General features: G+C 25.6%; 1 protein-coding gene across 1 annotated transcript; it reads left to right on the top strand.

Moving 5' to 3' along the window:
* The first annotated feature begins 27,004 nt into the window (after positions 1-27,004).
* Positions 27,005-91,313, top strand: LOC129611184 (homeobox protein B-H2-like). The gene is made up of 3 exons (XM_055524179.1): positions 27,005-28,096; positions 90,431-90,609; positions 90,701-91,313. Exons 1-3 carry the CDS (start codon positions 27,109-27,111, stop codon positions 90,956-90,958), a joined length of 1,425 nt encoding a protein of 474 aa, XP_055380154.1. The 5' UTR covers positions 27,005-27,108; the 3' UTR covers positions 90,959-91,313.
* Positions 91,314-104,027: the final 12,714 nt, after the last annotated feature.

Genomic DNA, 104,027 nt, shown 5'->3' with positions numbered 1-104,027 from the left:
TTTAGGTATTTTTGGTAATTTAAGTCGTTTAACTTTCATTGTGAAAATTTTGTTATTATTGTAAAGTCCGTAAGGGTTTGGCTTTCATTTAAAAAAAAAAATAAATGTTATAAAGACGTTTTTGTATGCAATTATAATGAAGAGCAGAAAAAAAAAATTTCTTCTTAAAAATAATAATAAAGGAATAAAGTGTCTTCACCTGCTGGGAAATATTGGAACTTTTGATAATAATCAAAAAAGTCTAACTTATCTAAAAAATTTTTTTTTCTTCTCTTCAATGTTGATTTTTCGGATTTTCTTTAATAAAATCGGTTTTATGAATGAAATCGATATTACTTTTGTATTATTTCAAATGCCAAACTTTTGATTACTTTACAACTTTCTTTATTATATAAATTTTAACAATGATCGCAGTATATAAGAGAAAAGGTTAAATGAAGGGTTATTGGTATCTCTCGATGATGATAAATGTTAAATATTTCACTTAATTGTTATGAACGAATTTTATAATTTGATGATAAAGTAAAATTTTTAAAATATTTTTAAAATAAAATTAAAACAAAGAAAGAAAAGAAAAACTTAAATTTTAAAATTTTTTTCATATTTAAGTTTTTTTTTCTTTAACAACATACACAAGCTCTGAAAAAAAAATTTGGAAAATTTATAACTAAAGGTGTTAAATACTATATAAAGGAGATAATAATTAGGTGGTACATATAATAAAAAAATAAAAATGGCGATTTAAGAAACTCAGGTTAAAAAATATCATTTGGGAAGCTTAACATATCATAACCAAAAAAATTGGAAAAATATAAGAAAAAAAAAAATTATTCAATTATTTTTTTCTACAGTTTGATTGGAATTTAATTTTTTAAATTGATTTCTTTTATATTTGACAATAAAAATTCGTGATTTATTAAGATTTTTAGAAATGAAAAATTACAGGTTTTCTGAACGATAGAATATTTTAATTTATTTTGTAATAGTATTAATATTTTTGTGTGGTAACACTGGAAATATCGCAGTACAATAAGACATAGACGTATTTTGTAATAGTATTACTAATTTTGTGTGGCAACACTGAAAACATTGCAGAACAATAATACGTAGACGTAAAGATTTTTTCTCTTAAACATCTCGGAAAATTTTTATTGTTCAGAGAAATTGGAGACTGAAATGTGGTCGTATTTGCACAATTTAGGAACCCTCGATTTTTCTTATGATAATATGATAAAAGTATATAATCTGCACTAATTAGATCAGAATATGTTCGTAATAATTAGACACTTTATTTGATTTGTAGCATAATTAAAGCTTAACAATTTCAGATTTGTTGTTAAGATACATAATTTAAATCGAAAATTGCATTTTACTTTTCATTCAACATTTTAGAAATCGAGCGCATTTTGGAAACTAGTATTAAAAAACAATTTTTACATAATAAAATAGAAAAAAACTTCAAAAATATGACAAAATATTCTCATACCTCTTTGTTTAATAATTTGTGAAGAATCGTTTCTTAAGGTAACCCTTTACAAATTTTTTGCATTTTCGATATGCGAGTCACTAATATATAAGACTATCTATAATTTTCATAAATAAAAAACAACCCTTAATGTTAAATTGTTATTGTTTTTTAAATTTGAGAATTGGTAATTAAATAAAAAGGTTCATATAAGAGGCGTGTTACTGTATTTTTAATTGAATCTTTTATAACAGAAAACACAGAGGAAACTGTATAATATGTATTATGTGATTGCTTAATGTTCTTACCAAATTTTTAACAAAAATTCAGCATCAAATACAATTCATCGGCTCATGTTGTACTAAAAAATGCAATTCCGCTTATGAAAACTTGGCCAGAGATACAAAATATAAAATATGTGTTTAAATGATTTGAACGCATATAGGTGTCAAAATTTCCAAAGCAAGAATAAAGTAATTATTATTGCTGCTTTATTTCTTTTTTTTATTTTTAAATCATAACCAAAATTTCGAGTTTGATTGATTTAATTTTGTTTTTTCGTTTTACTCTTTTAATTTTTATTATAATACAGTTTAAAAAAATAATTTATCCGACAAGCCTATGTATAAGTACTCGTAGTGTTAAAATTAATTTAACAGAAAATTCTCTCGTATTTCTTTTTGAAAGTTTCGCGCATATTAACCACATGTAGGTAAATATCCGGCGTCTGATAGAATTGTAATTGAAATCATTTTTTTTTCTTCATTATTGCTCGGTTTTTTTTTTTAGCTTTCATAATTTAAATGGTTGTTAGTTGATTAAATAAACCTTTAATTATGGTTTTACAGTTTGATTAAATATTCAATTTAAAAAAAAATTTTTTTTGAAATTTAAAAATGTAATGATGATTAAACAGAAATATTTAAAAAAAATATAAGAAAAACAAGTAAAAACGTTTCAGTCGGTATGAACCGATTGAATTATACCCTGCACCTTTCGTTATTGTGTAGCAATTACTTGAACCTCTAAAATCATTCTATAGAAACTTCACGGACATGTCTGACCTATAATTGGACATCCGACTGCCAAGTTTCATGAATCTGACCTTATAATTTTTCCAAATATTTAAACTTAGCTTTTGGAGTTGTATGGTAAGTACCTGAACCTGCCAAACAATTCCACCAAAACTTCACAAATATATCTGATCTATAATTGGACACACAACTGCCAAGTTTCATGAATCTGACTTTATTATTTTTCCAAATATTAAGAATAAGCTTTTAGACTTGTATGGGATCTACTCGAACCTGTTAAGCAATTTCACCAAAACTTCAGAAATATATGTGACCTATTACTCAACATACAACTGCCAAGTTTCATGAATCTGACTTTATTATTTTTCCAAATATGTAAAATAAGCTTTTGGAGTTGTATGGCAAGTACCCGAACCTGTCAAGCAATTTCACTAAAACTTCACAAATATATCTGATCTATTATCGGACACACAACTGCCAAGTTTCATGAATCTGACTTTATTATTTTTCCAAATATGTAAAATAAGCTTTTGGAGTTTTATGGCAAGTACCTGAACCTGTCAAGCAATTCCATCAAAGCTTCACAAAAATATCTGATCTATAATCGGACACACAACTGCCAAGTTTCATGAATCTGACTTTATTATTTTTCCAAATATTAAGAATAAGCTTTTAGACTTGCATGGGAGCTACTCGAACCTGTCAAGCAATCGCACCAAAACTTTAGAAATATGTCGGACCTATAATTGGACACACAACTGCCAAGTTTCATGAATTTGACTTTATTATTTTTCCAAATATTTAAAATAAGCTTCTGGAGTTGTATGGCAGCCACTCGAACCGGTGCAGCTATCCCATTATAATTTTTAGAGCATGTGCAAAATATAATTGGACACATGTATACAAAATTTTATATTTATAGCTTTATTAGTTTTTGAAATATTTAAAATAAACTCTTTGAGTTGTATGGCAGCTACCCGAACCCGTCATCCGAAGTAGTCCTATAACAATAGGGCTCGTCCTTGGCACAAAAGAAAAAACTTGTGAAAGTTTGGTGTCGATTGCATTATTCGTTTTTGAGTTATCGTGCGATCGGACGGACGGACGGACGGACGGACGGACGGACAGACGGACATGTCTAAATCAACTCAGAATTTTACGCTGAGCAAGAATATATATATATGTCCATACCGCAGATGACTCCTTCAAGTAGTTACAAACTCCATACCAAAGTTAATATACCCTTCACGAAGTGCAGGGTATAAAAAGGGAGTGAAGTTTAAATTGAATTTAGAATAAGAAAATGAATTGGAACTTTTTTTGTTGTTTCAAATCTCTTTCAAACATCTCAAACAGACTAATTTAATTTTATTTTTAATTAATTTAAAATTAAAATAATTTTAAAATTTTTTTTTAAATTAAATTGCAATCTTAGCTGTACATTTATACACTTGGTTTATTAAAATAAATTTTGGACTGATCTGGAAAAATTTTGATCTAATTGAATCTTAGATAATTAATAGATTTATTAAAAATTAAAATAATTAATACTCGTAAGTCTAACACAAATAGTTTCAATTTAAAAAAATGTTCGATCTGCCTGCCAAGTACTTTAAATATTTTATTATTTGAAATATGTTGGCATTTGAAAAACCGCTTGATATGACATATTCAATAAAACTGTCAATTTATAATCACCAATTTTAACAACATTGGTCATGAAAATTTAACAAAACGTCAACAGCTATAGATATGTCACCTGAAGAATTTGAAAAATCAAAGTTCTGTTAGGTAAATAGCTAGGAACTGGAAGGCAGGTTTTGTGACCAGTGAGGGGACGGGCGCGGACGTTTTTGGAGCAAGAACCAAATTCAGGCGGAAGTTCGTGCTATATATAGACATGTATGTGCAGTTCAACCTTGAAAGACGATACCGCGGACAAGAAATAGTGATGATGTCGGACACTCAGGCTATTATCAGCGCGCTGAGTTCTTTCTTAATATCCTCTGAGGTAGTATGGAGCTGTCTTGAGAAATTGCGTAGAAGCAAACGGTCACACTGTTATGGGTCCCTGGGCACGTGGGCGTGGAAGGCAACGAAGCGGCCGACGTATTGGCGAGAAGGGGGCACTCACACCTCTTGTTGGGCTAGAGCCCTTCTACGGAATCGGACTACGATTCCAGGAGAATTAAGGAAGGAAATCAAGAGGCAGCGTACGAAGTGCTGGAGGGACTTTCCGGAGCTTCGACAGGCTTGGCCTAGAAAGTGAAGACGTTTTTCAAATTTTGTGGGCAGGACGAGGAGTCTTCAGCACACATTTTGAGGAAATACGTGGTTCTCATCATGAGAAGGGAGGTACTGGGAAACTACTGCCGGCCCTTCAAAGTTGCTCGAATTCATCAGAAGGGTGTGTCTCGACAGGGTGTTGTAGGGTTTTCTCTCACGCCTAGCTGGAGGCACAATAGATCTAAATTTTCTGGTCGCGGTGCACCTATACCCATTCATTGCAATCTACAATCTAGGTATATAGCTATTTGATAAATATTGTAAAAGTAAAGGCATTTTTGGATACCTGAAATATTTAGCAAAAACATATTTTTGAAAAATCAAGGAAAAAATTCCAAAATGGTGGCGATTTTTAAATTTAATTCCTAGTTGTAATTTTTAGTCCTATTGGAGTGCTTTCATCACTTTTGCAAAAATTTTCAGCCCCTTTTTTTAAGAACTATAAGATGTTATATCAAGCTCAAAAACAGTAGACTCAACATTATAATATTAAAAACTATGAATGTAATCTATAATATTCTCCATTATTGTTACATCATTAACATTATCTAACAAAAGTTGTATTATTAAATCTCAGTGTCTACTTTGCATAAAATCATGAAGAACTATTTTGGGAAATCATTTTCTTGTTTGTCTTATCAATTTTATTGACATTTAGACTGCAAATAGTGGCCTAAATGAAATTATGTTTTCAAACTTGAGTTAGATAATTAAGAGTTTGTCAGTTTTTTTTCTATAGCAGCAATTGTTTTATCGCATAATATTGTTATAAAAATCAAACTCTGAAATCATTTGCTATACACAGCTGTGCCAATTAAGCTAGAGATTTTTCAAAATATTAAAAGGCATTTTAAAATTTTGTATGTACTTTTTTTTTTTTTATTGGTATGAAAAGAAAACTTCCTTTTATTCTGGAGAAGAAAAATCAGCTTTGATAAAGTGCGTATGTAGCGCACGAAATATACTAGCGAAAAATAAAAAAAAAGTATTTTATTCCGAACAAAAGGAAGTTTTCTTTTCATACCAATAAAAAAAAAAAAAAAAAGAATTATATTTCGGAAAAATTATCAACCATTGAAAAAGAAAAAATTTTTTTGAATTGTGTATTTAGTTGAAAATAATTGAATTTGGCCTTTTCTAGCCTTTTTTGTCTGAAATTTAGCAATTTTTAAATTTTACTGATTCCAACACTGATTCAAATTCATTATTACTAAAATAGTAAGCAAATAAACATAGTTACGAATAGAATTTCGGTTAATTTTGTTCTTTTTGATCAAAGTTTTGATGGAAACAAACTAATCTAGGAAATTATTGTAAAAATTGATTCTAACTCTAGTTAACATTTTGTCAATTTAATTAATTAATCTCCCTGTTTAATTTCAATTTTCAAAAAAATTATTTGCGGGAATATATTTGAGTAAAACTTTTGTTTTCTACTAATTCTTAGACTTAAACTATTTGTTTTCGATAATAGAACAATAACCAATTTCTTCAAAAAACAACTATTACAAAAATTTATCATTTAAAGCTCATACAACGGAAGTATACACTAATTTGTGATCGAAAAAATTTTAAATTCATTCCGGAAATAATAAATGTGTAGACACTTACAACACATACCAAAAACGATGACATACATTTTTCGTTTCATAACATAATCGGATTAAAAAACAATCCCAAAATTCCAAACAACAACAAAATCAAAATAATTATTTTGTTTATAAAGATTTTCTCACTTTTTTCATTTGGTAGGTAATAATTGCAGACTGAAAAAAACCAAACTCATATTACGCTAAATTTAGAAGTGAAGAATTAGTTATATAAAAATGACGTAGATAATAAAATGTTCCGGCATTATAGGACCGCCATATAATTATAATGTCAATAATTTAGTCACTAAAAATCATATCCGACCAAATGATCTATTCTAAAGACCACCCAATCAAACAAATTATCATTATCAAAATCGAAAAATCAAAAAAAAAATTTTAAAACAAAGGTGAGAATTTTTGCTGCTTTATAATCAAAAAAAAAATTCCTTTAGAAAATTTAATTTTGATTTTTGTTTTTACTTTTTCAGCTAAAGAGTCTTCTAAGCAAGTTGATGACTTAATAAATTAATCGAATCTTAAACGCAAATACTTCAAAAAAAAGGTTCACTTGTTTCTTTTCTTCTAAAAACGAAAAAAATATTATAAAAAAAAAAATTCACCTCATCAAATTCATCACACGATATTGAAGTATTGGACAGCTTATTACACTTAAAATTAATATCTAAATCTGAGGTAATCATATCAAATTCAAAGATGACAGATTAACTGCGTGAATACAAATAATAAGAGAAATGGTCAACGTTTCAAACAATAAGAAAAACCACCAGATTCAATATTTTTTAGACCTCCTGAATAGAAAAATTTTCATTCAGATTTTTTGAAAAATTTCTGTGGTTTTTCATTGTAAAAGGAATTTAAATGCATTGAAACAACAAGGTTTTTAATATTTTGGTACTGTAAAGAGAACAAGTTTACAGTTTACGAGTAATATGAATAATTCATTACTAGTACGAAAGTTTGTGTTATGAAGGTTTTTTCTTCGTCTGTAAAGTGTTCTTCATTATTATTGTTACACATTTTCTTTCATGTTTTTTTTTTTGCTTCTCTCTTCTCATTTTATTTTGCTCTTCCTTTTCACTCATTTTCTTTTGATATTTTGGTATGCACTTAATTTATTGAATTTTTTTTTTTGAGTGTTTTTTTTTTTGTTTTTGTTTCGGTGACCACACCATTTGTACACAGTTCATTCGCTTAGCATAACAAAGGGAATCTAAAGAGCATAAATAAACATTATAAAAAAGTGTTGTAATTACATGATGAACCTTATTTTCTCACACGCAATCCAGCAATCTCTAATTGATAGGGTATTTTCTTTCTTTTTTATATAAATTCCTCCATTATTATTTTAAATTTGCTTAAACAAGATCAAGAATTTTTATTTTGGAATTCAAAACGAAAAAGAAAATATAATTTTTACAGAGTATACACCTAAAGTTAGGTACATCATTTTTACGACATGCTTTTTATCGATTAATTAATTCACTATATATATTGTTTTATTGTTTTCAAAATAAATGAATTATAGGCCAGTTCTGCTTGTTTGATTAAGATTTCCGTGAACTATTGAAGTATAACAGTCTAGAAGTACAATAATAAAAAATAAGAGTTAAAGTTGGGGACAATAATATTAGAATTGAAGAAAATAGTCAAAAACATTTCTACTAAAGCAGGGTTACTAGAAAATTATTGTAAATGAAGTTAAACTTTGCCGTAAACTCTAACTAAAGTACTATTTTTTTTATCCTACTTCGTTTTTAGGAGAAGCATAGGGCTGGTGCACGATATTGTATATATCCATGAACCAGTTTCTGACGTCATGGGGTTTACTAGGCAGATGACGATCCTACCATAGTTTTATATAAAATATTTAAGGTCATATTTACTGTTTTTATTTTGCTGGTATTTTTTTAATATTGATTATTATTGAAATATTGCAATTAGTTAATATTAATTTTTTTATTTTTATATGTAATGTGTATAAAGCTATATAATATTGAATATAATTTTTATAATAAGTGACCTGACTGGGCAATAATTGTTCAGGTGAAAAGTATTATTTTAATTTTATAAAAAATTATATGCTTGATATTGTGATAGTTGCTCTTTGTAACACAATATTTCAAATTTTAATACTATAATGCATGACTGTGCTGATAGACCCAAGATTATTATAAAAATTTTATAGAATTTTTGTATGTTTCTATAGTCCGATCGTTCTAAATTAGCTTCTTTATCAATATAAAATTTTAAAATCAAATAAAAGTTAGTTACACTAAAACATGAGTCATTCAGTATTTTATTTCGAAATTCGAATCAATTTTAAATTGTTATATTGCAAATTCAGTGCTGCATAATATGAAAAAACCTTTTTTTTTTTTGTAAATTTTTAAATTTTTAAATTGTTAGACACAATTTGATTTTTACAAAATACTAAAATAAACTTTGTATCAATTTATCCTTTTTCCGCCTTTGTTCTTGAAATTATTTTTTTTTTAATTTTCTATTAAAACAAAATTATTATCACTGTATGCAAACAATAAGAAACTGTTCCCCACCTTCAGAATTCAAAAATAATCGTTTAAGTTCGGAAAGAAAATAAACAATAATTTGTAAATTTTTTAATTCCAATAAGTTATGGGGCTATACAATTCAAAAAACAACCCATTAAAAATATTTTTAATATTTTATTTGTTCAAAAATATTTCTGCCGACATGTAGGTAATAATAAGCGAGTATTAAATTTACTTTATACAAATGGGGAAAAATTTTAAATTGAAAAGGTTATAAAAAAACTTTTTGTCTTTTTATTTTGAATTCGCAAATTTTTATGCTTTTGATCAAAATCGATTTTAACAATATGAGGATTGTAAAAAAAATGTACAATACCTGAAAAATAAAATTTTGTTTTTTTCTTTGAACTTTTTAATTTGTCATTTCATATTCTATAAATGGAAAGGTGTGACTGCTTCAAATTGAAAATCATGTCGTTTATGCAGATTTTTGTTTTCTGTTTTAGTATTTTAATTGTACATATACACATATGTATACATTATTTGTACATAAATATGTGATTGAATAGCATGAGGCTATAAATTTTTCCATAGATAAGTTATTCAAGGTAAATATTCAATTTAAATATTAACTTAACTGCTTAAAATTGAAAATAATAAATATAAAAATAAGGTACCTATATATTCTAATTAGCATTACTAAGTGGGATGATATGACAGCCTTTTTTTTTTGATCGAAAAATAAATATATAACAAATATAATAAACACAAAAAAATTTTTTAGTGAGTTTTTATTCACTTGAGTAGAAGAATATTTACATAGGTGTTATCTATCTATTGTGTTCGTGTTTAAAGAATCGCTTATAAATGAGTTGCGTGCAAGTTAGGGTAAGACATCTTTCAGGAATTGTCAGAAAATAAAATTTTTTTTGCTCTCTTCAGTTATGGTTTTTTTTAATTTTTTCTTTTTTGGCATTATTTTTAAGTTAACCAGGACTAATTTTAATTTTTTTTTTTTATTTTAAATAGTTTCAATTTTTTTCTTCAGTTTAAATGTTACGGGTCGTAATATAACAATCGATTGAAATAGTTAAAACACAAAAGTAAAAAAAAAAAAACTAGCACATAAAAATCCACTTTAGCGCACTTATTTAGATCCAGAAATAAATAAGAAAAACGCAATTATAAGAGTTATAAGAAGCGACTCGGGAATTTTATCCACTATTAAAAAAAGTAGAGAAAACTTCCTAAATCATAATTTAAAAAAAAAATAAAGTAACATACTATGATATGCACTATATACTAATTTATAAAGGTGACTACAATTTTTGTTAGAATTGCTTAGTGTTTGAAAATAGTGTTAGACAAATCAATAGCATAGTAACTTGTTATTAAGTTCGCCTTATTAATTAATTTTATATTGTTTACAAATTACATTTTGTCCTATCTAGAAAACGACTCTTAATTTCTCTTTCACTCGTTTTGTTCTAAATACGAATCCAAAATAATCTTGGAATTTATATTCTCGTCTTATATAGCTATATCTACCATAATTGTTATAATATGTTCATCAAATCATAAGTTGTCAGCAACACAATATTTGGGAGCACTCGCTGTTTGGAGCTGGCCGGTTCGATGAGATTACACACAAATTTTTCTGATCAGAATAGGTTATTTCTAAAACTATATAAATTTTACGGTATCAGTACATACGACTACTGATGAAACAAGAAAAATTGAAGAATACTTAGTACCAACAAGCATACTTAGCGATTCTTAAAAAAAATTAAATATTAACACTTAATCCACAACACTTGTGAAGGAGCTTGTGAAGTAGACCCTTAAATGAACTTTGTCTGAACAGATTACACTTACACATATCTTAATTACATTCTAAAAGTTTAGTTAAAATCAAGTTTCTCTGTTTACTTATTATAATATTGCTAATATTGTTTGTTCAGAATTGGATTCTTTTATGGGTCAAAGTTCAAGTTTTCTGAAACATAGTCAATACTATTCGTACCTTACTTTTTTGCAGCATTGATAAATTTTGGTACACGACCGATGGTGCAGTGGTTATTGCACTGGTCCTTTAACTGAATGGCTTTAAGTTCAAAGCTGATATCTTTATGAAAAATTATCTTCAATATTATACATGTATGTACAGCTTTACATTGAATACATATAAAATAAAAAATTAATATTAACTAATTACCATATTTGGAAAGTATTAGCAAAATGAAACTTTACCATAAAAATGATGGTAAGTTTTTCGCCTACATAGCAGAACTCAATTACGTAAGAATTCATTCATTCATGATATCGTAATGAACGAACTATATGCTCCTTCCAGAAGCGAAATAGGATAATAAACAAGAGAAATTTCTTCAGTAGCTAAACGTAAAATGCGGTGTAACGAGGAATAGAAGAAACAAAATAACGCATCTATCCAGCTACGAAATGAGAGAAGTGTTTTAATTGGTTTTGTGCCAAAATACTTCAGTAAAATCATATTAATTATGGACCAAATATCATTGGGGTAGATTCTTATATAGCCTAAAAATATTTTAATAGTTTACAAACTGTTAGTGCTTATATTTATTGGTAAAGAAATGAAATGGTACAAAAAAAAATGATTTTTTTAAGAGTTTAAATATGAATCACATTTTTCCTTATGTGTATGTATATGTGAGTGTGAATAAAAATATGTAGTATTTCGAATTCAATAATGCTTTTTGAAAACCTGTAATTATTTTGCTAAGCGCAACGAATAAAATGTTATTTTACTTTATTTCATTTTCTATAGCTTTTATTTTCATACCTTTGAAATTGGCGCTTTTTTTTTGGCGGTAAAACATTAAAGAGGAAATTCTGTAGGTATTTTTGTTTTGGTCTTTATTTTTATTTTCAATAATATTTATGTACATATATGCATATATTTTTTTATTTTATAGATAGAAGAATAATATTGAAACTTGAGATCTCTAAAGAAAATTTTATTGTAATGAAAAATTAAAACAAAAACGATTTGTTTCTTAATGGGATTTGTTTTTTTTAGACATTTTCATTTGTTACATATATTTTATTTGAACGTATATGTTTGTATCCGAAGTGAATTGGATATTATAATTTATAAAAATTTAAAAGAAATGCATATTTAAATTTCCTCATTTAAGAAAGAGTTTCAAAAAGAATAAAATATAGTTGAGTACTAGTCAACCATATTCAAACTTACTATTCACAATTATTATAACTAAGGCAATAGCATACTAGAATAATCTAGTAATATAACATATGTACATGTAGAGATAGAATGATGAACTAGATTTTGTAGAAAATTAACTAATTTCAAATTATTCTCTCATATGAATATGCTAAATAAGCTAGTTAAGAATATAGTTGAACTTAATATTCAAACATATAATTACACTCTTTTCAAAGTTGTGCATATTAAATTTGCAATTATTATTCTTTTAAATCTTCAAACGATTGCAATATCATTATTTTAAATGCATAACAATAATATTATTGTAAAGGTAATTTTAAAAATACCCCGAAGGAGTAAATAATGTATATATAGTGCATTAATATATACATCCAGCAAAATATGCAAATAATAATTTTAGTACAAATCTTTTGAAATTACAAATAAATTTTCATTCTGACAATATAGTGAAAGACTGAATAAGATTTCTCATTTTCTAGAAATTAAAATTATGTATTTTTTATAATTATTGGTAATAAAGTATAAGCAAAATGAAAATTATTATAAATGATATTAGTTATAAAAGAAAGAGTTAAATGCAATGAATATTGCCGATTCTTCTGTATTTTAGTACTTAAATATTAATTCTAGTACTTGAAATCTATGCAAATACTTATATACATTAAGATTAATTTGGAAGTTAAGGTAATAAGATTGAATTTAAGTAGATAATTACAGAAATTGAAATTAAAGTAATTTGTTTTGATTTGTTCAGATGTAAAACAAAATATTTGTAATATATAATGGGTATACAAAATTGGGTCACAATTAAAAAATGAACAAGCAAGCTGATATTAAGTTTTAAATAATTCATTTAACATTCAAACTGAATTTTCTTCTTTCAATAATATTTTTATTTTCGAACTGTAGTTAGTAGCATTTAGGCTCCACACCAGATTTTTGAGTCAGACTTCAGTTTCATAATTGACTAAGTAATTAACAAGAAAATCGACTAGCCTGCCATAATTTCTTCTTTATATTAATTATGGAAAGTTATTGATATTTTATTGTTTATTTTAACTGAAATTTAAATATGGAACATTTTGGATATAAGAGTAATTACTTTTATATAATTAACATTTTATTTTATAATATTGCATACTAAGCTATATATATATATATATATATATATATATATGTAATATTAAATAGAACTATATGTAGCAGTAAACTGACCAGTGTTGGAATTCGGGTTCTTCACTACAATATTGCTCTAGTCAACAATATAATTCTGACCAAAGTGTTTATTGCACTGATTCTTTAACAGAAGGGTGTCGGGGTCAAAGCCCAGTCTGTTCACTATAAAAATTATATTCAATATTATATAGCTTTATCCATTATACATAGTACATACATTAACTAATTGCCATAGTTCAATAATATCCAATATTAAAATTACCAGCAAAATAAAATAGTAAATATTAATAATCTTAAATATTTTATATAAAACTGTCGTAGGATCGTCACCTGCCTAGTAAACTCAATGACGTAAGAAACTGGTGTTCATGGTTATCTACAATATCGTGCACCAGCCCTATGCTTCTCCTAGGAGCGAAGTAGGAATACAAAAAAAACAAAAACAATATAACTCAATATTGAAGTATTTCGGAAATGTTTGAATACTTATAGGCACATAGATAACAAGATTTATTAATTATTGTGTTGGTAAATCGCTTCTTTGGATGGAAGATTTAATCATCCAATAGTCAAATAATATAAATCGGATTCTTAAATTCGATTCGACGTCAAGGTATCGCACTCATTTGAATTTTTGTTCCAAATTAACATATTTTAACGAAAATGATCAATTAATAATGCACATTTTAAATACAATGGATAAGGAATCAAACAAACATGAGATCCAAAGATTATCATCCTTATATCTGTAATATTTTCCAACTAAACTGTAAGTTACCCACTATTATACAATTTATATTATATCATCAAGTCGATTTGTCTATAAATTCTTTTATTCGATTTGTAAAGGTAGCCTGCATTAGAGTTTATGCCATTTTGCTTGACTGATTTTCTATTTTTCAGGTAAATATTTTATATACGTTTCAAATTGTATAACCTTTATTGGATTAGGTATTGTTCTGATTTTGAAAAAAAAAATAAATAGCTGGTAATACTAAATAGTAACAAATCTATTATTTTAAGTCAAATTCATTTGAACCTAATTAGTTTTTTCCTTTTTAAGGATAATTTTAGCGCCGAAACCAAATCTTTCAATTTAATTTTGTTTTTTGTGAAAAAGAACAAAGAAAACTTAAAGGAACGATAAAATTTTAATCCGGAGGTGTGAAGCGAAAAGAAAGTAAATTTTTCATTTTCATAATGACTATTTAAAAATTTTTTTTGTATTGAAAATTAAATTTTAAATGAATATTAGTCAAGGATTTGATTTGATATTTTGTAGAATACTTTTACATGTATTCAGATATCAAAGATTTTGAACATGAACGGCAATATATCAAAATCTGATCATTAGAGGAATTAAGAAGAAAAAATTACGAATTATAAAATATGAGGATAACGATTATAAAAAAGGATTTTTTAGTGTTCATTTAATTTGATATTTTGATTTAAGTTTTCGTAGAAAATATACCTCCCACGGTATAATTGTTGTTAATGTTCAAATTCAGTTAATTGAAAATATTTTAACTAATCTGAAAAATTAAAGAACAGCAATATAAATCAGGAACCCGCTTCTTGATTTAAACGAGACAATGTGTCTTGGTTTTTTTCAGAAATTCTTCTTTCTTTGTTTCTACATTAATTATCATCTGACTATTTTAGGCGTATCTTATATAATTCAAGTAACAATATCAATTTTGCGTTTAATATACGATATTCTTCTAGAAATTATGTCGCTTCTTATTAAGGATCAGGGAAATGTCGGCTTGTTTTGCTTATGGTTTCATATTAAGTAAGCAAATAACTAGCAAATAACTAAAAATTGTGTAAATTGAAAAAAAAGAGATTTTTATTAAATGTATAGAAGAGTCAAAGTAATCGCCAATATTGCGAGGGAGCAATATAACCATAAATCCTAACACGAATCCAACATTAAATTGTTTTTTCTGTTATTTTTCTATTTCATTATAAGATATACAATTTCTTGTTTAATTCTCTATAATTTTTTTGTTATTGTTCTCGATCACTAGGATATTGGACAATGTGTTGAACACTGTCTTAATACACAAGTATTGCTATTTCAATTCTACTTATTTTCGTTCACTATAGCATCATTTTCACGGTACTCTCTAGTGCTGTGATTTCTACTATACTGCCAGCGAATTCTTGCACACTATTTTTTCTATATTATGCTTTGGTAACAAATAAGGAAAACCATGTCGACACATCCTTTTTATTATATAACAGAGCCTTTAAAATGGCAATTATTATTTTATACTTAAAAAAAGAAAATCACTGAATTAAACCAGACCTTACGATATGCTTAAATTATATACGATTTCTTCAATTTAATTTCTTATTTTGACAAAAGTGTGAAATAAATAAAGGAAGAACAAATTTAGAAATTAAGATTTTGAATAAATTTTACAGAGATTTATTATGTATTCTTTTTTATCCTTACTTACCCATGCGTATTCATCTTTGATTTATAATAAAAGAAAATCCAAAATCTCCGCTTAAAAAACAAAAATACCGAATTTGGTTTTGATATTCCGATAAATATTTTTTTTTTTCAGCGTTTTTATATTTGATTGGATTTCTTTTATTATTTTGCCATTTTTTTCTTTTGTTCTTTTTCTGTTTTATTATCCTTTTGGTTTGAGATTATCTTATTGCATATTGGTCTGTATATAACACTCTTAATACGTATATTATGTCGGTATCTAATTGCATGTTATTTTTCACCTTAAATGAAGATATCAAAATTTATTCGATTTTATTTTTATGATTTTGATTATCTTTTCGGAAATTGCACTGCCACGAAATAATTAAATTGTGACTTCGTTGGAGGTCGTTCAATTGTAGGTAAAGAAAAATGATCAAAGAAAAATCAAATCGATAAGGAGGCAGTAAAAACACAGAAAAGAAAAAAGAACCAGAAGAAAAAATAATGGAAAAGAAATAGGAAAGAAAAGAAAAGAAGAGAAAGAGAGACAAAAGACAATTTGTAATAAGAAAACAAGAAATTAATTTGGCTTTGTTGTAGGTATGGCACACGTGAGTTTTTTTTTTCCATATTTTTTTTTTTGCCGTTGCATTATAATCCCTTAAAATTACAGGCAATTTTCGTTGTTACGCTTCAAAAGTGTTGTAATCCTTGTATATGATGGTATAGAAAAAAAAATTAACTAACAAAAAATATGAAGAAATGGCCAATTCAAAAATATTTGAGAAACAAAAAAATTGTTTGATTTTTCAATGTAGGTTTTGTTTAGCTTTCAAATGAAATATTCTGAACTTTATGGATCCATAATAAAAATTACAGGAGTTTGTTATGATCGTGATTCAATATTAATCGGGATTTCTTGTTTTTATTATACCTTTCGATCATTTCCTGATGTTTTATTTGACCGGTTCAATCAATTTATTTTTTGCTCCTCAATGGTTTCTCTTTGCTTTGTTTTATGTATTCAAAATATACTAAATTGTTGTATGTATGTACATACATATACGTTTATGTACTGTAACAATAAAAACTTTTATTCAGGGTGGCATTGCAATTAGTTCTAATACAATAAAATTACAGCAACTAAGATTTATATAAACAATTGAATACTATAAGGTGTCCATTCTTAAATTGTGTTCTTTTAAGTAGATTTAATGCAGATTTAGAACGCAAATATCATACAATTAAAAATAAATAGGTCAAAAAATCAGAAAATATGCAAATAAAATTTGAAGACACACGAAAATCTCTATAAATGTTATTTATATTGATTTTGTATTTTAATTTTAAGTTAGGCAAATTTGTATTACAGTATTTTAAAAGAGTAGCTTTATGAAAAATAAAAATATAATCACGGCTAAAAGAGGTCACATTCATGTAGAGCATGCAAAATGGAAAAGAAATATTATTAAAAAATTTTGACGAGTATAAAATTTGATGTGGTTTGATAAAATGTGTGCATAATAAAGAAATTTCATATTTGCATTGAATATAGTTTTGAGCAATTTGAAAATTCCCTCTTTAGCAGCAAATTAAAGATATTTACCGTTTATAATTACTGCTTTAAAATCATCAAATGATTTACATGTGTTTTTATGCTATAATATGTTATATAACCTAATATTCAACAGCCAACACCCAACATTTTTTCGATTCATAATGCCATACTTATTACATATTTTTAAATTTCAAATTCGAATCAAACGCTGACACAATTTTCGGACTATACGAGTATGTATGGAAAATTTAACGTCAATTGTTATTTTCGAATCAGGCTCTATAAATTCAAAGTTTTAATATTTTGGTTGTGTGATCCCGCATACAGTATAAATACAATTAAAAATGTGTTGAGGATGTTTGAAATGTGTTAAGGATATGTATTGATAAGATAGTATTATTACAATCCCTGAAAAGTAATTTGATTAATTGAACTTCAGAGAATTCTTCTTTATAACAATTCTAAATCAAGTACTGCAATTTTTCCACGTGGAAAATTATTATTGAAATTATAAAGCCCAAATTTTATTAGTTTAACTAACAAAACCATTAGAATAAATTTTTTTTGGATTACGTTTAGTTCAAGCGTAATCTTTGAATTTACTTTCACAAAAGCTTTGTGGAAAACCTTTAATTTTTTATATTTTTAGACTATAACAAATTTGGACGCTTTAGCTATTTATTTAATTTTCATGATGACAGAATTAAAGTAGTTCAGCTTATATTTTCATAGAGCATTCTGATATTCTCATAAATAAAATTTAAATCTTAGTTTCTGCTCTTATATATAAAACTTATAATATAAATATAGGTGTGATTTTATTTCTAAATTCAATTATAAATGAATATTATGTTTACCTGTGAAACCTACACGATCTATAATTGAAAATCCCTTTATGATAATTATAAGTGTAACAAAATTCTTAATAAATTTCCTTTCTTAGATCAATATACCGCGCGTTGTTATTTTTATCACTATTTTAATATATTTTGGGAAATATTCTCTATCCTTCTTGTACTCATTATTAGATATTTGTCGTCGGTCTTAGAGGGTCTCTAATTAAATATTTTTTTGATGACCATTATTTTTGTTTTTTGAAAAATTTTATGACAAAAAAGGTTAGCCCTATTAACATGTTTTACTTTTTTTTTTTGTTTCTTAAATCTTATTGTGTATAACCTACACAATATTGAAATATTATGAAATAAAAATTTTTAAGGTTAGAATATCGATTGATTCAAATTAGAGACTATATAATATTTGAAATAAATTATGTAGATATACGATATTTTTAAAAATATATTGCTAATGTTATTAGGTAACAATATGGCGGGACTCTTTTGATGTATTATCCATTTAGCGTTAAAATATGTATATATACTTGATATAGTTAAAGAGAAAAGGATACCGCGTTTTCCCATGAAAGATCGCCACGATGAATAAATTTAATGATTTTCAGTAGTTTTTTCTTGTTTTTGATTTTTTTTTTGTTTTTCTAACTAAAATATTGTAATAAAATTAACGTTCTTTGTCATTTTGTCGTGTAAAATAGTTAACACAGAATATTGTTTAGTCGTTTATTTAGGAAATAACAAAATAAGAGAAGTGATTGCTACTGTTTTGATTCCTTTTAAATTTAACAGTAAATTGATTAAGGTAATAAAATTAAGGTTACAAATGGAAAAAAAATTTTTTTACACATTTTATAATATTTTAATTTATTACTGTTATAATGAGTAATTTAAATAATGAAATTCTTATATGTTATTAAAGCGTATACGAATAGCAATAATTTTTAATAAGTAAAAATCTAAGATTTATTTGTATGTAAGCGTTTTCGAAATAAAAGCCATGTGTTATTAAAAAATGTGAGAGATAAAGTGTGTGAAACCTACACAACCTACAATTACAGTATTACATTAGAAATCGAAGAAAGGAAAGACTTCAAGGAGTTAATCCCAAAATAAAAAAAAATAGTTCTTGTTTGTTGCACCAGTCAAAATTACAAAGAAAAATGTCTTTAATTCCATATTTATTGTCAAATTCGTACGATTTGGTTGATCCTTGGGAGTTGAGGAGAAATTATTTAGGCAGACGTCGCTAAAATTCACCATAGGATCATTATGGTTTAGGAATAATACCAGCAGAAATTCAATTATTATCAGCAATTCCATCGTTATTGACAAATGAAACTGATAGGTTAGCCAAAAAATTGGAGTCAAATTTACCACAGCCCGTTATCGGTAAAGACGGATTTCAAATTCATATGGACGTATAACAATTTAAGCCAAATAAGATAACTGTAAAAACTGTTGACGATTATGTTGTAATTGAAGGCAAGTATAAAAAAAGGCAAGATGAATATGGTTATATATCGCGACATTTTGTTCGAAAATACAACCTGCCAAAGGGTTTTAACAGTTAACAAGCTGTTTCATCTTTGTCTTCAGATGATGTTTTAACAATTAAGGGTTATAACAATTTAACAAGTCAAATATCAACTTAACTTGTCATCTTCAAAAACAAAGTGATTGAATGGTAATTAAATTTAGAAAATTTCTAGAAAAAGTAATAGTTGCAATTCGGAAAAAACTCTTCGGACTTAAAAATTGTGTTATACAAATATAAATTACGTACTTACTTGATATGTATAAAATCAGGACCTTATATTATAATTTTAGATTTAAGTAAACATCATTTTTCGATTCTATGACTACCTAATTCCGACTTTACTTATTAAAACAAGTGAATTATTGTTCCGAGAATTCGAGACTCAAAATTAATAATGGGATTCAATTAAAATCTGAGGCAACAAAATTTTCAAGATTGAAATTTTGAAATTAAAATAGAATTGGTTATGTAAAATATGTTATATTGGTTATGTAAATAAAATATGTTTGGAGATTCTCGGTCTAAAAAATTATACTTTTTTTTTTAAATTGGATTACCTCAAGAGAAAAGCAAATGCAATCTTGTTTCCAGTATATTATTTAATTGAAAGTAAATATAAATCATATGGTATACAAAAGTAGGAAAACCAAGTTTGAAATAAGTAAGCAAATTTAAAAATTTAAGGTCTTTTCTGTTTCTCGAATCTTTTATCAATAATAAGACTTTTTTTCGTTCTTCTATCATTGTTAGTGCAATACAAAATTAAAATTTTAGTAAAATCTTGACTTATATTAAATTTCAATGGGATATGTGTTTCTACTATATGTAAGTTTTCGCATTCCCGACCCAATTTTACTAAGTCATAAGGATTTAATAATACCCATAAGGATTTTAAATTGTTAAAAGTATTTTTGCTCACAGTTAAATTTTATTAAAATATCAGAATTTTTCTTTTTCTTTCATTTCTTACGTACTTATATTTTTTGTTATGTAAAAGTTCCGTAAGAAAATGATTTGTAACTACAACTGTTATACAAAATAGTATTAAACATAACTGTCGTAAATTACATGCAAATAACATATACAAATTATAAATCACTAAATTTTTTATTGTGTTTTATTTGAGTCAGTTGTTAGTATTGTGTCGATATTGCAATTTATTGTAAAAACTAATTATTAGCATCGCTTGTGAGAAGCAAAAAAAAACAGATTTTTGTTTTTTTTTTTTTGGTTTCCATGGCTCATCATATAACTAACATCTCATGTTAACTTTAAACCGATTACTGTCATCCAATGGCAGATACATTGTATAAACAGCTATTCGATAGTCTTTCGATATACATACATATTATACCTAATGTATATTAAGAAAAAAAGAAATTAATGTGCTGAGGTGATCGGCGGTAAAATATCAAAAGAAATCCACCGCGTTGTTAGTGTTGTAATTATCTTTAACTTGAAAGCTTTAAAAGATGAAAAGAACCTTTAATGTTTTATTCGACATTTTTCTTTGTTCTTTTGTTTTTTTTTTTGTTTTTCAGTTCTCTACTTTATATTGTTTCACATGTCGAAGTTATGTGATTTAAAAAAAAATATATACATACCATGCGAATGTTTTTATACACAATAATATGCATGAATGCTTGTTCATATTATTTTCAGTTCTGCATTTTGCATATTGCATATAGAGCACTATGTCTTTCATAATGAATTAAACAAAATTATATTTTGCCGATTTTGTAAAACTCTTATTTCACTGAATAGTTTAATATGTTAGAAAATAATTTGTAAATCGAAAATATGTTCAATAGTGTTTTTATTATTATAATGAAGTTTATTAGGCACCTCAATTTCAATTTTAATTTTAAAATTGTTGGGAATACTGAGTTAGACAATGCTATAGAGAAATTTACTTATAATTCGCTATTCAAATAACTTTAAAACGACTAATTTTAACTAGCCATAATTCAAAGAAAAAATAAACTTGAAATTTTGTTAATTTTATAATAACAGGAACATATGCAACAGGAATTCCAAAATTTTGGATTTTAAATTTTTGAATTACCTTACAACTAAAGTTTTAAGTACTATTTAATTAAAATTCGTGAAGTAAAATTTAGAAAAATGTTATAAATTTTCCAATTTTTAGCACTTTTCCAAAAATTTAAAAAAAAAAAAATTGCTTATTAGTTTCATTCTGTCCGTCCGTCTATAAACGCAAAAAGCTAACGGTAAATTCTATTATGTTAAAAAATACAATTATTTTTCTTAACTCACACAATTAAACCTTAAAATCGAGCATTATGTCAACCCCACTTTATATTAATTTCTGCTTTATTTCAATGACTGCATATATGCATCATCCTAAATATATGCAATCCTAGAAATAGTTTCATATACATATGCATGAAAAATGATAATATACATATGCATGATAGGTATACATAGACTGTATTTAAAAGCAGAATTTTCACTTGTTGAAGGGAAAAGTGCTACAATACAAACCTTTGGTTTGACCCAACTTTATTGTTCATAAAATTCTTTAAATACAAACAAGACGGCTAAAAATCTAGAGAACGAGAGCTGTACTAATTCAAATTTCTTATTTTAAATAACATGACTTCAATTTAATTATATTGACCTTTTATTTTATTATGGATTGTGAGGGATGCATTTATGTAAACGGAATTAAATAATGCGTTTATAAAAACGGAATGGCTGCTGAAAGGAATACTGAATAAATCATAAACGCAAAAAAAAACGAAAAACATTACGTAAAATTATAGAAAATTTTAGATTTTAATTCAAAAATTTTTTCCTTACTAAGTTCCTTCAAGATGTTACCACTACAACTTATGGTATTTAATACAAAGCAATGAATTTCCTGTTCGCAAAAATTTAAAGGGCAGAAAATGTATTTTTGAAAAGAATTTAATATAAAAGTTATTGAATGCCATTACTAGGTTCTAATATTTTATTACTAAAAACTTATTAGGACAAAATTTATGAAATTACTTTGTAGGACCACCAGGTTGGGCATATGAAATGGAAACTATTTTTACAAAACTTTTTTGATTGATAAAAATAATAAAGTCGCGCCGAGCTCAGCTTTATAATCAATATTATAATTACGTATATTTTGGCCATATTCAATTTACAGTGAATTATAGTAGTGAAACGTATTGATCTCGAGTTGGTCCATGGCCTCGAGTTGTCTTAATTTATGTTTGTGTTCATAACCATTAATTTAAAGGTTTTGAAACTCTATTATCTAATAGTTCATTATTTTTATATTCTAATACTATTTTAATTGAAACAGTTTCTTAAAATAATTTATACATTTCCCATAAAGAAGTATATTGAACTCATTTTAGTACTAAAATTTTTCACGCATCAAAAATGAAATCGCGAATAAACGTTTTTTATTTTCGTATTGAAAATTAGCAATCTCAATTTTAATTGAAACTCTGTTGGTGGTTTAATGATTTGGTTGATTGATTTACATTTTATGATATTTTTTTTTTTGTTTTTTTTTTGGTTTTACTATATTAAGTGGTTACTTGAAACTTAAATTTAAATTATAGAATGGTAAAATCTTTAATATTTTAAAATTTTAAAATGAATAATGATTTGAGTTTTTTGTTCTTATTTTAATGATCACGAGTTCATCATAAATCAAATATTGATGCGAATCATTCATTTTCAATAATAAGAAGATAGGAATACCAAAAAAAAATATATATATATATATATGTATGTATATAGTGAATCGCGATTAAGTAAATTTTATTAAATGAAGCAGAATATATGAAATGAGAATAGTAGGTTATAATGATATAATACGATGTTTATATAAAAAAGATTAGATTTAAAATAATGCCTAATAAATCTAAATATGTTTAGGATCACTTTTAATTTAAAATAAGTTGTTACCCAATATTATGATAATTGATCTAGATTTTGTAACATAAAATTGGGCAATCAGCCTATTTTTAATAAAATGATTATTTGTACGTGTTACGAATTTTTTTTAAATTAACCAACAAGAAGCCATTTTGCATATTTTTGTTCGATATTGAAGATAACTTAAATATTATTGTTTTATATAGTAATTTCATTTGCGGCCGAAGGTTAAATTTGCACTTCTTATGTTATAAAAAACAGATTCTATTTTGATTGATGTTAGACAACTTTTGCGTGAAGAAAACTCGACATCAAAATCTTGTGATATATGACAAATATTTTAATTTTTTGTATACGCGACGATTTTTGAATTTCAAATTGTTTCTGCAGTATTATAAATGTTATATTTTATTTTTGGAAAGATCAAAATTATAAACTTAAATAAATATTAATTCTAAATTTCATAGATATTTAAAATGAGAGAGTAAACACATATATTCTTCTATATTATGAAAATTTTGAAAAAAGCCTAAACACTCACAGTAGCCTAGCTATAGACGGATAATTATAAGAAATTTTCTCCATTTTTGTTTCATTATGTTATTTGTGTACCAATGTATAAATTTTACACAAATTATCGTTTCGAAGCCCTATTTAATAATGCAAAATAACATTCATAAAGTATCTATTACGCCTGTACATTTTCAGACATCTTATCTGTTATTTTAATAAACTTTAACTTTCTAATGAAAATTTAAAAGAAAAAAAAGCAATATCTGTGTTTTATAGTAAAATTTCAGAGGTTGAACCTGAAAGCTGATTTCATAGTGGGATTTAATTGTTTTTTCTATTGAATTGTTTAAAGAGAAACACGCTTCTTTATGAAATTATTGGTTTACACCGGCATTTTCCATTTACGTACGTACATCATGACACCATAATAATGTCATTATTTTAATAAAATGTCTTATGCAAGTAAATTACTGATGCGTCGTTGTCTATAATTTTTAAAAACGCATTCAATTATTAATATGTGATTATGAAGCAGGGTTGGTAATATTAAAGTAGGAAAATTTAGAAAAAAAACCTTGAAAAACCATTTAAAAAGCATTTAATGAAGCAAACTAGTTTAAAATAAGCTAAAGCAAAACGAAAAAATAAAATCAAGTTACTTATTAATTACATTATTTCCTTATTATATAACAAAATATTTAATATAAGAAAATAATTATATTACACACAGATATGCAGACAAAATTTTAATAATTCCGCCCAAAAACATGCCATGAAAGGATTAATTAATTACTCTTATCAGCACAGTTAAATAATTAAAAATGATAAATAAAAAATCCAATATGAAAAAAATACGAATTGGAAAAACTTTTAAAAACAAAAAGACAAAACAAAAAATAATTTTCTTTGTAATTAAAAAATAAAATTATGTTAAACAGGACGACCGAAAATGACCGTCGTTCACCATTTACAATCAGAAATGTTATTCATTATATACATAGTACATACATACCTACTTATTTATGTGTAGGTTTGAAAATTGGCATGCATAAATAAAATATACGTATTTATCTATAAATACTATACGTCCATAAATATTAAAATCTAAATTATACAGCTATAGTTAAAAAGTATAGAGATCTATGTATGTGCATATAACAAATATGTTATAACAGTATATATGATGTACATACGAATAATAAACCATACTAATAAGAATATATAATTAGTTATAGTTACAAAATGTTATATTAAACTCATTATTGTACTAAATATAACAGACCTGATATGCTTTTCAATTGTATTATAGAATATTTATGTATAAGCAGATATATTAATGTGTCAGAAAATGTTTAGTGTCATGCTATCAATTAACTTCCAACACTCAAAATTTAATAGGCATTTCACTCAAACCTCATTTTTATTATTTTTTTTTCCTTTTCTACTAATTTCTTTTTTAATTATATGTGTGAACTTGCGTGTGTTACACATTTTACTTCTTACATTCTTTGTATTACATTAATTTATATATAAATATTCATTTATATATATACATATTATAATGTTCAAAATTGAGGGCTTTTTCTTTAATTTATTCAAATGCTTAATAAAATAACATTATAAAGCTATGTATAATTAACCATTAATGTGTTCGAATAAAATATGAAAACTCACCATCACAAGCGAAAGTTTTAATCAAACTATATAGTATAAGAAATAATCTACAAAGTGGTGTGTGTACTACTTCAGAATATCACCTATATTTATTTTTTCACATTTAATTACATATATTTCATATTAATCAAATATTTTAACAAATACAACTTCAATTATCAGTATAAAAAACTGTTCAGGTTTACTCTTGTTAAATATTTTGTTATTCGAATTTAAGCAGAATTAATAGGATATTGTATGATGAAGAGAGAATTCCGTTAATACAATATCTACAAAATTCCTACCTTCCAGCGTAAACAAAATCATTTAATGTCGTTTTCCACAGATCTTCTAACACTAACACATTTACAGTAAAACGGGAGCACAACACAAACAAAATGAAACAAAAGTTGTTTTTACTTCATTTACCATTTTCCGGCTCTCCCTGTTTGACAGTTCTCTCAATTTTAAAAAGTATTCTCAAAATCATTATTATTGTTATTACTTTTGTTTTGTTTTCTCTTACCTCATTTTTTTTTCTATCACCTTTTGTTTCTTGTTCTCTTTTGTCATTTTTATCATTATAAAAGAGAAAATAAAAAAAAAAATAAAAAACTTCATTAACCACAGTTATGTAAAATAACAGTTAAACCACCATTATAATTAAAACACTTTATTTTAATTGGTGAATAACCCATTTATTTCAAAATAAACTTGAGAGGGGCGGAGCCATTTATTTTGTTTACCGCACACATAGAACTTTATAAATGTGTTCGTAAGTATATGAGAATGAAAAGGAAAGACTAAGTAAAGGAAGAAAAGAAAAAAACAGATTGTTAGCATTTCAAGTGCATGCTTAGTATTAAATAACAGTTGTCGCTTGTTAACGCGAGAAGTTAGTATGATTTTTTAACGAATGATTTTGTTTACGCGATATGACATATAAACGTAATTAAGCTCTACATACCGACGTAATTTATTCTTATTTATTATAACGTTTCTTTTTTATTTGTATTTTGTTTCATAAATATCAGTAATTTACATATATACATACATATTAAACAACATTTGGTATGGTGAATTGAATTTTTGAATTCTCTGCCAAAATATGCAAAAAATAAGAGCAATTAATATTGAATAAAACATTTTAGAATGTTTATAAGAAAAATAATAAAACTTATTTAATAATGTGAATTAAAAAATTAACAGAACATGAATTTATTAGTTTTCTTTAATAAGAAGGCTAGCAGTTCTAAGTCAATGAAAAACATTTAAAATTTGATAAAAAAAAATTAATTGTATAATAGTGAACTTATTAAAATAAAATAAATATAATGCTGTGCAAAAATTCACCACCACCTGATAGTCCAATTGGATCAGATATTTCAGTTGGTTCACCTAGTCCGCCACCTCCACCAGTTTCTCATAGTATATCATCGAGATCAGCTTTAATAAATTTATCAAAAGTTTTAAGGCAATCACCTGATATTACCACATCAATAAATAAAAGAAAATATGAAGATCCACATATATTAACGAAAAGACTGAAATTAATTAATGAATCTGAATCTAGTACTTTGGAAAGACGTTGTGATCGATCACATTCACGTAGTGTTTCACCACCACAAAATCTAGGTGCAATATTACAAGCACCATCACAAGCAAATGGGAAATCAAATGCAGAAAAGGTAAAAAGTTTTTCAATAGCAGATATATTAGGACACCATGAAACCAATTTACGAAATGAAGCTGCACAACAATTACAAAATCGTTTACAACAAGAACAACAAAGACAAGAAGAGCAACAGGGACAGCAACAACGACAACAATATAACAATAATAATTTAAATTTAATTGCATCAAAAATTGTTCGTCCATGGGATCATTTACGTGGTCCAATTCCAGTAAGACCATTCCTTCCTTCTGCATTATTTCATTATGAACAAAGATTAGCATTAGATTATCAAAGACAATTACAAGAACATTTAAATGCGCAAGCAGAATTATTAAGGCAACGTATATCATTAGATATTAATCATTCAGAAAGTGGTTCAGAACGTTCTAGTTCTGCTGCAAGTGATTGTTATTCACCATCTGATATTGCTAATAGGTTATCTGCTGATTCAATACATAATTTAAGTAATCATCATCACCATCAAAATAGAAATTCACCACGTGGTAATAATAGTTTAAACAATGGTACAAGTTCCACATCTACATCAAAACAAGATAGTTCAAATAGTAGTCAAAAGAACAAACCAAATGGTACACCACTAGATGCTCTATTTCAATTAACCAATAAGAATTTTGATGAAACGGAAGGTAAGGAATTTTATTTTAAAACTTTAAAATTTTATTTTCCTTAAATTGATTTAAAATTATTAAATTTCAAAAACTAAAATAGAAAACTTTTGTAGAAATAGATACCAAATTGCTTTCCTTAGAATTTTTGTAAAGCTTAAAGTTAAACTTATTTATTTATTTAACTGATTTGAATGTGCATATTCTTCAATTATTGCACAAAATTTAAAAATTGCAAGTTCTACCAAAAAAGTATTCAGCTACCTCAATTTTTAATATCATAAACAAATCATAAAGTTTATAATGTTCAAAGTTTAAATACCTTAAATAGAAATCATTCTTAAATATCTGAAAGATTATAGAAAGAAACAAAAACCGGTTTGAAACACGAGAACAATAGCTTAAATTATGTCATGTCTTAATGATTTTGCAATGAAATATTCGAGACGAATTATTGATTTATGTATTTAACTAACAATTGTATGGGTGTATGTATTTTACACAAACGTATGGATGGTATGATTACACAAAGTTTGTTGTATTATATTTATATACAATATATATGTATAGGTATATACTTAAATTGTATTAAATGAGCAAATTACTAATAGACGATATAATTAAATTTATTACTAGCAAACAAAAAAAAAATGCTGTAAATTAATTTGCTAACGTAAAAAGTTAACTAATCCAATTAAGTTTTATAACGAGCAATTAATGTGCACATTACATTTTTGCACCTTATTTCTTTTTGAAATTATTTGTAAAATTTTTACACATTGTAAGTATGACCATATATAATACAACACCCCTATAAGTATACTATTCTTTTCCAAAAACGTAAGTTTTGTAAAACAATTGTTGTCCCGGACTGATGCGGAAGACAGTCGATGTTCCTTGAATCTTACTCGGTTTTGAAGATGTGCAGCACCAAAATTTGTAGGAGCTGTATGAATTAGGAACATAAAATATAGAATAGGAATATTGTGTGCTTAATATGAATTTACATTACTGAATGAGTGATTAACTGAAAGTTCCTTAATTAAAAATAAAAAATAATATTTTCCGCAGATTCTGGAATAGTGAAAAAACGGACGGCCTTTAGTAATGACTTAGTGTGATGTTAATATGCCGCATCTGTCTAAAAATTCTGAAAGATTTGTATAACTCTTTGCTCGAAATAATATGTGAAAATTGCTTCTATGACATTTAAAATCTTAGGGTAATTTTGACCTACTACTTATGCAGGAAAGCTCGTCACCTACCTAGTAAACTCAATGACATAAGAAACTGGTTCATAGTTGGCTACATTATCATGCGCCAGTCTTATGCTCCTTCGAGTAGCGAAGTAGGGGAATAAAAATTTATCTAGAAAAAAGGTTCTAACAAAAGCGACTTAATTTCGGAAAATGCTATAACACATTCGAGCCAACGTTATACCATTACTTTTCCATTTTCATATATTTTCTTTAACCAATTGAAATAAGTAAATTACTTATTTCAATTATAAAAACGTAAAAAATAATGAAATTAAAAAGAAACTTCACACTTAATAACTTTTCTCAAAATTCGTAAACAAAATAATTTACTTAAATTTATTTGGCATACTTTTAGGGGTGCGATATTGTGTACTGTAAGAATTTATTAACATGTGCATTATTTTATTCACCATATAACTTCGCTATGATTAATTGTTTAATGATTTGAATCAATATATCAAATTAAAAGTATAGTAAAATAGCAATTAAGTATTTGAACAAGAATATTTTTTATGTTACATAATTATTACAATTTTAATAACAAATCCATTAAAATTTTTTAAAAGGCTTTTAATATAATTAGTTTATGATTGAATATTTTTATTTAATAAATTCTGAAAATAATTTTTAAATGTTAATTAAATTTAAAATTTAATCTGTTATACAAACTATATACATTGAAAGTTATGATAAAACACTGAATTTAACGCATTTAAAAATCTATTTACCTTGTTCTTAATGATTTTTTTTATATGTGATAATATTTTTTCGGTAATATCCACAAATTTAATTGCAAAAAATTAAGGCGGAAATTTAAAGGTTAATTGAATGGTTATAAATAGTACATCTTAGTAAATTGTTAGTTGTTTGTATTAGTTGTACAGTGTCCATTATGTTCAGACTTAAATTCAGTTCAGACAAACTAACAAGTTGAACTTAACTTGTTGATGTTTCATCACTTATATATTAACAACACCTAACAATATTTCATACTACATCCATTACGTAAAATAGATAGATAATGAGATTTCGTCATGTTTTAGTTGTAAGTTGATTAAATTGGTCGATGCGCTTAAGCCGACCGACACTGCATTTAGCTCTATAATACCGTTTTGATATCAAGATTAGTAGACGCGATTCTTATAAATATCGCAAAATTAGATGTCATTTTAGAAAATATTTTTGTTTACTAAAACTATTAGTAAATAGTAGAATGTTAAATTGACGTCTAAAAGTTTGAATTTTGATGGACGCGCACCTATGCTTGACTTTGGAATGGCTTCTTATGTCCTTGATAATTGCAGCATAATTTTGTAGATAATTTACTTGTCTTAATGGAGCTTGACATATACAATTTGTTTCATGTTGTTGCTTTGGCAGTAGGAAGCGAAATGAAAATTACGTATATTTTTAAATTATAAAAAATTTATTTTTTAAATAAAGTAAAAGAACAATTTGAAATATTTTTAAGCTAATTAGATTATTGGTCCAATTTTAAAGAATTATTATTTTGTGACAAACGATTGGTGTTTTAATAATCGTTGTTTGAAAAAATTTACATAGTTAAGTTTTCTACATTTTTGGAGTTCATGAAAATTTCTACATTTTGGGAGTTCATGGTTCTAAGAAGATAACAATTTGGAAAAATTTTAGTTTATTTTTAAAATAACAATTTGGAAATTGAACTTGTACAGAATTATTGATCTTTCATTTGTTTAAAATTAAATGACATTATATGTAGACCATATGGCTATTTCTGTAGTTACTCCTTTTAAATTGTAAAACAGCAGATAACTCAGAATGTTCATTATTCCAAATATTTCTCTACTTTTTAAAAAACATTTCAAAATAGTGATAATATCTCTATTTACAATTGTTGCGGTTTTATTATTTTGTAAATTTTTATTTTTATAATAACCGTTATACTGGGTGTTTCGCGTAAGGAAAATACTTTCAAGGATGATTCTTTGATCAATTACTAGCGAAAAATTGTATGGGTGGTAGGGAGTACAGGTATACTCGTTTTCGAGCTACAGCCTGTTGAAAAAAAATGTATCGGCCATTTCCTTCATATAAATAAATACTTATAACTTCGGAACCATACAATACAGAGTTATCATTAATGGCTCGTTTTACAGGCGATTGATTGTTCTTTATTTTTGGACTTATAATTAATTTGATCTGAGCCATAGTTTTTGAGATATAGTTGGTCAAAGTCGAGAAGTTTTACTTTTTTTTTTAAATTTTTTTTACAAAACTCGAAATTTCTCGAAAATTTTTGATATTTTTTTCATGCGTTTAAAAGTTAACCCATATAACATTTTTCTCTATCTCTCATAGTTTTGCCTGTAAAACGTGATACACCGCCCACCCGGCACAATTTTTTGCTGGAAATTGATCAAAGAATTATCCATGAAATTATTGCCACTTTATATGAAACACCCTGTATGTAGTAAGTATTCCTAAAAAAAAGAAATTATGTTTACCATCGAAAAACTTCAAAATATGGTGCCAGTTAACTAAAAATTGCCTTAATTGTTATTCAATTTAAAAGGAAAAATTAATGACATACAACGCACACATATACACAATATTGAGTTGATAATAAATATTAGTTGCTTTAGTATACAGTAAACTTGTATGAAGTTTGTACATATTTACTGAACGCTTATTACTATATGTATATTAAGTATAATGACACCGTAAATTAGTTAATCGTGACAATATTTCTCTAATGCGAATGAATTAATACCCATTTATTAATTTTCTTAAGTCATTTTGTATATTAACAATAATTTTTTTGAAATATCCACTTAATTGTCATGCTTTTTAATAATATTTCAAATTAATTTATTGTCTTGGCTATTTCCTATATTTTGTGTTTAAAAAGCTTTTCGAAATTTTTCGCTTAATATCCATGCTCTTCCTATTTTTCTTTATACAATAATTAATAGCCAACTTTTTGGTATAAATTAAGGTTATATTTATATTTTATTAATATATTATTACATATATGCAATATAGAGTTATGAAAGTTTTTTGAAGAGATAAAAAAAAAAACCCACTAATTGGACATCTAATTGATTAAAAGTTTCCGTAGATTCAAATTGAAAAAAAATTTATGTGAAGTGACAAGCATTAAAACCTACTACATTATTATGTTTAAAATTCAGGTTTTCTGAAATAAAACAAGATTCGATATTAATTATGCCACATAAGATACGTGAATATTTTTAGTGTTCCTATTTACATTCCTCATTATTTTGTTTACTAGGGTTTATGTTGGTTTCCAAAATATTTTTCAAAAAAAAATGGTTAATAACTTTGCGATTTTCAGAATTTTGTTTTTGATTTAAGTCCAAGTCCATAAGAAAATTAATATTCATTTATCTACAGTTTTTCAAATTAAGCCAAACCTAAGTTCTCAAAAGCTTTAGCACGATTTTAACATTTACTTTTGATTTGTTTTCAATAGGGCTACTGGTACTTTAATCAAAACTATAAAATTCTTCTAAAACTCGTGGTATGACTTCTTGAAACATTTTACCAATGAATTCATAAAATAAGTTCTAAATATTGTATTATCGTGAGCAAATAATCTCACAAGAGATAAGTGTGTTGATTACAAAATCTTTACAAGTTATTTGTTTGAAGAGTTTATCTTTTTTATAAGTTATAACCAAAGGTCAAGTATCAAGCAGAAATTCATTAAAATCTCTGGATGACAGAAACCAATGAGATTTGATAACTAATTCCAAAAAAAATGTTTAGTACCCTAAACGATGATATTGTGTCAAATCACTCATTATTGAATCTGCCTGTTTATATAGCACGATATGTACGATCTTTTTATTTATTTGATTTTAAATTTTTAAAAATTAAGTAAAATCTTTTTACCGACTGCATTGCACACAATAAGGGTGGTTATGTGATGGCAGCAAATTTCGGATGTCGAGTTTTCGGTGATAAAGCACTTCTTCACGATAGGGAAGTGTAAATAAACTATTTTTATAGAGGTGTCGCTCTTTCTTTCTGTCTGTCTGTCTGTCCTTTTTGGTTTTGTTGGTTTGAAATACGTGAGTTTAATCTTGGTTATGTCACAGGTCAACTAACTTTTAGAATATATCAAACCTTGGGATCTGAACGTTTTTGCACCTGATTTTACTCTTTTACACAAAATAAGAGAAATAATCAACTGATTTCCTTGCTATTTATTATTTAAACTCCGGGTGTTAAAGCAATGAATACACAAAATTTTTGAAAAGATCATAGCTCGGAAAGTGAATTCGACGCCAATATTACATTTTATACTTAAAATTTCAAAATTCAAAAAAAGGCAGTTGGTCTCTGTAACTCTGAGCCTGTTGAACTGTGAACATCGTTTCCATACATAAATTTTGTCTACTCATGAGGACCTATACAATACTACAACCTATAAAAGTATACTTTATATTAAACCATAATTAAACCAAACATTACAGATTCAATGAAGTGAGTTACGAAAAATTAAGATTTTTCTGAATTTGACAGATGAGGCGACAATTAAGATGAAAGATAAGTAAGATTTCACTCTGACAAATTTAACTACCTATTAGGATCTGAAGACAATAATCTTTTTACAATAAAAAAAATTTTGGATTTCACGTGTTGAGCTTGCAATCAACAATCGCATCTAAACTTTGTAACATATTTGTCTTCCCATTTCCCTTTGTAACATATTAAGATTTTTCTGAATTTGACAGATGAGGCGACAATTAAGATGAAAGATAAATAAGATTTCACTCTGACAAATTTAACTACCTATTAGGATCTGAAGACAATAATCTTTTTACAATAAAAAAAATTTTGGATTTCACGTGTTGAGCTTGCAATCAACAATCGCATCTAAACTTTGTAACATATTTGTCTTCCCCACTATAATTCTCTACATCATACAATATATAGAATGAAAAATTTTTATATAAATATGTGCGACATAAACGCAACTATTTTTTTTAAATAAACTTATTAGAATTGTTTAACGTATATTTCTAATTTTCCACGATGCAAAACCGTAATGTGTAGCACTCTAAACTTTACTTGTTCTTTCATTAAAATTGTTCTTATTTCTTATTTTTTAGGCATTTTTTTTTTGTACGATTTACATATTTTATAGCAATAAATAACAAAGTTAATAATTTATTTTGAAAATCTTAAAATATAAGTTGTTTCCAGAAGCTGTGAACATACTAAAGAAAAACACTTAAGGTAATTACATACATATAATTTTTGTATATCTTATAGTAGTTTTATATTCATAAAATATTCGCATTTTAATGAGTTTAAAATTTGAGTCGGACCATTAAAGATTTGATTAAACAACCTTGTAGTGACCTTCAATTTCTACATTTCTTTACATTTCTTTCTGCATTATTTCAAAACGTTTCTTATTCATCAGGTACCTATTGTTATATTATATTAAAAGCCGGTAGCTTTTGTACACAACAATCATAATCGGTAATTGTATAGATAATGTAGATTAACAAATCTTACGGTAGCCTTTGTGCAATTTTCAATTATCGTTAATCAGAAAGTAATTTTACAATTTTCTGTTTTTTTCTCCTGTAGATTCTTCTTTAGATCGTGCTAAAAAAAAATTATTTACAGCTTCCTTTCTATTTTTGATTAATTTTATAATAATATAAAAGAATAAATGAAATAATAAACGCAGAGGCTTGAAATGGTTACTGAACTTAAATACTAATAATTTGCGTTTTTATAGCTTTGAATAAGGAAAAGCTATGTTTCAATAAATTTCTGAATGATCATGGCATGATTATGCTTAACAGGCTTTCAGATAATTCTGTTTAGTATAACAGAAAAAATAAGAAAAGGAGTCGATTCTATAAAACGCACTTTTATTAATCACGCGATGCTTAAATTATTATTAAAAATGAGTAGAGGAGAGAGAAAAAAAATTTTAAATTAAACAGAATCAAAAAAAAATGTTGTTCCCGTCATTCATGTGGTACTTTTCGGATACTATAACAATACTTGAAGAGCTTGATGAAAGTATGAATGCCAAATTTTTTGTTATGTCAAATAAGGGGAAAAATGAAAATTTAGTAATAAATATGTAAATTTATTATTGGTATACTTCTAAGCAATTAGACAATTATCACGTCATTATTTGCTCAAATTTTTTCATTATCATTCACGTCAAAATTTTCATTATCAAGGATAACTAAGATTAAAATGTAAAATCAAAAAGATAAGTTTCTAGTTCCTTTCAGGTTTAAAAAATATGAGTCCCGATCGTTTTCGTAAAAAACACTTCATAGCTCTTTCTTCATGGCTGAAGGGAGAGTAATTACATACCTACATACATATATATATATAAATACATACATACCCTTTTATTTTGTTACAATAGAAAAAAGACGCATTTTTAGAAAAAATTCATCAAAAATTTTAAATTATAAATTATTAGATTATAATTCTTAAATTAGCAAACTTGCTTAAACTTTTTAAAAATTGATTATAAACGAATTGATTGAAATAAATTCTTTAATATTTATAATTCACTTATAATATGTGCCGACATATAATCAAAAGAATATGAGAAAAACAAATTAGACGGTAATAATAATCAGGTTGAAATATATTTGCATATATATACATATTTCCATATATACGAGTATGTATATTCAAATACATTACATCTATGTTATTCACATTAATTTACAGAGACGGATTACATTAATTTTAAAGAGACGGATTAAAACTTGATGGCTTTAATATTGAAATTGTGGCCCGTGTTTTTCTTAACATTTTGAATTTGAAAAATTTTAACGTATTGCCAAACCTAATAGACAAGAAATTTAATGAGTTAAAAAAAAAAAACTTTAATTATTGGAAAAAGTCGATATACAGAATTTACTATATGTAAAAATAATACCGACAGAGCTAATTATTTCCTGAAAGCTTTCAAGAAGTTTGTTTAATAATCTTTATCTGTTTGTTTAGTTAGAACTAGTATATGCCAAGTAATTTATAAGATTCTAGTATATGCCAAGTAAGTAATTTAATCAAAAAAAAGTTCGATACCATCTCGAACACAACCTCGATTTTGTAGGGCTACCGTTCTACAGTTTTACAGAGTCGTTTTAAATCGTTGGGCTACCGTTCTACAGTTTCACAGAATAGACGATTTTACAAATAAAAAATGGAGATTTCAAGTTTGTAAGGTAACCTGATATTATTTATTCGGCTTTAGAACAGTCCTACAAGTGGAAACAAAAGGCTTCAATTAGAACCAAAAATAAAGTCTAAATGCAGGATTGTACACAGTTAATAAAATTTGTATTACTCAAATTTTTGATTATTTTTTTCCAATCGATCTTGTTTCTGTTTCAATTTCTACGTCAAATCTTGTAATAATTTTTAAATCTAGTTTAACGCAAAAATCCAGTAGCTAATGATACTTATTACATCCAATATTCTTATAAATATTTTTTTTTCATTCTTTTAATCAAATTTGCGGTTAAAAATTTCTTATCCGTTTGTATAATGATAATTCCATCAAAAATTAACTTAAAATTACCATAATAATTTTCCTACTGTTGTTGTTAAAGTTTGATTTTTGCTCTTTATATAGCAAAATCTTTAATAACAAAAGAGAAAAACCAAAAATGATAGTCTATATTTTAATATTGATCCAATTTTATTTATGATGTGATTAAGTTTTTTTTTTCTCTTTTTGTTTATTATTTTCTCTTTGCATTATAAATTTATATGTTGTTATGAGTATTGTGTGTCTGCATATATGTATGTATGTAGTTAAATATATATTAAGATAATATTATATGAAATTCCAATAATTTGTAATCCTTTCTGTATGTGCCAAAAGATTAGTCACATATTCTTTTGTGTATATGAATGATGTAAGATATAAAAATGTTAACACTAAATATATACTGAGTTTTTAAATTAGCGGCATCGTGATTCTGTTCAAAAAAATCGGTGGCACAACATCATTGTGCATGTATGTATATTAAGTTTTTTATTAACTTAGTTAAAGAACTGAATATTATAAAGAATATAAAATTCATTTAGAAAAGCAGTATATAAAGATATTTTAGCGGCTAAAATTGCTATTATGGCCTTATAACAAACGTATGTACATATGAGTACATACTTTGTATTATAAAGATTATTGGTTGTTTTTTTTGTGCTCTTTTTGCGGTTTTATATTCTTCTTTTGCTATATTAACAATATAATGATAAAATAAAAAAACAATATTTACCCATTCTCACTTTAAGGTACCAGAATTACTTTATATATTGCAGGATTTAAAACTGAAGTGCTTAACAGAAGTTAAGCATCCAGGTTAAGAATGCAGGTAAAGATTTGAAACGCAATTAGTCTGACGCAGTAACTTATCTAAATACATAATTATTACTATCTTAAGAACGTTTTTTTTCTAAGTGGTTTAATCGTACGTAATATTTTTCCTAGCGCACTACATTTATTCTTTTAGTCTCACATCATTCCTATGATTAGTAATGTGTAACTAATAAATTATTAATAATCTCACTTATCATGCTTATAGTCAACATGTTCATGAAAAGCTACATGTTTTGTATCAGTGTTACCATTCACCTCCACCTATGATTCCATACCAGTAATATTTCTGTTACTAATTCTTATTGCCTTTGTTTCTTAAATTTCGCGGGTGCATTCCCGATCTAATATAATATCTACTTTGTTGCAAACCCATAGTTTCCTTCTGGTTGTTAGGTCATACCTCTTGGCTATACTTCCGTACGTAATAGGTAAATATATAGGCAGATATAAGAAATTATAACACCAATCCATGCTTTGATGTACATATTTAATTTTTTTAACTTCTTCCGTCGAACAATAGAAAATTTTCTTATTTTTAACAAACATTATTTAGGACGTTTGAAATTTTTCGTATTTTAATTCAGCAGTTCACGTTTTCTGAAAGCATCTTAATTATTTTGTCAACCGAATTAAGTTGAATTGCAATCAAATCAATGTCTTGTTCGCTTGTCATTTTCTCAACTCATGTAGAGAATTACCTGCTTACTTAATTCGTATTTTTACCTTGCCCTCTTCTTCTTATCGTGTTATAAGTGCAAACACAAATTTGACATACAAAACCTTCTTTATATTAAAATTTAGGAATTAGTTTTTGCAAAATCAAAAAAAAAAAAAATAAAATTCCAGAAAAATAAAAACAATTTCGCGAATTCAAATCAAAAATATATTAAACGGGGATTATTAAAACGCGATTTTATTATTGTAGAATTCTAAAATAAAAAACAAAAATCTCCCATAAAAAGAATTAAATTGAAATTTTATATGCACATAACAAATGCAATAACACGTATACAATAGTCTTAAAAAAATTTTCTTAATAATAAAAATTTAAGCTACACTATGCTGGGATCGATGATGACTTATCTTTAGATAGATTTAGTTTTTATGTTATTATTTAACAATATCATGCATTAGAATTCATTTAATATAGAAGCGAAAAGAAGTAGTTTAATTGATACGAAAGGAAGACGATGGAACTAAAATATATGTTTTAAATCTGTTTAGGGAGTATATTAAAGGAGTTTTTCTTCAGTATTGAATGCATCTGATAGTAAATCAAATTCTGAAATTGAAAAAAAATATTATTAAATCAGACAGATAATTTGTCAATTTCGATTAACTATTATAAGATTTATTGCCTCAAATATGAGTGCTGTCGGCATTTTAATTCAACTAATTTATAGAACCAGATATAAATTTAATAAGAAAATTATAAGCTAAACAAAAAAAAATAAGCCTCTAAAAATTAAGATAAAATATAAGAAATTTTACAATCAGTTTATCATTATGTCATAAGCTTCTTTTTTAGAAAATTTTTCATTAATATGCAAAAACAGCCTTAATATTTTAAATACAACATATAGGCCATTCAAGAGCAGTAACTTGTAAAAATTAAGAATATTTAAACGATAATTACATTTCTAATTTTAGTTCGAATTATGAAAGCTTTAAAAATATTTTCACTTTTCATATATTAAATTCATTAACCCTTAATTGAACAACTTTCGTTTTTCTCATTTTCTATATAAATGGTTAATCAGATTGACCATAACATGTCTTTTCGAATTTAAACTTTACATTAAACTTAATTTTTACAATTTAATCAAATATGAGAAAAAAAAATTAAATACAATTATTATAGTTTAAGAAATTCCAAATGGGGCATTTGAAACGCCTTTATATAAAAAATATATGGTGAATTGCTAATATGAAAATTAGAAAAATTGATCCCAAAATTCATGGTCAAAACCCCAAAATTGATGATCAATCGTCGCTAATCAGTGAACAAAATCCAATGTTAAGTTACTTTTCAACGCCCTTACGCTTTTCATTTTTTTTAAAGCGCTATTAATGCTGAATTGTTTAAATAAACAAAACATTTCACTCACTCATTTAATGCAAAAAGTGAAATAATTTACTCACCGAACCTTAAAAATTTAATCATAATTAAATAGTTCAATAAACCGAAAGTGATTTCCGATCATTAATTTCTCTCAATTTAAAGAATTTGTCACAAAATTTAATTCTAAAAATTTTTATAGAAAATTTTTTCCCAAAAATATAGGGATCTGATGATAACCCATATATAATTTAAATTTACCAACAATTCACAATTATTGAGTTTTTTATTACGCGAATAATTTTCTGTTGGAATACTTTATATGAGTTAGTTCCATTTGAAATACTGATTAGCACTGCTTATGAGAAAAAAATTTCCTTCCATTTAATTAGGTATAATCTGGCAAGCCAACTTATATAAGATTACAATTAATAATTATTCATAAACTATTATGTATTTGTTTACGTTTCATGTAGGTAAATTGTGTACGTGTATTTTAAATAAAAAAAAAATCATGAAATGGAAAATATCGCATCGATCTCTACAATTACTTTTAGTGTAATTTTAACTCTTTTTTTTTATTTTTGATGATGTAGGTAATTATCATAGTTGAGCTCATTAATTTAAGTGGCTTTTATCGGTGGATTCAGATTTTTTTCTTTTTTTGTGTGTTTTTTATTCCTATTTAAAATTCAGGTATTTAGTAGTAAAAATTTTCTTTTTTATAAAATAGTAACTACAGTCATGAGTAATAAAAATTATTGTATAATCATTAGCACAGGTGTATTAAAATGAGGACTTATTTTATGGGGTTATAATTGGATTTGCTTTGTTTTTTTCATTCTGTATATAAATAAATGAATATTATATTAGGTGGTATAGTTATATTGTATGTCGTATATATTGTAGATAAAATGTATTTTTATAAAATATGTAACTATTATGAGCACATTGTATAAAATAAATTATAAAATATTAAGATAATTATTATGAAACAATTTTTTTTTTATTTTGTCTTTTGGATTTGAGTATCGGAGAGGAAGTGAGTTTTCATCATATTAAATTTTAACTGAATTTATTCGGAATACTAATCAAATGATAGTTAACTTAATGTTTGTAATTGAACGTTTTTCGTTTTGTTTTTGCTTTGCAATTTAAAAACTTAATTTAATTCTGTATATTTAGATATACATGCATATATTCATAGATAGTTGGTGTATTTATATATAGTATAATAAATTAAAATGTAATTAAAATATAATCAATGAATATGACATTAAAATTATTTATTGAAATATTTATTTTACTTAAATTTAGATAAAACTTGCTTACTTTATATTTTTCGTATAGTAGTCGACATATAACTGTAAGCATTTTACTAATCTTCTTCTATATCTATAATATATATGCATATATAAAAATTAATTGTATTCTTTAAGCAAATGTAGTCATACGGGGTATTTTTATTGAAAAGTCTAGTTTCTGGCCTATTCGCATTAGCAACTATAATCAACAACGCAAAGAAACGATGTGATCATGCGTGACCCAGATTTAGAAACCAATGCCACAATAACTATATGAGGTTACCGATGAGTTTATGTTTCGGAAAATTCTATGATTTGTTCATTTACGGAAAACCGAAAACGTATAACGAGAATCATTAAAACTCAAAAATTTAAATGTCAATGAAATTTAAAACTTCTTACTAATGATTTTTCCTGTCCTTAGTACCGAGTCATGAGATGTTGTTAATGTGAAAAGAGATTAAAAATGTTTAATTAATGGATATTGCAGATTAACTACGCTAATGCAAATTAAATGAAATATGAATAATAAATAATTGATCAATTATCAGTCGTTAATTATTAATTCAATTATAATCGTTAGATCAGCTAACTCAATTTTCAATTTTATAATATCTGAAACGAAAATATCATTTAAAATAACAGGGTTTTGTGTTGCCAAAAAGCGATCAACCAGTCTGGTTTGTTCTCTATGTTGGTAAAATTGAAATATATAAAATTTGAAGAAAATTGGTTTACAATTTTCTTGCAGTTAGCCCTAAAATGTAAATGCATCCCCTTGCGATAGAGGATTAACATACTTAAAATTTTAAATCCTATAGCAATTTTTAAGGTGCAGCTTCTTGGAATTAGAAATGCATTTTTTCGTTGAAAACTGAAGTCATTTGCTACATGTAAAACAGCGCTCAATAATAGTTCCTCTTTAATTGTAAGCTTTTTTTTTATGTTAAATCAAAACATATACATTTAAACATTCACTGGTCTCTCTAGAGTTCATAATAAAATTTGCAGAATATTTCCTCTTTCATAATTAAAACGATTATCTATAACGTTTCAAGAAAATATGGCAAACAACGCATTTGTGTATATAAGTATGGTCTTTAATATTAAAGCATTTTATACTCACAACTTGCTATATTAATATAAAAAAGAGATTCTTAACGACATTACCGTCCTTTTCTTTGAATAAAAGCCGCTCTCATTCTTATGGATTCAAAACAAACTACGTTTTTATATTATATCTTTTATTTATAACTAAGATTTTAACCTTAATTACAAAATAATTACTCAACTTCCCACAATTAATCAGCAATCTTAATATATTCTTAATAGACGTCATCCGTTTGTACCTATATAATATATTTTAAGATTTATATTGTAGTTTTTAAAAGAAAAAATAAAAAAAAAAATAAATAAAATCTTGCAAAAATCTTACATTTTTTTATGTTTGTTGTGTTGAAAATTTTTCATAAATGAGGAAAAAATTAAAATATGATGCGCAATTTCGTTTATTTTAGAGCAAAATATAAATTCCAGATTGTTTTCGCAATAACTAAAGTTGGGTCAAACCAATGGTAGCACTTTTCCTTTCAACAAGTGAAAATACTGTTTTTAAAAACAATCTATGTGTACCTACCACACTTTAAAAATTATTTTCATTCATATGTTTTTAGGATTGCATATATTTAGGATGAACGATTTATGCAGTCTTTGAAATAAAACAAAAATAAATTTAAAGAGAAGTTAACATGATTTTAAGGGTTAATTTAATATTAAAGAAAAATACTTATATTTTTTAATGGCATGGAATTTACCGTTACCTTTCTGTGTTTACACAAATTTGAAAAAATTTGCGGTTTCACAAATATAAGTGCTAAATATTCAAATTTTACAAATGTCGTGAAGCAATAACTTGAGAGGGGTCGGATGTGGAAAAATATTTTCTTCTGTCGAAATGAAGCTGTTTATCAGTGCCTGAAAGCTGTTAAATTTTACAACCTGGGGTTTACGAGAAAAACAACATCAAAAATTTGGAAAAAACGGATTTTAGATAGAGGTAAATTTTGAACGGCCATTTTGTTTTTTTAAAGTTTAACTATAGTACGCGATAGAAGCAACCCACTGATTTTCTGCGTTTGCAAAATTTGAAAATGATTATGGTTCTACTACAATATATAGTTGAAAAATGGTGTTTTTAGGGGAGGTAAAACTTTTAGAGGAGGTGGGGTGGGGGGGTTGGGGGGAGATAGATAAAAATTTTGTTCTACGAAAATTAGTTTCTAGTAAAGATCTATGTACGTATAAAATCTCAGCTTTCTATCTTGAAGGGTATAGAAGTTTTGTGAACATATCCACGGACGGACACTAATAAGCACTTGAGCTAATTACTTGCACTAATAAGGAGTGAAACTAATAAGAACTTTTTTTTAAAAATTTTTTGGAAAAGTGCTTAAAAGTAATATGACATGGCATTACTATAATCGGGGTTTCTCGCAATTTAAAAAATGTAACTACTACAGCAAAGCTCCACAAATAGAATAATTTAATATTGTTAGTGAAAAGAAAGATCCTCTTAAATGAGTAAGAAGCCGGATTTGAATATGAGACAAAAAGATTCTTCCGCCCGTTTTTCTTTAATACTTAACGAATTTCTATATGGTTTTCTAACGGCATTTCGTATTTTATTTCAAAAACTCATTTATAAATATTCATGTTTCTCTGAAAGGAGAACTAAACTGGTTTTATATTCTATACCCCTAAACAAAGTATCTCATGAATATTTAAATTTATAAGACTTAATGTATTTCTGCATAAAAATCTGTACAAATTTTTTGTAATAAAAATTCAATTAAACACATATTTTTTAAACGACCATAAACCGCTCTCACCTTAATTCTTTTAACAAATTATTTTGATATTTTTTAAATTAATATCAAAGATCATGCAACTTATTCCTAACATGATAGTGTCATGTTCTGAAGTATATATAAAATTTTATTAAAAAAAAAATTGAAACCTCAACTAGTGACAGCAAAATAAATCAATTTTACATTAAATTTTTTTTTTCAAATTTTGCCGCATTGAATATCATAAAAGAAAAGAAAAATATTAGTTCTTATAGGAATTAGAATTTTAACGAACAAATATGAGTACATTAGATATCCACTTCCAAATTTCTTTCGATTATTCAAGTTGTTGAGAACTCTTCCATAAGTAACGTCGCTTCAAATTTAAGTTGATTGACATTATAATTCCAGAAAATCTGTACAGACATGAAATTGTTCAAAAATCAAATAAGAAAATTTTTAATGTATGCAAAGAAATTAGGTAAGTAAATTTCTAGTGAATTTATTTTAAAAACCTGATCTATATCCTTTGAATTCGCCAGTCTATCGTACTAGTTGTAAAACAAAGTATCAAAGCTATTATACAAGAATGTATTTGAATTCTTAAAAGTATATAAAATCTTGCATTAAAAATATTAAATATAATTTTAATAATTTCTTAAGCCAAAAGTTGATATCCTTTGTTCTTCCTTTGATGCAGACTGTATGAAAGAAAATCCAAAAGCAAAATATTTTATTATGAACATTTTATTTTGTGTTATGAAAGTTCTGCCTTCTTCTCTATCAAATTTATTGAAATTATTACAGTTCAAATTCTTTTACATCATATTTTAACAACTCTAGAAACGATATAAATTTTATGAGGAATAAAGGAAATCCAAGAGTTTATTGAAGTAAAATACAACAAGTTAACAATCAAATAATTTATGGTTTCAGTTATACTTTTAGCGATTTCTTTATTGATTTCGTTGCAGTATGATTCAATTTAATTGTAATAAAAATGAAATTTTATGTAAAATTGAATTAATTTTTTTTGAAATAAATTTATCTATGACAGAAAAATAAACAAATATGCAATTATATTTAATTGGTTTAATTTACAAATATAAAACGCTTATTGCATATTATCAAAAAATTCATCCATTTTAAATAGGTTCTACACTAAACTCTTAAAATTAAAATGAATTTCATATTTCGCTGAAGAATTAATACTCTTAATTACTAAATAAAAACATATTGTATATCAATGTAAATTTCGAGCACAGCGAGACTGGCGCATTGGCAAAGCCAAGTAAATTTAAAATGGTAAAAAAAATGGAAGTAACATTGTTAAAATAATTAGTAGATATTGTAAATCAGAACTCAAAATTTCATTGCGAATTGGAAGATGCACTTTATTACGATTGTTAACATTTCAGATCTTATTATCAGAATGATATTGCCGAAAAGCAACCATAAATTATGAGTTGTAATAGTTCAGGAGCTCAGTACTTGTATTTGAAATGAGATTCTATACTGTGTCGTACAATTAAACTCGTACACATACACCTTTACTTTTAAAAATGGTATTGTTATTTAGAGTGCAAGAGTGAAATGAAGTTATAGCGATCCTTTCTCTTAAGTTTTTTTCTCTTATTTTTTTAAAAAACCCGACGACTTGTTGTAGATATCACTCTTTTTTTTTAAGAAAAATCATTCCACTTTTAACTTGTTTGAAAATTCCAATTCGCTAGACGTTTGTCCATTTTACGAAAAAAATTCCTTTATAAGTGGATAGTAATCATACATAAAAAGTGTTTCCGAAATATAATGAGTGTTATTCCGAAATTCTTTAAAAACTATAAAATTAGAGATAAATATATACAAATTATAAAATGGAACCAATTTCCACGTTCCATGGAAGTAAAATGTGTATAGAGAGAAGACAATGTAGGTCCTTTCAGTATTATCATCAATATTGTTATTTAATACACATAGTTAACTAGATTATAAGTTCATCATACTCTTTTGTTTTCAATGTTAATAAAAAAAAATTTTTTTTCACACTGGGTTCTCTTTTGTCCTCAAATAAAGCAAAAAAAAAAACAATGCAAACATAAAAAGAAAAAAATTTAAGGCAAAACGTCTGCCTTTCAACAAAATGACATTCGAACCTGTCAAAAGAATAATACAAATTGTATTATTCAAAAACATTTATAAAATTTATAAAAGGTGACCTACCTAGACACATATGCATTTATAATTTCAAAATCTCATTAACCATGTCAAATTACTTTTTATATGGCGTATTTTTTTATTTGAATCTTCGGCATTTATTTGGAATTTTTAACAATATTAAAAAAAAAAAACAAAACTTTAATGCAAAATTCATTTGGAATAAAAATAAAATTTTTTTTTTAGTTTTATTAGATTCTTTTTAAACCCATGGCAGATAACAACACAAAATACAAAAAACGACATTGTTTAAGAACACGAGCTTATAATGATCATGCTGAAGATTGTGACTACAGAATGAATATAGTGATGATAGTTATAATGACGATAATATGAATTGTGTTGTTATAATGATTACTATCATCACCGACATATAGCAGTTCTTTTTTAACTTAAAAATATCTTGTCATTTGACTGATGAACTAGAATTGGAAATTGTTTTTAAAGTATTCGATTTAAGCATCATTATAATATTTCGTATATGTGCCATTATAACAAGAACTTTTAGGTATATTAGGAAGATCGATGGGGATACATTTTTATTACTTAAAAATAATCATATGTTTTGTAACATGAGAACCATACTTATTGTGCTACACTGTTAGACATTTCTGTATAACTAAAAAATTTTAATTTAACTCTAATTGGAGTTGAGAGGATTTTAAAATTCTTATTTTGCAGGTATCAAAATTAAAAATTAATATAGTCACTACCGAAAACTGAAAATAATCACATAATTTGATGACGTTAGTCTACACAATTTTTTTTTTTAAATTTACGCGAAATTACTGTCGAATATTAAAGTCGAAAATTTTCCAGGTATAACTACCAATTAAACTTTTAATTTATTTATTTTTCTCGAAAAAATTAAAATTATTTTAGTCTTCTTAATTTCTTATATTTGTAGGTTTACCTCAGGTTTTTTGTTTTTAAATAATCTTTTCAATAAATTAGAAAATAATTCGGAAAAATACAATATTTATTGTGGGATTTTAATAAAATTTTTTTTCAAAATTAAATTGCCCACCCATTGTGAAGGTGTAAATATCCTAGAAGAATATATTATGTGCATACATACATACGTACATTTACATAGCTATAGCTGCATAATATCCCACAAAACATTATTGTTTTACAAATCATCAGCAACAAGGATATTAAGATAAATTTCTTTTAATAATAATATCCTATATAATCGAGCATATCAAATCGATTAAGTCACAATTTATATAAAACCGGTACAATGATAAAACAATTTGTTCTTTTCTCATATAGTTTTGAAATTAGTTTCAGATTTGAAAAACTTCTTTTGATTTAGAAAAAAATAGAAAATAATATTATAAGAGGGTGAATATACAATAGAGAAAATTTTAATAAAGTGTTTAAAAAGGCTGATACAAGGTGTCGACTATATGATAACTTGTTTTAAAAGTAATTTATGAGAGATTTGTAATATATAATATATATTTATGAGAAAATATACATACAGAACGTATGTATGTATGCATACAAGTTATAGTGTGTTTTTACCCTATTCAAACATCTTTCGCATATTTCATTTAAAATTTATTTTTTGATTATGCATACTAAGTTTATTAAAAGATTCTACTGCCAAGCATTTACATTATTACATTTTCGAGTTATATGTAGACAAGTGAGTTGAAACGGTTGAATCAAATAATCAGATAGACAATAAATACAAAGTTATTTTAATACCTTTGCATTTTGCATTTAAAATTTCCATAAAGAATTTGAAAGTATCCTAGTAAACTTGTATTTATAGATCTTCTAGAAAGATTATTCTAAATACAAGTTCTATTGTTGCAATAATTTTTGAAATCAAAGAATATCTTTCTATAAATAAATTTGAGTAATATCAAATTAATAAAACAAATTATGTATATAAATTTTTTAAGAATTTGTAAATGAAATTCAGTTGTGAATTGAAAGTTAAGGAAACAGATTGTTTATTTTTAGCACTTTTGCAAAAAAAAGGACTCTCTGTTTGTCCGTCTGTCTATCCATCTGCCCATCCACCCGTCTGTCTGTCTGTCCGGCCATTTGTCTGACTGTCTGTCCGTCTGTTTGTGTGTCTGTTTACAAAACTTCTATCTCCATGAAAGTAGAAAGTAAATGGATTTTTACTACAGACATTTTTCGTAGAAGAAAATTTTTACTTATCTTACCCTCTTCAAAACTTACGGTCATTCAAAATCCTAAAAATGCCATCTTTTGACTATTAATTGCAATGAAACCACAAATATTTTTTGAAATAAGCATAATACAAATTTTTGTTTCATCAAATTTTGTAGTGTTCCGACTAGTTTTCTCAAAGATATCTGGATTTATAAAACCAAATGGAAATTCTGAGATAACGATTTTAAGATAAGGCGGCTTAATGATTTTCCGATACGCAAACTATTTCTAAGTTTCGCATTTCAAATTGTATGTACCGCCACCGCTTTTTGAATTTGTTTTATTTTTTTTTATTAATATTCAAAAAAACACAAAGATTTACGGTACGATAAACTTTTTTACAAAACGAACAATAACTATAAAGAAAAAACTAAAAACGGGAAATGTTTTTTCTGTCTTTAGCTTTTGTCGGGATTATAAAAATCCCATTAAAATGTTCATGAATCATCCAGTATTTAACTAATACCCATAGCATAAAATTGCAAAAAAAAATTAAAAATTAAATTTTTAAAGTAAAAAATATTTTTTTTTTGTTGCAAAATCCCCAAAAATTTCCGTTTAACATAAACAAGCTAAAATATTGTGCCGTAGTATCAATTGCTGATTAATAAAATAATATTCAGCATATTTTGTTGATCTAAAGCATTTCTCGGGAAAATGCAAATTAATGTGAATTTTTGTGCAAAAAAAAAGTAATGCGCCGACACTAAATTCAATGCCACAAACTAAAGTTGAAATATTTTGTAAAATAAATATGGCAACCATAATTTTGGAAATTTACTCCCATTTATCATTAACAAACGGTTCATCTGATGTGAAACATGTGTAAGAACAAGTTGTAGGAAAAACGTACCTTTTCGAATTGTTTTCAGATAATTAATGGTTTTCGAAAAATTTTTAGTTTTCTTATACCTAAAACTACATGTTTAAACAGTTATGACATGAAAATGGTAAGCTTGACATAAAGTGAGAATATTTGCGACTAATATATTTCCGTATAGTTTCAACAGCTTTAAACATGTTATGGATATTATTTTTTAGCAAGAATTTTTTTAATATCATTTTTTAACCCGTCAAAACTACCCTCACACGTCCGAGTGCATGCCCTCTCTCCCCTCCGCCTTGTCACATAAACAACTCTTTCCCTTTAAAAATTCCAACGAATCAACCCCCAAGAGCTTTAACAGTAGTTTCGGAGCAGCCTTTACAACGACATAACTGCAAATTTTACGAGGACTCTAACGTATTTCAAACGAAAGATCTTCAAATCGTACATGGGAATACTAGTTAAAGATAATTTTTAAACTTCCCTTTAAAATATTAAACATTCCCAAGTAAAAAGCAGCGACATACAGACAATTTTAATAAAACTTTATAAATTGTTTTAATCGAAAAATATAACAAAATCGCTTAAAAAAACAATCTAAATAAAAAAAAATTTGAAAAATTACGCTGAATATGGTAGCTAACCTTTCAAAATTACACCTGAATTATAAAACATTCTAAATTCTGGGAGATGCCTTCTTCACACATTTCTTTTCATAATTTTAATGTTTTGTTTTTCGTTTCTTTTATTTAAAAACTTTATTACTAAAAAATTAAGGTAAAAAAACAAAATTTAAGAACAAAAAAAAAATTTTATTCGCTCATTTAGTTTTTTTTTTTCTAAGTTAGTTTTAATAAAATTCTCATAAAATAATTTTTTTTCGATTTTGGCTCTTCCTTTAATTTAAGAGGATATAAATTTGGTGAATACTCTCGTATTGAGCGGGTCTCTTGTTTCATTTTTGATAAATTAAAATCATAAACCATTTAGGGTTAATTTTTCGTCTGATTTTACTTGTTATTCTCAAAAAAAATATAAAAGAAAATAATGCCGACGGACGTTATTAACAAAACAAAACAAAAAACAAAAATATTACAAAAAAAAAACTTAACTCCAAGTCGAATGACCCCCTTCCCTGCATTCCGCTTTATTTGTTGAAAATAACTTATTAACCGACAACTAAATCACAGCAGCATGAGTAGAAGGCAGAAGCCGTTGTAGTTTAGCTTTTTTTTTGTTTTTCAATATTTTAATAAACAAAATAAAAAATTAAATATACAAAAAAAAAGTATTAACAAAAATGAGATTGTATTTACCGCCGCGATGGTGGCCAACAGCGTTTTTTTTTTTTTGAATACTAGAATTACGTACACTTACAAGCGAGAATGTTATATACACAAATTTACATGACTTTTTATACACTTTAAAATGTTGTCCAGAAATTACGTTGGACAAAAAGCCACAAAATCTATAAGATCAAAATCAAAACAGAAAATGAAAGGGAAAGGAAAAGAGGGAATAAATTAAACTAATTTAAAATCGATTTATGAATTATTGATTTTTTTTTGCCCCTCTTCGCGTCCCTCTATGAAAGTTATATTTTTAATTTTTTGCTTTTTTTTGTTTTTTGAAAATTCCTCAAAATGTTTTATTTGTGTATGCTTATTCCAGTATTCTTTTCCCATTAAAAAACATCGGTTTTTTTTTTGTACCTTTAAAAATATTTTTCAACGCTAAATAGGATTAAAATTAAAATCGAATATAAAGAAAATATAAATAAGAATATAATCAATAAGATAAACGTGGAAAATATTCAATTGGTAGGGCATGGTGGGGGGAAGGAACGAGAATTTATCAAAACTACGTAGAAAGAATGAGAATGGGTGAAAGTTTAAAATTTGATTAAAAAACTTTTTGCTTTTTAATTTCCTCGTTTAATTGAGTGAAGTACTAATTACAGGTAAACATCAAGCTTGATGAGCAATTTTTTCTTGAGTGATTTGGTAGATTAAAAAAATGGGAGTAAAAACCACTTCCGAAACGTGCAACCATATAGATTCCAAAAATTGCAAAACAACTCAATTCAAATAGGTGTTTGAAGAAGCGAGTGTTTATTATCATAAGCTTTAAAAGTACCTAAGTACTAATTAACACTAATAGCATTTAGTTGTTAATTTTATATATTTTTAAAATTAAAAGAAATAAACAAAAATATACTTTTCATACTTCTGCAGAACAGATGAATGCTTTAACGAGTTAAAGAAACGACTTAAATCAGAAAAACTAGGAAATTTTTTCTCCACAAACTGGTGGCAAATCAGTGACCTAGTGTCTTCTAAGTGAATATATAATTTGCTTTAGAAATTTCTTACTCCATTTTCGTTTCTTCGTTCTTGATTTAGTGATTGATTAACTCGACTAAATGATTTTATTTAAATTTAAGAAACTTTGAGCAAACCTTCGTAATGATGAAAACAATAAAACTCAGTTATTTGTTATTAATTTAAAATTTAAAATTTTTTAAACGTACTACGTACTTTGTTTTACACGAATATTTAAATTTTATAGTCTTTTATATAGTTAATTTTGTTGCCTGATTTTTTTTTTTTAATCTTAAAGATTAAATACATTATTTTACTACCATAAATTGAATCGTTTTTTAATAGTTTCAATCAATATATTTTTTCCTAAATTTTAGTAGATGAAATAAAAATTTGATTAAATGATGACTCCAACGAATTTTTCATGTTGATTATGGGTAATAGGGTAATATGCGCAAGTTTAAATTTAACTAGAATTTATTTATATAGACCATTAATATTTAAGCTAATCAAAATTATATATATACGTAGAGCTATATATTATGTTTGTATATATACACAAAATAATCCATTTACAACAAAGTAAGGATAAAATGAGACTAAACGCAAATTTTCATTCAAGAATTTTATTGGATTAGTAAAATGCTTTAATGGTTTTAATATTTTACAAATTTATGATAAAATTTCCAAAAATGCATTTCGTTGCATTAAATCCAGAAAAAAGAGACATCTTTTTCAGAGGGAATCATTTATTAGGGAAATTTTGTAGAAGAATTTCCTTGTCCTTAATATTGCATAATGTATAATGAGTGTACAAAGAATTTTGTCAATACTGTTATTATTTATGCCCATAAAAATGTATTGTACTGTGGTATTGTCGTATAATCCAGAGAAATTTTTTTTGTATTTTTTCGTCTCGGTGATAAATCAAAACGAATTCAACTAAATTCACCTAATATTCTTATAAAATAAGGTGAATTTTTATTTACTGTATGTGATACTACAAAAGAATTACACACAGTTAATTGCAAAATTATTTAGACAATGCAATTTTGCAAGAATAAAAGAAGTTTATATTAAATTTATTTTCAATTCCATGTCTTTGCACAGATAAAACACATTTTGTCGCATAATTATTAGTTTTACTGTACTAAATATAAATAGCGTTATAAGTTTCAAATAAACCAATCAGAAAATTTTATGCTTTCGAAATGTGACATCCTTTTTTTTGTAAACGAAAAATTACGAAACGATTAGGGAAGAGTTTATTAGTACGTGTTACGATTTAGAAATTTGCAACATAGAATGAATCGTAAAAATTTTTTTTTATAATCCTTGTTTTCGATTTTTATATTTTTTCTAAATACTTATGACTTTTATTTTAATGCAAATTTTTAATTTTCGTTGATTTAACTACACTCTCATATTTCAATTTGGGTAATAGTAAATGATCTTTGACTTCTTGTCGCGCAGCTGCTAGTCTGTAATTAATGTAAGATATGCCGCTTCTATATAATAAACTTTATATTTTTGTTGTTGTTGTTGTTGTTGTTTTTTTTAATTCATTGTCGTTTGATTAATGAAAACATTTACACATACATATGCGTACATGCATGCAAATGTATGAGAGACATTTCATCCATACTATAATGATAATCTGTAAAAAAAAAATATAAGTAACTAAGTAGAGAAAAAAACAATCATAGTAACTTTATTGTACTCGTATACTGTTGCTTTATTACATAAAAAGATTGGTATGTGGTTCTATGTATGCATGTATATGGGTATTTTATGCCTTCATGCGGTGATATTTAACTACCTAACTATTAAATATACATTACAGAGTATCTTTAGTACGGTAGTTAATTATTTTAGTTAAGCATATACAAACGAGTATTGAAATAAAAAGAATAAAAATTTTTAATAATATAAAATTGTTAGTCAATCTATTCATAATGCCTATTTTAATACGAGTGTAACTGTGATATGATCGTTAAAATTTATTTTTGTTATAATTTTTACCTGAACTGAAAGTTTCTTTCTTTTTTCGTTGTTTTTCTTGTCTTATATAATTTGGCCGCCTTTAATGGTGGTTGGAACTTTTAAACGAGAAGTTTTTCTCTTTAATTTTTACCGACCGTATTGTGTAAACAATAGATAGGTTATGTGATGGCAACAAATTTTGCATATCGAGTTTTCGGTGGGAACATACTTCTCCATAGTAGGGAAGAGTAAATAAACTATTTTTAGCAACCTGTCGGTCTGTCGGTCTGTCCGTCTGTCGGTCTGTGTGTGCACGCGTGTATCTCAAGTTCGGCTGAACCGATTTTGATGAAATTTTATATGTAAGTTTGTTTCCACCATGGCACAGATCGATCAACTTTTGGTATATATCAGGCCTCGGGAACTGCACTTTTTAGTGAGCCTGTTTTACATTTTTGAACATTTTGAACAAAATATTCAACCGATTTACTTGAAATTTTATATATAAGCTCAGCTCGACCGTCCGCAAAAATTCATATGTTTTGGAAGAAATCAGGCATCGGCAACTAGACTAGACATCGGGCCAAATATACATTTTTGTGTATATAAAGAGAAATAATCAACCGATTTCATGGAAATTTAATATATGAACTCCTCGTATTAAAACAATGGACATATAAATTTTTTGGAAAGATCAGGGCTCGAGAACTGATTTGCGGGCCGATTTTACATTTTTCACCATATCCACAGAACAAATTGATGGAATTTCTTGAAATTTGATATTTGAGTTCTGGTTGTTACCGAAACTAACTGGCGAGCATTTCAGGGAATTCGGGTAGCACAAAGCGAAACTCTACTAAGAGCCAAATTTACATTTTTCTAAGTATGTTAACTATAAGCTTACTAATGCCATAAAAATTGGAAAGAAGTATTTAACAGACATTTTTATAATATTCTGTAACACTTTCATTTAACTACACAATACACAATGCGGTCGGTTATGTGCTGACCACATCAGATTTTTTGTTTTGTTTTTGTAACATTAATTTTATGCTCGATTCTCAATAGTTATAAACGTAATATGTAACCTTATTTACTATTTGATTTTTAATACTCTTATTATAATATAAAAGATAAATACCATTAATGAAAAAAATTTACGATAAAATCGAACTACTTTTATGTTTTTTTTTTTTTTATTTTTGATTTTTATGGTTGGATAAATGGTTCATTGTATCTTGAAATTTAAAATAATTGCAATTATTTTAGAATTATATATATAAATATTTATGCATAGTTGCAATAGAAAAGAAAATGTTGCAATATTTAAAATGATAATTTAGTTACATCAAATTGATTACGTAAAGCGTTTCTAATTTCTCACTTTCTCGAGAATTTAGTTTTGGAAATTCTCCAGCAAATTAATAAAATGTTATGAACTACATTAATGAACTACATAAAGATTTGTATAACAGTAATTTTCCGCTTAAATAAGTAATGAAATTGCTTTAAAAAGCGATCTACAACCTTATTCATATACCAAAATAGCCTAATTTATTGCATACCTTTAGGGTGCCCAAAAGAAAAAAAATTTTAGACAAAATGTTTATATAATAGTAGAATTCTAGTGTTAACTCAGTGATTTATGAATTTATCGTTAGAATTTTGTTTTCAGAAATTTGGAAAAGCTTGAATTTCGGAAATGAAATGCGTTGAATATTAAAATTTTACGATTTTCAAGAGTTGTTAACTTGGGAGAAGGGTCGGGTGAAAAAAAATTTTTTAACAAAATCAGTTATTTATTAGTATTTAACAGTTTGAAAAAGTTCGAACATGTACAACTTATCGTTTGGAACAAAAATAATATTAAAAATTTAAAAATGGGGACAGTGTTCAAATGCGCTCTGTTGCGGTGCAAGAACCATTCTACATTTACCAAATTTGAGAAACTTTATGCCAACGATACAATTAATATTTCAAATTTTTTTTTGGATTTTTTGGAGGCTATAACTTTTAGAGGGGGAAGATGGATAAAAATTTTCTTTTAGACAATAAAGTTTCTAATAAAGATTTATTTGTCTCCAAAATTTCACCTTTCTATTTTAAAGGGTGTGAAAGTTTTTTAAACAATTACACGGAATAAATATGTTGCGTTGGTGCAAAGACCTCATTAAAAAATCAAAATAATTTGAAATAAAATTAAGCGAAAATGGAATCGTGAAAATCTTCTGGAATCGTGTGCTTCTTCACCTAGATAATCTCTTTATTGACGTTATTACTTTAAATAAAAATAAACTGGCTAGTAAATTACAATGCGCCACGAAAACTGCATTGATTCAAAATAACAAAAAAAAGTGAAATCACTATACAACATAATTAAAAAGGAAATAAACTTCAAAAAAAAGGGACTACAAAAACAAAAAGCTGCATCATAATCATCATCAAAGAAAATATCAAATTGAACATCTCTAATGTTCATTTAAAGTCAATTCCATCATCATTTCACCTTCGTATCTTTTTTGCTTTGTTTTTATGTGGTTACTTATTGTTTTTTTTTTTAAATCACTGTTATAAGGTTCCAATGTCAAATGATTCTCAACAATAATTTCTTTTGTTGTTGTCTACTTCTTCGATACCTTTTAGTCTTAATGAAATATTAAAAATCCATTTTCATTACAATAATAACAAAACAGGAGAACACCTAATGCATCAGAATATAAAAATAAAAGATCCATAGTTTAACAGGTAACATTATATAAAATGTAAGTATTTATATAAAAAACAAATTTTGAATAGCTTTCTTTCACATAGTGCAATACAACGCGCCGTATATTATGAAATGGCCTCCCATATTGATGATGATAGAGTTATTACAAGATTTGTACCCCATTCTTAATTTGTTAGCGGTATCCTTTGAACATCTTCCAATTAGTTTGGCCGACACCTAAGGCAGCGGTATCTTTGACCAGATCGTGTAATTTTTTCTTGTTTCTTATTTTTTTTTACCTTATTTTTCCTTATTCTTCTCGTTCACGTTTGTTGAATATTTTTGTTGTCTCTGTTTACATCTATTGCTATATGCAAAGTACACCTTGTATTTATAAGTTTTGATGTGCATCTTGATCTGCACTTCAGATTAAACTTTAACTCAAACGAAAAATAAAATCTTAAGAATGGACCACCACATTCTCTACCTTATACTAATATTAGTAATGCAAATTCTAACTTACACATATAAAGAAAAAATTAAGTTTTTATTTTTCCTCATGTAACACCGCACCATAGTAAGTTTGTTAAGAGTATTCGTATTATAGAATGTAGCAAGAATTTAGTATAATGATAATGATTGAGAGTTCTCGTACATATAGGAGAAAGTAATTGTAGGTAACAAAATATCTTTCCAAATAACCACTACAAATACAATACCAATTAATAAGGAAATACATTATATGTGATCCGAAGTATGTACTAAGATTATTTAGTAAATTGTGAGAGATTTTTTAATAACATTTTAGTATGTTATCACAAATACTTCTGCAATGTTATTTAATTCGAGAATAAAGTTAAAAAAAAATTATCGCTGCAAGGTGTAAGTTTGATGCTTCCACAGTTTATTTTTATTACATACATTTATTTGCATATATAAATTCATAATAGTATATGTGTTTAAATAAAACCATTTTTGAATGTATATAAACTGATTATGCAATTTTATTGCAATTTATAATGTTAAAATTTTGCATTCAACATGTATTTTTTGCTCTTAAAAAAGGGTTCGGATCTTAGGTCAAAGAATTGATATTTAAATATTTAAAAAGCGTTTATCTTAAGATTAGTAATAAAAGATGTAGGAACATAATTTTGTTACTTTACAGTTATTAGTTAAGTCTTATTCTTTAATTCTAACAGTATTTGTCCGATAGAAGTCTAAGCTTTTGATAAGCTGGAAGATATAAAGAGAATTATGCTGGAAGATAAGCATAATTTGCAGTGGAGAACCCAGTAATAACAGGAGTACAATTTCCCACCAACTCTTAGGAAAACTTTCTGTAATAAATGGAAAAAGCGACTTCCACCATAGATTCAACACCTTTTCAAGCACAACAGAAATTTAAATTATCATATACCCTAATTTAAACAGGCAAACAACATCAAAAATTTTTTTCAATCACATTAAGTGAGAGTTCGTTCACCAACGAAAAATTATTATAAATTCTTATTTAAATTTTTTGAACTTTTTCATACTAGAAATAAAATATATTTTTCAATGGATTTTTACCGACCGTATAACAATAGGTAGGTTATGTGAATGCAACAAATTTTGCATATCGAGTTTTCGGTGGGAATGCACTTCTGCATAGTAGGGAAGTGTAAAAAAAATATTTTCAGCAACCTGCCGGTCTGTGTGTGCACGCGTGTATCTCAAGTTCGGCTGAACTGATTTTGATGAAATTTTATATGCAAGTTTATTTCGACCATTGCACGGAATGATCAACTTTTGGGATATATTAGGCCTCGGGAACTGCACCTTTTATAGGGCCTGTTTTACATTTTTGTCCATTTTGAAGAAAATAACCAACTGATTGAAATTTAATATTTGAATTCCCCGTATTAAAACAATGAACATATAAATTGAAATCGAAAACTGATTTACCGGCCGATTTTACATTTTCCACCATATCTACGGAAGGAATTGATGGAATTTCTTGAAATTTGAAATTAGAGTTCCGGTTGTTACCGAAAATAATTGGCGAGCATTTCAGGGAATTGGGCACAAAGGGAAACTCTTCTAAGAGCCAAATTTACATTTTTCTAGGTATGTTAACTATAAGCTTACTAATGTCCTAAAAATTGGACATTATTTAAAAAATTTTAACAGACATTTTTATAATATTCTGTAACACTTTCACTTAACTTAGGTCGGTTATGTGCTGACCACATCAGATTTTTTTTTTTGTTTGATCATGTACAAATAAACGAAAAGGGAGCGACGATCTCTTTTTTTTAACTAAATTACTTTTAAGTATACAAGTATTTCAGCTTTTAAACATATTTTTCCTTGCTTCATTTATGTTTTATATGAAAATTGATAAAAGGACATACCGCTGTAGTGAGGTAAACTGCATTAGATATAACGTTATTATTTTAAAACTGATGGCGGGGTGAAAAAGACGATAATAAATCGTAAATGAATGACTTGCTTAGGCATTTTAGGTGCAAAATTGATTGAGTGTACGTAAAATTTTATTAGCCGGCTTATATTTTTTGTTGTCCTTTTATTTTTATATTAATGAAAATTATGAATGTTTCGTATGACGTGTGCACAATCGAACATAATTTTTATTTACATGCACCTTTTAAAGCATAAATTTAATTTTAAATGTTTTAAAAGAAAAATTTTTTTTTTTACTTTTTAGATAGTTAAAGAGGGAAAAAGTAGAATGAAGACAAAATTATGAAAGTTACTTTTCGGAATTTTAATGCAATATTTACACAATCATTTAATAAAAAAAAAACTGCATTATATACATATATGCACAATATGTATTTAGGTATTAAATTATTGTACACCTCTTTGAAGGCTCTTATAGGTATATTAAATTTAATGATTATTTACCTCTTTAAATTTCTTTTTGATGATAGGTTTTAGTTTGATTTAAGTAAATATATTTAGTGTGTAAATATCTGGGTGGTTTTTGTTTTAATAATGTTAAACGCAAAATTTAAACGAGATATAGTATACTATAGCTGAACTCTATTCACATTTTTAAGTAAATATTATCTACATACGCAGTGGTTAGCGTTTTTTATAACAGATCAAAAGTAACTTGACGATCTCGATGAGAGTTTTTTTTATCTAAACGTAGTTCTCTTGTAATATCGAAAAAATTAACGTTGTAATCAGAGTGTGACTAACTATAATTAGGAAGTATTTAGATAAAACCTGATATTTTGTCTGTTTGTCAATCAGGAAAAGTTGTGTATATTTAATTTACTTTAACAATAAATTGAGAATGATTATATATATTGTGTTGAATAACACTAACCGGCAATTCATTTATTAAAAATCGGAACCAGAAATTTAATGCGAAGTTCAAAATGAACAGGAAACGCTTGTTAAACTTATGCAATCAATTATTTTAAATGGCAAAAGCTATATTAATGTTTACATGTAGTATTCAGTTACACAAAAATGTGTTTTGATTTCACAAATAGTAAGTTTCTCAACTCCGATATATCAAAGGACAATCGTAATTACAATTAAAATTAATCAAAAATATTTTGTTCGTAAAATTGAAAACAACAGAAAATTAAATTTTTTAAGGAAACTGAATTTTTATTAAAAAAATTCTAAAATATTTTACAATTAATGTTCTTTAATGGATGGTCCTTATATAATATTTTAATGAACCATTAAATTGTCTTATATTGAAAAATTCCCTATATTTTGCTAATCTTTATTATCAAAAAAGAAAACAAAAATCTTCATATATAAATTTTTTATATGATGTTTTACAGCCCACCTAAAATAATCTTTATTAAACGAATTAAATGTCAAACGCGTAAATAATTTTATTGGATTCATTTCTTTTCATATATGAAAATTACTATTAGATAGAACAAAAAAATTTAAAGGGATTCGGGGACTTCAAACACAAATATATACACACATACACATTCTATATATGACTAATGTAAACACATGTACATTGTTCCAAAGCATTTCATCCTTTTGCAATTTATTTCTGCGGAAATAATTTAATTGGTTCTGAACACTTGTACAATCGTTTTATTCTTTAAATGATTTTTTTGTTTTTCTTCTTTTTCTTTTCCTTTAAAATCACTGCAGGGTAAAAAAAGTAATAAAAAAAAATGGACAAAAATGATTTGTTTTTTTTTTCATTTTTTAATTAAGTTAAAAATTAAGCGAATCTTAAAGTGATTTGTTATGGAATCGTTTACTAAGTATAACAGTTTTACCCATTTTGCGAGACAATTTTAAAATTTGTAATTAAATAGTTTATTATTAATGAATATTAAAGAAGTATGTAAACTAAAAGAAAATTAAAATTCTAATGAATAAGAATTTCTATTATACAAATTTGTAAAGTAATACAAGAAGTCAACATTTAAGAATAAGGTACATAGGTTAATATCTGATTTTGTATATTTTAGAATAATGAAAATATCTTTATAACATTCTATTAAATTTTCATGTTCGTGCATTTTTTTGTTTTTGATAAAGCTCTTCAAAAAAGCAATGCACAGATTCATTAAAGACTGTCCTTATTCCAATTTAAAATTTTGTTCGAATAGAAAGAGGAGTTCATGTATTTTTATTGTGCACGGATGATTCAAATTGTACTCATCAAAATAATTGGGATCCTCGTTACTATACTGATCAAATAAATTTGAAATACTCCTTATACTTTGTACTAATTAATAGAAATTCCAAATTAAGAAAGAAATCATATTATTTTTTGCTTCTTTAAAAAAATTTAGAAAAAAAATATAGATTTTCTATTATTCTATCCTATTTCGAAATAAGATGCAAGTTCAAAAACTTATTAATTCTTCAGCCTTTTCCTTCCTTTTCCGTCCTCATCAAATGATGCCAATTTTGCTAGACGAAATGATAACTGCATTTTTGTGCATCTAAATAGGGGGTGATGTAGGTCTTTCGTGCAATATTAATTTGCATATTAATTTGAAATTTACAAATTTTCTAAAACATCAGGATTTGTGATGGGTCCATTACTAAAATAGATAATGACTGATTTAGCTATTTTGCAAACATTAAAGTTAAAGAAACTAATATGTGGACAATATTATTGAGAAAATAGCAATCTCAACTGAAATTAAGAAAAAAAATAGGAACCGGGAAGAAAGGTTTGAAGTGATTTTGACGGAGCAATATCAAAACTGAAGTGCCCTCATGTAGAATAATTGAAAAAGACATTTCCAAGCCACAAATTACACTTCGGATTTGTCTCTTGTATTGCCTTCGGTTTTTATGTCTTATTGAAAAAAAAGAAGAAAAGAGTAATGATTTATTTAACACGAGCACGTGAAGAGTTTAAGTTTTAAGTGTTTCATATGAAATCAAAATAAAATGAATGGGTTTATTTAATTGTACTTAAAATTAAAATTAAAGCATACTAAATCAAAATAGCTTCAATTTAAACTTTTATGCTCTAAATTGTTATTTTTGTTGTGCTCATTTTTTCCATCTTTTTCTCAATTGCTCGCATCAATTAAGTTGACTATTTATTTTTTTTCTCTTTTTATATAATTTTCATTTATTAAAAAAAATTACTTTTTTTTGTTTCTTGCAAAATTTATACAATAATTTGTGTCATGTCAAATATAATAAATCATCAAGAATTATACATAAAAAAATTATTTGTTATTTTTTTTTTCTGCTTTTTAAATTAATTTGAATTTACGCCTCAGTGTTAACTGGTGAGGAGAAAACCGACTATTTTGTTTTTTTTTTCTTACTACTTTAATATTTTTAAAATTAAATTTTAATTTTAGTCTCTCTTTTTTTCTTCATTTTATATTTTTATTTCACAAAATGTCAAATAATAATTATGTCAAAATATTTATCTTTTGAATAAATTGACAATGACATTTTTATTGTCTGACAATTAACCTACACACAAAAATATAAAGTATACAGAAAAAAATAAAAAAAAACCTAACAACAATAGAAAATTTAAATTTTTCATTTTGCGAATTAATTTATAATAATAAAGCATTGTGTAAAAATATTTGAAGTGCAAAGCTTTTAATATTAAAAATTTAACATCTTTATATAGAGACTATTATAGTACTTACGTTCCGATATTCTGAATATGTATAAACAATGTATGTACAATCCTTAAAGATGTCGGCAATGTTGAAGGTACACTGTCGTGCCAAATTACTATGTACGGACATTAGAATTAAAGGTTCTTAAAAAAAACCATTTGATTTGGGACGTTATTGCATGTACGCGAGTCAAAGTCAAGACAATTAGTGCATGGAATGAAAATAAAGCATATGTTAAGTTCGTGTTGCCTTACGACTGTGAAAGATGGGTGATACACAAAAGTGATATGCACAAAACGCAGATGTTCGTATAATATGTCAAATTGCTCTGCCGTAGAGGAATAATGAATGAGAAGATGCCGTATTCTAATCGTAGCATACGACATTCGAGTCACAGAACTCTTTTCATAATATAAAATTAATTTGCATTCATCTCAATTACTGTTTTTTATTAGGTTAAGACCAAACCTTAACATAAGGTATTAGCTTGGCATCTCGAGATGGACGTAAATTTTTTGAAACGTTTTCGTTCAATTCACTTATTATGTCAAAATATCGAATTCTCTTAACGTATTAGTGAAAAGAGAAATTTTTTAAGAAAAGCCTATTATCTAGAGAGCTCTATTAAACCTATAATGTGTTCTAGAGAATATTTTCTATAATGTTCCGTTTAGTTTTTTTTTAATGTCACGTAAATTTTAGTTTAATGGTTTAAATTAAAATTGCTTTAATACGCAAACTTATACTTGTATGTTTAATATTTGTTACATGCTCACATAAAAATGTGAGCATGTAACAAATTGATGTTCAGATATAATGTGTAAGTGAACAAAATCTCCAACTGCGTGCCGTTTATGAAAATATATACAAACATATATATACACACACAGATACATTGTTTAAATAAAGTAGCGCACTAAAATAAAAACTTCGAAAAAGTTTTTATTTCTTTTCCTGTTTCTGGTATCTCTGTCATGATTTGTTATTCTGTTGGTATTTCAGAATTATCCGAAATTTCGAAACTGGCATATAATGTCACTATTCTGTTAAATTTATTATCAAAAAAAAAAAAACAGAAAAAGGAATATGTGCCATAAAAATTTTTGACATATTTTAAACATACACACTTTAATATATTTGATTCAATTAATTTTGAACGTTTTGTTTTATACTCGTAATGCTTCTGTGCTTATTTAAAATTTATTTCAAATTTTAAAACAAAAAACCTCTCATATATCATTTAACGAGAAGGACATTTATTTAATAAAAGTTATGACTTCTGAATATTATGGTGACATATTTATTGGGTTATAATGATTTTATTTTTTTTTATTTTAATTTTTCATATAACTTTAAATTATAAATATTCTTAATACAGTCAAAGCCAATTGATTAAAGAAATTCCTTAATTAATTTGTAAACAAAATTTACTTTCCTATCTAAGAATTTATTTATTCCATATTCCTTAAACTGTATTTCTGCTATTAAGCAATTTAATATTTACCGACCGCATTCCGCATTATATACAAAAAGATAGATTATGTGATGGCACAAAATTTCGAATGTTGAGTTTTCGGGAAACTCACCATAAATAAACTATTTTCAGAGAGATGTCGGTCTGTTTGTTTGCCGGTTTGTCTGCCTGTCTGTGTGTGCACAAGTGTATCTCAAATTCAGCCAAATTTAATGAAATTGTAGTTGTGAATTTATTTCGGCTACGCTAATCAACTTATCGGAAATATCAGGCCGTAAAAACTGGATATTTTTCCGGGTCAGTTACACATTCTTGCCGAACTAGGCATTTACGTTTTTCACTACATCTACAGAACTAATGAATGAAATTTTTTTAAATTTAAAATTTAAGTTTTGGTCGCTACCGAAATTAACTGATGAACTTTTCATGAAATTGGGATGGTAGATAGCGAAACTCTACTAAAATGATTATGTTAACGTAGAGTTTATTAACTTCCTTAAGTGTATCGCTGGGACGGACAGACAGACAAAGCTAAATCAACTCAGAATTCGACGCTGATAAAAAACATATATTTGAGTCTATCTCAGTCCATCTCCGACCATTATTTCTTAGCGTTACAAACGGTAAGGCAAATTTAGCATACCCTTAGAACATACGTTCGTACTTAAAAAAAATATTTATTTACTCAAGATTTATTAAATTTCACAAGTTGAATAAAATAATAACAGTGAAATTTTGTGTCATATTTCGCAATTCTTGTTTCTTTAATAAATCTGAGTACCTATATAATACTAGATATTTTCGACATTTTGGGTTTAAAATAAAATGTTCAAAATATTTTTTGAGTACACATATTGAAATGTTTTGAAATTTCCATTAAAGAGAACTAACTCCCTTGTAAAAAGGGTTTGTTCCCAAATAGCGAAGTTTCTTTTATATTGAAGTACTGAAAAATAAATTCGTACAAAGCACTTTTTGAAAGTCAGTTTGTTACCTTATATAAATATGCAATTTTTATAAGAGTACGGTCAACCTTATCTAGAATATTGCAATTTTCTTAGAGCTCATCTAGCCAAAAACAAAACAAAATAAAATAGAAAGATTTCCTGAGTTTTTAAAAAACTCTATAGTATGAAAATAAATATAATAATTTATGGTAATTTATATAGACCTACCACATTTCTCTCAAGTGGATTGCGTTTTATTACCGCATATTACGAAAATATCCTGTGGCTATTTAATTTTTTTTTCCGAATTTAATTTTCATCTTTTGCTATTTTTGAAATTGTACATTATTGCGCGTTGAATAAATTCTATTAGAACTGCATTTTATTCTATATTTAAATGCTTAGTCTCTTTTACGTAATAAGGATCTGACCTCTTTTGAAATTTCTATAATGATACCTACATCGAAGTTTGGAAAATTTCGAAACAATTTAATTTTAAGCATTTGCATTAAAAAAAAAGTCGTTGGTAGAAAGTGAAATACAAATGAAAAAGAAAAAGGAAGAAAAGAACAAAACTGAAAATCATCCTTGAATGCTGATAATTAATTTAAGATCTCTATTTTGTCATTTAATAGAGATCTTTACATAAAATAGTAAGTGATCCTTTTTTATAGTGCATGTGTGTAATTTTAACAGTTTATTTCATAAATATTTTGAAAAGTGAGAAAATTCGATAGTCTTCTTCTGCAATGAATTATTAATTTTTCCTGTTAACAAATGAAAAGGAAGAAGTTGTAATAAATTAAATAAATTTGGTCCTAAATAAATATTTTAATTTTATCTCAAAATTATTAAATTTATTTAAAAGTGAACCTAAAGAGCATACGTTTGATATAATACTTGTATGATTTACTGCATAAATAGTAGAGCTGATACAAACTCCGAACAGGATAATATGCACGTTTAAAGAAAAAGTTGTTATTTATTATTTAAAATATTTTCGAAAAGTTAACATTTACCAATTTACATGAAGTGTACTGGATAATTGGGGGATTATAAGCTACTCATCCTTAACTATTATATTTTCCGACATAAATTAGGTTAAAACGCTGTTTAGACTTGAATTTCATATTCACTAGTGTTGACATTGTAATTAATCTTGATTGCTTAATTAGTTTGTTCTGTACTGTTACTTTGATTGATACTGTAGTGTGAGTTTTATATTTTTATGCAAATGACAAAATACACAAATTTTTTTATAAAGAAAAAATATTCTTACATATAGAATTTACTTATATGTAGTTAAAGAAAAAACTGATATTTTCCCACAGATAATTTTTATCTCGTATTTCTTTTCTAAACCACCTAGAAAATAAACCATGAAAGGCGTTGATCTACTAAATTATACTATTTAATATAATAGGAATAAAGTTAACTTAATCAACTTTGACTTTTAAAATGCTGCACACTATTATATGCAAATTTTTGGTAAAGCTTTACCGCTCACACAATATGGGTATATCCAGTGAAATCAACTAATATAGTTAAAGCATAAAATAAAATAAAAAATCGGATGTGATCAGTACATAATCGATCGCATATTTTGAGTTTTACAAATAAAATTTATTGCTTTAAAGAAATCTACTCTTATTAGTTCTGTGAAAGCGCTACAAAAAATGTCTCTTTTCTCCATATTCAAAATTTTAAAAAAATTGGTAACTTTCGATTTAACAAACCTGAAGAAATGTAAATTTGGTTCTTATAGTAAAAATTCAATTTCTGTCGAAAATTGTTGATTGCAAATTAGTAAAATCAGTCTTTAGTTTCCAGACCTTGCTATTCCTCAAAACTTTATGTTATTTTCAATTTTAAGCAAATCCCTTGTCTATTACCTCAGGCATGTGTGAAAATGGATATTTGACCTGCACTTCTATAGTTGAAATGCCCTTGTTATTGCTTAATGACCTGAAACTAATTTTTTAAGTAATTGTGCGTAATTTTGTTACGTCAGGTATCACAAGGAGAAACTTCTGTAGAAAAAATAAAAAGGTCTCAAATGTAATTTGCAATTTGTAACTATTTATTTATTCTGTACAAAATAAGTACAATTTTATTTAGCTCGATGGGACGATATGTTCTTAAAATTTCCAAAAAAATGTACACAATATCGAAATATGAAACTTTGTCGAAATAATATTTGTCCAGAAAATATAAGTGCTATTCAAGTCATTTAAATTACTTGGCGATCTGTGTAAAATATTTTGTGCCTTTTGACATTGCAATTTCTGAAATTGAAGCCGAAATACTAAAAAGTCACACTGTTTATTCACAATAGTGAAAATATTTTTCAATAACAAAACTATGTTAAGAACATGTGAACAGGTTTTTCTTATTAAACCAGCAACAACTGAATTAATTATAGCGGAATGTATAATAAATTTTAAGAGGAATTTTATGCACATTGTATAGAAATCATAAATAGTAATGAGAAAAATTTAAATATTTTATACAACTTGTAACGCGTTTTTATATTCATAATGGTATTTTAAACAATGTGCCATAGTTTCCATTAGAAAAACGCAAATTTTCATTGAAGTTGTAGTGAAAATTAATGATATCTTGTTATAAAATAATACAATATTTTTTTTGTAAAGAAAAAAATTTTAAAACTCTTATTGAAATATTTTTATGGACACCTTTTTCCAAAAAATTAATAATAAAATAAAAAACTATTCTTAATAAAATGCTAATTGAATAAAGCAAAATTATGTAAAAATCTGAAAATTGTTTTATAATATTGATTATATATGTACATATGATTGAACATATACGGAATCGTCGGAATTACTACAATGTAAAAATACTTAAAAAATAACTAAAATGCACTAGGGCCTTGATTTACGTCCAGGTTACGCTCCAAAATTTAGGACGTAAAACAGAAAAATGTAAACTGGAAATGAAATATAATATAGTATAATAAAGATATTTTGTAACTGTTATATTGAGTTATATGTATTGTGTACTTGACAACATCCTGTAAGAAAAAAAATATCAAAAGATGTAAAAATAAACTAATTTAATTGACATTTTATTGAATTCTATATCTTTGAAATTTTGTAATATATTAATATATTTGGGTAATATATTCATATTTATGTATATGTATTCATTTATAAACTACGAGTACATATTTTGACATTACATTCTTCTTGTTAATTTAGTTTGTACTTGTTGAAAGTTTTTAATTGCACTGCAACCATACAATTTTAATTGCAAACAACATGCCTGTTTTGATTGAATGTAAATCTGAAGTAAGGATGCAAAACAGAACAATTAATTTGAAAACTAAAAAAATGTGTAAAATAGAAAGATGTAAAATGAAGCGATTTAAATAGAGGGCCGGGTGTACTTGAATACTATTCGTGAAAATTATTTAACAAAAGTATTGAATTGAATTGTACGGCCCCATATGCAGATTTAAAACTTCATACATTTTTCGGTTAAACTTCAAATGCCCTGTGAAATCTAATAAAATTTACTGTTGTCCAGTAAATATTCTACGTTATACAATAAAATGTAATTCAAATTATTTATATTGTACAGTTATACACACTCACCATTTTAAAACTCAATAAGAAATTAAATAATTGCAATTGTGAAAAAAATTTCATATCAAATCAATTTTAGAAAAATATTTTGGACGACATGTCATACATAAATGTCTTAAAGTTTTAAGGGAGAAACCATAAATTCGAATAAAAACGAATGTGAACCAAAATTTAATATCAAAATTTTCTACTGAAACTTCCTAAATATTCACATTGTCGTTAAACTTTATTGGACCCTTAATGTTTGTATATGATTCAAGAACATTGTTGAGTGTTCTTTTTGCATTAATCGCTTCTATTCAAAGCATATAATGGGAACTAATATTAATTTGCAATAAAAAGGAAAAAAAATTATTATGCTTTCAATATTTTATGTAGGTACAATTATTGTAATGAATAAAATAAAAAGCAATTTTACAAAATAACTCCAGCAAATTGAAAATGATTTAATGTCAAAAACGCGCATAACTACATATAACATGCAAACACAGTGCAACATATCAGTCATTGGACTCACTAAGTTTTTTTATATACCTATGTACATAAAAACTAGTTTTAAACTTATTTGAATTATGATAAATAGATTTTAAATGTATACAGAAAATTTAAAGTAGACCACTTAAATAGGTGTAAAAATATTGCCTATTAGAACAAAAACGAAAAGAGCAAAAACATCAAGGGCACAACCAGAAAAAAAAATGTTATTCATTTACATTGTCTACTGAATTTTTGATGGCTTAATAGCACGAAATACAGAAATTACGTTTACAATAACGCTATAAGTGTATAAGCAAACAATCAATATTTGCTCATAAACATCCATGAATTGCTATTCAAATATTTTTTTCATTTTTTTATTTTTTAAATTTTTTCGTATATTAAATGTTCCGCCATCAAAATATGGGCATTCACTTCATTTCATTCTACTTACATATTTTTCTTTGGTTCCTGTTAGAGGCGACTAATGAAATGATTTCATGTTACGTTCAAACTTAACATACGTAGTTAAACTTTAAATATCGAATAACAATAGAATTTTCGTATTTAATTGTTTTTCTTCAATAATAGTTAATATTTTCATCTAAATACACACACACATTCATAAAGTGGGGTAAGAAAAAAAAAAAGAGTTAATTTCTATTTTCTTTTTTATACCTTTACTGCTATTGTTTACTTCTATTTTGTTTTTTTATTATATTAGAATTTTAAGTAGTCTGATTGATGCCGTTTAGATTAGAGCTACCGGTCTTTTAAAGTTAATTTTAATATTTTATATTTTTTCTTTTCTTTCTTTTGCCTATTATACACATATTGTTATTATTACTAACGCTTTATTCTTGTGCATTAAGAAACAATATATAGCTATTTTTACTGATTTAAATTATTTTTATAAAAAATTAGACCCTTTTCAATATTATTGACTCTTAAAATGAATAAAAAAGAAAAAAAAAATTTTTTTTTAGTTTTTTTTTTCCAATTTATATGAACAATAATAGTTACAAATGTAATCTATTATAAATAATAGTATAAATATGTAGATACGTGGCCGATGAGTGAATTATGAAAAGTAAAATGAAAATTTTAATGAGTATAGAAAAAGCCGACACTTAAGACTCATGTTTATATAAGAATGGACGAATAACTATTTGTTACTTTTTCACTGTATGTGTAATTAATAATTCAGTCAGAGTTTAATAGATTTGTATCAAATGTGATACTAATATAAATGTAGATCAGTTTAATTGAAAGTTCTTAAAGGAAATGACATATTGATTTTGTAAATGTACTTTTAAAAGAATTATTATGTAAAATGTCTAGCGAACTACTGTGCAGTCAATGTGAAAAAAGAAATAATTTTCTTACAGTAATTGTCTTATACTGTTATTATTAGCGGTTAGGGAACAAAGACAAGTAGCCGTACCAATTTTTTTACAAAACATATTAATCTGTAACTGTCAATTTTATAACAAAATTTTATTTTTTAATTTCAAAAATTTTGATCGGGCAGTTTCGGATTTTTTTTCGAAACCGTATTAATTTTGTGATTGTGATGTACTACTAGGGTAATATGATATATTTAAATTGAAATTAAATTTCAATTTAAATATATCTTAAAATTTTTATTAATAATTTCGGAACTAAGTAAGGAAGTTTCTTATATAAAATTTTGCCAGAATAAGAGCTGCCGAATTCAACTTGGGCAGTTTTTCTTCATGACCACAACAATATCAATCTACTTTTTAAATTATTTATGAAATACGGTACAGTTTTTCGAACTTTATGAATATTTTTTTTTTAAATTTCCACTTAGAAATTCAATTTAAGTTTGTGCTAACACTAGTGTTTGTAAAAAAAATTATAATACATAATATGTATACCATATCCATATGTTGCTACTTTCTTTATAATTTCGGCATATTGTCTTTGATGAAGGTTTCTCTAAAAAAGAAAAGTTATACATTTAAAATGTTGATAATAATAGGTATTTTTAAATAGTGTGTATAGAATTGAAAGAGTACCTACATAGATATACCTAAATAGAATGAGAAAACAATACAAAATTGTTATTTGAATTGATTTGAATTTATTGTTTTCAGATTGATATTTGACACTAAATTGGTGAATAAGATTTTAAGATTTGAATCTTTGTTTTTCTTCTTTAAATTTAATATTTATTACGTATAAATGTTAATTAAGTGATATTTTCTAATTAGTTTTAAATATAAAAGACGGTATTATTATTTTCAGATTTAAAAGGCGGCATTTAAATATACATAGATATACATTTGGGTTTTTTTTTGTTACTTTTGTTATTATTTTTAATTAACAGTGAAAACTAGTAGGTTTGGGTACTTAAAAAGAGAACAAAAGATTTTTTGACAGATATCTATGGTTTGTGGATGTGATTAAAAAAGCAAATGAGGGATTAAAGAAAAGATTAATCGAATATTTGAATCGTTTAAAAATAAAATTATAAAATTTTTCTTGTTTTAACATTTTGTAATAATTAAGAAAATTAATAGATTTATGAAAAATTTAAATTATCAACCGCACTACAAAGTTTTGATTAATTTTTTTTATTTTTACATATTTATGACATATTGTGTGCTTTAATTTATAAGCATTTACTATTAAATTCAGGAAAAATCAGGTAAATTTAGCAAAATTGGCATTATCTCTTGCATTAACAACGAATTCAATAAATGTCAAACTAATTCATGTATAATTGGTTATTTCTGCAGAATCATTTTGTGTTAACGAATCAAATTCAAGATTATTAGATTTCTGTTGGGTGAAACCCAATACTAAGTGGAAGATACTTTAAAAATTTTTAAAAACTTTCAATTCTAAAAGTAACTATAAGATCGACTTTCTACGTCCAAATTGGGTGCAATTATAAAAAATTCGTAGGAACATGAAAAAACTAATGGTCTATAGAAACCTATATTATATTTAAAATAATTAAGATTTAAGACGTGACATTACAGTGCGAGACATTAAAAACATTTTAATAACTCTTATATATCGTCAGGTTGATGCTACAACTAGGTAACTCTCAATAATTGGTTTAGAGATATTGACTTTAAAGATTTAGCAATAATAAATAATTTATTATGAATATATCTAGTTTTGGTAAAATAATTTTCAGATATTTAAAAAAAAATTTAAGCTTAGATATTGGTCGCAGATGAAAGAGCATTCGATTTATGACTCCTAGGTGAATTATCTGAAAATATAAAATTTTCGAGTTATCTAGTTGCAGCATTAACTTCAATTTGATACAAGTTTTTTTGTCTTCGAAACTTGAATTTGTACATGAGAGCAATGTGCGTAAATATTTTAAATATTTAAGCTATTTAAATATTATTTTTATAATTGCTTAACATTGAGATTTTTCTTTTTATAGGCACATTAGCATCTCATTAGCTTTATTTTATAGCTTAGAATTGATTATATTAGAATCTGTTATATAAATTCAAGTTTTCCATATAGTTTTAAAATTTTTAACTTCATAATTACGAAATTCTTATACTGTATTACGCCAATTTTTACTATAAAATCAAATTTGTTTTCTTCATTAATAAATCCACATAAAATTTTTATGACCCATTTATTTCCATGTCAAGTTATTTTTTAATTTTTTAATTTAAAAACGAAAAACATAAAGTTCTCATACGTTTAAATTAAAAAATTTGCAAAAAAAAAAATCAAAATAAAAATTAATTTTTAAATCATAAATTCACCATAAATTAGTCAAGATATTCATTTTTAAAATTTATTTGCCATTGTCACGATTGAAAAAAAAAATTGATAGCGTAGAAAAGCAAAAAACTGAAAAAACAAATTTGTCGACTTATTTTTCGAACTTTAATTCCTATTTGGAGATACTTTATTATATTAATTTTCTTCCAAGTCATCCAGATAATCTGAATCACCTCAAAAAAACATTAAGCAATATACAGAATAAAAAAACATTTTTTTTTTTTGTTTAAAATTCGAATTTCATATTATCAACTTTAACATTAACTTTTTTTGAACCAATTTAATCCTACATATAAACACCTACTTATTAATTATATTAAAATTAAATATATATTTTGTATCTTTTGATTAGAGCCGCCGCCATAGCTTAAATTATTACACTATTACCATGTTACTAAAGCAGTCTAAATTAAGTATAAACTTTTACTACTGTAAATACTAACAACAAGCTCATTATATAATTTTTACGTCAAATCAATACAATGTTGCATACAGTCATAGACAAAATAAAATTCACACATAAATTATTATGTATATAAAATGAAATTTATTTGTGTCTTACAATTCAAAAATGCAATAAATGCGGTATTAAAGTATGACCAAAATTTTGCTTATGAATCATAATTTTTGAATAAGGTAGTAACAGAGTCTTGAACTTTATTTAATTAATTATAATTTTAGCTATAACATTGCTCTCAGTGGAATAGTGTCGAATATTGCCGGAAAGTTCAACACTGATTTTGAATATGTCTTGACGTACCAATTATCAAATATAGAGGTATAGAAGCCTTGTCATCAAATTTGCAATTAAAGCGTAAAATAAGCAAAGTCACAAGATTCAATTTACAAACTTAAAAATGTTGACAGTGTTATATGATTCATGTTGCATTTTTTAGGTCCCGAGAGCGCAAATTAATTTTTTTAGTTTGTATTCTTCGGTTAAGTGAAGATTATTATAATATGCATATGTTTTTCTAGACATTCTGAAGTAACTAAAGAAAACATCTTCCTGATAATCAGCAACAGTTTTGATGCAATTCACAACTTTGGGTATTCCGCTACCGTCAATCTTTTCTTTTTTCTTAATTTTAAAGTTTTTAAAATTATTTTAGATTTTAAGACGTATCAAAATCTAAAATTACATCCGTCAATAGCGTTCATTCCATTTTAGTTTATAGTAAAAATATTTTTTGAATTTAACACAGGAGAACTGTCAGGAAAAAAAGATACGTATATAATTATAAAAACTGTGACGTAAATCGTAAAGCTCAAATTACGATCCAAAATGCAAAACTTAAGCTTGGTGTATTTTTTACAAAGTAACAAGTTTGCTTAGTAAACATTGCTTTCAAGCGCTTCACTAGCGCTAGGTTTGCGATTATATTTGCAAATTGGATGCCAGGGAAGGTACTAAACTACTAAAATATAATTTCAAGTTACAAAAAAAATAATTAAGCAGCCGGTATAGGAATTCTTGTAAATAATCAATATGGAACGTCCTAAAATTATAGTTCAAGTTGGACATAAAAATGGCCTGTCCCTTAAAAATTTAAATTGTTATATAATTTTATGATATATATATGTAAGTACATTTTCGGAAACTTCTTTAAAATCTTTCATTTGGAAGATATTCTTGTATAATAATGAAATTTCATTTTGGAGAGTATTAAAATTTAGACAAACATTAAAACTAGTATTTTCTCTGGCATTTGTTCGGGTTTGTCCACTGTATTCTTGAGCAAATTAATAATATTCATTCAAATGAAATTCTTTTCCACTACGTATTAACTAATTTGGCTTACATTTTTACTATAATATAATATTTAACTTTCAGCGATCGTTCAATAAACTGCGGCATTTTATTTCACGATTGAAATGATAAAAGTTGAATTTCTGTTTCACCATTATTTTAAACTCTACATTTTAGATTGCTCCAAATTGTTAAGAAACAATTAATTTATTATAATTGATTAGTAATCAAACTGAATAATTTTATAATATACATGTAGGCATTTGTGTATATATATGTGAATAACATGCATATATGGGAATAGAGTCGACATTCGAAACAAATTAGGAATAAATTACTTATAAAAGCTTTTAATTAATGAAACAAATTGAGATAAGCCTTAACTTATTAAAATTTTTATAGTTTTTTTTTGTTTCTGAATCTGTGAATTTTTAATTTAATAATACTAAATTTATAATATAAATATTTTATAATTAGGGAAAAAAAATAATTTTGTTATTTAGTTAGACGCATTATTGTTACTATGTTTGTGATTTATAGATAAAATTTAAAAGTAGAAGCACATATTTTAAGAACAGCAGTATTAAATTACGTCAATAAAGAAAATAAAATCAGTTATATTAAGCTCAATATAACTTCAAATCTCAATCTTCAAACCACAATCAAAACTAAAAGTTTCCTATTAATTATGTAAAAGGAATAGTGATGCATTTAATAATGCAAAGTCTTTAAAACTTTCTTCTATAAAGACTAATTAGTAATTAAGATCATATACATGGTAGCCCGATATCATATCTTATTAGAACAAGCGTTGAATTCTATGATATTGTTACTTATTGTCTGAAATATAAAGAATTAGAATCTTATGACGAATCTGAGTTCTTTATCAAAGTTTTACCAACAAAGAGAATAAAAAAGCAACTGCTCATAATAACTCATCAAACTTATAGTATTAGCGTCAGATATTGGCAACTTAAATATTGATAAAGAAATTACAATAAGTTGAAATATGAACACTGAGAGAAAATTGCCTCATCTTATTGTGATAAAAATTTTACAGTTTGTAAACTTAGTGTCTTATTTTACAAATTCTTAAAGAATTTGGAAAGAAATCGGTTAAATCTTTATATTTTTCATAACACATAATTTTGTAGAGATTTAAAAAAAGGAATATACGTGATGTTTTTACATCCATGGAGTCATTTTGGATTCACTCATATACGGTCGTTTTGGAAAAATATTCATTCCAGGTCAATGTAACATTGTTTCTATAGAAAAATTTCCATCCCAATATAGAGATATTGTTAAAAGTATTCAAATTTGGGATTAATTAATTGTTATTCGAAATTATGAAAAATGAGTGCTAATTTTGTATGAGACAGTAACTTAAAAAACTAATTCCTAATACTAGATGTGGAAACAGACTTTTTTTTTGATTTTTTAAATATTTTTTCGCCTTGTCGACTGTATCATAAATAAAATCAATGAAAAGTCTGAGGCTACACTAAAGAAGTCGACAAATTTTCTGTAAATACCCTATAAATTTTGAAACCATCCGCAATATCCTCAATAATGTATCTCATTATTTTTTAAAGAGTGGAAACAATTTTCACAAAATTGTTTATTCAATTTCGTTCATCTTCAAAAACGCTTTGTAACCCAATTATTAGTTTTTATAAAAAAAAGAATCGATTTCAATTTAATTGGTTCTTCTTTTATTTTCTTTTATTTTATAACAATAAATTTTACATTCCGAAGAAAATCAATTTTTTTTACTAACTCACGCGATTCTCTTTAAATTCTACAACCTAATCAATTATAACAAGGAAAATATAGAGGAATAATACAACAAACTTACTTTAATTGGTTAAACGTACTACTTACGTACCTACAACATCATTTATGTTAGTAATTATGCTTTTGTGTTGTTAAATTTCATATAAAGCAATTTTCTTTTGTTTTTTCCAAGTGAATGTAAATTAGTTGTATATGTATACGTACAATATGTAATGATTGCCATATCACATTGATATCAGGTGAAAGGAAATTTCATTAGAATTACTTTTCGAAAATCTTTTAAACTAATCGTAAAATTAATTTCCCCTCAATATCTAATAACAATTCTTAATTTAACTTATAACTGGTGTGAGGAATCGCCGTACAAATGTGTTAAAAGAAATTTTTCGAAATAAAAAAAAAACCGCGCCAATAATGTGTTAATGCCTTAAACACACATAATGTGCTTACGCTTATCTTATATTTCCTTTATTTTATTAACGTTTAAATATTGATGATTATTAGACTTGTTGTAACGATTGTAACTTGTGATCCACTATACCGGCATGGTTATATTGAAAATAATTTTAACCAAGAATATTCAAAATAAACAAAAAAAATGAATAGAAAAGAAGTTTAACACAAGAGCCGCGCACCTTTTTAATTTGAATTTTTTTTTTAATTGATGATTACCGTGAACTTAACTGGCATTTTATTCATATATACACATGCGTTAGTTTTTATTAAATAATATATTTCATTAAAAGTCCATTTATAATTGAAAAAAAAAATCATTTCTATACACTATTCCTTTCATTTTCTTTTAATTTTATACAGAAGAAAAATGGCTATTTAGATAAATTATATTAATCATGATGATTTAAATATGCACATACGAGTACATACATAAATACAATAATTACCACGCTTACACAGTATTCTCTAATAAGTGTTTTGCATTTAAAGATTAATTCAATTATAGGTAAGTGGAATTGCCTATAATTAAAAAATTTTAAAAACCTTGAAACTTGCAGAGTATAAAATGTTTTACTGTTTACCCTTTTTTTTACCCTTTGCACACTGAATGAATATTCAACAATGTTCTTTTAATTGCATTGTAATTTACTTTAATATTTTACGATTTTGTTATGGAACAATAATACTGAATTTAGAAACTCTCAGATAGTTGTAGTAATTTATGATACTAATGAAATTTCAAACACAAATGTTTTAATAACATGATCCATTTTGATTCAATGCGAAAATGTTGCCAAATACTCCTCTTTACATCTTTTAACTATAGTGAATTATCTTAGTTATATTTTTAACACATTGTTGACCGGGTGTTTTTTTTATAAGAACTAACGCTCGTATCTGAGAACTTTTCAATAATACATTTACAGTTTCAATTGTAAATGTAACGAATACAAATGATAAACAGTAACCACAATTTGAACGTATAATCCTTCGTCAATTACATTACCTTATCAAAAAACGTCATATGACGTTGCCGGTCAATAACGTTTCGTTATCGAAAGACGTCATATGACGTTCCCGGTCAACAATGTGTTAATAGCGAATTGTCAAAAATTTGTGGTTTTTTAGCTCATTTTTTTAAGATGAATTGGATTATTCATATTATATATGAATACATATATGAATGTTAGCAGTGAATTTACTCGAGGAATAGACTCCCAATTTCATTAGTGAAATGATCATACTTTGGGATTCCCAAGAAGCATAACATAAATAATTAATAATATATTAACTCTGAAACAGGCAATTATAACAATACATAAATAAAAATATATTTTTTCAGGTTCCATTTTGTATAAAAATTAAATATGAATTAAAATATTTGATATCGAATTGATCGTATAACAGACGTCCAGACGTTAGTCTATTTTTCTTTGAAAAAACTTAAACAAACATGGCGTTTATATAATATCCATTATATTTTGCTATACAATTACTTAAATGTCTGATAATGTATGTAAACAATGGTATAAGCATATATAATATAAATATAACCATCCCAAGCAACGGAAAGTAAGTATACATACATATGAACATACATGCGCTTGTATGTCAAACTTTCATTTATGAAAATAACTAATATTGCCAGTGTGGTCAGAATTAGAAGACTCTGTCATAATAGCGAATATTAATTTGAATGTAAAAGATAAAAAATAAAAATCCAGAAGGAAAAAAATAAAATAAAAACATTAGAAAATATTTAATATTCACATAAAAACAACCGGCACCGTATAATAAAATAACTGTATTTTTCTTTTATATCGTTTCTCAGGGAAATCCAGTTGATGAGAGCTTATTTATACTTAACCATCTATAAACAACATTTAATTTTTAAAAAAAATTTAAATTATCCGAATAAACAACTACACAAATATAAATATAAATACTGTCTGCATAATTAATAAAATTTTTAAATACATTTTATTCTGTTATATACAATGTTTGCATACGCATCTACCTACAAACATACACATATGTATGTATGTATATATCAAAGTGGTGTATTTAAAAATAATAAGTAAATGTGCGTACACAAAAGCGTCAGTGTGCGGTGATTAAAATAGAATCATTGTAATAATTTCTAGTTGAAAAATGAAAAAGCGCTGTTAAAGGTGTGATGATGAACATTTTATAAATAATTAAAATATGTATTTGAAAAAGCGAAAAAGTAAAAATGTGAAAATATTTTCACCTGCCTAAAGTGAGACGAATTGGCGACGGCAGACGTGTTCAAATTTTTTTTTTGTTTATTATTGTTTGTATAGTTATATGATTTTGCTCTTTTATAACAATTTTGTTAGAAGTAATTTGTGATGTAAAGTGTATTTTGATGATCATTTGATAAATGATTATTATCATGCCCACTATTACATTTTAAGTGTATTTTTAGGCAATTTGATTCGTTACTCTTTTATTGTTTTCTTCTTTTCGTATTTTGTTTTTTTTTTTCAGTTTAATTTTACATTATCTATGTATCTACGTATCTACTTCTATATATATGTTTGCAATGTAGAATGTTTGTCTTGCCTTATTGTAATATTAATTAACTATTCACATTATTTTTGTGAGTTTCTCATAATTGTTAATAATATTTTTTTTTCCATTATGGTTAACGACTTTGCATTTTAAAATTGAATCACATTTATCATAAGTATCAAAAGAAATACAAAAATAATTTTTTTTTTCATTGTAAATTATTATAAGCAATAATAACTTATATAATAAAATTTATGAAGAATTTAGTAAGCTCTAAATGAAAAGTAACAGTTTTTGTTTTGCTTTTCCAGTTTTTGTTTCTTCAAAAAATATTTTGGTATCAATTTAAAAGCGAATCAAATTTAAATTTTTTTTTGTTTTACGCGAAATTTCTTTTAATTTAATTTCAAGAAAAGCAATTAATAAAATTAGTAATAAATCAAGTCAACATTAATTTATGCTCTAATTAATTCATCATTGTATACGAATTACATATTTTTATGTATTTAATTGAAAATTTATAAACATTATATAAGTAGGTACACATAATTTTAATATTTGAAAAATTTTTTAATCGTTAATAATTATACTATACTTTTTAATTTAGAAATAATGTTTTTGATTGTAATAATCAAGTTACTTTTGTTTTATTTATTATTTAATATTGCATATATTGTATGAACTTAAAAAGAAATTACAAAAAAAATATTATAAATGGGGAAAGCCCTACAAAATTGGCAACTAATTATTATAAATACATACTTATATTAAATTTTGCATAATATCACCATTGCTAAGTAATTTAAAGAATTCATAGTTCTACAGGAGCAAATAGTTTAAAGTGTATTAAATTTAATTGTTAATAAATGCAAATATATTACGATTTCTTTATTTTCGATATGAAAGCTATTAAGATAAGAAAATCTGAAAAATTTTATTTATAGGTACTTCTAAAAATTTGATTTTTTGATAATTAATCTTTTCAGAAAATGCGTATTACTTTACCACAATTGTCTATTTTATGATAATTTAGTAATCAGAGATGCTATACAATGTTCTTAATTTTACTACAATTGTAGTATTTTACTACATTTTGGCATTCTTTACTACTATACTACTGCAAAGCTATTTTTACTACTTTTTTGTCTTTATACTAAAATGTCGTTATTTGCATTGGTTTATGAAAATGCCATTATTTGTATTGTTGAATAAACCACTTGCACATAAAATTTTTTGTTTTTCTAAAATTAAAAATTATTTTCCAAAAAAAAGTTTATATCGTTAATGTTTAAGTTCGCGCTTTACGCAATATTTGAATTGACAGTAACCAGATCAATTTGACATTAAAAAAAGAACAATCAAAAGGCAGAAACAATGTACCGTTGCCAAAATCGAAAATATCAAGACGTTGTGTAGGCGCGTAGCTCATTTGGGTGACTTGATTTTACGTGTACGGATATAAAAACATTTTTACGCAAGCACTTCCTGCTACGCATCTATTTAGTCAATTACCTTACTATTTGTTTGGTGTTAATGATAACCTCAAAATTGCTATATGCTAAAGCTCTCCATACTACTATTTTCAAGACAAAATGCTACTGAGAAACAAATTAAAATTAACAACACTGATGCTATATCGATTTCTCGAAATCAACTTATGAAACTTAAATTAGAATATCGGTAAGTGGATGGGATTTAATTCATATATTTAAATAAATTATCGGTTGACATAGTATGATAATAATATTAACTGAACATAATTCATAGGTAAGGTAGCTCGAAGATTCTGCTCTGCTGAACAATTAAATATTGAACTCTCCTTCCGTATATGCTGATTGACTACAATATCTTTCAGTGTTACCATACCTTCACAGACAATCAGGCCTCGGAAACAGCTCTAGAGTTTAAGACCTCTACGTTCTAGAACTATTCTAGATTGTAGGTCGTCTCTAAAAAGGATGATGGGGCAGTTTCATTTAAACTGGCTCTGATCTCGGTCTTAGTGGACACCAGAGTTCAGCATAGTGTTCATGTAGTTTGCAATAAATGATAATCAGCTTTTACAGTAATATAACTGTTATATTAGTGCTGTTTATGTGTTTGAGTCACATTTATAGTTTACAGTCCGGGTTACATAAGGAAGTTAAATATCAAAGCGTAGTATTTCATATTCATAATTACAATTTTAAACTTTTTCTAACTTAGAAATTCTACTTTTTTCAATTGTAGAAATATAATTGTTTTTGAAACTTTAAGGTTCAATAACCATGTTCTACATTTCCTCTAATTTGTAATTCTACTTTTTACTTTTTTTTTTAAATATATAAACTCATTAATTTAGAAAACTAACAACCTAATCATTTAAACTTGTGATAATAATAAAGCTCATTATTTTATTTCCTTTTTACGATTATTACAATTCTATGTATGTATGTATGTATGTATAATAATTGTAACTAAATAAAAAAAATAGTAAATTACATATGAGTAGTAAAATAAAGCAAATTAATATTTAATTTGTATGAAAATTAACATCAAAATACATGAATCTAAATTATAAAATACACTTACTTGTACTTAGTATTACAATCATTAACTTGAGCCACATTTATGCATACATATACAATATATATGAACATATTATTAATATCTATAAGAGGTAAGTATGCAACATGAAAAATAATTTTAAAAAAATAAGTATTCAAAGCTAAATTAATAAAAATAATGTGCAGAGCAGGTTTCGTTAAAAAATAAAACTAATATGGTGAATAAAATCAAATTTAGATTTGGATCAAATTTGATCTACCAATTGTCACTTGTGACATGCATGTAATAACATATGTTCATCGCGTGTAAATACTTGTGTATGTATATATAAAACTAAACGCTGATCCGCTTATGAATAAAATCATATAAGACTTCTATTACAATCACGGCTTTAATCTTTTACTAATAAAATTGGGCATGATTGCATTTAATTTGATATTTTTTCTGTTACCAATTTTCCATGGAAAAAGGATTTGTAACCACATGTTTTCAAATTTATAATCCTAAAAACTTACCTGAAACCGACTCTGACTTCAGTGTGTACATATAAATACGTATGAAGGTATGTAAATTAGCACATAGTATTTATTGTAATGTATAAAGCATTCAATTACACAAACAGAATAAATAATTTTTATGTGGTAAAAAACAGTGTCATCATTCAATATGGCATTAATTTTCTGTATATAATTTTAAAAGTTATTAAAAAATACAAACAACCCAAAAATTGTCACAAAGAAAGCTATAAAAAACAAAACTTAATATAGTGAACAAACTAATAGAAATGGCAATAAAAAAATATAAAAAACGTGACAAGTCATAGTTGCCATCATTTTTTTATGGTTAACTGAATTTCTTCTGTTGTTTTTTATTCTTTTTTTATTATTACGATTTCTTGTTTCACTCAACTAATTTTGCTTTTATTACTTTTGCTTGTTTCTACACTATTATTGTTAAATTACAATTGAAACCAACCATCAGTTTTATTTATACATAAACTACTTTAACGCTTACATTATTGCAATCGTACATCATTTTAGGTAAGAAATTATAATTTGTTTTCCGATGTCGTTTTCTCATTTATGTTAAAAAGAGATAAACAAATAATTCTCGCTTTTGTCATCTTCCATTTTTTATTTCATTTTCACATTTTGCGGTTACTGTTTATTTTATTCTCTTTACACTTTAACAAAGTAAAATAGGAAAATAATAAGAAAAAAGAAATAGACAAAAGTCCGGGAAACGCTATAAAACAAGCTGTGTTCTTTCTACATACTTTAAAATTTTTGTCTCTTTTAATGCTCCTCTTTAAATTTAATGATGTTAACATGCTTGTAATTTTTTTTTAATAATATAAAGGTGTCATCTTATTTTGTTTTTTTTTTATAACAATTAATTTAAATATGAAAGATGAAAATGTTTTCGAATTCTTGGTACTCTTAAAATAGATATAAAGTAGAATTTATTCCCTCATTTCGTTGACTTAAAAATATGAAAAAAAAGAGTTTAACCTCGTTTAACAGTTTGCCTTACATTTTCAATATAATAATGCTCATACATAATTAAGTAGTTTTAATCAAATTACTTTCTACCGGACAAAAGCCATGTTGGTTATGATTGTTTGACAATATTGTCGGAGAATAAGTGCACAATACTTATGAATTGCATTTTTATCAGCACAAGTTTATACTTTTTGTGATATTTCATTTAACTGTAATAAGTGTTTGATTACTTACGTAATTAAATGAATTTGACCGAAGGTTTAACGATAACTTAACTCTTGTTGTCATGAACTTAATAAGAACACTGCTACCATTCTTTCGCAAATTCAATTTTTTTAATCCTTATTGATTAACTCATGGCAAACCTAAACGAGCTAGGAATTAACTACGACTTACACTTTGCCGACGGCCGATTGTGTACTTAATGATTAATTATTTTAAAAATTTCAACCGATTCTTCATAAAGTGCGTTTGCGATGAAACCATTTTCTCTTGGTAGTATTTCTCTTGCATTTTACAAGAAAGCAATTTTATTGTAAATTAGCAAAATATTCTTGTTACTCGTATAAGCTCATAATAGGAACTCAAAGTTTATTAATACTGACACAACTATTCCTGTATTAAAATTTCTAAGATTATTAAAAGTTTTTATTTAAAAAGAGCTTAAGATAATTTTCAATTATTTACATCAGCAACTCGTTATTATTACATCTAGAATAAAACGCAGTATGTCACATAGAATACTAACAGACAATGTATTATATGAATATAATGAATACTTCGAAGAAAAAAAATATGCACCGAATGCATTAAAAGATAATAAATTCAAGGTGGCAATAAATGTCATCAAATTTATACATTCAAATATAAAGAATCTTTTATAATATTTATGTATAAAATCACCCCAATTATGTGGCCCTTATATGTTCTTAACTTCTGTTGAGGAATTTTGTTTTCCAAAATATCAATTAAATATTTACACCTAAACAAATTAAATTGTATACCCTAATAAATCTTAAAAGATACGTTATTCACCACCTGTATGTACCATGAATATTGTATACAATCTTATTTGACAAAAATAGTCGTCGCTCCGAGACTATTAGTGCGGTAGTCTATTTATGCAGAACATATTATGTTGAAATTGATTTATTCGTTTTTTTCCCAAATCTCTAATTGTATCTTCCTTTACGTTAAATATTTTATATAATTTGAAAGAAGTTTAGATTTTCCCTTTAATAAAATAAATCATTAGAATTTGTACAATAAAAATTAGAGATATTTAAATTATTGATAAAATTTTAGAGAGAGAGAAAGTAGCGTTAATATAATAAGTAATCGTTTTTATAGCCGCAAGGGAATTCATCAAGAAAATAAAATATTATTTACATCGTGAATTTATTAACATCAACTATACAAGCAAATGAGTACATATTTGTTTATCTTCACGTTTGTTGTGGTTTAGTTGAGGCATAAATGATAAAATAAAATGTACAACTTTTGTAACCCTGAGTCATGTAAAAACAAAAAACCATTGTACATCTGAAAACAATATTTGTGACACATTCTGTATGTACAACATAATTGTGACTATAAATAGTACCGAGTTGTAAGTAACAAAAATTTAAAACTATACATATGTATATCTAGAGTAGGAGATATTTTGAACCCTAAAGAAAATGTTGTAGAATCATAGTTTAAAAATTTGGTTATTGTATCTAAAGAATAAGAACACTTTTAGACGGTTTGACTTTCCTAGCTTAGCTGTTCATATTGTAGATAGGAGATTTTATATTTTTGAAAAGAATTTTACAATTTATTTGAAATTTGAAAACTCGTGAATATTTTGTACTAAAATATTTTATATTAGGTCTTGAAATGAGTAACTAAGACCATTACTAAAACTGAAAAACTAAGTTAACATTTTTAATTCAAAACATTAACTATTTTGTTTTAAATTAAATTTTTCTCAGCTTTCGAAGAACTTTATTAGGTCAATCAAAATTAGTAGTGGCTACATATAATACTTTAATAGCACGCATTTTAGTTATAATATGTAAGTAAGCTGTCATTATTATAATTTTTTGTTATAACTATTTCGCAAGGCATGTTGTACAATACATAACTTTACTTATACATATGTATACATATAATTATTTTACACTATATCAAATTATTTAAATGTAATTCGTCATGCTTATTATTAAATCATTGTTGTACTCATGTACATGATATTTGAATCTAATTTTCCTAAACTTTCTAACTTCTTTAATTTTATATAAGTAATTATAGGCGATTTTGAAAAAAAAATTATATCTCGAATCGATTTGAATATTAAATAAGTAAACAATAATTTTATAATAAGCAGTCATGTTATAATAAATAATGCATATTTAGCCAGGATAATAATTCAAGTAGCATGATTTCACTGTAGTTTAATCACTTAAAAAATAGAAACTAAAACCCTAGTAAATTACCAATTTAATAATATTCGCACATGAAGGTACAAAATATTATACAATTTTTTTTTGTTTTTGATAAAAATCGGGTAGCTCCTATACATCTAATTAATAAATTATGCATATTTGGCCATTTTCAATAGCACGCAAAGTAAAAACAAAATTATTACTAATTGTAATTTTTCATAATTATAAAAAAAATTTTCAATTTACCATTATAACAATAATTAAAAGGAGTTCAAGTTTTTTCAGTTCATTGCACCTCACCAATCAATTTTATTAGTGTCGCCGAGAGCTAAAATATTTGGCTAACAACTAAAATTATAATATTTTGTTAAAATCTTAACGAATTGTTGTTTCTGTTTTTACTTGATGTTTCCAAGTGGGGTCATTAAAGTGATTGGATTGTCGTTCATTTAAAGTAAAACCACAAGTATCGCATTAATAATATTATTTAGCTTATAATTAATCATAATTTTAAGGAGGTAAAAATTAATTATATAGAATTATTATGTTATTAGTAATAATAATTAATTTATATAAAAAAAAAGTAAAATAATAAATGATTATTTTTATTTCTGAAGGTTTGATCATTTATTAAAACATAAGCATTGAATAAGTTTATCGTAAAGTACTTTAAGATTAAGAAATTATTTTATATTTTGTTTTACCTACTTAATGATGTGCATTAGAGAAATTAAAAGTGTTTTAAGTCCAGGAAAATATTAAAAATGTTAAAAATAATTAGAAAAATCAAAAATACAAATGCACAGTTGAAGTTTTCTTAAACATTGTGAAAAAGAGTTCTATTTCAGTATCTGAAATTTGTAATCTTCTATATATAGATATGTTTAGTAAGAATTGGGATGGCAATGCTTTTCGAGTCATTAATGGAATTTTTCTTCTGTGCCTCAATAAATTAAATTATAAATAACCAATCGTTTGACTAAGGTATTTTGGTAATCCACGGGTATACGTTTGTCGAAAATGTGGTGTTTATTTCTTTGTGTGTACAGGTTGTTGCATGTACATTTTGATTTATACCTTACAGAGTTCGAATGGTATAATGTTAGACCTTAATTTTCGTTTTCATTTCAATTTCCAATCTTTAAAAGAGGCCAAAATATGATTTTCAACTCAAAAATATTTTATATAATCAATAAACATTACAATATAGCTTTGCATTTAAAACTTTTGAATTCATTTCTTATATAAACATAATTCACTGAGGTCCCCAAATTAAACTCAATAAGTTAAAAAAAAATTACAGTAACATGCGAATTTTATAAGGCAAAATGCAAAAATTCTTTGATCTTTTGCCGCCTCTACTTACCTAATTGTAATTTTCCGTAAAAATACTTTTGTGCTTTTTTATTTCGTTTTTCTTGTTCCCATATGTGCATAAGTGCAATCGCGTAATTATATTCGTGCTTACTTATACATATACAAATTTTTACCTGCATATAAAGTACAATCAACTTGATTTTAAATATCTACAAGATACTTAGCAAAACTAAATAACTGAACTTTGACGTTTCAAATACAAAATGTGTTTCATGCAGTTATGGATGTGTGTGCACATATTCGCTTATTCATATCATATATATATGTACATATTGTATATCAAATTTAATGTCAAGATTTGTAAGTGTGTGTATATTCCATGTATTAAACTATAGTGTTTTTTTTTTCATTGATTATTTTATTATACCTTTTGTTAAAGGTTAATAAGAAGTTTTTGGTGCAATGTACATAAATATTGCGTGTAAAACTCAGTTAAAATTAACTAGGTAACTTGCTGATATCGTTTATAAAAAGTGTAAAACGTATCAAAAGTACAAGTACATACTTTGTTATTGTTGTTTTTGTTTTTAAAACGTTTTTACAATGTTTTTTTAATTAAATATTCTTATATATGTTTTTTTTTTTGCTTAACAAGGTATGTTTAAAAAGTAAATGGGCCATAATATATTATGTATACATGAATTTTTGAGTTCACTGAATCTAAACAAATAATGTAGGTTATGCATGAAACGTAGATCGTGTCGATTGATTTTTCTAAAATTTAGTACAATTTTTATTTGAAAGTGGTAATTATTTTGACTTTAAATAAAAATATACAGTTGCAGTATATGCAGCAATTTAAAATATGATTTATGATTTACCAGGCAAGTTGACAGTAAAGTGACAACTAAATAAATAAGTTGAATTGATTCCTATAGTGGTGGAAATATTCTAGGTAATATTTTTTAGTACATTAATATTACTGAAATTATTTCGAGATTATGTTGAAATTTTTTATTCAAAATCTGTTTTACCAGAATTTGTCACATTTCAGTGACATAAAGAACATACCTTTATATAAATTATGTATTTTGTTAAAATTAATCGTCGAAACTGTTTTTGTTGAATTTGATGACTTCATTTTTAATATTCATAATTCCTGTGCTTTTATAAAAGAAATCTACGTTGGATTAGATTTCAGATTGATCAAGCATAAACTAAGTCCTGCAGTAATAGAAACTTATATTGTGCTGTGAATATGAAAATAATTACACATTAAATTATATATATATATATGATTTCCGTATAATTAAATATTGAAATATCTATTTAGGAGACATTTAATTCATTCAATAGAAAAAGACAACAATTTTTACTATCCTACATTTATCCTTGTACATAATACAGTTCAAAATTATGTAGAGATTGAATTAAGTTACTAATTTTCCCTTTTTAAACTTAAAATTAACTTGAAATTATAGCTTCAAATGAGATTTTAAACTAATTAAATTCTTTAAAAATTTTATTATTTCAAATTAAAAAAATTATTTCATCACAGTAAAGTTCCCATAACGTAGAATAACAGTGTATTACAAATCAGGTCAAAATTATTTGCGCTTGTGATTTGAATTTGATTGATTGCGCTTATGCTGAATATTTGATAGACATTTGATAGATATTTTTTAATAAATTTACATTTTGATCTTAGTTATTTTAAACCACTAACGAAAAGGACTACCCTCTTACTTATTTTGACAGTTTGTTATGTCATTCACTTATGCCATCCTTTTAATGTCAATCAAAACACATTCGTTCTCAGTCCAAATTTTTGAAAATTTTTTTAATTAAATAAATTATATAAACTGTTTTTAGTACAGCAATAGTTTTTTTAATGTTATTTCAATTACGTAACGTGTTCCCACCTCGGAAATCAATGCATAATAATTATTTTTAACATCATATTATGTGATCTTATTATTTCTATTGAAAAATATTATTTCTATCATATTTAAAAGATATTCAAATCTCACTTAAGAAAACATTGCATTTTTAAACTACGAGCTTAAAATTACGATTAGTTACGATTAGAGCCAAAGTTTAGTCTGTAGCTACCAGTAAAACTAGCTTAGACTTAAAATAGAGTCTTTATAAAAATTTTTAGTCAAAAAGTGATCGCAATTGAATAACACTACATCATTTGTTTCGATCATTAATTTTGTTATTTGTTATATGAATGTTAAAAAAATTCTGACGTAGTTATAAGGTGTATTACCCAGTTTAATGAAAGTGTTGCACAAGGTTATGAAATTGCACTTTAAACAATTTTTTCAAATTTTAAGGACGCTAATAAGTTTTCATACTTAAAACATACTTAAAAAAATGTAAATTTGACAATTAGTCGGGGTTGACTTTATGTCATTGGAATTTTCTGAAAAGTTCGTCAATTATCTTTAACAACAAACAGAATTCAAATATTGAATTTTAAGAAATTCTGTCAATTAGTTCTTTAGTTATTGTAAAAAATGTAAAATCAGCTCCTGTTCAGCTAAAGTTTCAGTTTCCGAGTCCTGATACTCCCAAAAATTTATAAATTGTGCGCGCCGGAACTTGAGAAACTGATGTGTACAGACAAACTGATAACCAGACCGGCAGACAAATAGACAGACTAACAGACAAACCGACAGATATCTCGTTTACGTTTCCCTACCTCGAAGAAGTCTTTTTCTACCAAAAACTTGATATGCGATATTTAGTGCCATCTCATAGCTTTCCTTATTGCATCCAATACGGTCTGTAATAATTTATTCTATATAGAAGATAAATTATGAAACACCTATCGTACTTGATACAAAATTAAAATTACTTCTCGTTAAAGTGTCGTTAACGAGATGAAATAATTATTGTAACAAGAGCTCAATGCAACTATGTAACATTGTGGTTTGAATATACGAAATATATAATTTTTACTGTTTGAAGAAAGAAAAATTAAGTAAAACAAGTAACTTTAATTGGGCAAATTTAAAACAAAACAAAAATCAAGATTAAAATTTTACCATTTATTATAACCTTTACTATACGCAATACAAAAATAAATATGAAATAGTCGGAAATTTAAAAAAGAAAGAAAAACATATGATTAACTTGTTAATTTTTAGGATGTTACAATAAATTTTACTGCACATGTATTATTAAATTATTGAGCTGGTTAAAAGTTTCCCTTCCTGTCATTCTAACACAAAGAAACAAACAAAATGTAACAATTAATTTAAAATGAAGGTTGGTACTTGTACTCTTATCTTTGAAACTCAAATACTTTATCCTTATCTGTATTTCGGACAGGCAAAACTAACGAACCATCAAAGAGGACTTAGCATACCGAAGATAATCGGTTATCGTTTTAGCAAAATTATAATTTACTCTTTAATTGCTTTATTTAAACATTACTTACAAAATTGTAAAAAAAATATGAGCCATTTTTTTTAAAAAAAGTTGAAATTAACAAAATTTTTCTCTTTTTCTTTTCAGACCAATCACATTTAGATTTATTTGCAACGAGACCACAACCAAAGAAAAAAAGAAAATCTCGTACTGCGTTTACAAATCATCAAATATTCGAATTAGAAAAACGCTTCCTATATCAAAAATATTTATCACCGGCTGATCGTGATGAAATTGCAGCTGGTTTAGGTCTATCAAATGCTCAGGTAATGAAATAGTTTGTAATATACGAAGCTTTGTTTTACAAATTTTTATAAACTCATTTTAAAATTTATATTTTATGTTTTTAATTCCCAGGTTATAACATGGTTCCAAAATAGACGGGCAAAATTAAAACGTGATATGGAGGAATTAAAAAAAGATGTTGAAAGTGTTAAAGCACTTTCGGCTCACAAAAGTTTCCTTGAAAATGTAAACGATTTAAGTATATTAAAGAAAAAACCAATGCATGATCCGCCACCAGATGACGATCATCACTCTCATAGTCATCATATCACAATTGCTCATCATCATCATGCACCAGCACCACAAACAATATGTAGTCCTCAGAAATAATTATATATTTTCGTGCTAAATTTCTAATATTGTTTCAAAAGGGATAGCAAAAAGATAACTGTGATATTCATTTTGTTGGCTAAGAAAATAATAATCCAGCTGCACAACAATATTATCCTGCAGTTATTTTCGAATAACATACTGTAGAAAAATTAAAGAAAACTAAACCAAAGTCAAAAATAAAGAGTTTTTGAATTAAAATCTAAATTTAGATTTCAAGGAAGGAAGACTAAAACACGAATATTCGTTGGAATTTTGATTGCAAGAAAATTTGAATGGAGAAAAATTAACTGTGTGAAAATAATTGTAAATAATTTGATTATAGATTAATTTAAAATTTTACTAAATTATTGTATTATAAATTTTAAAGAAAATGGAAAAAGAAAAAAAGAAAATCAAAAAAGAATAGCAATTTAAAAAATTTCGTGTTTTTTTTATTTTGTTTTGAAATTTTGATCAATTTTACGCCCCGAATTAGGGACTATTAATAATAAAAAATTTTTTATAGAGCACTTTAAGGTAGAAATTTAAAATTGTCTAAATAATTTCAAAATATTTGAATCAAAGAAAGTGCTTTTCAAGTAATTTTTGCAGTCAGCTTTAAAGTTCTTTAGGAGTTTTATCAGTCTGACTAATGATTAACAATAGCATAAAATTTCCACTTACCCTATATGGAATATATCAGTATTAGAACTGAACGTTTAAGGACCAGCTACAATAATGGCACAGTCAAGGAGAAAAGGCATTGTTCAAAAAGAACTATGTATGCCAAAATTTTATGACTCATTACACATTCAGTTTTCGATATTAACCTTTTTATTATGCAAACCCACTTACTTGTATATTATTATTTATCAATTTCCGGATCAGTATTAGATTAGAACAAAGTCAGAATGACCATTTTATTCTCGGACTAAACGTGAGATTATGAAAAAGAACTTTTGCTATATAAATGCAGTTACCAGGTTTCAATTTTTGTAACTGATTTTTAAGTTACATATTTATTAATTACAATAAAATTCAGCAAAAACTTCATCAATCAAATGTTTCCACAGAATCTTTAAAAATTCCATTCCGGGAGAGAAAAATAAGGAAATATTTTGAAAAATTGAAGTACAAAGTTGATACGTAAGTATAGACGTTTTTATGTCAATCAAATGTAACTTCACTTAATTAAAGTTTTATTAAAAGCATTGTCAGGAACAATGTTTCACTAAAACCAGTTAATTTGGAAATTCGGTACAATTTCTTTGATACTTTCTACCACTGGAATTATAACACCATACACCAATAAATACTTCCTTTTTCTCTTCCGTTTTCGATTTTATTTTGAATTGACTGAAAAAATTGTGCAAACACATTCGTTAAGTTTGTTGTATTTTTTTATTCTAACCTCGTTTCTTTCCAGCAGAACAGGCAGCAGTGTTCGTATTACTTAAAATTTGGTAAGTTTTTGTTTTAGAAAAATTTTAGAATTTTGGTTTTTGTGATTAAAAATAATTGGTAGTGAAAATAACACTGAATTTCAACAACGGAATAGTTAAATTATTTAATACACCCGCAACAAGCGGGTGCCAAATTTTTATCGTTTACTTCAATAATTTTCTAATTCAACAGTTGATTCTTGGGCTTGAATACTCAAATTGTTGTACTTGTGTAAATTGTTATATGCTAAAATTGTTACATTATTATATAGCAATTAACATTTTTATTTGATGTCTACAAGATACGACCATAATTTTCCAAAAAAAACAAAACTTTTCCAGATATAAACTAAAGACAAAAGTAATTAAAATTGTGACATAAGCAATGTATTGATGGCAAAAACTTATTCAAGTCATGTTAAATTTTCTTTAATTGGTTTACCTACTTTAAATACGAAAATTTAAGTGATTTCCATTTTCGGGACATAATGAGGCTTTGTTCTTTGTCTCCAAATTATTTACATAATTGTAAATTTCCATATTTTTAACTTTATTCCAGTTTTAATTTAAAATAAAAATTTTCATTTATCTAAAAATATAAGCAATTTCAATTAAGATATCATTTTTATGGACAAATTAATAATGAACTAAGAAGATAATAATATTTTTTTTACTAAAAAGGAAATCAAATCTCTTAAATGGATTTTTAAATATTAACTAATTAATATAAAACCAGAATTATAGCCGCACATGTCTAAAATGTATGGTCATTAAACAAATAATTAATTTTTTCTTAATTGAGTTTATCTATCAAAATTTTTTAAATATTTTCTAAAAATTTTGAAAATAGGTTTTATGGTGGAAGAAGAAATCGAGCAGTAATTCTAAACTAGTATAGGTAAATTAATTATATAACAGATTGAAATTTATGTTTGTAATTTTACGATTGATTTTATTATAAACTAAACTATCTTAAGATAATTTTTAATTGATAAAATACAAATTGGTTTATGCAAATAATATTTAGTTTTATGATTATTTCGATCACTTTTTTTCAGTGGGTTTGTAGTTTATCATATTATCATTAATGTACAATATGACAAAATACACATTGTACAGTTATGTAGTTGTATAGTATTTAGGTATCACCCTTCCATACTTCGCATTCTTGGGATAATGTCAATTATTACCAAATGCATTAATTTTACTGTTCATTAAAACCGAATATGTATATTACAATGTTACGAGTCTTACAAGCAATAGAAACTATTTTTTCAAAAAAAATTAAAAAAATATCGCCTACAGAGTGTCAAGAAATTAATACAAACTTACAAAGAAAAAAATCAGCACGAATAATAGCATCGTTACGAGTTTTCGAAGCCATCCTAAAATGTATATTATTTCAGTAAATCAAGTTATTAAAATAGCGCCTGCAGGGTGTGAATAAATTCGTCAATCGATTTCTTAAAGATACCAACGCTATTGGTCTAATCCCCGTAGGGTAGTCATTGAAAATTTTCAGACAATTAAATAGGAGATTATTTCTTTAATTGTTTATTCTAAATAAGGTCAAATAAAAATTCGACTTATTTCTCGTGGAATATGAATATACAACAAGTTCATATTCCGGTTCAATAAGAAATTATGTATAACTCCCTCCTGCAAATGAAATTTAGACTTCGGTATTAACACGTACAAAGTAATCTAATGGGGTGCATTATGGGGTAGTTATGAATTGTCTTAATAGTCCTCTTTATTTGAACTTCCAATTTTGACGTGAACAATACCGAAACAATAAAAAGAATATATGCCGAATAAAAACATCGCATTTTATTCTAATAGACCCCTAAATCTTCTGAGTACAAAAATATATGGTGCAATTTTTTTGATAACAAAATATAATATATTCATCCCATTTAATTTTTCAATTTATTATCAATCCTAAGTAGTTATACGAGTAACTCGTCACTGTATCGATTCGAATATTGTTATGCAGAATATGGCATTTATGATTATAATACTAAAATGAAAATATTTTAATCCATATGTGAGTCCTTAATTTCTCTTTGTATTAATTATTTCAACATGTGACACCGATTCAATATTCAATGAGATTCGAGGATTCATATATAACTTAAATATAATAGACTTAAATTCGTAATAAAATAGACTGTAATTCGTAATAAAATTGGCATTCGTTAAATTGAACAAATAATATTGATTTTGTTCGACATTAAATATCTCAGTAATCTAAAACATTAATCTTAAATTTTTTTGTACATTGTCATTCTTTCAATTATTGAAACTTCTACAATATTAAAAATTAATTTGATGTACACATTCACTTAAAAATACTCTCCTATATTACTAATAATTATATTAATACAAATTGCTTAATATATAAAGATTACTTGTAACTATACTGAACATGGTACTACTCAAAGTTTAAAATTTATTTTAATACAAAAGAGTTAAAAAGGAATACCGACAGATACAAAACATTCTGGTTAATTATGATTAGATATGAAATGATTTTTTATCAGCCATATAAGTAAATTGACTTTCAAGTGGTGTTGTTCAATGATAATTTTAATTTCAATTCAAAACGGAAAATATTAAAGTAAATTCTTTTACTAAATTGTTTAATATATACATATGTAATAAGAAATGTGGTCGAAAAGTTTGGCTTTTCACGTCCGTCGTTTTTTTTTATTTCAATTGAAGTTAAAACAAAAGTCAAATAGTACTCATACATTTTCTACTGATGAAAAAACAAGATCGATTAATTCAGTGAGCAATCTTAAAAAAATTTAGTTAATTGAATTAAAAACATTAGGCACCCTATTCTAAAGAATTGTTAGTTTAATTATTATTTAAGCTCTATAAGACTTAAATTAAAATTGTCTGTTTACATTCTTCATTTCTCGCTGTTTGATAATTATTTATTTAGCGCAAAAACATTGAAAGACTAAAATAACTTTTACGGCATAAATATTTTTCTATCATTTATTTCAACTTAATAGCTTAACACCTATAATATTTTCAATTTATTTTCATTATCCAAATTCTAAAATATGCTATACTACAAAATTTTACTGTTCCACAGTTTCACTAATCTACAAATTTAAAAAAAAAAAGTGAAAATGAAATTTGCAAAAATTGTACTCGTATAATTTACAAATTTTGTACGAATTTTTCAATATACTCGTAATTATAAATTTATTGGCCAACCAACGTAAAATGAAACAGATTTTTTTTTCATACAACCTGTTTTACATTCAAATAGTTTTTATTGCAGACCAGATAAATAGCACAAGCATTATACTGAAAAAAGAATTGAAAGGAAAAAAGAGTATAAGGCATATTAGAAAGTTATTTACGTAAATTAAATAGCCATAAAATTTATAATAGATATTTTACTTTTAAATATTATAATTTTTTAAAAAACTGAAAAGTACTTGAGAATTAAAAATTTTGAAGAACACCGCATGCGTCTAAATAGTACTTAAGAGTTTCTAATTACTCGAAGGATATTAATTAGTAAGAGATAAGGATTCAAAATGGAAATATAAGAAATTGTAATAAATTTTTTTCAGTATTTTATATTTTAAGCATCCTGTCAAAATATTTTTGAAATTTTTTAAATTCGGTAATCATATACAGATTTTTCACTATGTAGTCATATAAGTATATACTTATATACACATATGTACGTATAAGAAATTTAGCATCAAGCAGATGCTAAAAATACCACACGCAAATATTTGTTATATGAGTAATATGGAATGAAAATGGAATTTTACTCATATAACAGTTTAGAATTTAGTTTGGCATTTTATTTAAAGTGAAACTATAAATGAATTTAAATATTTTTTTTTTTAAAATTGCGTAGTATAACACGGAATGGTTGACTCTCTTAAAAGAAAGAGCTATTCTTGAAAAGTGCTGTTTAGAGAATAAGCAAAAGGTGTTCTATTCTAATGCATTGGCAAACATTTTGTGATTTCTGGGTTGGTTTCAAAAAAATAAACTTTTTTTATGCTAATTCTATTTGTATGATGCATGTGTAGGAATTTTAATGTTCATATTCCAATACAAGAAAGCTCGTCAATAGCAAATACATTTTCTTGTAAAAACATGATTCTAAAACTTAAATCTGTTTTAGAATTTAATTTAAGATTTCCACAAAACTATCTTGACAAACAAGTCACAGATTTTCTTATTTTTAGATTGGGAGAACAAACTATGCGGGTAAAAATTGCGGGTAAAAATTTCAACAGAAAGTAATTGAAATTTATTAAGCTTCAGTTAGGACACCTTCAGATTTATTCAAAAAATTTATGGTTAATAAACAGCTTTATTAAAAACAAGCCCTTACGTATCACTTAACCTATAATATTAATATTATTCACGAAATATTGGAAAAAGTATTGGAAACAAATTATTGAAAATAGTATTCTTTCGCACTTGTATTTAAACCGACTATAATCATAGTGTGATTGAAACATTTACTCAGTTCTAATCTCAGCATTATAATCAATGTATGGAAATATAAGATTATAATCTATTAAAATCTGCTTTTCCGTTTAAATTCTTATATTCGATTATGATGTTAAGAATGTAATTACAATTTTTTGGTTTCGAAATCTAATATAACCAAAAATTCGGAATTTTTTCTTGAAAGAAATAAGAGTATTAAGACCGTAGTAGAGCCTTTTAACAAATGTATCAGAAATTCAATATTAAGAAAATATCGTCATCACATAAACTTACTAATATTTAATTTTATCTAATTAAAAGATTATTTTAATGCACTTATTGTTTGTACAATAATTTTATGCATTTATTACTATTCTCACAGTATTATTACTCTGTAACCGCTCTGTTATTAAATTCATTAAAAATTACAAATTATTTTAACAGATATTAAAGTTTTATTATTGCATTTCTAATCATAATTTAATAAAAAGCATCTTTAATTGCAAAAAAAAAAAAATTCAATTTGTATTATTTTACAACTTTATAAAACATTTACACAAATTTTTTATAGTGTAAAATAAAAATTATGAAAATTATAATTTCATTCCACCCACTTTGGGAAAATATTTTTTCTTCTTTATTATTATTCATTCACAAAGTGTGTTGACTGTTTAGTCAATATACCAAGTTTTAATAAGAAAATTTCTTCTATATTTTCAAATTGCTAATTATTTTTATTCAGAAAATAAAAAAGTATAAAAAATGTAAAATTGTAATTACTTTTAATCACGTTATTAAATCTATTCACATAATTATAATAGTAACAAAATACAAACATTCCGAAATTATAGCAACACTTTAATTCGATTTACTCAAATGACGTAATGTATTTAAAATTATAAATTAATTTATGACAATTGTACAAGCTGAATTTGCTGTATGTATTGTTTAAATTATTCGAGGTGAATTTTGCATTTGCATTAATTCTCAAAAATGAAAATTTTTCTTGAAATTTGTTGTAATGAAATAAAGGAAGAGTCTTAGTAATTTTTCGATATTCTGTACTCTTTTTGCAAATTAATATTCTTATAGTAGATACTCGTGTTTTTTTTATATTTATTATAAAAAGTTTTTACTACTATAAAAAAATCGGACAAAAATATAAAATTTTTGATGATTTAACTGAAAGAATTATTTCTAGTGCACTCATTGGAATTCCAGTTTTGACTTCCGATTGACTTCGGACTCAATGAATGCAATACGATTTTGAATAGTAGTCCGAATTTATGTAAATATCTGTTATTTACTCTCATTTCTACCGTTTATGCTTCGGTGTCCCGGAACTCCCTTTAACATTTAATGTTTTTTTTTAATTTGAATGTTAAATATACTTTTGAAGTAAGACTATTACAAGTACCATAGGAATACTTTATTATAATAATAGGGGTATGTTTCGCTTTCGATTCAATTAGCTTTCCGTTCTGAACTTTTTAATCTATGTATTCGTTTTAAAATTAAAGTAATAATGGATTTGTCGGAGCACTTCAGATTTTTGCGTAGTAAGACAACAGCAAGAACATAAACCTGCTATATGAGACAAATTTTTACAGGCAGAGAACTAAAAATTAGAAAATAACATAATTTTGACGTATTCTTTTTGTAGTTGGATTTTTATTCCATGCGGTCCCATTTATTATTAATTTAAATTTTTTACTTTGAATCAATTTAAAACAACGTTTTGAAAATTTATTGACTCTGATCGTTTCTATAACAGTGACTATTTTGTTTACGAAATTTTTGTATTTATTTCAGATTGCACAATATATCGGACTGGGATCTGCCATTATGAATACCAACAAAATACAATAGAAAACTATGAAAGTTTTACTAAAATTTTGTTTAAAAACTACTGGATTCTTATTACTTTTTACTTGTATGTTATAAAAAATGAGTTCAATTATATTAAAACAGAAAACTAATTGGAAGAAATAAAATATTATTTTAAAAAAATTTTTTTTTTTTTTAAGAAATTTACAAAACAAATAATTCCAAAAGTAATAACATCAAAAGTTACTTTAGACTCATTCCCAATCTAAATATTATTAAAAAATTACTGCAGTTTAATAACAGTTCCACATTAATATCCATAAATCCGAAATAGTTATACGAATAAAATAATAATAGGAGGAAAACGAAAGAAAAAAAAAAACAAAAAATTAAATTGAAAAACTGAAAACATTCCTACAAATCGTGTTGAAATCTAAATGATATTTTGTCATGCAATCGTAAAAAAACAATCATAGAAATACAAAAATAAATTTAAATAAAAAAAAATTTTTAACAAACCAAAATTAGCCAATAATATCATTCCCATTGTAAGCAATTAGACAAAGACCTAAAAAAGAAATAGAAAAAAACCCAACATGAAAAGCAATTTTGGAACTATGGAAAATGTTTCTAAACATGAACATTAAAACATTAACAAACAAAAATATTATAATAAAAAATGTCTAATCTAAATGCTTAAGTGTGGGACCCTATAAATAAAAATTAATAACCTTTACAAGGAAAATGACTTTCATCGTTATTCTGGTTACTAATTGGTATTAAAATTTCTTCTTATTTTTTATATCAGTCAAAGATATGAAATGAGTAAATGAGATTATTCCAAAGCAGGCTTCTGGCTCATATTTTCTCAATAAATTCAGCAAATTGTTTCAAATTATAGGAACAATTAGTTCCATTCGAATTTCAAGTTGTTATGATAAATTTTCGGGATATTAATCGGAGTTTCTGTTTTAACAAGGTAATTTAATTTACATGTCGCTAAACTTTTTCCTCGTAAATTTCATATGAAATGAATTAAAAATTTTGGTTTAATTAACAAGTTTTGAAGTTAACAAAGTTTAGAATTTCTAAAAATTTTATAATGTATCTATTGATTACAATACATAAACGTTGATCTGTTGAGCCTCATTTACTCAAAATAAATTACTAAAAAGAGTTTGTGTTTTGTACTTTATTCATAATATCCGAGGATTGAAGATATTTCCAAAGCAAGGGCGCCTGTATTAAAATGCTTAATTTTATCTACTGTTTTAAACAATGGACCGCCAATATTAAAGAATTTATTTTACGAAATACTTCGGTATGTACAACATGAAACACTTAAAAGCAACAGTATATTCTTTCCTAGAACCCAAGAGGTTTTAACCTTTATATTTTCTCTTAAATATTATCAAACTATTAACCTAGAGGAGAATTTTCAAATCTGATTACTAAATGTCTCACTCGCCTCTGATATTTCAGAGATAATCTTAAGAAACTCCAATATTTTTATCGTTTTCGTAATGACCAACATGCTATCCGCGTTATTGATCTATTTTCTACAGTCTTTATCAAGTATAATAATATCAATTTTAACAAATATTTATCATTGCAATGTCAGCACGTTATTTTCCTATGTTTGCCAACAAATTTGTTAAATCGCTAATTGAAAAATCATAATTAGTAGAGAGCATAATTAATATTTACTTTTTAAATACACACATTGTGATTTTGTTTCAGTAATAAAAATTGCATATGCAATTTGTTTAAATTAAAAATTTCTGTGTATTTGTCAAATATTTTTCAAGTAATTAAAATCATATTTAAATTCAAGTCTAACAAAAATCCACACATTTCTTATATTCCTTACATACCTAGCCATTTAAATACAAATGTAAAAATTTTTAACAAAAATATTTTCATAATTACATAAACAATTCTTGTTTTTTTTCACATTTAGTTTTTTTGATCTTTAATTTTCTATCCATGCTATAATTTTATTTTTATATTCAACCATAACCGTTCCCATTCATTAATAGTCAACAATATTGTGCCTATTTAATATATTTTATATTTAATATACAAAATGTATGGCTGTATATGTGTTTGTATTGTTTTAATATTCGCCATAATGAAATTAACCGAACCCTCCCACAATATAAATTGCTTTTTCTTTTCTCAAAATATATACATACATACATACAATCATACACACATGTGTTTGTTTAAAGGTAGGTGGTTATATGATGTGAGTAAACATATTATGTATTTGTATACATAAAATTATCATTGAATATATTAGGCAAATGACTACGTTTATCAGGAGAAAAATTCAATTAGCCATTTCTGATTAGCGTTATTTGTTTTCTTTTAATATGTGATATTGTGTGCGTATGTCATTAATAGCGTTAACTTTCATATTTTATTCCGCTTCATTATCAAATATCTTTGTTTTGTTTTTTTTATATTACGGTATTAATAAATATACATCATAAATGTTATACGTAATATGCGATCTTTTATTAAAATTTATATATTTGTGTGTATTTAAATGTAGAAACAGTATTATTATGGAAAGTTATATTCATATTTACCTACATCATGCGTTGTATGTATATTACTTTGTTATACCTTGGTTAAATTAACAATATAATCATTCAATATTTACATGGATAAATATCTAATAAATATCAAAAGATTTATTAATATTTAAAGTTCGTAAAATGTCATTTGGTATCTACATTATATACTTACATACATAACGTCTACATTATTGTACATACATGCACACATAATAAATGGAAGTAACATTTATAATATTTTTATTTTTTTTTTTTTTTTTGTGATATAACGTATAGATTACCGTAATTAACTTAATATCTGTCAATGTTTATTAATTTTTGTATTTTTGAAACAAAGTATTTTTTTTTGTAAAATTCATGACATTTATAAATTTAGTCAGAGTATAACCGCTAATTATCTTATATAAAATATTAACAGACATTAGTTTTTTATTATGAAAATATAGTAGAATAGGAAAAAGTATAAGTATATGAAGGTGTGCTATGCATAGATAGAAATATAGTTTTTTATTATTAATATTTTAGGGATTTAGAAATTTTATTGAAATATGAAGAAGCATATTTAATGTCGTTTTCTTATTTAGGTAACGCTTATCACTTGGCCAAAAAAGAAGATCCGTCGATTAGGCTTAAATTAAAGGAGAATAACTTCATATTCATGCCAATTACCCTATCTAGGAAGAAGAAAATGCTTAACAACTAATCGTGTAATGACCCACAATTTCTATATCATCTTACGCTAAAGACAATATCCCCCCAATACTGCTTTCAACATCCGGGAATTCGCCCTATATTAGGTTAACAACCCTTTCTCTATTCATGCATGCCGAGTGCTTATTACCCGCAGGACTTGTTTATCATATTTGAAGATTCTGTCGGCGGCACGCGTAACTAGCTCCTGTACCACTTTATCCAACATAAGCTAACAGAATAGAACCTAAAAGTACTGTTCTCCCATTCACAATTATATCTAGGAAGTTCTAATCAAGATAAAGTCATTTCTCTCAGCTATTACTATCTTCGTAAAGTGATAATATTGTAATACGTCCTCTAACCTGTATATGACACTCTCAATTGGACCATATCATTATAAATTGCCACCATCAAATATTTATTTTTTGTTTAAGCTTTAAATTAAACTGAAGATATAAAATATATTAGTAAAGTTAGTGAATTGTATTAAAAAGTGACGGGTAAGTAAAACTTTTTTTTTGCTGGAAAATAATTTTAGTCTTATTCGCGTGTCGGTAATTACATTTTCTTTTGAAATTTTTTGTTCATATTTGGTTCTAATATTATTTGATTTCGAAGGTACGGGCCGGGAAATTAATCCGTATACAAGGGTACCTCCATTGTGTAAATTTACGGCTTTTAATTATTGCAATTATTTAGTAATGGTAAGCTGTGAGAAGATTAAATAGTTACTCGTAAAAATATAATGAAAATTTAATAATTATTTGTTATTTTCATAATTTAATAATTTATAAAAATTACAAGGTGTTTTATAATATTCGTATAACAAATGCAGGTGAACTATTATAAAATAATAGTAAAAAAAAACATGATAAACATACAGTTGATCACCTGCTACAACCTAATTATATAAATTTAATTTAAATAATTTTAATTTTTTAAATGTTAACAAAGACAAGAAAAAACATTTCAAAAACAAAATCTCATAATATTAAATTAACCTTTAATTAATGAATATCTAAATTTTTAAAATCCTTTTACTCCTTTATCGTATATATTAAAATTCATGTATAGATATTATATATTAAAATAAATGGCTGTGAAATAAAATATTTTTATATGCATAATATACACATAAATATCATCTAATCTGAGAACCGACTTCAAATTCTTATTATTATTTTCAATAATAGCAACTACTACATTATTATCTTTTGATATACTATTATATAATATATTTACATATTTTTATATATATATATACCTAAATTAATTCTTAATATCACCTTAACAACATTTTTCTTTTATATTATTACGTTTTTATAATGTATATGAGATCAAAGTGTATTTACCGCTCGAACATCTATCTTTTGACTATAAGCGATAATATTAAACAAGTTGCGCACCATCCTTTCAAATATATTTTTTTATATATATATATTATATATATTTCTTCTTTTCTTTATCTTAGAAATTGTCTTCCTTTAATTGACCACATGAGCAAGGCAAGATAACGATTAAAGAATTGGTCAACTATAAAATCTTTTTTATAAAAATGTTGATGATATACAAATGTATTTATCTTTGCCTTTCATTCTAGATATCTACTTAAGGTTTTTTTTTTGTAAATCACATTAAGATTACTTTGCATTATTTTTATATACTTTTTTGTTACTTTTAGAACTTACACAAATAATTCGTTGTTTTAGTTAAGTCTTGTTTTATTTCATTTTATTTTTTAAGACTTAATTATCACACTATAATGTTATAATGCCAAAGAAACTTAAAGGGTAAAAATGTAAAGAAAAGCAAAAAGGGATAAAATGTCTAGTCAGTAATATGGGCTTGGTTAACAATTGATTTAAATCTGCAGATGTTATACTGAATTTTGGAGGCCACCAACACTGTTCCTCATTTGTGATGTACTAAAAAAAATTTGAATAAAAAACTATACTCATGTTATTTAGAGATTATTAAACGAATTATAAATTCGAAAAAGAATTAAAGTATATTGTTATATTATATTATTGTAGTTAATTACTTCTCGTAGCGTTTTTTTTAAAC

The sequence above is a fragment of the Condylostylus longicornis genome, unplaced genomic scaffold (assembly GCF_029603195.1).
Source record: "Condylostylus longicornis isolate FDR11 unplaced genomic scaffold, ASM2960319v2 ptg000004l, whole genome shotgun sequence".
In the NCBI taxonomy this organism is placed as follows: Eukaryota; Metazoa; Arthropoda; class Insecta; order Diptera; family Dolichopodidae; genus Condylostylus; species Condylostylus longicornis.
Note: the sequence above shows the minus strand (reverse complement) of the source record. Positions and strands in the feature narration are given on the sequence as shown.

Bases quoted from the DNA above. Each gene is read 5' to 3' on its own strand.
- LOC129611184 (XM_055524179.1), top strand. From the start codon at position 27,109: ATGCTGTGCAAAAATTCACCACCACCTGATAGTCCAATTGGATCAGAT. The intron at 28,097-90,430 runs GTAAGGAATTTT...TTTTCTTTTCAG, and splicing joins GAATTTTGATGAAACGGAAG to ACCAATCACATTTAGATTTA. The intron at 90,610-90,700 runs GTAATGAAATAG...TTTAATTCCCAG, and splicing joins TAGGTCTATCAAATGCTCAG to GTTATAACATGGTTCCAAAA.